Below are 132,485 nucleotides of genomic sequence, written 5' to 3' on the forward strand. Positions count from 1 at the left end.
GGCCCCATCTGGCCTTACCTGACCCCACCTGGCCCCATCTGGCCCCACCTGGCTGCTACCACAACCACAGCAGGGCTGCCTGGGAAAGACTCCCACGCCTTTTTTTATTTCCGGCAAGGGCATGAATAGGAAGTTCTGAGGCAGGCTTTTCACACTGTTCTTTCCAGTGTTGGGCTAAGAAACCCTTTGAGAATCTGCTGGAAGTTAAGAAAATCCTCCTCGGAGGCACTGATTTCTAGAGGCTCCTAGACTCCCCAGAGTGTATCCATAGGCAGGCGTTGGAGTTAGACCCTGTCAGCTCAGGAGCAAGCGTGAGCAGGAGATACACAAACCTAACATGTTCTAGGGTCACATAAAGCTGCTTTTAAAAAGCAATAGGCATTGGAAGAGTAAACTCCTTCAGTGAGTTTGGTTTGTGTAAGTCATAACAAGGCATGAGACAAGGCTTCCAGGAACAAAATTTCTTACAAATGTGTGTTCTCCTGCATGTGTGTTTACCTTGGGGGATACCGCCGAGTGTTATTTTCAGTGCCCTTGCCTGCACGTTATATAAAATAACAGATAGCAATAGAACTCTGTTGATCTGCAGTAAAGCCTGAAATAAACGTTGCCTTTAAAAGTGGGAGGCACTTTTCTTCTTCTTTAAAAATACCCACTGTATTTTTTTTTTTTTACCTATATTCCCTTCAAAACTTAAAAAAAAAAAATTCTGTTGGGGAAGTACCTTTTTAAAAACAACAGAGGCAGATATCAACAAATAAATATTTGTTGATGTAATTATACCCTGCCATATCTCATATGGGGGCAGTACAATCAATCGTCCATGATATTTTTTGTTTTATAAACAGCTTTATCCATTTGGATATAAAGTCTACTTCCAAAGAGAAACATTTTTAACAGCCTCGTTTTCTGTTCTTTTGATTTACTCCGGAAACCAGCACATCAAATGAATTATGGAACCTAATCTTTGGAAGCCACAAATTACTGGAAATGGAGATGTCCCTTGGGAACAAGGCCTTGTGATCTTGTCCAAGGACTACATTTCATTATTATTCTGCCTGGACCGTGAGCCCATTTGTCAGGCGTGAAAAGCCTCTCTCCCCACAGAACAGTTACTAGCGGAGGGGAAACCGAGCAGAGATGAAGGTGACCAAGTAAAATGTGGGTTCCAAGAAAAGTTAAAGAAATGAGGGCTGGAATAACGAACCCAGTAGAAAGCAGTCGGTCATAAGGGTTAACAAGGAAGGCGGAAAGCCTAGGAAGGCAGAGAGCAGGCTGGGCGAGGATGGCCTGTGAAACGTGCATGTGGGAGACCAAGCGTGTGCAATGTAGGGCTGAAGGTGATCTGGAAGCAAAGTGTGCGGATAAAGAAGTACATCAGGGGCTCCCGGGTGGCTCAGGCGGTTAAGCAGCTGACTTCAGCTCAGGTCACGATCTCGCAGTTTGTGAGTTCGAGCCCCTCGTCGGGCTCTGTGCTGACATCTCAGAACCTGCTTGGGATTCTTTTTCTCCCTCTCTCTCTGCGCCTCCGCCCCCCTCCCCGAAAAATAAATAAACATTAAAAAAAAGAGTAGTACATCAAATGAAGAAAAATAATATGCATATGTGTTTCCATAGCAACGTTATTTATTATCATGGGAAATGGGGACATTTTCATATCTTTGGGAAAGAGCTTGGTAAGTTAGAGCAGCAACATCGTGAACTCCGTGAGCTGGCACAAGTGAAGAGTGTGAAGCTAGTAGAGGTAAAACAGAGCCAGAATTTGCATACAACCATCCCGGGACACCGGCAGAAGGGCAGAAGGGGCCCTGAGGGCAGGGCCGAATGGAGAGGGACTCTGTTCCCTAAGCTGTAGCTTTTCCAAGGTGAGACGATAATGCAGGTGTTTCCCGCAGAGGGACGCTGACCACCCTGACCTGCAGGCCTGAGCGGCACAAATTCTACCGCCGTGCTCCCCCCTGCTCGGTGCGCTGGGACCCAAGCCCCACACATCTCAGCTCTCACCTGCTGCACCTGGCTGCCTGCACACACGGGGGGCCCGGAGGCAGGAGGGGAGGCTCGCCGTCCCCGTCACCCCTCCACCTGGCTGCTCACTCCGTCCTCAGCCTGTCCCCACACCCCTGAAGCAAGCCCTTTGTGGCCGCCAGCAGGCTCCAGCACACCCTGGGCAGACCCCTCCGGAGGGCCGAGCCCCAGGTTCGGAGCAGCGTCCTTGGAGCCCCTGAGCTGCCAGGAGCCTGGTGTCCCTTCCTGGTGGCAGTCTGGGCCCCATTCATCGAGGCCGTCCCCCACTTTCCATCCTGAGAGCCCAGCCTCTCCCTTGCTTTTCCCAGGCCTGGCAGCAGACCTTTGTACAGGACAGACCCCAAACCTCAGCACCCCTTTGCCTTGGTGGCCCCCCAATACCTCAGATTCAACAATGGCCCATCTGTTCAAACAACCAGTGCGGCTGACACAGGACCCCGTAGAGCCGCACGGCTGGTCGTTGTCGGGTGGAGCCGGGTGAGAGAAGGCACAGGTGCCCAGAGCGGAGGAAAATCCGGTTCGCATTAGGGGGTGAGAATGGGGGGCGGGATAATCAGCCGGCTGCAAAAGTCATTAAACAAAAGGCAGAAACAAGAGAGCAGAAAGGGGGTTAAACAGAGAAGCTATCCACGCACTTGTTAAAGACAGAAGGAAGGTAGTGTTCGGGGGAGGTTACCAGAGGGGCTGCAGAGCAGGACAGAGGTCAGGCCCAACTCCAAACGCGGCAAGGACGGATGGAGATCCCTACCAAGGAGCAGGTGTGGCCAGTGGGTGCACAGTCCCTGGGAGGACACATCGGGGGCACAGGGGCCGGAACAGCCAACAGGGCATGGTGGCCAGGGAGGAGGGATTCCATCTGACATCAAGGTAGGGACTCTCCCTAAACTGACCTCACAGGATTCTTGTTAAAACTGGACTAAACAGGCCAAGGGCAGAGCCCAAAGTCGGGGAAGGCAGAAAGAGGCCTCGGCGCTGGTCAAAGGAGAGGGCCCTCATCGAGGACAGCAGGTGCACAGCCAGGAGATGCCACAAAGGATAACAAGTACTGGCCCGTCAGCAACACCGAGGAAGCAGAGAGTGACCGACTCAAACCGTTCTCAAGAATGTGGTATAAAGTCTAAAATGCCCTGCACGCACAGCATCTGCCCGTCCTGTGCCCGATGCGTTAGTCCTGCCACAGGTTAGCGGCACCACCGGGCCGGGTGTTTCCATCACGACGGGAGGACTGACGGAGCAGCGATTGGCTGTTATCCCCAAGGAGGGTCTGGGGGAGGAGCAGGTATCAGCCAGCCCCTACTCTTCTTACCTGGGAGGGCACGACACTCAGGCTTTTCTTTGGGGTCCCGGTGGGCAGTCTGGCCTCTGGGGGCCATGCAGAGAGGCAGAGGAGGCCGTCCCCCCGGCCCCGAGTTAAGGAAAACTACCTTTGCGACACCCCCTTCTGGAAGTGGACGTAAGTGGGAATGTTTTGGGTGTGCTTGCGTCTCCGGCTGTCGGTGCCCCTAAACACCCGGGGTTGGGGTGCTGATAGAAGACACAGGTGGAGGATGGAGTCTGACACAGCGTTTGTGTGAACCAAGTCAAATCCCAACACCTCCAAGCAATTGTGTTGATGCCACTGGCTGGGGGCGCGCGGCCCTGCCCTCAGGGAACAGTCACAAAAGCGGAACCCCGTGTGCCCCCGCGGGGCGGCTACAGACACTCTGCCTGCCTCCAGTTATGCTAATGAAGAGAGAGGTGAGGGAGCCCAAGCTGTGAAAGAGGGTGCTGGGGTGCCTCCAAGCTAAGTTTCTGCCAGCTCGTCCCCATCACCCAGCTCCAGGCCAAACGAGAGAAGGTAGGGAATCTTCTGGGGGTAGAGGGAGGGCTCGTTTGGAAGGGGTCACACCACAGAGCAGGGGGCGTGTGCTTCACCCCACCCAAGTAAGAGGGGAGCTCGGGGGACCCCCTCAGAGCATCATGTGGCTCCCCAGGCTGGTGGGGCACAGAGACAGGTTCCTGGCAGCCTGCAGCGGCCTCGGGGATGGCTGGCACCCTGAGTGTGGAGGACAGGGAGCGTTCACAGTTCCCCACAGCTGGACAAGGACCCCGAATCCAGACACCCCCGCAAGGGCCCCTCAGGAGCAGGCTCCTGGAGAGGGGGTGTGACACCTAAAGCAGGGTGCGTGGAGGTCCCCTGATGCTCAGGGCCCGTCGTGGCTGCAGGAGGCTCTGTGCACACCAGCGAGCCGCAGCCGGGAGGCCCCGTGGGGCTGCTTCAGAAGGGACACACAAGCACAGGCTGTGACCCTGACCCTGCCGTGCCCGCCGGTCACCTCCCCACTCTCCATGCTGGAGGAGCTGGGCCAGCACATGACCTCGGGGCCAGGAGAGGGTCCAGGTGGGAGCCAGCAGGATGCCCACCAGCCTCGTCGCATTCTAGGTCACGGTTGGGACTGGGCTGGGCACCAGAGGAGTGTAAAACCGACCGAAAAATGAAGGTTTCAAACGAGAATGCACTAGGACCTTTTTATGCCCCAAAACGCGCTTCTCTGTTAAAACCTGAAAACGACCAGAAAAGCCTCCCCTTCTGCCCTAGATCTCCTCCACCACTCTTCTGGGACGCCCGCAAAGAGAGTGTGGACAGGGGTGTTCAAAGCGGCCTGTGGACAGAGGGAATAAAGATGCTTTCTGTGTTCAGCCTGCCGAGGCCGGCTTATTAATAAACTGGAGGCACCTTTCTGTGACAAGAACGTTCTGGCACGTAGGGCAGTCAGCGTGAAGCCAGAACACGGGGCCCAGGGGCGGGAAGCAGCCTGGACCCCGGAGATGGGGAGGGGAGAGAGGTCAGGTGAACAGACTCAGCCCTCGGCAGGCTTGGTGGTAGGGGCTCCGGGCTGTCAGAGCGGGCGGGCCACCCCGAGGTCGAGGCCGGGCTTCCCTTGCGGAACCCCTGGGGGGCACGGGTGCTGGCTGGGAGACTCGGACACCCAGTCCCCTCACCTGCTGCCTTTCTCTGCCGTCGTTGATGGGCTGGTGCCTGAGTCCAGACCGACGGCAGGCTTGTTTCACTTCAGCCCACCTCGGCCTCCCCACGGCCTGCTGTCCCACAAAGTCTGGGTCCAGACGGCAGACAGCATTTCTACAGGAAAGTCACGACCTTCCGGTGGTGAAAGCTCCCCACTCCGCCGGGGGTCTGCGAAGGGCCTCCCTCCTCCTGTGTCTCCTCCCCATCAGTTCAATGTCAACACGGGTTTTGTGGGTCGACCACAGGCCAGACCACACGCGCACCTGTGGCTGGGACAGTGAAGAGAGCCAAGTTCCCGTCACCTGCCACCTCGGGGCTGGCGCTTTGGGAGGGCAGGTGGAGAGTGGAGATGAGGTCTCAGAGGCAGGCGTGGGACTCGCGGGTCGCAATGCAGCAGAACTGAGTTTCAGTCCCTCCGGCTTCCTAGTTTATTGTGCGCGGCATTATTACCGCAGCTCTGAACGGACCGATCAGATGTGTAAAGGCGTGACCTGCTCCTCAGCTCGAGGGTTTTTTGGTAGAAGAAACTCAAGCTCTGTGGACCCTTTCCGCAATGAGGACTTAGCCGAGTTAAGGCATTTCACAACCATTTTTACGTAAGGGCTTTATCAGCAACCCAGCTTTCCAAAACCCAGAAGAAGACTTTAAATTCATTCTTATTGGTGCATTAAAATTATTATTCACGGGACTGTGTATCGTACATCTTAATAATATTTAACATTCTGTCTTCCGGCCAACAGTCACCATGACCAAAGCAAACTATTAATATTACCAATACAAGGGGCGCCTGGGTGGCGCAGTCGGTTAAGCATCCGACTTCAGCCAGGTCATGATCTCGCGGTCCGTGAGTTCGAGCCCCGCGTCGGGCTCTGGGCTGATGGCTCAGAGCCTGGAGCCTGTTTCCGATTCTGTGTCTCCCTCTCTCTCTGCCCCTCCCCTGTTCATGCTCTGTCTCTCTCTGTCCCAAAAATAAATAAACGTTAAAAAATATATATATTACCAATACAAAACTATTACGATAGAAGCATTCAGCCAGGTGTCTGAAGTATTTGATGCCTGCCCTGCTTCACCCCCAAAATGCACCACCCTGCCGGTTACACGCTTGCGGTTACGGCAGTGACTTTCAAGTATTTTTAGTCATGAAAAGCTATTCTAGCCTTGCATATTTTTAATTTGACATCTACAAGTTTTATTTGTAAGTTAAAATGGTTGCAAAGGATGTAATTTTCAGGGTACTAAATACACTGACCTAGAAACAAACCCGCATCACCCCTTAACGGTCTCCGGTGGGATCCATACCCCATAACAATTTCACCCCACTGTTATCCCTTCAAAAATGCACTGACAAGCTCTTCTTTAAAAGCCTGTCATTGGGGCGCCTGGGTGGCACAGTCGGTTAAGCGTCCGACTTCAGCCGGGTCACCATCTCGCGGTCCGTGAGTTCGAGCCCCGCGTCAGGCTCTGGGCTGATGGCTCAGAGCCTGGAGCCTGTTTCCGATTCTGTGTCTCCCTCTCTCTCTGCCCCTCCCCCGTTCATGCTCTGTCTCTCTGTGTCTCAAAAATAAATAAACGTTGATTAAAAATAAATAAATAAATAAATAAATAAAAGCCTGTCATTTTAGGGGCACCTGGGGGGCTCAGTCGGTTAAGTGTCTGGCTTCAGCTCAGGTCACGATTTCACGGTTCGCGGGCTTGAGCCCCGCATCGGGCTCTGTGCTGACAGCTCAGAGCCTGGAGCCCGCTTCAGGTTCTGTGTCTCCCTCTCTCTGCCCCTCCCCTGCTCACACTCTGTCTCTCAAAAATGAATGAACGTTTTTTTAAAAAGCCTGTCATTTTACATTTTACTTCTTCCCCTTCAAATTGTATTTTTCATATAGTATCTCCACAGAATTTATCTAAACGTAGTGTTACTTTTATATTAGACAGACTTTATTAATCATTTGAGCACACTTCTCTGCAGACAAAACACATATATAAATAGAAACGTGGACCTGTTTTTTCAGTGTGGTCATGAAGCTCTCAGCATCCAGAACATTCAGTGTGTGTGCTGCAAGGACCCGGGACTATGAGCTACTGACGTGCTCACCATCTTGGGCAGGAGGTCTTGTCCTCATCAGCAAGGTGTGCAGGAGAAAGCCAGAACAGCCTGGAAACTAATGCCAGCAGGTGTCACAAGAAATAGCAGTGCCTATTTGAAATTTTTTTTTAACATTTATTTATTCTTGAGAGAGAGAGAGACAGAGCATGAGTGGGGGAGAGGCAGAGATAGAGGGAGACACAATCTGAAGCAGGCCCCAGGCTCTGAGCCATCAGCACAGAGCCCGACGTGGGGCTCGAACTCGTGGACCCCGAGATCATGAGCTGAGCCGAAGTCGGATGCTTAGCCGACTGAGCCACCCAGGTGCCCCAGCAGCATTTATTTAGAACCTGGGTCTCCCATCAGGGGCTGCTCCACATCCCTACCTGTGTGAGTCTGGTTTCTTCATACTTGACCTGTCCCTGGGGATGCCAGGCCATGGTCCCCAAACCTCTGCATGGACTGGGTTCCCACAAACAAAGTGCCAGCCTCTGCCCCATGGCAGGTCGTGTCCCCTGCCTGTGTCGTGGGTGAGGCCCAGGCAATCACACGAGTGGAAGCATGTCATTGAGCCCAAGGTGCCCCCTGTGACCACTGCAAGCACAGAGTTCATCCCTTTTAAAGTTTTATCTATGTACGTGCTGTGAGAACTTGTTCACAGCCAGAGCCAGCAATGGAGGAGGTACGTGCCAGAAAGAACTTACATTACAGACAAAGTACTTGAAAGACTGAAACTAACAAAGCCCATTCCAGAAGAGATCATCCAAATAGGCTTATATCTATTAAATTGCATTTATAGTTAAAAACCTTCCGATGAAGAAAAAAATTAGACTTCTCAGCACAGGAAGGGAAAACAGTGCAGCTGTCCCTGGGAGGCAGCGTGGAGGTGCCCTGAAGAATGAAACACAGAATGACGGCCTGACCCAGCAAGTCTGTGACTGAACTTGTACCCCAGAGAACTTAGAGCAGGAACTCAAACAGACATTGGTACACACGTGTTCATAGCAACATTATTCATAACGGCTGAATGAAAGTGTCCGTCAACTGATGAACGGATACACAAATATTACATACAACAGAATACATACAACAGAATATTATTCAGCCCTAAAAAGGAAGGAACCTGGGGCACCTGGGTGGCCCAGTCAGTTAAGGGTCCGACTCTTAATTTTGGCTCAGGTCATGACCTCACAGTTCATGGGTTTGAGCCTCATGTTGGGCTCTGTGCTGACGGCACAGAGCCTGCTTGGGATTCTTTGTCTCTCTGTCTCTCTCTGAAGATAAATAAACATTAAAAAGAAAAAAAAACAGGGACACCTGGGTGTCTCCGTCGGTTAAGCATCCAACTCTTGGTTACAGCTCAGCTCACAGTTTGTGAGTTTGAGCCCCACATTGGGCTCTGTGCTGACAGCTCGGAGCCTGCTGGAATTCTCTCTCTCCCTCTCTCTGCCCCTGCCCCCCCCCCATCAAAATAAATAAATAAACTTTAAGAAGAAAAAAAAGGAAGGAGATTCTAACACATGCTCAACATGAATGCACCAAGACATTATGTTGGTTGAAATAAGCCAGACACAAAAGGACCAATACCGTGTGATTCCAGTCATATGAGCTCATGGGAGTCACCAAATCCATAGAAATAGGAAGCAAAATGGAGGTCACCAGGGCTGGGGGAGGGGTGGGGAGCTGGTGACTAGGCGGACCAGAGCTCCCACTGGGAAGATGAGAATGTTCTGGAGATGGACGGTGGGGGTGTCTGCACAGCGCTAGGAATGTGCTGGATGCCACTGGCCGTACACTCATGAATAGCTACAGTGCTAAGTTTTATGTTTTATGTTTTCCTACGATAGATAAACACTTCTTCATTACAACTAACATTTTGAAAATAGGAAAAACTTGTGTTTTGGTTCCAAAAAGCAAGCTCTGTGTCCAGTCAGCTCATTAGGTGGGACCTGCTCCTAATAGACGGGGTCTCTGTGGAGCCAGCAGCTCTGTCCCATGACCACAGTCCACCCCTCACCTCTGCGCTGGGAACCCTGTGAACTTGACTGTGGACTCGAGGTGCATCTGAGAAGCACAACTTACCCCAGGAAAGGGGCGTCGGGCCCCTGGGGAGTCACGGGTGCTGTTAGGCTTATCCGCCGGCTTCCAAGCTCCAGAAAGGTAGGGGCAAGCAGCCCTTGTGTCCCTCAGAGGCCTGGGCAGGTGTGCTTCCTGCGCCAGAGAGCACCCAGAATCCCACAGGAAGATGGTTTGTGGAAGAAGCGTTTGTCTCCTGAAGTCCAGAAAAGAAGAGTGAGTGCCACGATTCTGCTCACTCTGGAAGCATCTGCGACTCGTCGACGCTCACGCAGTAAACGGCCTCCCGTGTTCACACCCTCAGTGCAAAGGTCTGAAGAAAAGGCAGAGCCAGTTCTACTTACATGCTGTTAACCTCCATGCTCTCCCCTTCCCGTTTTCATTACCTTCTTATTTCATATATATTTTTAAGTTTATTTATTTTGAGAGAGAGAGAGAGAGAGAGAGAGAGAGAGAGAGAGAGAGAATCCCAAGCAGGTAGAGAGCTCAACGCGGGGCTTGAACTCACGAACCATGAGGTCATGACCTGAGCCGAAACCGACAGTCAGATGCTTACCTGACTGAGCCCCCCAGGCGCCACTGATTTCATCTTCAAACAGCATTGAAAAGATGTTGCAGTTGGTACCACGCTGGTCGCCCCTGGGCCGGTGAGGCGGGACGGAAACGTTGCAGAGCTTTGAGAAGGCACCTCCCGGGTCCCAGGAAGAGTGACCTCCGCCGTGGGGGGTTAGGCTACCTCTGTGGTCCCAACACTGACGTGCGGTTAGGGCCTGGAGATCGCTCGGTGCAGCGGTCTAAATGTACCACGACTTTGAGATGTGCGAGACCAAAGAACTTCATCCACGACACCTTTCATCCGTCAAGAAGAGACTCCCAAACTCGAGAAGCATCTGTTTCCATCAGAACAATCTGCGCGCTAAGTGCGCCCCTGAGTGCTTGCAATGCACACAGGCCTCGTACCTTTACTCCTCTTCCCCCAGCATCTAGCTAACGTGATGCTGTTTGGCACTACCCTTGAGAACCTGAACACCAAGCACCATAATGCCTCAGACAACGAGAAACAAGTTAATGCTATCCAATCACATGATGTGAGGTTGTGAAGCGACAGAAACTCTCCCATTCGGCCAGGGGAATGTAAGTTGCTACAACTGTCCAGAAACCTGTTTGGCGGTGTTTCCTGGAGCTCACCCCGTGTATGCCCCATGACCCAGCAATCCCACTTCTGAATCCGCACCTATCAGAAGTGCCCACACGTGTGCACCGCACACGCGGACGAGGACGTTCAAAACCGCATTGGTCGTCATAGACGTGCGCGGGGAGCCACCCCGAGGCCCGCTGGCAAGAGTCAGAGACGTTTACCGAGGGGCCCCGTGTGGCAGTGACGCACTGCCCGTGTACTGTGCTTCCTGTCAAACACGAACAATCTCGTGAACTAATATCGAGCCCGGGAATCCAGACACGTGGGTATAACTGGATACTGTAAACGTTAAAAACAGCAAGACAAACTCATGACGGAACAAGCCAGGGGGAGCACTTCCTCTGAGGGGTCAAGGACTGGAAAGAGGAGGAGGGAATCTCCTGGGAATATTCTAGATTGTGCCCCAGGGCGTGGTCCCACACACATGTTGCCGTGGTAAGAATTCTTCTAGCTGCACATTTATGATTTGTGAATTAGGCTAGACTTCAGCTTAAAAGCGGACTTAAAAATATACAGAGAGAGGTGTCTGGGGGCGCAGTTAAGCATCTGACTCATGATTTCGACTCAGGTCGTGACCTCACCGCCGTGAGATTGAGCCCCAGGAGGGGCTGTGTGCTGAGCGTGGAGCCTGCTTAAGATTCTCTCCCTCCCTCTGTCTCTCTACCCCTCCCCCTCTTGTTCTCCCTCTCTCTCAAAATAAATAAATACATATGTTTTTAAATATGTAAGTTGAAATTTGAGACCTTAGGACTTGTGGAGGCATCAAGGAGAACAGTAATAAAGCTGTTGGTTAGCACCCCCTACTGGCCACCAGCAGTAACTGCAGGGCAGAATCAATGACCTCAGGCCAGGGGTTGCGGGCTCCGTGGCTCCTGTTGGCTCACCGGCCTTACGAAGGGCGTTCGGTCCAGTAGAAGAGTGGGAGAGAGGCTGGAGCTGTAATCACTGCGTCCCGTAGCGGGCACAGCCATGGTGACTGCGGCTTTGTTTCCGAGCATCTCTGTACCCCGTCTGTCCGTCGGTTAGCCTTCCGGGTGCTCAGGGACCAGACCCCTCCGTCTCAGTGCACAGCTCCTGAGAGGGGTGCAGTGTGAGGCAGAGCCTCAGGCCACACCCCACTCTATCCCGGATCCACTTCTGCATTCGTAATGCTCGGTACAAAACAGGCGCTCCAGGAAGGGGCGGCCATTCCCAAAACAGGCCAGCGGGGGGTATCTCTGGGAGGATACGCGTGGCTCCTCCTGCACACATCTTCTCAGAAGGCCCTGGAGTGCCAGATGTCCTTCCAACATCTGGATTCTGGCTTCTCCTTCGTCCTGTCATTGTGGGCACAACCCAGGGGCCTGTGGGTCATGGGCATGTGTGTGTGGGTGTGCATGCATGAGTATGTGTGTGCATGTGTGTGTGCGTGTGGATGAGGGTGCCTGTATGACTGTGTACCTCCAGTTGTATGTGTTTGTGTGCATGTGGCGGGGGGGGGGGATGCATGTGTGAGAGTGTATACCTGTGTGAGTGGGTGCATGTGTGAAAAGGTGCATGTACGTGTGCATGTGTGGGAGTGGATGTGTATATAAGAGTGTGTGCTTGTGTGTGCATGTGTGGGAGTGGGTGTATGTTTGAGTGTGTGTGTGCCTGGGTGCACAGGAACCCCCAGGAGCGTGAGGAAGGAGCTGGACCACTGTGAGCCTGTGCCACAGAAACTGAGGTGCCACAGGGAGAGACTCCTGTTTCCCTCTCCTCTGATGCCAGCAGCCAGTTCCGGTGGCCTTGTTCACGGCCGGAGTGGACGGGACCAGGGGCGGGTCTTTCAGGGCATCCCTGCAGGGGGGGACAGAGCCATGGCAGCTGGTGACCAGGCTCTCCAGCGGGTGGTGACCGTCCATGGCTCTCTGTAGGAGAGAGTAGGAGTAGGAGCCCTCCTCCTCACAGGAGTAGGAGCCCTGAGAGGAGAGTCAGACGTGCCTAGAGCTGAGCAACAGGAGCTCAGGCCACCCTTACTTAGGAGGAAGAGGACGGTGGCCTGGTACGTAACCCACCTGGCTAGCAGGGCCAGCAGGTGAATGGCCCGTGGCAGAAACTGACCCCCCGCCCCCCACGTGTCTCCCACCTGCACTGAGCAGGTTCTGGACAGAGGACGCTCCTGGCCTCACTGCCAGCCCACAGCAGGCATGTTGGCCCCTCCCGGCAGCGGGCACTTCTCTTAAGTGGGTGAACTTGGAGTCTGGAAGAAAGGGAAACACCAGAGGGCGCCCGGGCGTAATTGCATTCTCCCCCAGCTCTGCAAACAGGTGCAAGAGCCCGCCTGGGGCAGGACGTCAACTGTGCACTTAGAACTCCAGAGCAGTGACTGCCCGGCCCCACCACCTCCCCGCCCCAGCTCTGGGCCCTTCCCCTCAATGCCCTCCAGTTTCTCCCGTGAGCTCAGCCTCTCCGCACAACATGTACACACACGTGTGTGCACACACCCAGCACCCCTACTCCAACACAGACACGCGTGTGCACACACCCACGCCCCCACTACTATGCATGTGTACATGCATGTGTACAGCACGAAGACCCATGCACACACAGGCATGCTCCACATACCCCCTGCACCCCCACTCCACACACGTACACACACACACACACACACACACACACGTGCACACACACATGCCGGCACACACCTCAGCACCCCCACTCCACACACATACACACATGTACACAGACAGGCACAGGCACAAACATACTCCTGAAACCCTGTCCTTCCCTTTAAAAAAATTTTTTTTTAATGTTTATTTTTGAGAGAAAGACAGAGAGACAGAGAGAGACAGAGTGCAAGTGGGGAGGGGCAGAGAGAGAAGGAGACACAGAACCCGAAGCAGCCTCCAGGCTCCAAGCTGTCAGCCCAGAGCCCGACGCAGGGCTCAAAACCACGAATTGTGAGATCATGACCCAAGCCGACGTCTGACGCTTAACCGACTGAGCCCCCCAGACGCCCCGCTGTCCTTCCCTTTTAAACCCTACGGGATCTTGTGTGGAAAGTGAGTTCAGGTTCCCCCCCACCATGTATATTGAGGTTTAAATTCTATTCCCAGAAAAGAGATAAAGCTAAAGACCATTTAGAAACTCCTGTCTTAAACAGCAAAGCAGGGAAGACGTATACGAAGAGCTCCAGATCATCTTGTTGTACTTTGCATTTTCTCACCTCATACTTCTATTTATGCAACCAAGTTATGGCAATGAATTGGCATTTTCTTGTGGACGACATATGATCTTCTATTTTACAGAGTCAACCCTTACATGAGCAAAAGCAGCTGAGGCGGTGACTGGGCTGTTTCTTTCTTCAAGTAGCAATTTAACAAATCTTTCTTGAGCACCTACTGTGTTTCAGGCATGGGGCCAAGAGCTGGGAGCATCCTGACAGACAAGACCCATGTGGCCTGTGCCCGTGCAGAGTTCACTTTACTCACAGCACATTTGTCTTTATTTCCTACGTAAACTGAGTGCTTTAAAAATTATGGGGCGCCTGGGTGGCTCAGTCAGTTGAGTGTCTGACTCCAGCTCAGGTCATGATCTCACGGTCTGTGGGTTCAAGCCCCACGTTGGGCTCTGCGTTGACAGTGTGGAGCCTGCGTGGGATTCTTTCTTGCCCTCTCTCGGCCCCTTCCCACTCTCTCTCTCTCTCTCTCTCAAAAATAAACATTTAATAAATGTAAAAAAAATTAATGGTCTTATGTCACATCTAATTAATGGTCTAATTAATGGTCTTACGCCATGTTTTACATAATCTTAAACAAGTTACCCTCTTCCAGTTTTCAATTTATCATAAGACGAGAGTTGGTCCGATGCTAACTGGTTTTGACGCCAAGATTGAGAGCATCTTGGAGATATTACCCCCAAACGTTAATTCATATTTGATTTCTAATGAAGGTCTATAACTAGTTATAGATGATTGGAAAAGTATGCCCATGATAAGTGAAGAGATAAAATGTGATGGCTTCCATTTTATGGACTAAGCAAGAAATATAAATAAACTGTTAAACTTGCCTTCTTTCAGCTTAAAACCTGTTTATTCCTTTCAAGAGGAGGCGATGACGCCAGAGAACACGACCTCGGTCTCAGTCTGGTGCCAGCACGAGAGGAGCTCAAAGCGGGGTGAGTCACTGTCGTGCAGACCGGGACCCGAGAGCACTGGGTGGCACCCCACGCAGAGACAGACGGAGCCAGTAAACAGGGAAAATAGGGTCCAAGCGAGGTCATCGCCTCAGAACCTTTCCCAGCGAATCGTGGAGAAAGAGCACCGAATGTTCTATGGTGACCTGATTTGACCGGGGGCGTTTGGGGACTTGGTGACAAATCCTAAAATATGAACAAAGGGTGCTGAGCCACAGACGCGGCAGCAGGGGCAGCAGCTGTGACAGCCGCCACGCTGAGCACGGAGTGGCCTCGCCACGGCCTGGGCCACCGAGGCGCCAGGAACCCTCCCACCGTATGTGGGACGCTCAGTGAGGGAAGGTGCCAAGGTCAGCGGGACAAGGCAGAACCAAAGCCAGGACACTTCCAGCCGCAGGCAGAGCCCAGCAGCAGCAGGTCCCTGGGCGCCCGTCCTTCTCAGGAGCATCGCAGGCTCCGGGGTCACCTTCTACCCCGGCGTGTGCGTGTAGGCGTGCGGGGCGCTCCCAGCTGCCGGCTGTGTAGCTGCGGACTCTGCTGGCGGTGGCTTCGCAGCCGGGACCAGGGGCGCGGCCACAGACCCGCACCGAGAGGGAGCTGAGCCGAAGCCGCACTGACCGCCCACCTTCACGAGCCCTTCCCTGATGGGTGATCGCAGTGAGATCCGGGGTCTCCCCGAATCGGTGTCAGCTCAGAGCCGCGAGTCCCCGATGCGTCTATTTCTTTTCCCCAGGACACGGTCGCCCTGGGAGGAGGCCAGGAGGAGGGTGGCCAGCAGACACTTCCGGCGTGGACCAGGGAGGGACCCGGCGTCCTCTTCGTTCCAGGGGTTCTGTGAACGGGCAAGTGTGGGAAGACCTGTGTCGGGATTCAGGTTAGGCTTCCGTTCATGGATCTGGAGCTCTTGTGCTCACTCAGACCGAGGAGGCCTCCCTCCCGTTCCACGTTGGGATCGCTGCGATCAGCCGGCCCACACCCCAGGTGTCTGACTGTTCTGGTTTCCGCCTCGACTCTGCTGTCCACCGCAGTGACCGCACCCACTCTGCCTTTGGTGGCGCAGTGTCCCCATGTGGCCCCGAGCCCCAGAATCCAGTGAGGTCGGACCTTCACAAGAATGACGTCGGGGCTCTCCAGCTGGCTGTGCCCCTTCACAGATCGATCTCCCCCAGTCACGGTGACGCCCGCAGGACGAGCGGGTCTTACACGGTGAAGCCACTTGACGGTCCAGTCTCCCCAAGCCCTCAGACACCTTCTAGAGCACACCAAGGCAGTTCTGGCATTGTGACCTCATGAAGTACAGGCCACTGTGTGGTCCGTCGTCACCAACCAACCACACAAGCCCCTGCTGACCTCTCGAACTAAGACATCAAACAATCCCCACCTAGCGGGCCCATATCCATATATTCAACCTGATCCGACGTTATGTTCCTTCCACCACCATCCCATACCCTTAATAGCCATGTCCACATATAGTCCCCGAATTCCTGTCCGTATACATGGGGAAAACCACACGGTTCTTCCACCAATATTCTTCTGTGTATTCCATTCACTCCTCTGGCAGTGGCACATCTCCTTCTGGTCACTTGGTTCCCTCGGGTCCCTCGGAGACTCGAGCCCAGTTTAGGTCTGGAAGCCAAGAGGGGTGGGAGAGTCAGCGGTACCCTGCACGGCCTCTCAGGGAACAACGTTTTCAGAACCGAGCGGTTGGTTGGACGTGGAGAGGAAGGAAAGGAGGTTGGAATTGGGTGGCCAGTAAATGGCGGTGTCAGTAGGGGGGGTGGACAGCGTGCTCTGGGCTGGAGGTGGGGGCATCTCGTGTATGTCCCGGAAGACTTAATTTTGTGTGTATATTTACTGGTTTGAACAACTCAGTCCCTTGCTTACAGCCATTAAAACACTTTTTCCCTTCCTTAATGATGGTGAGCTGAAAGTATTATAGCTGTTGGCTGTAGTTCCCAAATGTGATAAACATCAGGCTTGTAGTCATTCATACATATGCATATTTGGCCAGTTTTACTAACGTGTAATTTACATATATATACCGTATTTAAGTATATATAATTTTTTAAGCTTATTTATTGATTTTGAGAGAGTGAGAAAGAGAGAGAGAGAGCATGCCAGCGGGGGAGGGACAGAGAGAGGAAGAGAGAGAATCCCAGGCAGACTCCCCACCGTCCGTGCAGACCCTGATGTGGGGCTCGAACCCACGAACCGTGAGATCGTGACCCGAGCCGCAGTGGGGCGCTCACCTGACTGAGCCCACCGAGCGCCCCCTTGAGGATATAATTTGATGAGTGCCCACTGATGTTCATCTGCTACACTGACTTTCTCACACTCCCGTCTCTGATATCCTCAGTCCCAATGTGCCCCGACCAGGGATGCAAAATGTATGACAGTGTTAGTTCCAAACCCATGAAACAAACATTGATGGAATTAAAAGGAGACGAATCCACCTTTGTGGTTGTAAATTCTCACATCCCCTCTCAGTAATTGGTGGCCCCGTTAGACAACTCATCCATGAGGACACAGAAGATCGGAATAACACAACTAGCCACCTTGACCTTACTGGAGTAGAACCCTGCACCTACCAACTGCCAAATACACATTCATTTAAAGTACACATGGAGGGGCGCCTGGGGGGCTCAGTCAGTGGGCGTCCAACTCTTGATCTCGGCTCAGGTCTTGATCTCACGGTTCACGGAGTCGAGCCCCACATCGGGCTCTGTGCTGACGGTGCAGAGCCTGCTTGGGATTCTCTCCCTCTCTCTCTCTACCCCTTCCCCCCTCAAAACAAATACATAAACTTAAAAAAAAAAGTAAAGTACACAGGGAATGTTCTCCAAGATAGACCACATGCTGGGACATAAAGTAACTCTCAATAAATGTCAAAAGATCCAACTCTTACAAAAGTATGTTCTCTGACTACAATGGAATTAAATTGGAAATCATTTACAATGCGGCTAGTTAATGTGTACATACTGAGAGTAAACTTTTGTTTTACTCACACCTCTTTCATGGAATTTACTGTAGTTCTCTTTTGTGTTCATAGTCTTGTGAGTAACTTCCCGTAGGTGACCATACATTAATTAAAAGCAAGCCTGTGATTTAATCATCTGTGTCGGCATCTGTCACTGTGCTCTGTGCAAACAAGACCTCAGTAAGTGCTTGATGGGGAGCAGGTGAGCAATGCTTTCCAGGAATATAGGGACAGATCAACCAGAGAAGAAATCACTTTGGGCAAAAATGTCAGGGATTGTCAACAGGCTAGTGAAGGGAAATAGGTAGGGAACAGTCTTTTTTTTTTTTTTTTTTTGGTGACCTTGAAATGAAAGGTCATAGGAACACACAAGGGCTCACACACACATTCCTGGGCACACAGGTTGCCGGCAGGGCTTAGAACCACTGGCTTACACCTCCCGCTTTGGGCAAATGCATCTGGGGAGTCGGCCTCCCCTGCACCTTCACATTTGGAGGTTGAATCTGTATCCAGCACGGAGGGTGTCAAACAGGCAAGTGTGGGCCCAGGAGGCCGTGCCTTGGCCTGGGCAACACTCCCAACTCTCGGCCAAACCAGATGTTCGATCGCTCCTGGGGATCCCAAGCCTCTAGTCTCTGTGCCCACAGCCCCCTGCACCAGGAACACGGCACCGTCCAGATCACAGAGACCCAGCGGCTGTCCTCACTCTTTTAGACCCCACCTAGAATTTACTCTTGCTCTAAACTAGACAGAAGCAAACCACTCCAGTGATAGAGACCAAAGGAACCCATCTGTCCATAAGATTCATGTTTGCTGTCTTGATCAGGGACACAAGGCCAGTGACCTGTAGTGGGACTTTCATGGTGAGCTAGAGTGTCTCCTATCTCCCGGTACCTGGAGTGAGTGTTGCAAATTCTCCGAAACACAGATCATTTGAATTAGTCTTGTTGAAAGGTCAAACTGCCGTTTGAGAGCTTTGTGAAATGTTTTTAGGAAATCAAACAACTGATGACCAAGTATCACCACTGCAAGAACCGCTTGGAGTTACTGACCCAGGGAGAAGGACTGGGTTTCTCTTACATGCAGCTTATAATCACACTGCTTGTTGTGACTGAATTGTGCCCCCTGATCCCTCAACTAAAGTCCTGATCCCCAGGACCTCAGAACAGAAGCTTGTGCAGAAGAGCAGGGCCAGTGCAGATAGAACCGGGCAGGGTGACGTCGTGCTGGAACAGGCTGGGCCTAAGCCGGTGTGACCGGCGCCTGGCCAAAAGGGGACGTTGGGACGAGGACATGGGGAGAACTCCGCGTGAAGAGGAAAACACGGGTGGGACAGCGGAAGCCAACGAGACCAATGGTGCCCAGCAACACGGGGAGGCGGGAGGGAGGCCATGGACGAAGCAACCCGGCTTCGGGCTTCAGGCCTCCAGACGGCAAGCCACCCAGCATGTGCTACTTGGCACAGCCACCCCAGGAAACTAACCACTGTTCATCACGGCCTTTGTCTATCGCGTGTTTGCTGTGTCGACCGCTGAGCTTAGCTGTTACATGAGTGACCACACTTAACCCTCCTAGAACCCTATGGGAAGGTGCTAACGTTATCCCTACTTTAGGCATGTGGGTGAAGGGGGGCCTCCGGGGGGCTCAGGAACTTGCCCAGAGGCACACTACGAGCAAGCCGTGGAGCAAGCCGAGTCCCGGCGCGCCAGGCCAACGCTCTGCCGGCTCTCCCGCATGGCGCTGCCACATGCCGAGGCCTCGATTTGTTCCAAGACTATTTTCACTTTGATTCTGAAGCAAGTTCAAGCTTATAGAAAAGTTGCACAAAGAGCCCAAAGGGCTCCTGCTGACGCTTCACCCGAGAGCCCGTCCACGCGTCCCCACCGCACCTGCCCGTCCAGATGTCGTCCCCACCGCGCCGGCCCATCCACACGTCCTCACCGCACCAACCAACGTGATCAGAACCCACCCAACTCCCAGCCGAGGTTAGGAACCAGCTCCAGGTTGCTGGGTGTTGTGTATACTCCTTTCCTCTCTGAAGATCTCGAGGTGTGAGTTTGAATGCGATCATCACTTAAGCGTGATGTCAACACCAGCTAATAAGCTGTAGTTCTCCTTGCGAGGAACTCGGGAAGCAGCCAAACTAAGAAGGGGTCAGCCCGCGGCAGGCCCATCCGGCTGCAGCTTTCCTCCGCCTCAGGCCTGGAACCGGGGCTGCCCTCGAGTTAGGCTTCCATTTCCAGTCGCACCAGATCAACAGCGCTAGGCTCTGGTGGCAGAGATCCCCGGAAGCTCCATCTGCAGGGCAGACAGGTGGACCTGTCTGAGTTCGCAGTTAAAGCGAACTCAAGCCTGCCTGCCTCTCCGTGAGCTCCAACGGGGGAGCCGGGCGGAGTGCACGGTGCGCCATGGGGGTCGGGACCTGTCCAGCAGCGGGGTCTGCACCGGTCCCCTTTAGAGGAGCGGAGTTTGCGGTCATCCGAAGTCTGATTTGGCAAGAGGCCACCACACCTGGATGCTGAACGTTTCCATCTGGAGGGCTGCTAACAGGCGTCGACAGAAAGTGCGCTCAGGTCTCCTCCAAACACATGGGGCCAACACACCTGGCGCGACTCAGACCGGCCCCAGGCAAGGTTTTGTTTGAATGACAGCGTGTTTTTAATCTCTTTTCAATTGGTTTGGTCGGGCACATTTAGAATAGGAAGAGTCCACATAAGATATAGATTTCTGATGTGTCCTAAAAAAATGGAGCCATCAGGCCATCCCGGGCTGGCACACGTGCGAAAATTCCACTGTCGCCAAAGCTGTCCCTAAGTCCCTGCCCTTCCCACCTCACCTCACCTCACCTCACCGGTCCTTAGAGCCACTGAGTTTGCACCTCTGTCCGCAAGCCCTTATCATCTCCTTTTAAATCCATAACAACACATGAAGGCTGGAGGGGAAAATACAGTAAACTAACAATTAAGACAATAAAATTCCACCCAGGAGCATATCCCCAGGTGGAAACCACGTTCGGAGCAAGCCTTTTAGGGTAGACAGGTTGCTTTTCGCAAAGCCCTTTACATGATCACGTGAGGAAGTTTATCAGAATAAGACATTGAAAAGGGGGGCTTCACCGAACGGAAGGTTATGGTCTGACATCTCTGGAGGGTCCTCTCTCTCTGTCTGGGCCTCACGCACGAGAGACATCAGTACGTGCGGGCAGGTCCTCGTCCATCACACCACGTACACGTCCTGTCTTTAATCATTCTTTTTAAATCGAGGGAAGGGTCACTGTTTCAGCTGCGTTTCAAGTTAAAACCAAGACTAAGTGATGTCTGTCTGGGCTTTTAAAGAAGTCGCTGAGGTTTTTTTGTTTTGTTTTTTATTTTTTTACTGTTTATTTATTTTTGACAGAGACAGAGTGTGAGCGGGGGAGGAGCAGAGAGAGGGGGAGACACAGAATCTGAAGCAGGCTCCAGGCTCTGAGCTGTCAGCACAGAGCCCAACGCGGGGCTCGAACTCACAGACTGCGAGATCATGACCTGAGCCGAAGCAGGACACTTAGCCAACTGAGCCACCCAGGCGCCCCAAGAAGTCACTGAGTTTTAAATTTGCAAGAAAACTTTTTGCCAGAAAAATCTTGCATTTTTAACACTGTAAGTAAATGATGGTGACCTCATTTTATCATGATAGCCTGGAATATATTTCCCACACACATGGTCAGCAGGGCTCCATCTGGCTCTACACACGTAGCATCCCGTGTGTTGTGTGTGCGTACAGACAGAAATACTATGGAATTAGGGTGATTTTGAAAACAGAGTGCAAGCCAGGCAGAGGTGGGTCCTTATGCTTCTTTATTTACCAGAAGCAGTGCTCCTTCCAGAGCAGTGGCCTCAACCAGGGGCAACACGTGGCAGTGTCTGGAGACATCCTTTGTTGTCAAACTAGTCTCATGGTGCTGCCTGCACCCCACAGTGCCCAGGACAGCCCCACGACAGTCAAAGACCCGGCAAAAATCCTCTAGACACCCTGTTCTGGAAACATAAGGGGTGGAGAGTTAATTATGTTGGAAGCAAACCGCTCGTTTGCATAACATACGTGAAGAAAATCTTCCTTGTTCAGAACTATTCAAAACAGCCAAGCTCGGGGCGCCTGGGTGGCGCAGTCGGTTAAGCGTCCGACTTCAGCCAGGTCACGATCTCGCGGTCCGTGAGTTCGAGCCCCGCGTCAGGCTCTGGGCTGATGGCTCAGAGCCTGGAGCCTGTTTCCTATTCTGTGTCTCCCTCTCTCTCTGCCCCTCCCCTGTTCATGCTCTGTCTCTCTCTGTCCCAAAAACAAATTAAAAATTTATTGAAAAAAATTTGTCTTTAATTAAAAAAAATTATTGACAAAAAAAATTAAAAAAAAAAAAAAACAGCCAACCTCAACATCACCTGCTAGTTGCCCATCTTCTACAGAGAGCCTCAGGAATAATGGACAGGGGCTCTAGAGCCATGCTGTTGTACACTTAGAAGAAGCATCCAGCAGAGAGGGTAATCCAAGAAGGGGGGGAGGTAATCCAGGAGAGAGGATACTCCAGGAGAGAGGGTACTCTAGGAGAGAGGCTATTCCGGACAGACAACTACTCCAGGAGAGACAGCTACTCCAGGAAGAGAAGGATACTCTAGGAGAGAGGGATACTCCAGGACAGATGGATACTCCAGGAGAGAGGCTATTCCAGGACAGACAACTACTCCAGGAAAGAGGGACACTCTGGGTTGTGTTCTTGAGAGACAGTGGGAGGGACAGAAGAGTGCACAGGTAAATGCAAGCATATTCATCATACGAGTGATTTTGTAATCAAACACGTATGGAATCTTTCATTAACATTTCAGTCATATAAAAATACCCCTGACGTTAACAAAGCTCACAGTTTCAAATTATTTTAAAACATCATGAAACTCATTCACGGACATTGGACTGTTGCTTACCGACTGGCTCGTCTCTCTCCCCTGGGCACCTCCCCTAGGCCAAAGCCCCTTCCCTTCCTGCGCCCCCTTCAGGGAGCGCCTGGCTTCCCACCTGCTCTGGGCAAGGGGGTGGATTTGATGGAAACCAGGAAATACTTCCCAGAAAAAGTTGTGCTCCCTGAGTTTTTGGTTTTTCTTTTCAATACGGAAGTAAATCTCCTCTAGGTGCTGATAACATGGTATGGGATCTCGGTTCTTACAGTGGAAAAAACACCGAATCCACTCTAAGACTGGATTTGTAAACTTTTGAATACTTTCGAATCGGTATCGTAACTTCAATAAACTTCGTGACCCTATTGTGACAATTTGCAGGGAAAGCAGTTTCCTGGAACAGGTGCTAGACGGTTCTGAGAGCGTTGCGCCCTCGCGGACTGGTGAATGAGGACCCTCCCGAGGGAGATCTTCCGCGTCCAGTCCGGAACCCTCTGCAGAGCCACCCTTTCCGAGAGGGGCGGTGTGGGCACTAGACTGACCCACCCACCACCACCAAGGGCCCCACTCGATGTGCGTGTGCACGCACGCGGGCTGCCCCCCCCAGGGCCCCACGAGGTGCGTGTGGGTCCACAGGGGCTGGAGGAGCTCAGCGAGGCAGTAGCTTCTTGAGGTTTTGCAAAGTTCTCCCCGTGTCTCTGTCTATCTGCCACACTGGGGAGCTTAGAACAGCAGAAATGTATCTCCTCAAAGTTCTGGAGGCAAAAGTCTGGCATCAAAATGCTGACAGGGCCGCTTCCTTCCGAAGGCTCTGGGGAAGGACCCTCCCTGCCTGGTCCAGCTTCTGGTGGCCCCAGGCTCCCAGATTTGTGGCAGCAGCCAGATCACAGCAAGGAGAGTGTGGCAAGGACCAGCCAGGAGCCCTCTCCCAAGTCCCTTCGGACGGTGGGGGAGGCAGGGTGGAGCAGGGATCACATATCACATAGGCCCAGCTGGGGAAGAGTGGAGGTGGGGGTTGAAGGGCAGCTACCCTTGACCCTTGACTCTCTCCAGCCCTCTGCCCTGCTGGCCTTTGGGCGGAGGCCTGTGATGTGGATGAGGCCTTCTGAGGGCTAATCCCGTCAAGCTGAGCGGTCGCTCCCCCCTGATGTTGATAAAAAGTGAGGACCACAGGAAACTCTAGATCTTTCTGCAGTCCATGCTCTCCCGCCCACCTGACTGCAGCGAGGGCGTCTGACAGTGCAGGACTCTGTAAGGGGAGCCGAGGTTTTAAAATAAAAATAACATGTGACAGGGTATTTCAGCTGGTTGGGTTCCGAGGTCACTGGTTCAGGCCGGGACCAGGGACAGCTGGACGGCGGGGCATGAGCCCGTCAGAGGAGCCCAGCTGACACATCAGCGCCTGGGATTTCTGCTGCTTCCTGTGGGGCAGGTGTCTCCCCATGTGTCACTGTCACAGCTGAAACGGCCTGAGGAAGAACCACTCCACCCTTTCCAACAGGGCCAGTGCCCGGCATCCCTGCCGTGAGGTGCCATTACTGAGGGATTTGTCATTCGCGGAAGAGACGCACATCAGAGAAACAGCTGTTGATGGTGAACAAATCCGTTTTAGGAGCGCAAGAAGGAAGCCAGGGGGCAACAACATGTACAATACAAGCAGCTCCCGGGGCGCCTGGGGGGCTCAGTGAGGGAGCCCTGAGATCCGAGCTCAGGTCACGATCTCACAGCTCGTGAGTTTGAGCCCCGTGTCGGGCTATGTGCTGACAGCTCAGAATCTGCTTCAGATTCTGTGTCTCCCTCTCTCTCTGCCCCTCCCCACCTCGTGCCCTGTCTCTCTCTCTCTCTCTCTCTCTCCCTCTCAAAAATAAATAAACATTAAGAAAAAAGAGACAGAGAGAAAATGCAAATTCTACATAAACTTAAAAAAAAAAGGAGCTACCTAAATGATCATTCTCTTCATGGAGCCAGGATTTGAGAAGTGGGGCTTCATTGCAAGAAAATCAAGACTCAGTCACAACGCAGCCCTCCTGAGAAAGGCATGCCTGGTGCAGAGCACAGCGCAGACATGTAGCGCTCGATAAACAGCACCCGAGACAACGGCAGAGAGCGGGCAGCAGCTGGGGGACGGCACGGAGTCTGAGCGAGGACGCTCAGAGCCTCAGATGACTTGCTAGAGGCCACCACCAAAGCTCACCTCCATTCCCAAAGCACATGTCACTCATCCGGGGGAGGAAGCCCAAAGCATTTGGTGCTCACTCTGGGATTTTTCTTAAAACAGACACACAGAATTTAAAACCTGAGCCATAGGGGCGCCTGGCTGGCTCAGTCGGTTGAGCGTCTGACTTCAGCTCAGGTCATAATCTCACGGTTCGTGGCTTTAAGCCCCGCGTCGGGCCCTGTGCTGACGGCTCGGAGCCTGGAGCCTGCTTCGGATTCTGTGTCTCCCTCTCTCTCTGCCCTTCCCCTGCTCATGCTCTGTCTCTCTCACTCTCAAAAATGAATAAATGTTAAAAAAAAAAATTAAAAAAAAAAACAAACAAACCTGAGCCATCAAAAGATGACCAGAGACATAAAATAAAACCCTCCTGGAAAATTAAGCCTAATGTCAAGGCGATCGATTTAAATTTATTTGGTCTATTCCATGATTCATTCCAGAGGTCTGATTTCTGCTAGTTTCCAGATGGCCAAAACCAGTTAGTTGCTTTATTCACGAGCAGGACTTTACCTTTTGACCACAGTTGTCATTTGTGTTGGGGGGGGGGGGTAGGGCGGAGTCGAGAGGCAGAGGATTTAGGAGCTACATCTGCAAAAACATCTCAAATGTGACAGCAGTATCCACTGAGAGGACTTTGGAAATCGTTCTGAGGCTCGGCGTGAGTTCTGAAAGTCGTCCACACGGGCGTTGGATCGGTTCATCTTTCTGCTGTGAGACAAACAGGAAGAGGTAGAGATGAGGGGCTGCCCTAACGACCACGCCCACTGATGCTGTCTTTCCTCAAGGGTCCCCCTGGCGGCCTGGGCCCCTGTCAAGCGAGAGGCCACGGTGCCCACAGAAATCCCGGTCAACCCTGCAGCCTGGGAGCCAGGCAAGGAAGGACACGGGGCTTCTCACTGGGCCAGTGGACCGCTCCCAGTCACACCATTACAATTCGATTTCACAGAGGGGACGAGTCCGCGGAGCCCTCGGCGGAGAACACACGGAGATGTATCCTGGAAACGGCAGAGGAGGTGTGGGGGCGGCACAGAGTGACCGTCCGGACAGCTGAATGCAGCCGGGGCCTGGGGCAGCAGCTGTGCTGGACTTATGTGCCAGGGGACGGCAGCAGGGACCCACGGTGCCACCAGGGAGGCGCGGGACACAGACACACAGACCGCGTGCCGGTGTGCAGACTCACACCTCAGAGCACAGGAGGACTCAAACACACGCTGGGACTGTAGCCAGAATTTCACTTAGGAAACCCCAGCGTGCTAGCCAGCGTAAGCGCTCCGAGTGGGAGAGCCACTCTTCCTCGGGCGGTGCAGGGAAGGGGCCGGCAGAGCGGGCCACAAAGCGCTTGTCAAAGAAAATGAAGAGCCGCGAAGAGAAGCGGCGGGGTGAACGGCGGCTTTGCGGGTGGGGAAGCGCCGCTGAGCCCGGGAAAAGCGAGAACAGTGGGAACCCGTAGCACGAACGCGATTCAGACCCGAGCCGCGGGCACAGCTGAGCGCGTCCCGCCCGGAGGCCTGTGTGTCCCCGGAGCGCTCTTCCTCTGTGCTGTGACACACCGTATGACCCGGCCACGCGCGCAGCGGTCACATCTGATGTGGCATTTAGACTGTGATCTTGTTTTAACCTATCAAGAACCAAACCCAGATTGTAAACGATACAGGCTGGTACTTCTTCGGTGCTTTTCTATCCGGCGACCTGGGTGAGCTCCGTCCGCCTCTCCGGCCCCAGCAAGAAGCCGGCCCCGTACGGTCCCAGCTGCAGAAATACAACATTGTCTTTATAGCCCCACAACTTTTTTGACACGTTTTGTAACATCTAGGGAGGGGAGTTAGCCACGGAACTATAACTGATGACTTCTTTGGTTTGATTTTGTTCCGTTTTGAGTTTAGCCTCTCTTTCCAGGCAAATAAAACAGTCTGGCTCACATTAGACTTTCCCCCAAAGCGCCTCACTCCTCTTTCCTTCCTGTGCTGATGGCTCGTGATTATCCTCACCACACAGATAACTCTTAAATCTATCTTCCTGTAGGTTCTTTTTTTTTTTTTAATATTTATTTATTTTGAGAGAAAGACTGTGATTCAAGGAGGGGCAAAGAGGGAGGGAGAGAGAGAATCCAAAGCCAACTCTGAGCTGTCAGCACAGAGTCTGACGCGGGGCTCGAACTCATGAACCGTGAGATCATGACCGGAGCCAAAATCAAGAGCCAGACGCTCAACTGATTGAGCCACCCAGGCACCCCAGTTCTTAAATCTGTCTTCCTAGACCCCAATTCTTTCCTGAGCTCAAGCACTGCGATTTCTACTTGCTTTCCTGTGAGTCCAGGTTCGCTGATCAAAGAACACTCTCGAGTACTTCCCGTGCTTCCCTGCGGTGGAGAAGTGAGTGACACGGAAAGTCCTGAAGCCCACAGAACGTAAACGGCCTGCGTGCAAACTCAACACGTCCAGTCAGGCAGGCAGAAACGACACCGACTGTTTCAGTTCGGGGACCCAGTTCCGCAGGCGACGGAGGCCGGAAAGGCAGATGAGCAGAAGGTAAGATTAGTAGTTGCGGGAAGCGTCTGCCACCCCCAGGAGCTGGGGACCCAGGAGAGGGGGGGCAGTGACCCAGCAGCCTGGTAGCATGAAGGGCGACTGACATGTGGCCAGACCAGGACAGGAGAAGGAGGGGGAAGCCACAGATGCTGGCTAAGGGGGCCGGAGAGAACCAGAAGCAAGCCCCCTCCCTCCTCCTGCCTTCCGACCCCTCCCCTGTCAGGAGAACCCAACAAGACCATGTATACCTGGGATGTGACTCAGCCGTCCGGCTCCGTCGCCACAAAGCAGGGAAGAAAGGGGTGAACAGAGAGGCTGAGCAACAGTGGGTACGTAACTCCTGCCCGACCAGCTCTTCCCTACGACTTCCTATTTCAGTTCCTGGCACCACAGTCCTCTAAGCAGTGAAGGGATCTGTGTCTTCATTCACACGCAATCAGCGGTCCAACCCCAGACAGCCCCTGCAATTTCCCTCCTCTCCGGGCTCAACCGGGGGACTGAGAAGCACAATTCTGAGTTAGCACACATTCCCGCTCAAAGCAAAGAAAGAAACTTCTAGTTATACTTCAGTCACAGTTATGTCCAATCAATGTACAGTTGTAAAACTAAAAATCGCCGGGAGACCCTTATTACTCAATCAAAGACCTCAACGGGACGCGTACACACTGTCCTAGATGACCCTGTCTACTAAGTTAGCAAATTACTACATGTCGGGTGAAACGCCCGTGATTCCTGACGCATGTCCCAAAGGAAGATCTGGTGTCTCCCGTTTCCCGTGAAGCCAGGTGTCTGCAAGGTTTGCGAGTGCCTTTTGCACGTGGCTTGGTCCCAGGGGGTGATTTCCAAAGACGGCCACAACCGTTCTCCCGTTGCACGTGCTTTTTTTTTTTTTCTCCCTTAAACTGGGTGACGGTGACACCTCTTCTATCAAACCAGTGGTTCCCGCCACTGGACTCCGGGCAGACTTTGCCACAGTCTTGACCAAAAGAGTGTGGCTGAGCTGACGCCATGTGACCTCTGAGGCCGGATGATGCCGGAAGCAAGTCATGCGTTTCTACCTGGCTCTTTGGGGATGCTTGCTCTGGGAACGCGGCCACCATGCTGTGACGAATCCCAAACAAGCCCACCAGTTTCTAAACTTCTGTCAAAGTGCCTTTGCACGCGGCCCTCACCTTTATCTGAGCTATCGATTGTTTTGGACGTGGATGTGGCTGTAATTATATCCCCAGTTAAAAGAGGATTCTTTCCTATGGCTCTTATTTAACAGCTTCAGATCATGATTGTCTCCCGCTTCTGTAAGTTGAAGTCAGTTGGAGACACAGACAGGAAAAGAACTCAGCCTGGTCTGATCTCTTTTGTTTGACAACAGAAGACAGATTCCAGTAATACTTTAAGTTAGGTTTTTTCATCAAATTTTAGTTAAATAAGCGATACGGAGGCATTTTAAAGCAATTCCAAGGGTGCCTGGCTCAGTTGGTTAAGCCTCCAGTTCTTGATTTCGGCTCAGGTCATGATCTCACGGTTCACGGGATCGAGCCCCACGTTGGGAGCTTGCTTGGATTCTCTATCCCTCCCTCTGACCCTTCCCCACTCTCTCTCTCTCTCTCTCTCTCAAAATAAATAAACATTAAAAAAAAAAAAAGGCAATTCCGAAACACACTAAAACACCCTAGATACACCAGCGTTCCCCTTGGACACCTCTCCATCCCTGCTCTCTTATAGACCAGACATGATCTCTTCGGGTCTTTTATGCCTGAGTCTCTGCTCTCATAGAAAACACACGTGGTAGTTAAACCACGTAGTGCCAGGGTGCCTGTGTGGCTCAGTTGGTTGAGCATCCGACTTCGGCTCAGGTCATGATCTCATGGTTTGTGGGATGAAGCCCCACGTCGGGGAGGGGAACCCGCCAAGAATCTTCCCTCTCCCTCTCTGTTTGCCTCTCCCCCCCCACTTGTGCTCTCTGTCTCTCCAAAATAAACAAAAAAAGGTAGTTTTTGCTATAACATGAAGAATATCTTTTATCACATCCTATAGTTGGTTATTACTAACAGATAGAAAAGCTACGTATTTGAGTCTATTAATTTTATATCCATCATCTTGCTAAATTTGGGGGTAAGGATTAATGCTATTGGAATATAAAGATTAGAAAGTGGTAATCTTTTGGAATGTTTTATTACGTAAGGTACAATGCACCCATATTGTGTTCTTGATTTTGGTAGGTATTTCATACTTGTGTAGGAGGAAGCCATTGTTTGCAAAAACTACATACTGAAATATTTGGGGGGGTTGTCAAGCCCTCAACTTACTCTAAAACGGTTCAGGAAAAATGTTTTGTCATATGTACAGTTACTTGCAATTTTATATAAGGTTACGATTTTTTTTTAGTTTATTAGAAAGCATTTGGACATGCCTGCTTCCAACGAAGTGAAGACTGAAACTGAGGGTAGCCATGAAATCTTTCAGCCGAGAGGTTTTCAAATCCATGTAACGGTGCTAGTTGCCAATTCAGAAAAGTGAAGATGCCTGCAGGTGAGGGGGCCACTAGCTAACTCAACGCCGTCTCCCCCAGCCTGTTGGTCAGGTAGTGATGGCTCCAGAACAGCCCTGTGTGCACTCAGCCCCACCAGGCATGGCTTCTTGTCTGCTGCTTTCATGGCTGCCTTTTGCACTTGACTTTTCTGGCAGCTTGAATCCCATGATCAGCTGCCAAGTAAGATTATTGTGTCCTGGTCTCAGCTGAACTTTCACAAAAACAATTGAGAAATGCTCGTCCAGGGCAGGGCTGGACCAGTGACTTTATGAGCCCCTTCCATCTCTGCAATTCTGGATATAAAAATTAGGTAATGAGTGTCTTGGGGATATTAATTCCTGTCAGCTGCTTCCCCTCCCCCGTCCACCTGCTCCAAACAAGGAAGGGGCTGGAAAGAGAGCTCCACACTTGACCCAGCTCAGCTTTCCGGGCAGTGGGTTTAAGGGAAGCCTTTAAACAGGAGCTCCTATCGCCTCCTCCAGCAGTTTCTGCGGAATTGTCTACTCGGTTCAAGTCAGATTTGGGGGTTTTCTTTAGGACTACCCTCTTAAGAAACACCGAACGCTAGTCTCATAAATCAGTTCGGTCACATTCAGAATTTGATGTCTTTCATACACATAGAGAAATGGAATATACAAATGGACAGTGGCCAGAATGTATATAAAAATAGAACTTTGACCCACAACCTGCAGCAGCCTGCCCAGGAAACCAACCCATTAACTACAATAAACACCCCCGGAAGCCAGCATGCTGTGAGTCAGACCCGAAGGGGCCAGATGGCCATCTCTAGTGACAATCCAGGAAGGTAAACAGTAACTTCTGGAACGATCAGCCCCAAATGGCCAGGGCTTGATCAATAACTGACAGCTTCCAGGGTGCCTGGGGGGCTCAGTCGGTTGAGCGACCGACTTCAGCTCAGGTCTTGATCTCCCAGTCTGTGAGTTCGAGCCCCACGTCAGGCCCTGTGCTGACAGTTCAGAGCCTGGAGCCTGCTTCAGATTCTGTGTCTCCCTCTCTCTCTCTGCCCCTCCCCCACCTGCACACGTGCTCTCACTCTCTCTCTCTCTCAAAAATAAAAATAAAGATTAAAAAATTAAAATAAATACAAAAGTAAATAATAACTGGGGCGCCTGGGTGGCTCAGTCGGTTAAGCGGCCGACTTCGGCTCAGGTCATGATCTCGCGGTCCATGAGTTCGAGCCCCACGTCGGGCTCTGTGCTAACAGCTCAGAGCCTGGAGCCTGTTTCACATTCTGTGTCTCCCTCTCTCTGATCCTCCCCTGTTTATGCTCTGTCTCTCCCTGTCTCAAAAATAAATAAAACGTTAAAAAAAATTAAAAAAAAAAAACAAAAGTAAATAATAACTGACAGCTTCCCTGACTTGTGTCCCTATTCCAACTCAGGACCAACCAGGGAAAGCCAGATACGATCCCCTAACCAATCACACGGCACGCCTGCTCCTACATACCACTTCTGAGGTCTCCGGGCCAGCACCTGCCTCCATCAGAGCACACCAGGGCTGTCCCCTGGTCCACTGCAAGCCCTCTCCTCCCTGCTGGCCTTCAGTCTGTCCCCCGTGCAGGTGATGATGGCCGATGCCCTCCTCTGTAGCCGCTTCTGAATAAACAGCCTTTGCTTTTCTCATCTGGGTAGAGTTTATTTCCACAATATTTGAAGATATTTAAGCTTTGACCGCCCCCCCCCCCACAGAAGCCACAAGGAGTGTGGGGCAGGCACCCCTCTGTGTCCTAAAAGACACAAAACTTCAAAGGACCCACCTGATGATCAGGATCAACACCAGAATTAGGTCATGTGAGTTTCCACCCTGGGTCCTTTCCAAGGCACTCCTTGATGTACGTTATAACTTACTATTGTTAACTTCTATCCTGAGGCTACACTGAAAACCAAGATTCTTGAAGACAATTTAGCAGGTGATTTTTGAAGTTTCCGTTGAATTTTGTACAGGGTCTTTCACTCTATCAAAAATCCCTTCCTGACACTGTGCCAGTGGAATAACCCTAACCCCCATCTCTCTGAGTGTCAGGGAAACACGAGTTAAGACCGCCCAGAAATGCGGAGAAGGACTCGTTGACAAGACTTCCCTGCAGTGAGGTGCAGCCTGGCGTCACTGGAGTCCCACCTGCCACCAAGCCCTGAAGTTCACCTGCACACTTTCACCAGCATGCGCACTCTGGCCTCCAACTCGGCCATGGAGCTCCACCATCCATCACCCGCCAGCCTCCACTCACCACCCACCACCCACCAATCACCATTCGCCACGAGCCCGGCCTGCAGAGAAAGCTGTCCTGTCATTCAGGTGAGCGCACCTGCTGAGTGGACACTATGCTAGCCTCCGCGAGGGACACTCAAATGTGTGAGCTGTCACTCCTGCCACTTGTCATCAGCTCACGGGTGAAAAAGCATGATCACTGTAGCACGTTAGACGGAGGCATCGCAGCCTGCCTTCTGAGAACAGACAGGGTCCCACAGATGGGCTTACGGGGCTGTAAACCCCTAAACTGCGTGCGATACCAGCTGTCAATGTGCATTTTCTGGGAAGAAATCCTAGTATGTTTGCTAAAGGACAATTTTTAAAAGTAAAAGCATGACTCGCATAGAAAGTATCAAATGAACACATGACACATATTCTATTTAATTCATCAATTAATGAGGGAACCAGTAAGATGTTGAGGAGAAATTTAAGGAGGAATTTAACAAAAATTTGAAGTACAACACATTTATGGTAATAAAGGAATACTGAGAAGTAGTCACAAATAGATGCAAAACTAGCAAAAGTGACCAATATCTACAGGGCAATAATCGATGGCACCCCACCTAACAGAATATGCATTTCTACTGGTAAGAATTATCTGCATTCTCTCGGTTTTCTGCAAAGTTACAGAGTTGTAAAATAGCTCAAAGCCAGTAAAACAGCGAGATCGCCTGAATGGTGAACTAGACCGGCACCCACCAATCCCGCTTTTATTTTTTAACCCATTTCAAAGTCTTTCTGAATCTTTCCCTACAGTCTTCCTTGTGATCATAATAATATCACCAAAGATTACTGCCAGTCACAAGGTCAGGTTGGTCTCATTAGGCTTGGCCTGACTGTTTATACAGTTGCAGCAAGTGTGTTAATTTGCCTTGTCAACGGGCCATGATAAAATTGAATCAGAAATTAGCAACCCACCACAGAAGACAACACCAGGTCCAGACGGTTTCACTGACAGATTCTATCACAATTTAAGAAAGAAATGATAGCATTTCTGCACAATCTCTTCCAGAAAATAGAACCGATTCTAGAAGGTCAGCGTCACCATAAGACCAAAGCCAGGTAGAGACATTTTAAGAAAGGAAAGCTACAGACCAACATTTCTCATGAACACAGATACACAAATCCCCAACAAAATATTAGCGAACCAAATCTAACTATGTTTGAAAAGAACAATATGGGGCACCTGGGTGGCTCAGTCAGTTAAGCATCAGACTTCGGTTCAGGTCCTGATCTCACAATCTGTGAGTTCAAGCCCCGAGTCGGGCTTTGTGCTGACAGCTCAGAGCCTGGAGCCTGCTTCAGATTCTTTGTCTCCCTCTCTCTCTGCTTCTCCCCCCGCTCACACTCTGTCTTTCTCTCCCTCTCAAAAATAAACACTAAAAAAATATTAGGGGCGACTAGGTGGCTCAGTTGGTTAAACATTTGACTTCAGCTCAGGTCTTGATCTCACGGTCTGTGGGTTCAAGCCCTACGTCAGGTTCTGTGCTGTCGGCTCAGAGCCTGGAGCTGCTTCAGATTCTGTGTCACCCTCTCTCTCTGCCCCTCCCCCACTCGCGCTCTCTGTCTCTCAAAAATGAATAAATGTTAAAAAAATTATTTAAAAAAATTTTTTTTAATTTTTTAAAAGAACTATATACTATGGGCAAGTAGGATTTACCCCAGGTATGCAAGGCTGATTCAACATTCAAAAATCTATCCATACAATCTGTCACATCAACAGGCTAAAGAAGAAAAATCCTACGATTCTATCAATTAATGTAGAAAAAAACTCCATTTTTTAAGTCTCATGTGCATCTTGCATTGAAGGCCACTGACTTAGAAGATGCTGGGTTTAAATTAAAGACTGTGGCCCATCAACATTTGAGATGATGCCTGAAACCCGGCTGAGAACAGCAGCCTGCTGTCGCCTGATAGCCCAGAACTCCAACCATTCGTTAAAACTGGGCAGTGTTAGAGGACACTGTGGTTGGCGAGGTCCTGACAGACGCCCAGGGACTGCCCACAGAGACTTCCAGTTCTGCAATATGTGTATATTAATTAATTACATTTCAGGTACACGAATTATAACCTAGGCAAGGCTGAACATCTCTTCTGCTCTTACCACTCTTCCCTTGAAACTGAGAGACTCTCAGGGTACAATGTCACCGGAGGGAGGAAGTGGAGAATCTCACACCTGCGCCCTCAGGAAACCGAAACTTGAGAACTGACATACTGATTCCCTGAAAACACGGGACTTTCGGAAAACCGCAGTCACCTCCTGACCGATGAGCGCCACCAAGAGTCTCTGCCCATCCCGGAGCTGGAGCCGGGGAACTCACTGCTGGGATTTGGGCTGGACGCCCCCTCTTGACGCTCCTGCCCATCCGTGACCATCACCACCCTGGACCTTCCACGGGGTCGTTGCCACCTGCTACCGTGTGTATGTCCCCAGCTGCTGCTCCTGAATGAACCCAGTTTCTGGTCACTTGAACCTGCCTCAGTTTCCCTCTGTATTTAAGTTGACAAAACTTTGCAATGGTGGTGACTCTGGAGAGAAAAACGTTTCATTGGAAAACTGTGGCACACCCTTGTGCACACCCAGGACTGGTTCTGTTCATTTTCGTCAAGGTTTTGTTACCTCCCTGTCACCTGGACCGTGTACATATATAAAGATCACTACGCTGTGTACCTTAGATGCACACGATGTTATATGTCGATCATATCTCCATAAAACTGAACTGGATCCTGAATTCTAATTTCCTCCCAATATCCAACCACCACTCTCCAAACCAACGTTTCCAATTTTTCCCCTGCTCCTCTGTCTCAGAACTGCTAAAAATTAAACCTGTCCTTTTCCGGAAGCCCTGCAAATAAAAACAGGACAGCTCGATACAAACTTCAGAGAAACCACGGACACAGCTCATGTCTGGACAGCCTTCCCATCTGCTGCTGTGGGGGCCAGTCAGAAAGTTCGTGTTCACTGGGACATCTGATGACATCACCAGAGATGATTAAAAACTACAAGCCAGGAAAATCCGTCAGATTGCCAGCAGCTGGCGTCACTCCTTCTGAAGATGCTTTGAGTGCGAAGCCTGAAAATCTCCAACGACCGCCCGCTGGACTCCGAAACCGCCTGTAGTTTGTTCTAACCATTAACCTTTGTTTTTGTTTCCATTCAAATACCCAGGACTTGGTTCGATGGGTATGTGACAATCTTCTCTGGACGTGAACCTTGGGAAAGTTTCAGACGGGAGAAAGATGAGGCTCCGGACAAACCACTCCAAACTATGTCACTCTGGCACACTGACTAACTTCAGCTGAAGGAGTTTGAGAAAATGGCCAAGGCAGGTAGGTCAGTCTGACCTCTACCTGCCTCACCCTTGCCCCCTAAAACAGGTCATAAGAACGTCATATGAGAAGCATCCTCCTTACACCCAGAGGAAAGGAGTGTCTCTAACTCTGAAGACCAAGGGAAGCCCAACAAGAACCCCAACAAGCATGCCTCACTGTTTCCCAGGGGTCACACCTCTCCCATGCCTACACCTGTCCTGTTCCTCCCGCACTGCCCACTCCTCATCCAACCCAGCATAAAACACTCAACAAACCGTGGGACCCAAGGAATTTAACAAAAATCCCCTACCCCTGGACAAGCAGAGCAAGACTAACTCCATTTTGTGCTACACCCACCATGTCATGTATAACCCCCACATGACCTACTTATTGCTTAAGACACTCCCCCACCCTAGTCAAGCCGCTGAGCACACCCTTACTGGAAACCGGCTCATATAGGAATGCCGAACCCCTAACCGCCAAAGAATGTAAGCCCCGCCTTTTGCCCGCGAAACTTGCACGCCAATTCTTAAACCCCGCCTTTTGCCCGCCAAACTTGCGTGCCAATTCTGACCAGAGTGATGGGCTAGTTCAAACAGTTACTATAGCGTAAATTGTAATTCAATTGGCCACCTGCGTGTGGACTGACATGACTATGCAACTTTCTGTGTGTGTTACAATCTCATTGGCCGCTGGCCCCTATAAATCCGCTACGCCTCTTAACCTAGGGGTCCAAGTCCCTGCTCTGCTGTGTCGGGTAAACTTGGGCCCAAGCTCGAGCTTGCAAATAAACCCTCGTGCTTTTGCATCGGTATCGGCTCCTTGGTGGTCTCTCGGATTTGAAATCGGGGGCATTACAAAACTGTCTTCTTGACTTCATTTCCATATGCCGTCTTCTGTGTCTTTGTGTCTTCACACGAAATCTATCTTGAATAAATCTTTCTTCTATTAACCTGTGACTTTCGGTTTCATTTTCAGACACAGCCAGGAACCACAAAAGAGTCAAGGAATACTTTCTTCCACCTACAAGGGCCAGAGTGACCACCGCTGTAGCCCAGGGCTTCCCAAATTTCTTGTGCACAGGTATCTCCCTGGGATCTGGGGCAGACTCAGATTCTAATTCAGGAGATCAGAGCTGGGCGCAGAGAATGCGTTCCTAACGGGCGTCCAGGGGCGAGGTGGACACAGATGAAGGATATGCAGGACTGAAGAAGGAAGCGGAGCCCAAAACAGGTGTAAGTAGATGGGCTCCCCAAGGCCCAGCCAATCTCCCACGCCTTCCCAGGGCACAGACCCTGAGCATGACACTCCCTTCCCGGCACACGTGGCAGGATCCGGTTCACTTCCCGCCGTAGCGTCACAGGTCCATGGACACTACCCTCTGTGTACACAGGAGGGCCTAGTTCACTTCCTGCCCTGACGTCACACGTCCCCGGACACGGCCCTCCCCGCACACGGGGCAGTACGCCACTCACTTCCTGCGTGACGTCACAGGGCCCTGGACACCACCCTCCTGCATAAGGGGCTGGACCCTGTGTACTTCCTGCCGTGATGTCACAGGACTCTGGACATTCCAGGGTATCCTGGAGACCAAGGTCTTCAGGGCATGGTCTTCCTCCTTCAGCCGGAGGGAACATGGCAGGAGACAGAGGAGTGACCTTGTTTGTCCTGCTGCTGTCCTGCTGGCGCCACGCGGAGCCCCAGCCCATCAACACGATTTCAGGTACAGTCACAGGTGGGTGGCTGTTGAGTGCGTGGGAAACGCACGTCTCCCTGGGGCTGAGTCAGGCCCCTCCCCACCTCCCCAGTTTCCCATCCATTTCTGGGAGAGAGTGAAGCAAGTTGAACACTCTTCTACCTTGAAAGTCCTTTTCAAACTCCAGAACCCCATGGGGAAGGAGCGTATGTGATGTATTTTCACTTTTTATCACAGATGGTTTCTAGGGCGCCTGGGGGTTCAGTCGGTTGAGCGGCCGACTCTTGATTTGGGCCCAGGTCTTGACCCCAGGGTCATGGGATCCAGCCCCGCATTGGCCTCCGTGCTGAGCGTGGAGCCTGCTGGGGGTTTTCTCTCTCTCCCCTCCCTGCCCCTCTCCCCTGCTCATGCACTCTCTCTCTCTCTCTCTCCCTCTCCCCCTAAACTAAGGAAACAAAGACAATTTCTAACCTCCCGAAAGTCAAGGGGCAGCACAGAGACCCTGCCGCCCCCCCACCGTCCGCCACCCCGCACTTCCTGCACACACACACTGCTGCTGTCCCCGGGACCTCGTAGTCCTTCCAAATGGTCTTACTGCTTCATGTAAACCTTTTCTTGCTAACGTGAGGCGGTTGTCCCTTACACGCCAGTGTCGTGAAGACCCGGACAAAATTAATGAAGCCTGCACAGCAGCTCATCCCGGCTGCACCCGATCCGCCATGGTCCCCGAATGCCCTTGTCAGGGAGGGTGCCGATCACACCCAGGACGGCCCCCGCGTGCCTCTGGCCCCCGCCCTCCCATGCTGGCCCCTTCCGCATGGAGGATCCGAGCGGGGACAGGCCGGCCGGGACGGGATGGGACTCTGTGACTCCCCAGTAAAGGACGGCAGGGAGGGGGTGCTCCGTGACCCCCCTACCCCACTTCCTGCCAGGAAGCTCTATTCTCAGGCCACCCGGCCACTCTTACACCTGCCGCACAGGTCACCACAGATGGAAGGAACGGGGCCGAGATGGTCCCCCAGCCCCAGCTCCCAAGGATGGCCGAGTGGACCCTGAAGGCTCACTCACAGGGTTTGGGAGGCTTCTCTGAGAGCAGGACCATGGGTGCTGCCCGAGCCGGTTCTGTGTCCCCTCCCACCCTTGCCACGCCCACACGTTCCAGGGGGGGACGGGCCAGCTGGCTGCAGTCGGGCCAGAAGTCAGGTGGTCCTGAAAGGACTGAACATCCCCAACTTCCTTTTCTTCAGCAAACTGAGCTCTGAGGCGCTTCCCAAGGACAGTGTCCTTTGCGACGCCGTGGGTGCGGACGGGGCTGTAACAGGTGGGGCCGTGTGTCCCCCATGGGAGGGCGCGTCCCTCCAGGCTGCTCCTTCCTGCTCAGACTGTCATGGGCCAGTGCCCTCGGGAGTTGCTCCCAGCGCCCGGGGACAGAGCACTCCTCCAGCCCTAAGCCAGCCCGCCCCTCCCCAACCTGGTCTCCTGTCCAGACAGGGACACCCTTAGGTGACCGCCATGGTCTTCCCGGCTTGAAAGACCAGTTGAGGGCAGTCTCTAAATCATTTTCTGAAAGGAAACAGTGGGTTTCCTTATGGGCTTGCGGCTGGGGCGCAGGGGCGCGGGAGTACCCGTCTCCGGGGGTCCCAAGCAGACCAGCTCCGGCCGCTGACAAAATCCAAAGGTGGAGACACTGGTGGTGACACGAGAAAGGAGTTCATTTCGGTGAGGCCGACAGCCAGAAGACAGCGCGGACTGGCATCCCCAAGACTGTCTCCAAATGCAAAGACCCTTCCAGGTTTATCTACAGAGATGTGGGACAGAGGCCAGGGCACAGGCGGATGGACAGGAAGGGTCATGTGCATCATTGTCATGGGGTCCATCACGTGCGGGCTCCGGCCGGCTCAGGCAGTTTCCATTCCCATCGGAGGAGGCTTTGCCCTCCGAGTCTTGCTTGAGTTAAGGGAGAAACTGGAAATGAGAACTTCATCTATTAGAAAGTTTGCAGTCAAAACGGGGATGGTTGAAGTCCCCCATCCCCCGAGGGCTTACCGCCTCCGAGGGCACTGGTGCCGTTGGCCGTGAGTCGCCCTGACCACGAGGAGAGACGGGAATGGCAGCCATGGGCCTGGTTTGCCTTGTTTTCCCCAAATTAACCAGAGCACAGCCACAGAGGTCAGCAGCGAGCCCTTCCCGGTGTCCGGGATGCGCACTGTGCAAATATGGAGGAGTAGTCAGGGATCCTGGTAACTCCGGCGCCCGGCGGTTTGAAGCCGAGAGACTGTCAGTCGGAGGTGACAACAGGCGAAACACGCCACAGCCGCCACCGTTGACAATGCACTTTGAAAACCGTGCGGGTATTCTAGAGCATAAATATTTTTCTGCACACGCTTGCTGCCTGACTGGCACAATACTCCCATTATAATCACGGGACAGACACAGAATGAAAAGAGTATTTTTGACAAAGTGCTCGCTCGACGCAGCTGTGCCCATTCTTAATGACTCATTAATGCCTCATCCTCGGCGAACTGTACTTTTGTTTGCCTCGTTGCCGGGAGGTCAGCACACTGGGAAGCGATTGTCATCTCCGTGCAGACCTCCTTGCAGAGATTTCCGCATTGTTCTAAGCCCCGCGTGCAGATGAGGCCATTGGTATGCAGATTGTCCGTCATTAAAACCATTTGAAAATCAGCGTCGTCACTGGTTTACTGTTGGAACGAGAGTCTGCAGACGCCTGCGAGCTCTGTGCAGCCGGGCAAGGTGGCGCTGCCCAGCGGGTCCCGGGCGTGCCCTCTCCCCTCCCCGGGGGCGGGAGGGGAGGCTGACCTTGACCCTGAGTCGAGGAAATGGACGAGGACACCCAGCTCTGAGCAAAAGGAGTAGTAGGGAGCCCCCGGCTGGTGCCGCCGTGCCGAAACCCTCACTCCATGCACTGCCGGGCCCCCAGCGAGGCCGGGGAGGCTGGGGGTCGGGCGTCCAGGGATCCCACGGAAGTCTGCCGTCTGGCCCGGCCGGCTCACCCCTGAGACCCCGTGCCTTCCCTGCAAACAGACCACCTGGAATCACTCTGCTTCTGAAGGGGAGTCTCTCTGGGACCCCTCCCGACCAGAGAACCCCCACCGTTCCCCAAATCACGTCCCTAAGCTCCCAGAGGCACCGGCCTCTGGAGCCCTCCAGAAAGGACGTGCGCGTCCCTCTTGGTTGGCTGTCCGCGGAGCACGCGCAAGGGCAGTCATCCCAGGTGCCAGGACGCGTGTTCCCTTCCGAGGGACGGTGCCAGCGAGCACTGCCCCACGCGGCAGGAGTCAGAGCACAGGGCACGTCCCTCCACCACACGGCCGCCTTGCCCGCCACTTTCCGGATGAGAACCCAGTCCTGGGAACCCCTTGCAGGCCTCTCCCCCCTGCAGCGGGCTGGTGGGCGCCGCAGAGAGAGAGATCAGTGCAAATTCAACGAATTGTTAAACTGTTAACTTTTCTATTTCTTTTCTAGGTCCACGTACGGTACTGCCACCAAATTTAAAAAATTTTGATGACAACGTGGCTGCACTATTTGGTAAGGAAACTCCTTGTATCAAATGTCTGGTCTGTATTTGGAGGGGTGGCTCATCACACAAGGTGGAGACATGCGATTTGGTTTGAAGCTACAATCACACGCCTGTGGCCCCACACAGGTGTGAGCTTAGCCAGACCTGGAAGGGCGAGGCCTCGTCAGGTGAACTTTCCAGCAAGAACGGGGCACCAGCAGGTCCCCGAGCGGTGGAGACAAACGCTCCCAAGTTTCCTGGGGGCTCTGACCGTCCCGGGCCCCGCAGGACGATAGTCCTGACACCAGCACCCCCTCCATCCCATGGGCCGACCCCCCAAAGTCCCAGCCACTGTGGAGAAAGAAAGGATGAGTCACTGGGATTTCTGATCAACTAAGCCTAGAAGGGGAGCTGAGGCTCCCACTCCACCCACCCACATTTCTCCCGAGTGGGGACGGGAGAGTAAGACATCCGTGTCTCTGGAAATAAGTGAGGCCACCACGTGAGAACAGCAGGGGCTGCCCATTCAGAGTTCCCTGTAGCAGGGCGTCTGCCAGGCCACCACCATGTGCATGTGGCAGAGACTCAGGTGGGTGGGGCGGGGAGAGCTCAAGGTAGAAAGGAGGTGGTTGGGGACAGGGACCCTGGGGGAGGTGCTAGCCCAGGACAGCTTGGGGGGTGGAGGGGGTGGAGGGGGTGGGAGGAGTGGGAAGGGTTGGGGGAGGGCCTGGGGGAGGTGCTGGCCCAGGACAGCTGGGGGGAGGTGCAAGCAGGGGGACAGACAGCTTAGGGGAGCCCTGAGGGAGGCCTCCACCTCAGTCCCCGACTGTACTAAGGGCTTTCCACATACACGGCTTTATGTGAACCTCATAACACGCCTGATGAGATAAAACAGACCCATTTTACAGAGGAGAAAACTGTGGATCCAAGTGGAAGCTGCCTGGGTCGTGATCCAGTAAGAGCGAAACCAGGACGTGGGTCCCATCTGTCTGACGCAAAGCCCAGTGCACTTACGTTAGAAGCTTCCTGGGAGCTGTCAGGGAGACGTAGAGGGAGAGAGAAAACAATGCTGCATTCTGCAGAAATCGGGAAAGACCGTGTGCCTCCAAGGGGACGGCTTGGGGAAAGTCTCAGAGGGACAGAAGGAGAGGGGCAGAGAGTAGAGGTGGGACGGCACCTGGGCCAGGCTTTCTAGCCTCGTGTCTTTGGGGAACAAAGTTTATTGTCCAGGGCATCTGGACGCCCTCAGGTTTTCAGGAGCTGCTGAGGGGGTCAGTGGTCTCCCACCCCAGACAGGGCTCTTTAGAGAGCTCACCCCCGTCCATCTCCACGGTGCCCCTTGAGTTCCGGTTTCTAGTCCCGCTTCACAGACTGCCTTCGGTCCAGGTAGAACAAGAGGGTACCTGTCCTGCTCCACTGGTTCTGACGTGTCCTTATGTGCTTTTCCCAAGATGAAATTCTAGTCCAAGAGATATTGGATCCAAGTAATTCATCATTGCTTATGACACAAAGACCACTACCAAAATCAACAACGATTATGAAGAAAAAAAGCAAGTATACGTTTTTTACACCTGTGATTGCGTGTACTCCTAGAGGTCTGTGGTTGTGAAGACACAATCCTACCAGTTTACATTCTTTAAGGCCAACTTACTTCTGGGGCAAAAGCAAATGGCGGTGTGCAAGAAACAGGTGTCCGGAACCTTCTCTGTAACCTTCCTGAGATTGAGGCGGCCAAGCCGAGGCTGGCGGAGACGAGTTCCTCTTATTTTGGGGTGGTCTCGGGGGTGCACACGCAAGCAGGTTCTTGTGCTCAGGATGCAAAGGCGGCTTAGCCACTGCAGGAATGGGGGGGACACATGGAAACGGGGACTTGCGACCACCCGCTCACTGACACGTACCTAAGCGTTCTGAGAGCGCGGGCAGTGACATTGACCCCATTGCACGCGGGACAGAACAAAGGTCTGAAGAACCTGCCCGAGGCCACACCGCTAGTAGTGAACGTGGGGAGAGAAGGCGCTTTTCCAAAGGGCGGTTCCGTGGTGTCCGGGGTGCGTGTCGATCAGTGAAACATCTCGCTGAGAACCAAGACCCAGTACTTGGCTGACAGTTGCTAAGGGGAGGCCCGGAGCAGAAATCCACAAGCAGTGCGTGAACTGCATTCAGCAGCCGAGAAGTTCAGCACTTTCTTGCAATTGTGCGCCCAGATGTGAATTCCGGTTCCTGGGACGAACACCACCCAGCATCTGCTGGGGCCCAAACTGCTGGGTTCAAGGCGGTCAGATGACGCCTGACTCCGGTACATGTCAACTTTCCAAGGCACGTTCTCAGTAGACCTTGACAACCGTTAGCATTCCGTAAGATACAGTGTGGACCCAAATGTTCACGTGTATGTAACCAAAAAATCTTTTCCTTATTTTTTCATGGTCTTCATCAAAGAAACCTATACTCAAACGGATTATAAGATGGATATTAATAAGAAGCATCATAAAAAGAAATTCTCTTCTGGGAAAGAAAAAAGGCCTTTCTTTGATGGTAAATGCAACCCGGTAATGCCCCTGCCTTAGGAGAAGGTGGTGGGGAGGACAGAGGAGCCAGGCAGATGTACACGGGGACGTCCCCGTCACAGAGGATGAAAGCGTGGCTGGAGAGAGCTTGAGGCTGCTTCACCCCAGCGGGGCTGATTTCCCGTCTCCGTCGACGAACCGCCTGCCCACCACCCCTGCCCGTGGTCCTGACCCTGGAGAAGCAGAGCCTGGCAGGAAGGTCCCGGCAGGCGGGTGGCCGCTAGCCGGGAGGAAGGGCCGCCACACTGCCCGCCCCTCCCACACGTCAGCTGGGTACCTGCCCCTCCCTGGGGGTCAGGGGCTGGGCAGGGAGAGCCAGCGTCGCCCCCGCCACCAGGGAGGTTCCCCCGGAGTGAGGGAAAGTGTCCCTCCAACGGCCATGGTTGCTGAAATGAACTCCAGTGTTCAGGCACTGAGGCTGAGGAGCTAGCCCCCCACGGGGTGACAGATCTTTTCCTCACCCTAAAGATGACGCAAAAGAAAGGTGCCCATGTAGCTCGCGGGATGCCTGGCCCGTGAAGGGTTGTGGCGGGCCCTAGAGGAGGGACCAGGTCCTGTGTACCAGGCACAGTGGAGGGGAGCTGAGCATATCTGCAGGCCGGGCCCTGAAACCTACATTTCAGTCCATTCCACAGAGACTCTTCCCCAGGGAGCCAGCCTCTGGTGTTTGGAAGGATAGAACGAGAGTAGGATTTTCATGACAAGGATCATTTCTAGCCCCTCTGGGGTTGTCCCACCCACTGACTGACTCAAAGTGCCTAATGGGCATGAATACAGCCAGAAGCCTTTGTTGCAGGGGGGCTACAGATAGGAGAAGTTAAGGAAGGGTCTATACTGAAGGATGGGTGTGTCTCCACTGAAGGACCACCGTGACCTGGAGCAGCTTCAGGGACACACTCTCCCTGCATCACACCCATCAGGCTCACTGGAGAAGCAGGAGGAGATAAGAATGGACAGGAAAACCTGAGCCAGTGAGAATGAGAGCCAGGGGGAAGGGACTGAGTCTGGGGTGGGGGCATCAGAGAAGCCACCAGCCCTCCAGGGTCCTGGGGCCCAGGCCCACCCTCAGAGAGACCGTGCAATTCCCAGACTCATGGTGCATGCACGGACAGCTGCAGGCGACGCTGCAGGCCACCCCTGTGCCCATCCCGGGCTGCACCCTGAAACTCGCCTGAGGGCTCGGCAGAGAACCCCACCCTCCCCACACCGCCCCTCTGCTGCTGGGACGCACCCCAGCCTTCCCCGGGTTCCAGGCAAACGCCACCGTTTAACATAAAGGCCTTCTCCCTGTGTCAGCAACAGCTTCGTGCGGCAGAAGTTGTCTGTGCCCCCCTAGGCTCGAGAGTGCTGTTCCGATGAAGAAACTGAGGCACGGCTCGGCTCAGAGACTGCCCGTATCAGGTGGCAGGCTGGAGGTAGATTGGGAGCCAGCCCCAGGCAGGACTGACTGAGGGGGCAAGAAGGCGTGGTGCCAGACCCGCCGGTCAGCCTAGGAGGGACATTTCCACTGGGTGCAGAAGAGTCTCTGAGCCAGCCATCCCTGGAGGAGCACTGTCCTCTTTGGGGTGGGGGGACACCATAGCTGTCTCCCCCCACCCACCCCCACCACCCCGGACCTAAGGCGCCCTCACTACCCACCCAGGGGACAAGACCCAAACCGCTGAGCGCCCGGAGTGCCACGTTCTCAGCAAACTTAATGATGGTCCACCTCAATAAAGATCTCTGTTTGCAAACTGGTGCAGACGGGCGACTGTCTCTGGCGACTTGTACAGGGAGGCGGGTGCTGCCGTGGCATGTGCGGGAGCGAGGCTCATGTGTCTGGTAACAGGAAAGCGACGGGATGGGTGAAACGTGCAGGATGCAACGTCTAAAACGGCTCCATTGTGAAACCAGTTTAGACTTACAACCTAGGAAAGTGGTAGAGTTTCCCGTGTTCCTTCCACCCAGCTTTCCCCGGTGGTAACGTCTTACGTAACTCGAGTACAATTACTAAAACCGGGAAGTCCACGCTGATGCAGTCCTGCCCGGTAACCTACAGACCTGGTCCAAATTTTGTCAATTATCTTCCCAATGCCATTTTTTGGCTCCAGGATCCATTCAGATTCCTCATGGCAGCTACCGGTGACGTCACATCTGTCGTTCCCGCCTGGGGGGTTACCCGGTCTCTGTCTTTCATGACTTTGGGGAGTACTGGCCAGCTACTTAATACAATCTCTTTCAATTTGGGTTTGTCTGAATTCTCCCCACGACTAGATTCAGGTTGCCTTCGGGGCAAGAATGTTAAAGAAGTGATGTTATGTCTTCCTTCGTGTGTCCCATGAGGATGTGCATGATGTAGACTATCTCATTACCCGGGGTGGGGGGTGTTCACTTTGATCACTTATTCAAGGTACTGTATACCCGGTGTCTCCATAATCAACTTGATTTTTTTTTCCATGTGTAAACAATTAGTATTTTGGGGGGAGATACTTTCAGACTGTAAAAATACCCTGCTTTTCACCATATTTTCACCACTAATTTAGCATCCATTGTTCCTTTTTAAAAATTGTTTATTTATTTTGAGAGAGAGAGAGCACACACTCATGCATACATGCGTGTGGACGGGGGAGGGAGAGAGAGAGAGAATCCCAAGCAGGTTCCATCCTCCGAGCAGAGCCCAACATGGGGCTCAATCCCATGAAACATGAGATCATGACATGAGCCCAAATCAAGAGGCAGCCATTGAACCGACTGAGCCCCCCCAGGCGCCCCAGCATCCATCACCTCTTAACTGCAAGAATTATCACTATAGTATTTGCCAAAAGGTGATTTTCTAGTTCTACCATTCCTTCTACATTTGCAAGGAAGAGCTGTACTTTCTTAAAAGGACCTTATCTACTTGTTGATTCCATTATGTTTAGATCCGTGTAACATACTGGTCTTTACTTTATTCAATGAGTTACAAACCACTACCATTGTGCATTTTGTTTCTTTGGTTTTCTTATTTGGAGCTCGACACATTGGCATTGCTCTTGCACACTTTCCCTGCCCCAGCCCTGGGAGCAGCCAGGTCTGCATAGAGCCCTGCTCCCCCATGCTGGAGAGGGGTAGTTAGAAGCCAAAGTCAGAGTTGGATGTGTTTGCTGCTCTGGTGGGGTGTTGTTTCCAGGCCCCCCAGTGGACAGAGCCAAGACAGATGTGTGTGGGCACATATCTGTGTTTCCACACCTATCCGCTCAGATGTTGGGCATCCTGAATTCAGACTCATTCCACTGGTCCCAGACCTGCCCGTGAGGCTCATCCTACCTCCTTCCTTTTGTCTGTGAGAATCCTGGGCCTCCTGTCCCACCAGAGTCCGTGCATTTGCTCAGTCCCAGAAAACACAGAAGTAGCCCAAGAATTGCTGGTGTAGCCCCACCCTGCGAAAAACAGATTTACTAACTAGCAGGCAAGATTTGTATACCGCCTTTCATGTTAAGCCTTAGAATATGTCGTCAGGTACTTCCTTCCAAACTTCCTCGTCAACCCTCCTAGTTACTGACTTGTACTATTCTGCTTTGGGTCCCTTTTCATTGTGGTTGATGTCACTTCCTTCTTTTGAAGTATATAGCCATGATTCTAATACCAAAAGTCTTGCATCTAAGAATTCCACTTCCGCTGTGCCCCTAACATTGGTGCCACCCTGCTTCTGTCCACCCGCTGCCTCACGTCCCACAGGGATCAGCCTCATCATTCCCTGCCTTATCCTTCCCGTGCTTCCTTGGGCACAAATGAGCAGGTACATGTATATGACCCTTTTTTGGTAAAAGATTACTCAGTTTACTGTTTTATATCGTGTGTTAAATGTTTTTAAGCCACTTCACTGAGGTCTGATCATGTGTATTTTCTTATAACTCTTTTCCTGTGCGTGAAAGGTAGCACAGTATGGATATCTGGCACTTCCCTCTCTTAACCTAACAATCTGTGCTATAAATTATTCCACGTCTGTTTACAGAAGCTTCCTCATTCCTGGTTTTTACACTTGTCTAGATCTGCATTGTGTGGACAGAGTACAGCTTATCCAACCGCTCTCCTGCCCATGGGCTTTCAGGTTGTTTCCAACACTTCTCCAACAGTGCTGCAGTGGGTACGCTTCACACATGTCTTTTCATGTTGTTGGATGTGCATCTTCAGGGTAGACGTCTACACATGGTCTGCTGAGTGAAATCAGGAGTGTGTATGTGGTCACATTTGAACCACCAATAACCCACAGGAGGCTGTGCCCGTTTGTGCTCCCACCGGCGGTGTGTGTGAGGGCCTGTTCCCCTGCAGCCTTGGTGACAGTAAGTCTTCCTACTTTTACAACTTTGACGATCAGATAAATGAGTTGGAACAGCTTCTCAAATGTTTATGGGTCATTTTTAAAAAATATTTATTTATTTTTGAGAGAGAGAGAGACAGCGTGAGTCGGGGAGGAACAGAGAAAGAGGGAGACACAGAATCCAAAGCAGGCTCCAGGCTTTGAGTTATTAGCACAGGGTCTGATGTGGGGCTTAAACCCCAGACCACGAGATCATGACCTGAGCCAAAGTCCAATGCTTAACCAACTGAGCCCAGGTGCCCCTGTTTATGGGTCATTTTAATGTATTTTTGTGATCTGTTCATACCTTTTTCTCATTTTTCTATACCTTAATTTTTTTAATGTTTATTTATTTTTGAGAGAGAAAGAGCAGAGGAGGGGCAGAGAGAGAGGGAGAGAGAGAATCCCAAGCAGGTTCCACACTGTCAGCACAAAGCCCAACATGGGGCTCAAACTCACAAACTGTGAGATCATGACCTGAGTCGAAGTTGGACCCTTAACCAACTGAGCCACCCAGGTGCCCCTATATCTTAGTTTTTAAGAATTCTTTATATGTTAAGGATATTAGTCTTTTGTCTGCAATGTATGTCACTAATATCTATCTTCCTCCAGTTAGTCAACTGCCTATTGACACTGCCTGAAAATTTATAAACACAGGCTCATGGGGGGTTATGGTTTGAATCAGTCCTTTCCGCACATCAGGCTGAGAAACATAGTTTTAGGGTCTGGCATTGACACTGCTGAGATGCTTGGTAGAAGCAAAGGAACATACCCTCCACCGGGCTGCATGTGATGTTCTTAGCCCACTGCCCTCCCAGAGGTGAGCCTCCGGTTCACCTGCGGAACGTGTGAGGAGACACACACACTAAAAATAGCACGTAACAGAGCAACCTCAAAGTATAGAATAAGCACACATTAGGACTTTTCTATTTAGGAAGAAAGCTGCCAAGAACATTGTTCGCACCCTAACAATGACAGAAAGGCAAATAACCAACAAAACCACGACTTCTCTTGAGCCCAGCAGAGAGCCGAAGTCAAAAGGCGACCAGGTGGGTTGAATTCCCACAAGGGATGAGCATCTCCATGGAGGGACGGGACACAGGCCCGTGTCAGCTTTGACGGAGCATGGGAAAGACAGGTGGCCACCATGCAAGTGGGTAAGAAGAAATCAGCCAATGTTTTGCTAATTCTTAAAGGCCAAGTGTGGGCTGTAGGTCAGTTTTGCGTAGCTGGGCCCCAGACTCAGGATCTTAATTCTGTTCTTCAGCTCTTTTCCACAGGGCTCACCTGGGACAGGGAGCGGGACAGGAGACCAGAGCAAGCGCTTGCTCTGGGGGCAGGTGGAGGTGTGTATGTGATGACCGGCTTCTGCTGGGGGCCACGCGGAAATGAACTAGAAACTGTCTTGGACCCCTGACTCACACCGATACTATAGGAGTAAGGTCTTAAAAAGAAGTGGAGATTGAAAAAAAAAATTAAAAAAAAAAAAAAAAAAGAAGTGGAGAAAGGGAGCGCCTTCACCTTCCAGGCCTCAGGAGGAAGCAGTTCAGTCCTTTCTCATTAAGAATGAGGTTGGCTGTAGGTTTCTCGTAAATGCACGTCATCTGCCTGAGAAAGTTTCTCACTTCTTATTTTGCTGAGGGGTTTTATTATGGCTTTTGTCCAACACTTTTTCTGCATATATTTAAATGATTGGACACTTCTTTTTCTTTATTATGTTACAATCGTGAATTACATTGATTTTTAGATGCTAAACCAACCTTGCATTCCTGGGATAAGACCTACTTGGCCATGACGTATTATCCTTTTCAGTTTTGTGCTACTTAACTTGCAAATATTTGCTCAGTATTTTTCACCTATGTCCAAATATCGCTAAGGGTTTTGCATCTATGTTCATAAGAAATATTGGTTTGTAATTTTTTTCATTTATTTTTTTTGTAACATTACTGTCAAATTCTGGTTAAAGTTAAGCTAACCCCACTTAATGAGTCAGGCAGTAATGCCTCTTATTTCCTGTAAAAGTTTGAGTAAGGTTGGTATCATTTCTTCCTTGTATGTTTGATAGAATTCACCAGTAAAACCATTACTTTGCATCTTTTGGAAAAGTTTCTGATAAATTAAAAAATTTAAATATCTATATGACTATTTGGATATTTTTCTTTAAACATTTTTTCTGCTCCAAAATTTTTCTCTTACTCTTCCAGGACTCAAATTACACACATGCATTATACCTTGTGATGTTGTCCCGTGGGTCTTTGAGACTCTGTTCATTATTTACATATTTTCCTTTCCCTTTCCATTTGTATAACTTCTCTCTCTCGCTCCTCCACAGTATCTCTGTCTACTGTTGAGCGCATCAGTAAAATTTCCATTTCAGGTGTTGTATATCTTAGCTCTGTAATTCTCCTTCGATTCTTTACCATAGTTATTTCCCTGCTATTCTCAGAGAATATCTTTTCACTCACTTCTAGTGCTTTTCTATACCTCATGGAGCATGTTTATAATAGCTGCTTTAAAGTCTTTGCCTATAATTCTACATCTGAGTCATCTAGAAGCTGGTATTGTCAATTACATTTTCCCTTGAAATTTGGTGATATTTTTCTGATTCTCTATACATTGAATTATGGCGTGTTTATTCCTGGGCATTGTAAGTATTACGCTGTTCTTATTTTAGCAAGCCATCCCACCTGGTTAGGCTTCCACAGTGTACTTGATCTTGCCATTTGGGAGTGGTGGTTTGAGTCTGTCTCTTCTCTGCTGGTTTGAGGGTCCTGTGTATCCACCAGCTAAAGGGGGAGGCTGAGACGGGTGGGGTTTCACACCCCCAATCAGGAAAGCCGTCTTTCCGGCGTTCTCCCCTCCCGAGCCCCCTCATGCACGCTCTGCTCCCAGGAGTTCCTCTCCCTGAGGCCAGAAACATGGAGTTTCTTTCAGAGCTCCGGGGCCCTTGCCACTGCGTCGCAGCGCACTGGGCTGACACCCGGGTCGAAGCCAGGAAGGCAACAAACACAGACGCGTGAAATCCACACCTCCACAACCTCCTGCGTGTGATCTCTTTCCAGGAGCCTCAGGTGGCTCCCGTGTGACTTCGTGCAAAGGTTGGGGGGGGGGGGGCTCACGCTAGCAAGAGGGCGCCGGAATTCCCACGTAGAGTTTTTGCTTTTTTAAATTCCATGAAATGCAGACCTTCCAGCCACGAGGAAATGCTAACAGAAATGCAGCCTGAGGCAGGATAAAGTGACCCTTCCTCCCCGGTGACCTCCCACCTGACCCTTACCGCCTCACCTCGAGCTCCTCTGTCCTCAGGCCTGAGCCATCTGCTTGATCTGGGAAAGCCGACCCGGAGGGTTAGGCAGCCCCTGTCCCAGCGCACGACAGTGGAGGTGGACCAGGTGGAGGCGGCGGCCTGTTCAGGCTCAGGCTGCCTGTCCTGGGCCGTGCCCACCTCCTGAAATCTGTCATCGTCTCTGGGATAACATCAACAGCTTTAATGTCCTTTTCTGTGCGTGTGCCCTCCTTTTCTTGGGGCCCTCCTCTTCCCTTTTCCCCTTTCAACCAATGACCTCACTGGGACACTTAGGTACTTCAGTTGTCTCCTCCCCGGGGAATAAGGAACACACGGGATCATTCTGAGTCTGATTGTCAGGTCAGTGGTGTGTCCCACAATGGCCTAGGATGGCTGCCATTGGCCCCCAACATGCAGGGGGCTGTTCTGTTGCTGCTCAGTAGTGTTTGAGCAGGCAAAGTTTGGCAAGGGGAGTCTTTCAAAGGAATGGATCTCTAATGGTGGAGCTCCGGCCCTTTGGGCAGAGGGCTGGGCCGGGGCCCAGGTCGGGTGGGGCTGACTCTCAGGTCCACCAGCCACACTTGGCAGGTGGTTTGAAAATCTGCAGCCACCACACCTCCCAGGAAACGAACCGGCCTCGGGGGCCCTTTGGCTGCACGCCCAGAGTCCACCCCATGGCCCAGGAGCAGGACGAAGGCCACCTGCCCGCCCGGGAGCCACAGCACCCTCGGGCCCAGGCAGGGCTCCCCACTTAGAATACCCACATGTTACAAACATCAGAATTCATCTGATTTCTCTTCCTCCCTGTAGGAAAGTTTCTTAAGATGTTGGCAACCAATGGGACAGAGGGAATGAAGGAGAGGGAAGCATAGGGGCACCAGGGCCCCCAGCAGGGAAGGCTGGGAGTGGGGGTGACGGTGGGCGAGAGGGGAGCCCCACCACTCATCCTGGGAAGCCAGAGAGAGGGGGGACTCTGAAAGTCTCCTTTCAAATCACAGCAACAGCACCTGCATAGATGGGCTACGCAAGGTCGCTGTGCCCCCAACCCCTCTGCCCAGGGGCATCACTGGGACGCAAGGAGCTGGAAAAGGAGGGGGACCTGGGACAGCCCGGGTTCTGCCCCACCTGCCCCAGATGGCCTGCGGCTGTGGTCTCCTTCACCCTGCTGTCTCAGCGGGGAGCAGGTGGAGGGTCCCATGCGGGAAGGTGGGGACATGCCTTGTAACTCCCACAGTGGGACACATGGCAGGTGGTCTCCACGAGCCTCAGTGGGGCCCTGCCACGCTGGGGTGGCCCCTCCAGGAGCATGCGTGACAGCGTCCTATCAGAACACCTCCCTGAGGACTAGGGTCTTAGGCTGAGCCACTAGAAATGACCGTGCAGATCAAAGACGGTCCGATACCCGCTCCCGGGAAACTTTCGGGGCCCCTGCAGCTCAGCGTAGCTGGGCACCCCCAGGCGTCCCTTCTCTCCAAGCCCACGCAACACGCAGTCCCCCCTGGGAGCAGGTGTGCATCCTGGGCCTGTGGCCACAGGCGAGGCATTTCCCGGAGCTCCAGCCCCCGCCCCCGGCGGGCACACGGGCGGTCTCTCAGCGGGGCAGTCAAGCAACCCCATGGGTTGAGGACTCATTGCTCAGGGCTATGCTGAGCTCCACCACCGACTGCCCCAGAGACGAAAAAATATAGACACCACAACGTCGTCCTCCTACGCCACACCTGGGGACAGCGCGGCAAAGCGGGTTTAAAGTAGGCTCCAAGGAATGAATCTCTAATGTGAAATTCTGGCCGCCACCGCAGGGCACCTCTGGGAAACTGACGGGCTCTCCTTCCTGGGCTGGAGCCCTTCTCTCCCACTAAGCGCCATGGTGGGACTGCCAGTGGAATTTCTCCTCTTCCCAATGGCTGACCTCCTGTAGCACAGTCTTACGTTTGACTTCGTGATGACACCTGTCACGTGCTAAGAGACATTGCACGGCATGGGGGATGGTAAAGGAAAGCGGCACATGCAGCCCCATTGTGAGCTGGTTGACGAACAGACGGAGTGTGTGTGTTGACCATCCCGGCCCCTTTCTGAGCTGACGGGAGGGAATGAAAGGTCCATGCAGGGCCACGAACCACGGGGCCATGGGCCCTGAGGAGGCAGTGCAGGGGACAGGCCCAGAGCCCCAGCTGAGCTCCAGACAGCCTGGTTGAAAGGAAAAACAGGAGTTTGGAATTAGACCACAGTTGTGTGTTAAATCTTGATCGTTGTGCTTAATTTTTCCCACAGAAGAGGAGAAAGAGACACTTTATCAGATTAAAAGCCAATCAGTTCTGGAAAAAATCATTGACGGCCTTCGAAGAGCTTTAGGTAAACGGAACTTGGGGCCATCTTGGTGACAGATAAGTGTGGAGGACGGCTGCTCCTGCCCCCGCCGTGGAGAGAAGTAAACCGTCTGCTCCAGGGGACAGCTCTCTGGAGGGGCAGGTGACTCAGTCCCTGGGCAGACTGGCAGGGACCCCCGCGGGTTTCCTGTGTTGTCAGTGCAGGACTCCTGGCCCATTGAGTCCAAATTCCACGAGTCCTGGGCCACGTGTGGGTGTCCCCTCCCTTCTCAGCTGTCCCTGGGACCTGTGGGCCCACCACCACATGCCACAGGACCAGGCCCACAAAGTCCCCAAGCCTCCCACCCGGGGAGTCCCACACCTTTGAGCACCCCCGCCCTCCACCCTCCCCACTCCTCCCACCCCTGCCCTTTCAGACAACTTCCTAATCGCTGAAGTTGGTCCACGAATTTCCTCTGGTGGCTTCTGCCCCGGCCCCATGCTTCTTCCTGGAACTTTCCAGAACACTCCTGAGCCTCTTCTCCAGGCCAGTCCTCCTCCTGGCCTCTCCCAGGTAGACTCTGTAGTCCCGTAGACGGTTCGAATCAGCACCTCCTGCGTTCTTTCTACCACACACCGGTCCACGCAACCTGAGACCGCCGGGTTTGGGGGCGCATCACGCCCACATTTCAAGCTAGTGTTAGCGAAGACTTCCGGGGGTTTGTAAACGGGCCTCGGTGCAGCCCCATTAGTTGGGTCCTCGTAGAGCCAAGTGCAGGACCAAACACTTACACCTGGCCACCTTCATTTGCCTCCATCAGTGCTCACTGGGCACCTACCACGGGCCCACACCCTTCCCAGTTCTGGGGACTGAGCACCGTGGACACGGACCCCTGCCCTCGAGGCGCCCACATTCCAGGGGAAGGTTAGATCGCCCTCCGCTCCAGCCTGCTGGGACACTTCTGGGTCCGGCGTCTTGCGGTCAGCCGCTCCTTCAAACCCCCCCCCCCCCCCCCCCCCCCCACCCCCGTCATCCTCTTGCAGCCAGCCTGCTATTTTGTCCTTTGTTTAAACGCCCAGCAGGGTGGAACCACAGATGGGTCACTAGAGACCTCGCATTGTGTGACTGGTCACCAAGCAGCCAGGAGCCACTCTGTGCGGGGCCAGAGCCAGCCCTGGGGCCCCGAAATTGCAGGCCCCCCACAGTCTGCACCTCCCCCCAGTGGGACAGCCCAGTGCAGTCAGGGGTTGAAAGGGGGGTGAGCGGTTGCCCCGCCCGCCACAAACTTACCGACCGGTACTGACATCCAGCCACTTTCTGCTGCTTTAGTCAGATGTCAGGGGGACTTTGCCAAATCCCCAGTCCCTGGGCCCTGAGAGTTCTGTCGTTGAAAACAGGAACATCCCTATGGCTCCAGTGTCTGAGGCAGGACCTTTCCACGTTGCACGTCCTGCACGTTGGCCCTGGGCCTGCCTGTCTGGGGGATGGGTGGCGGGCACTCCTCTGGTGCCAGGGCTGGGGGCCCAGCAGTGCGTGCACAGGAGGGACCGAGGTCCTTGACCTCCCAGAGCCTGACATAACAGGACTGCGTCCACAGGGGGTGCCCCCGAGGGGAGGGGACACCCCCAGCCCAGCCCAGTAGTGTTCAGAGGGGCCCCCACTTGGTTTGGAGGCAGAAGGCCGTGGCAGTGAGGCATTAAAGGGTGCGGCCTGGCCCCCACCCGGTCCTCCCTCCGCGACCGCCTCCCCACAGCTCCTCCCCTCTCTGCATCCTGGCCTGGGCTCCCCAAGATCCTGCCAGGGCTCTCCCCACCTGGCCCACTGCCACCCTCACCCGAACCCACACCTTCCCCCTCTCCCTCCTGCAAACAGTGCCTCCGAGTTCGCCCTGACCTCTCGGGGCTCTGGCTTGCCCCCTGCTGTCCTCTGCATCTCTGCAAGCCCATTCCCCCCACCCGGACTCCCTCCTCTCATGGCTCCTTTGGGAAACTGAGGACAGTCCCCCTCACTGAGTGGCTCATCTATGTGCACACTCAGTGCACATAGGGTCAGGCTCCCTGCCACGGGCTGGACAGCAGCTCAGAGTGCAGGATTTGGAGTCGGCCTGACCTGGGTTCAGATCCCCAACTGACTCCCAAAAAGCTGTGTCGACTTAGGGTGACCCAGGGCAGGGGACAGCACATCCTAAGCCTCAGCTTCTTTGTTCTCTTAAGTGGGGTGCTCAGAGCACCTGTCCCACGGGAGTGCCGGAGGCAGACTGAGGTGCCCACACACATTCCCACCGCCCTGGACCTGGGGGAGGGCCACACCCGGGACGACCCTGAGGAAGTCTCTTGTGGTAGGTCAGGTGCCCCTCAGTCTCTCAGCCCAGGGCTCGGCCCAGTACACACCCGTGTGAGCGAACCACAGGAGGGTGTGAAACCAGCTTCCTAGGAACACAGAGGATTTCTCAAGAACATCTCCTCTTTCCAAACAGGCAACACTCTCAAGCAAGGACTGCAGAAGCACAGGCGTTTGTTCAAAGGAGCCAAACACCACAAGGGGAAATGGAGCCGGAACTGAGAAGCCAAGACCGCCTGAGGGGACATCCACTCACCCCGCCACTGGGAGGAAAAATAAAATAGAATCACTATTTTCTATAAAGAAGAATCTCTTTATTCAAGGAGTGCCAAATAAAATGAACACATTTAAATATTAACTTAGAGGTGATGTGGTTTTTTTCCCTTATACTCCCACCAAAAAATGAAAGTCTAATTGAGCCTGAAAAATGAGTGTCCAAACCTTACTGTTGTCTAACAGGATGAACTTTGAAGAAACGTAACCTCACAGCCTATGGACCCATCGGGATTCCCCAGAGAAACAGAACCCGCAGGATATATATGCCCAGGGTCCACCCCCCACAGGTGGCAGCCTGAGGTCAAGAGCACGGGGAGGGCCGGTTAGCCCTGGCCGGGAGGGGAAGACCCCACATCTTCTGAGTAACCAGTGAAGGAGGAGAGAAGGACGATACAGGCCTCTGGAGGAGGGTGAGGGTGAGAGTGAGGCTCCCATGTGCGATTCCACGATGGGGCTTCTGCCGCTTTGCCCTGTCCCGTTCTCTGCAGAGCGGAGGGGGCTGCTCCTGTTGTTCCAAACCAGTCTCGGTGCATCATTTCCTGGTTTGAAGCTGCATTTGGGACGTTAAGTCTGCAAATTAAAATAAGTAGTCGTCATGTGTGTTTTGGGTGCAAGAGCCGTGGCTTGGGAAGGTGCACAACACGTCGGGTTTTATACAGCAGGCTCTTGGGGATAATCCCCAACCGTCGCGCACCTTCATTTATTCCTTTCTGCTCCTGGGAAGTTAGAATTTTTAGTTTTCCAGGACGTCGGTCTTTGTATTGCTATCTTTAAATGTTGTTGTGGACCGAGATCATCTATGTTGGGGAGAAAGGGAGTGGGTGGTGGTTGTTGAGATGTCCTCTCGGAACACAGACATGAGAGGGGGTCTGGCAAGTGGTGTGTTATGAAGCTACGGGCTCTAGACTTGTGGCTCAGGAACAGACAGAACCTCAGCGGAACAGAGTGGGGTGTCCAGAAATCCTGAGAGTCGTGATGTGTGGTGCACACGACAGACGGTCAATGCAGAGACACACGGGAGGTTTGGGGACAGTGCACGAGCCCCCTGGGAAAGTACGAAGTCAGAGCTTTAACACACGCTGCCCAGGATGGGTTCAAGATGTAAATATCAAGGATATCAGCATCCCAAAGCCTGGGAGAACACAGGAGGCAACGGTGCCGGTCTGGGTCCAGCCAGTCATTTAAACAGAGGAACTTGAACTACAACAGTCCACGTGATTGGGGAGCAAGGGTGAAGGTGGAGAGAAAGCAGTGAAGGGGACCCCAGGGCTGAGGGAGGGTACCCTCAGACTCAGAAGGGCCTGTCCCTGAGAAGGTGCCCAACCAGTCGGCCCCAGGTGCAGGGTGGCAAGAAAGATGGTCCGCGGGGGTCTGGGAGGAGCTGCGAGGCCGGCCTGTCCCTCTGCGTGTGCCCATCGTCCTACCGCCACAGACCCCGCAGAGCAAGGGTGAAGGAACAAACAGGGCCCTCCCAGACCAGGACGGGCGGTGTCCCTTGTCACGTGCCCTCCAGCAGCCCCGACTCCTGAAGCTGGGCGCTGCGTCTATGGCAACCAAAAACCCGTCAGGACGTCCCACCCACTGTGACAGAGTGGACGCCACAGCAGAAGCACAATAAGTCGATCGCTAGCACAGGGATATTGTCATAATCTCAGCATTCTTTTCTTAGCACAACTCCAAGGACAGCAACTATGAAGAAAAATACGTGGTCAGACTTGACTGCATAAAGCAGACGAGTCTGGCCAAGGAAAGGGAGACATTAAAATAGCGAAGACAACCCTGTAACATGACAGAGTCAGTATTCTTAAACATAAAAGGCTCTTATAAATTAGCAGAACAGAGGTGCCTGGGTGGCTATGTTCGTTGAGCGCTCAAGTCATAATCTCACGGTTTGTGGGTTCAAGTCCCACATCGGGCTCTGTGCTGACATCTTGGTGCCTGGGACCTGCTTCAGATTCTGTGTCTCCCTCTCTCTCTGCCCCTTCTTAGCGCGCTCTCGCTCTCTCTCTCTCCCTCCCTCTCTCAAAAATAAATGTTAAAAACTTTTTTTTAATAATAAATTAACAGAACATTTACAAATAACCCAAGCGAACCAATTGGCAACTCGGCAGGAATACGTAACACACAGGAACCTAAAACACATAGACCCTCCGTAGCAGTCTCATTCATATTTTTAGAATTGTAAGTTAATGACGTACATACTTGCTGGATGAATCGCTTCTGCATATCAGATTTCTTCAAGTTAAAAATATGATTAATACCTAGTATTGGCCAAGGTGTGAGGAAACAGGCAGGCTCAAACATCGTTGGTGGGAGTGTAAATTTGCCCACATTTTCTGAATGGTAACTTGGAAATGTATGTAAAGCCATTAAACTGTGCAGAAAATCGACCAGGATTCCATCTCAGAAAACTGGGCAAGTATGCCAAGAACTGTATATAAATGTATTCACTGCAACATCTCTCATAATTGGAAAAAAGAAAAAAAAAGATGCATTCATCTATAAAGAATAGGAAGATAAATCATGCTCAGACACACACGGGCAAACCACGTGGCTTTTAGAAAGGGCGGCAGGGATGCCTACCGCCAGCATGGAGAGCTGCCTAAAATTTACCAATTTTAGGTGCAGACACTGTGGGTAAGAGGAGTCTATTTTACCGGAAACACCATGGGTAGATTAATGTGTAACAATACTTATATTTGTGTGTGTGTGTAAACATATACAACACGTGTGACCATCACTGGGGTGGAATTATGAGGGACCTTCATCTCACTATCTACTTTATGTATTTCTGTAATGTCTAGACTTTGTTATAAGAACCATTAATCACCCCACCGGAAAATGCTCATTTAAAAAGTCAGGTACTTGGGGAGCCTGGGTGGCTCAGTCAGTTGAGCATCCGATTTCGGCTCAGGTCATGATCTCACGGCTTGTGAGTTCGAGCCCCACGTCAGGCTCTGTACCGACAGCTCAGAGCCTGGAGCCTGCTTTGGAATCTGTGTCTCCCCCTCTCTCTGCCCCTCCCCCACTCGTGCTCTGTCTCTCTCGCTCTCAAAAATAAACATTAAAAAGTCAAGTACTGGGCGCCTGGGCGGCGCAGTCGGTTAAGCGTCCGACTTCAGCCAGGTCATGATCTCGCGGTCCGTGAGTTCGAGCCCCGCGTCGGGCTCTGGGCTGATGGCTCAGAGCCTGGAGCCTGTTTCCGATTCTGTGTCTCCCTCTCTCTCTGCCCCTCCCCCGTTCATGCTCTGTCTCTCTCTGTCCCAAAAATAAATAAACGTTGAAAAAAAATTAAAAAAAAAAAAAGTCAAGTACTATAGACATATTAAAAAATATTTGTCCCTAACATCTCACCCCCCAGAAACTCACAGGTGAAAAACCATTTCTCACATCGATTTATAGGGTGAAAATAGGTATGTCTATTTATACTTCTGTTTAGAAGTATAAACAGTTACAAGATTACATTATAGTTATTTTAAACTGAAAGTTGCCTCATATCCCATGCATATTTAACTTACTTGCATTTAGCTTATATAATTTCAACCACACATACTTAGCAAAAAGAGAGGGAGGAAGAGAAAGAGAAACACCGTGTGAACAGTCCAGGATGCTGCCCGTGCCGCCTGGGGGAGGGGAGAAGGTGCCCACCGTGGGGCAGAGCAGTTGGTTGGCCTGGGCTCAGGCTCTCATTCCTCCCGAGTCCTCAGGAGCATTTACCATCTGCTGGTGATCCTACTCTTCAAAGATACTCATTCCTTTCTTCAAAATAGGCCTGAGGTCAAGCCCAGCACTCAGACAAAGAAACTGCTGGTATTCCCCAGAAGAGAAAAAAACAAACAAACAAAAAAACTAACTACTTACATTGATTTATGGATAGATAATACATGCCAAGCTGACCAATAGAAACAAAATGTGAGAATTACGTATATAAGGAAGACTTTTCCATGAGCCACGCTAAAAAAAAAGTAAAAATAAACAGGTGAAAATCATTTGACCAATATAATTTATTTAACCCAACGTATCCAAAATGTTACAAATTGAATATGCACTCCATATTAAAAATCATTCATGAAGAATTTTGTATTCTTTTACTCTTACCAATTCGGGGTCCATTTTACAGGTACGGCATGTCTCAATGGGAGTGCTACATTTTCCCTGGGAATATTTGATCTGCGTTTACATTTCACAATGGTTACAGTAGAAAGAGCAGGTACTCATATCCAAGTTGATTTTAAGTTGTTTAGACTCTTAAATTTTTGCCAATAATTGCTTTTAAATCCAAATCTAAATAAGTTAAAATTAAATAAAGTGTCAAATTGAGGGGATTGGGTGGCTCAGTTGGTTAAGTGTCTGACTCTTGATTTCAGGTCAGGTTATCATTTCATGGTTCATGAGATTGAGCCCCACGTTGGGCTGTGCACTGATGGCATGGAGTCTGCTTGGGATTCTCTCTCCCTCTCTCTCTGCCCCTCCCCCACTTGTACAAGCACGCTCTCTCTGTCTTTCTCTCTCAAAATAAATAAACATTAAAACATTTTTAAAATATAAATAAAGTGTTAAATTCAGTTCCACAATCTTACTAACGACATTCAAGTCTGTGCCATGTGGATATTCTTTTACTATTAGTGGAGAGATATTGGCAGGTTTTAAGCCGGAGCCATTGTTGGATTTATATCCTGAACAAGAAAAGCCAAGAGGCAGTCACACTGGTTTAAGCAGGAAAGCATGTCTTGGGGTGGTAGGGATGGAAAGAAGCGTGTGCACTGAAGACATATTTGAGGTAGAGCCACCGAGATCTACTGTGAGCATAGCGTTGGCCCCTGGGTGCTGGACTTGAGCCCCTGGGTAGACATGTCTGGGTCTTTCACAGAGACAGAGAGTGGGGGTGGGGTGGTGAGTGGGAGTAACAGGTGTAGGGGTGACTCAGGAATTCCATTTGGGGCATCAGTGGAGTTGTCTAGGAGAGATCCTAATGGAGATAAGGACTAAGCTGCTGGGTTTATGAGTCTGGGCTGCAGGAAAGGTCCAGGCCGGAGACATGAATTTAGGAATCATCAGTATGTAAACAGTACTTGAAGGTATGGGATTCCATGTGATTGCCCAGGAAGAAAGTAAAAAGAGTAAAGGGCCTAGGACTGAGGCCTGGGGCCCTTGAGCATTTGGAGGTTACACAGGAAAGCTGCAGAGTCACAGAAGCCAGGACATCATGTTCCCAAGAGGAGCCAGCTGCCCAGCCACTCCACACCCTGAAACACAAGATTAGCAGAGACTGTGGGTTGGCAAACCCGGAGGCTGTGATGAGTTTGCCAGGAGCTATTCCACAGGACTGCTGGGGACTGATGCCCTGCTGGAGTGCAAGGCAAAAACTACAGCTGACCCTTGAACACCACAGGCTTGAACTGCACTGGTGCACTTACATACAGGTCTTTTGCAGCACAGCACTGTAAATGTATTTCCTCCTCCTTGTGATTTTCTTAAGAAGGTTTTCTTTTCTCTGGCTTACTTTATCGTAAGAATAAAGTATATAGTACACAGGACACAAAATCTGTGTTGTTTATGTTACTGGTTAAGCTTCTGATCAGCAGTAGGCTATTAGTAGTAAAGTTGCAGAGGGGGGCAGTCAATGTCACATGTGGATTTTCAGCTGTGTGGTGGTGGTCAGTGCCCAAGATCCATTGCTCAAGTGTCAACTATATATAAATTCTTTGACATTAGGGAAGAAGGGAAATAGAAATATGCACAGTCGCTGGAAAGATACATATGGGAAAGAGAGCTGTTGTCCTAAGGTAGAACATCCATGCAAATTTTTGCCGGTGGACAGGATTAATCCATTCAGTAGGACAGGAGAAATCACTGGTTACTGAATGTCTTGGTTATTGGATATTCGTGTTTCCTTCCAGTGAATTGCCTATTCATATCTTTGCCCATTTTTGTTGTTCATGTCTTTCTTCTTGATTTGTAGAAGTTCTTTGTATATGCTGAATATAAGTCCTTTGTTAAATGACTTGCAGTCTATTTCCGTGGACCTATAGCTTATCTTTTACTTCATTTCTGGTCCTTTTTGTTCGGTTGAAGTCATTGGGGCACCTGGGTGGCTCAGTTGGTTAAGCATCCGACTCTTGGTTTTGGCTCAGGTCATGATCTCACGGTTTGTGGATTTGAGCCCCTTCCTGACCTTTTCCTGTCATCCCTTCACCTGGATGTTGATTTTTGGGGCTTTTTTTCATGTCCTTTAATAAACTTCTAAGTGTTCCCTTGAGTTATGTGAGCTGCTTTAGCAAACTAACCTTAGGAGGGGCTCGTGGGAGCCTCCCGTCTGTAGTGAGTCAGTCAGAAGCACAGGGGGCAGTGGCAGCTGAAGTGGAGGTCGGGGCAGTCCTGTGGGGCTGAGCCCTTAACCTGTGGGGTCTGGTCCCATCTCCGGGTTGATGGTGTCAGACTTGAGCTGGTGTTGGAGAGAATTGTGTGGGGGAAAAAACCTCCACGCATTTGGTGACCACAAGCATCAGAAGCGAAGTGTTCTCTGTGAAGGCAAAGGAAACACATGGGGAAGAAACACAGTGAGGAAGAACTGGTTTTTTTTCTACATCAGAAGGAAAAAAAATTGAATTTTTCCCATTACAGCACTAATCACTTTTTTCACAAGACAGGAGTAAGATGCAGGACAATCAGTAAGATTCCAGAATCTTGATGCTCAATAACTGACATCCTTGGTCCACAGCAGGTCTCCCCTTCCTGACAAGGAGCTGCCAACTGATCTGAGTTTCAGCCTTTAGCCTCCTGTCACTCAACAAATTTGTATTGTAGGCTCAGCATGGGTGGGGCTCTGTCCTCACAGGAAAGATACAGTGATGATGGAGAGTAAGAGACAGAGACAGAGAGATAATGATGGAAATATGGAGAGACAGACAGACATAGAGACAGAGGTGGAGGGTGCGAGAGAGAAAGGCATCCGTCCAGTACTTTATTCAACAGGACACTGGTTTGCAGAGCAAGCTCTGGGCCCTGCCTGGGGGCTCCCTTTCAGAGCAGAGAGAGGCCACCTCTCTCTGCCTTCCCACCTGGAGCCACCAGAAGCAAGCTTGGAGCATGTTTCTACTCGTCAAGAGGCCTGTTGGAAGTGGAGAGGCCATCTCAGAAAAGGCCTGTTGACAATCAAGTTTTTATGACTAAAAATGAGTAACATTTACTTGCTGGGTTTTTGAATGTTTTCATCCAAGGGTGGGAGGAAACTAAAATGCCAGACACCTGGGAACCCTGGAGTAGAGGGGAAGGAGGCTCCAGCTGTTGCCTGGTGGAGGCTTCTGGAAGGAGAGGCACTTGGATTGGATTGTGGGCAGGGGGCAGGGGGCAGTGGGCAGTGGGGAAGCCTCCCCAGCAAAGCCTGTGTCCTGGGCAAGTGTCCTGAGGCTGCCACAATCAAGCCCAGCAAACAGGGCTTGGGCAACCTGAATCTAAGCCCTCTCACTCTGGAGGCCGGGTGTGGGCAGGGCTGGACCTCCCAAGGAGGTCGTGACAGGGGACCTGCCCCAGGTGTACCCCTGCCTCTGGTGTTGCTGGCCATCCGTGGGGTTCTTTGACTTCTGCTGCACCCCTCCATCTCTGCCTCATGGTGTTCTCCCCATGTGTGCATCTGTGTCCAGATGCCCCTTTTTATAAGGACACCAGTCACACTGGGTTTGGGGCTGGCCTACCCCACTATGACCTCATCTTAACTAGTTACATCTACAATGATTCCATTTCCAAATCAGGTCACATTCTAAAGCACTCAGGGAGGCATGATTTGGTCACAACAGGGGAAAGAAGCGCTGGGAATGGGGTGGGAGCCTTCAGCAGAAGCACCCTTGGTTTCAAGGGCTCCCTGGACAGCCTGTGAGGAGGACAGACAAGTCCAGAGAGGCAGGCAGGCCCTGGCTGTAGGCATGTCAACAGGCCAAGGAACAGATCTGGGATTTTGCTCCCAAGGAGCAATTTCCAAAGTGTGGTGTAGCACCACCAACCATGGGAACTGATTTGGGAAGCACGTGAACATGTGTTATTTTATTGTGGATTTGCTTAAATGAGGAAAATGTAGTTGGCACCATAAACTCATTGGTGTTTTCTTAATAAAGAGAACGTAAAGTCAGTAATTCCAAAAAATTAAGTTATTTTAAGAAAATTATTAATAGTACAGATCCTCTGTGGATACAAAAGTCCACGCAGAAGTGGTAAAAATCCACGTGGAAGTGGTATCTGAATGACAGGAGTCTGGGAAGTCGTTTGCTATGGACTGAATGCCCGTGTCCCCGAAATTCACGCCAATGTGATGCTATCTGGAGGTGGGGCCTTTGGGAGGTGGTTAGGGTGGGATAACGTCTATGATGGGGTCAGTGCCCCGCAGAGAAGAGACACCAGAGAGGTGGTTCCCTCTGCACTGAGTGGGTTCACAGAAAGAAGATGTCATCTGTGATCCAGGAAGAGGGTCCCTGCTAGCATCCTGATCTCAGACTCGCAGTCTTCCAGTTTGTTGTTTAAACCCCCCCCGTCTGTGGTACTTTGTTTTGCAGGCTGGAACAGACCGAGACACTGCTCGGTGTCCAATTTTAAGTGTATTTGCCTTCTTAAAAGATGGATCTAGCCCCATGGAGGGAGGTAGATGGGGGGTCATGGACGAGAGAGAACAGTAAGGCTGTGCTCCCACTTTGCAGCCCAGGCTGAGGGCACGGTCCCAGTGGGCTACCCACACACAGCCAGCTGCAAATCGGATGTGGGTCTTCCTCTGAGCCCTCACCCATCACCTGGCATCACAGCAAAGCCTCTCACTTGCAGTAATGAAGGACTGTGTCTTAGCGTGGTGCATAGCCTGGGTCCTGCTTTCTTCTGCAGTCTCCCCTCCCATGACACGGCGTTGACCATGTCCTGTTCCAAGTGTGAAAACAGCCCCACTGATGTCTCCACAGCGTGTGGGCAGTTCTGCGCACCTCTGACTGGGACGTGCCTTCACCCGAGCCCTTCACCTGAGGGGTCGAGCCTTCACCTGAGCCCATTTAAGCAATTCTCACACAATGCAATCCTAAGTGCGGGGCGGGCGGGCGGGGGGGGGGGGCGGCCGTGGGGGTTGTGTTATCTTATTTTGATACTTTGGGATTTTGGGTCTTCCTCTTTTCTTTCATATTTCCGAATCACCTCTTCAAATACACAAGTTTGCTTATGTTAAAGAAAAAGATTATTAGTCAAAAACATCGTTTAGTGAGACGTGTTAAAGCATAGTAAGGTGGACTGTACTCCGAGGAGGCTACAGCAAGTGGGAACCAGGACCCCACTTTTGCTTGCAGTGGGGAGAGAGATCGGACTCTGGGGAGAGAGATCGGACTCGGCTCTGAGAACAGCATGGGCAACTTCTTTACCCTGGGTGGGCGATGGAGGGTGGAAAATTACTACGACAAAACAGCAGGGTCAGCTAACCATCAGGTTCTGGCTAAACTGACCCAGCAGGATTCTTGCTGAAGGCAGGCTGGGTAGAGCCAACACCACTTGGGGGTGGCTGGGGGGTGAAGAAACTGATTAGATATCAAAGATGATCGGATATGGGGGATGGGAATTCTAGCTCAACCAACTTAGCAGGAGTCTTGCTAAAACTGGACAATGCAGAGACAAATACACAAATCCGAACATTTAAGCCTCGTCAAAATTTGGGGGGAGACAGATTAGTTTGGTCAAGAAGAGAATGTTCTGTCACTTATTTATTGTTGCTTTGTCAAATAAATCAAAGCACATGAGTGATGAATCTGGTTTCCTCCCTTTGCCCCAGAGCTTTGTAAAAACAAGAATCCCAAAGAAAATCCATAATTGGTAATAATGAGTTGGGCAAAACTTGGGACCAACCAACCAGAACACTGGAATTTGGAGTACTCATTGGACACCCTTTATAACTGTTCCATCCACAATTATCATGCAGGCTATCTTAGGGACCCATCATCACATCTAGGTTGACGATCTATTTCAGCTACTTAAATATGTACATAAAAATAAATAAATATCTACATACTCCTAGCAACTCTGAAAACCAGAAAGTAACCTTAATTGAGGAAAGATGGCATTCTAAGTATGGTGCCACTATAACCTACTTTATTTTCCTAGGCCTTAAGGCTCTTTATGCAAAATATATTCCAAAGTTAAAAAAATCTAACTGGATTGGAAACTAGGTCTGGCAATTATTCTCAGCTCTGCCCCAGGCACACCGTTTGTCCTTGTGCAAGTTCTCAGCTTATCTGTGTCTCAGTTCTGTCCACTGCAGCAGGCACTATAAAGAGGCATAAGTAATCCCTCCCTCTAGTTATTACAGATGACAATGCATCTTACAAAATGGGGTGCTGCTTTCCCAGGAAGGATGGAAGTCATTATGGTGCACATCTTACAGACATAATGAGATTAAAATCAGCCTGGTGTATGAAAAGAAAAATGGTTGAATTCTGTCTGCTCCAGAATTCAAGCTTGCAATGAGTTTACAGCATAGTTCTACCTTTCTGGTCCAAACAAAAAAGGTAGTGTTTCGCCTACTGAAATATTCTTCCCTGCCTCATCTACTAGATTATAAATTCCTGGAAAGGAAACAGAACCTGCCTCATTCATATTTCCCATGCATTACTAATCACCCCCTGAATTGATATACTGCTGCTTTCCCTCACTGCATCTGGGGCACCTCCCAAAGTGCTCCATTCGCATTGTAATCAACATGTTTGTTTAACGAATAGAGGAATGTGTTGTACGTTTATACCATAAATTAACAATTTCCTTTGTTAGGCACGAGGTGCCTAATTTCTTATTAACTAATGCTGCCAGGTGCTATCTCATGCACTATTATTTTCCCAGACATCTGGTTACCTACTTAAAGTTGAATTACTGTGATTCAGAATTCTGTAAAAAAAAAAAAAGGAAAAAAGGCAATATATACAAGGAAAAATAATATATATAACGAAACTATGTGGTAAAGGTACTGTAAGGAACTACCCATAAACGTTGATAGTAGTTATTCCTCGATAGTGAAATTATTGATATTCACGTATTACTCATAAGAGGAAAAAATCTGTTAAGAAAACTGTGATTCTCATTGTGATTGTCACTGACAGGATTTTCCAGGGTTTTGCTGGCTGCTCTCGAAGCTCGCCCGACAGGCAGGCGCCTGGAGAGGACAGAGCCGGGCGGAGGCTGGTCTGGACTGCGGGGCCTGGGGTCTGGGTGGGGCACGCGGCTGAGAGCCGACCCCACCCGCGCGGCCGGGTATCCGCCTCGGCGCAGCTCCCCGCTCCCCGCCTCCCAGTCCGGGCCCCCGGGCTCTCCGCCCCCGCACTCCCCGTTCCCGGATCCCAAGTCCCCGTTCCGGGTTCCCGAGTCCCCTCCCTCCGTTCCCGGCTCCAGGTTCCCCATTCCCAGCCCCCTGCTCCAGGTTCCGGCCAGCCTCGGGCTCGGAACATCAGCCTCATTCCGACCGCGCTAGGCCCCGCCCCCTGCCCCCGGGCTCGTCGCCCGCTCCCAGGCCCCGCCCTCTCCCGACCTACCTCCCGCTCCAGGCGTCTGCCGCATCCGGGACCCCACTAGGCCCCGCCCTCTGCCCCCGGCCTCATCATGGACTCCCCAGGCTCCGCCCCACTCCCGGCCGGCCTCCTGGTCCAGGCCCGCTACCCAGGACCAGCTGGGCACCGCCCCCTGCTCCAGGCCACTTCGCCTGCTCTCCAGGCTCCGCCTCCGCTTAGGCCACGCCCCCTGCTCCCTGGCCCGCTCTTGCTCCACGAGTCAGCCCCCGCCCCACCAGGCCCCGCCCCCTGGCACTGCAGGCCCCACCTTCAGACCCGGCGTCCGCGGGCACGGGCCTCAGACCTGCCCGCGGTAGGCCCCGCCCCCGCCCCGCCCCCTGTACGCGCTCGGCTGGGCTCGGCTCGGCAGCCGGCGGGACGCGGCGGCGGCGGCGGCACTCTCGCTCCTTTGTGCTCAGGCGACGGCCTCTCGGGTCCTCACCCGCGCGTCCTCTCGGCCAGCTAGCCCGCGCTCTCCGGTGACGGACCATGTCGACGGCAGGAGCGGGCGCAGGCGTGGAGGCGGGCTTCTCCAGCGAGGAGCTGTTGTCGCTCCGCTTCCCGCTGCACCGCGCCTGCCGCGACGGGGACCTGGCCGCGCTCTGCTCTCTGTTGCAGCAGACGCCGCGCGCCCACCTGGCCGCCGAAGACTCCTTCTACGGCTGGACGCCCGTGCACTGGGCCGCGCACTTCGGCAAGGTGGGCGCGGGCGCTTTAAGGCGCCATTTTCCGCAGCTTTCCCGTGGTGGGTCGGGGAAGGTGGGGGCTGAGGCGCGGGGCGTGCCGGGAGCGCGGGGCGGAAGCGGGGTCTTGGCGGCGCCCGCGCCCCGAGGGGTCCCGGGCGCATGTGCGGCGGCGCGGACGGTCGGGGCCCCAAGGGGGGCGCAGGGCGTGCCGGGAGCACGAGGCGGAAGCAGGCCCCGAGGCGACGGCGCCCCGAGGGGCCCCGGGCGCATGTGCGGCGGCGCAAGTTTCAAACGGCGCCGGCTTCGCGGGGGCGCCGCGCCTGGCGGAGGCTGTTGGTGGCTGCGGCGGGCTGGGCAGCTCGCGCCTCCGCGGTCAGCTGCGAGCCGTGCTGCCGGCGCCATGGGGGCGGACACACGCGGGGCGCGAGCTGTCTGGACCGGGGGCTGGTGTGGGGCTGCACCGGGCTGCTGGGAGTCCTCCGGGCGGGGGGGTCCTCTGCGTCCTCTTCTCCGTCGCTTCGTAATCACCGGCTCAGGGCGAGTCAGCGACTGAGGTCCACGCTGCATTTCAGCGCTTTAATGGTAGAGATTGATGTACCAGAATTCCGGACGTGTAAAAAAAATGCTTTCCCCGTGAAGCGAGGAGCCGAGGCCGAAATGGAGAAAGGGTTTTGTGGAGAAGCGTGCAGTGACGTGAAGTGAGTTATTTCCTTTCAGGGACGTGTTTTTGTCACTAGTCGGTGAGGCTGCTTTCCTTGCGGCTACATTCACAGTACAGGTGTATCTCCTGGGACAGCGTTTGTGATTCACGAAATGGGAGAGTCAGAGTGGTTTTGGTGGAGGAAACGAGAGGGGGTTAGGACAGCGGTTAGGACCCCAGCCCGGGTCTGGAAGAGCGTGCCCGCTGGGGGTCCCCGTGCCAGCGCCCCGTCCGTACCTGATAGCAGGCGCAAGTACAGGAGCCTCTCTGGCCCTTCTCCCCCAACCCCCCCCCCCCAGCCCTGTGTGTCCCCATCTGAGGCTCTGTCCACTGTCCAGTGCGTCTTGCTCTGCTTTATGTTTACATGGTGGGTAACTCGGAGCGTTGGTTCTCCACGTCTTTTGTCCCTCAGTGTTTTGGGGGAAGACTACCCCGTAACAGGCAAGGACAGCGTTTTTCGAAAAGGCTCCCCTGTTGATTTATTCTCCAGTTGAGCATGACAATCTGGTACATTCCGGACGGTGTTTAAAACAGCCTTACAGACATTCATTCAGAGTATTTATTTACCGACCCACGGGTGCCCCTAGGTATCTCTAGGGAATACAGGTAGCTATAAGGGCTTGATCATGCTTTAAAAATTGTAAGTTGCGTGTTATGTATATTTTATGAGCAGTAAGAAGTAAAACCCACTGAATTCACTTTTTGAAAGTCTCCACCTCCTGTCGGTTAACCTTGGATACCAAATATAGCTGGAGGCAGTTAGTTACTTCAGTGTGAGAAAGCTGTTGGGGCAGAAATGAGGCCAGGAGTCAGGGCTCCGGGTTCTCAGTCCAGTCCCTCCTGCCCCATCGCCTGCAGCTTCCCTGCTTTTTGTACATTTAAGCCTCTGCTGTGCTCAAGCCTGCACGTTATGAACTATTCCCAACTTTCAAGCTGGTGTTCCTATCAATGTGCCAATTATGCACGCTGCCTGACCTTTTGTGAGGCTGATTTTTTCCTCGAGAACTAGGCATTATTTAAAATCCCTAAGCTTTGCGCAGTGGCAGTATCGTAGCCAATGAGGTTTATCCGAGGCGCGATTATTGCTAATTAAAATCCCTAATTACACTTTGCTTTTATAAGTTGTCGCATGGAACAGTATCTTTCCAGCATTCCAAACCCAGTTTGCCAAAGTGAACGCATAGGTGACAGAGTTAAGTCTAAGGAGCTCTTGATGTTATGGGATTAACCGGTTTTGGCACACCAGCTGATTTTCATCCTTGTTTCTGCCGTTTTTGGGGTTTGACACCTGTTTGTCTCTGTTGGCACTGTCACTTTTCACTGGGTCCATCAATAAAGCCGGTGTGTGAAAGTATACCAACGGTGTGTCTCTTTATGAGCCGTCACTCCCAGATTTTCAGTTCCTAGAAGACCGAGAGAGCGTGTTTTAAATCTGGGTGCTCCAAAGTATGGGGCTCATCTCCTGCACAGGGTGATCATGGTGACCTGACCTTAAGTCGCAGAAAGACGATAAGAGCTGTGGGGTGAGGTTGGGGTGTGGCCGTTTGTCCTTCTCTGAGGGCTGTCTCCCGAAATACAGCCGTTGGCAGGGAGAGCTCTTTTGTGAGCTCTGCCCTGTGCCTCAAGAGGGTAAAGGGAGCCGGCCCCTCGGTCTGAGGACACACGGGGGGTGGGGGGGGGGGGGCAGTGTGAGTCTACGGACCGCAGGCCATCTGGGACCGCAGGCCCGGCTCGCGGTAGGCATGTTTTGCACATCTGTTGAGTGTGATGAGCTAGGATGATATGGGCGCCTGGCTGTGGAGTGTGGTCTCCTAGTCACTCGTGAGGCCCTTTTCTCCCCCAGGCGGGGGTGGGGGACTGAGTGCCACCTCTCACTCTGCACATCTTGTTCCTGACTTGTCTGGAGGATGGGCCTCTCACCCGAGTCCCCGAAGCTGCATCATATGGACATGTGCAGACTTCAGAGAGGTCTTTATTTAAGTTTGTGTGACATCAATAGTTTTTACTTTTCTTCCTGCGTACGAACTTTTTTTTACCAGGACAAGGAAAAATAACTTTTAAATGCTTTTTTACAATATGTATTGCAAAGGAACGGCTTGTGTTCCCTTAAACGGAAAAAAAAAAAATGGTAACAAAAAAATGCCACTTATCTGCATCATAGAATTGAAATGGCGTGTGTGGTGTTTAATAGTGTACGACACTTACGCGTGTCATCTCCTTTCTGCTGTTTTCAAAGTTGGACTGCCTGATCCAGTTGGTGAGAGCTGGGGCCACTCTGGACGTGTCCACGACGCGCTACGCACAGACCCCAGCCCACATTGCCGCTTTTGGGGGACACCCTCAGTGCCTCATCTGGTTGATCCAAGCTGGAGCCAGCATTAACAAACCGGTAAGGGAGTGCCGATGATTAACTTGGTTTTTATTTTCTTTTTTTACTTGTAATTACATGGTGTTGAGTTTTAAAGTGAGGCCTTAATTAGAGTTTGATATCTTAACCTTTGGGCTAACTGGAATTTCTGTTTATTGAGTTACTTGTGGATAATAGGCCCTTCACAGAGCAGGGCTTTCTGTTTACAGAGTGCTTTCACCTGCTCGGGGACTTAGAGCCTTGGTGACCCCAGGTGATTTGCCCCCAGTTACAGCTGGTGACTGAAGGAGTCTGGCCTGGAGCCCGGGTTTCCTGGCTCCCCTGCTCACAGCTGCCTTCGCTTCATGTGCACAGATCCTTGTGAAACACACCCGTGCTGGCGAAGAAGTGGCTATTGAATCTTGTGCGTGGTTAAGTTATGGTGAGCCAGCCGACCAGCGTTGAGTCAGGACTGCTTCAGGGAGCAGTCGGGGGTGGAGATTGGACGCAGTTAAGTAGCAGGTGTTGTGTGGTCACCCGGACAGCAGGCGTGCAGGGATTGTGTGTTGAAGTGTGCAAGCATGAGTGTGCACGTGCGTGTACTTCATGGTGTGTTCTCACTACTCCTTTCACTTCCTTGAAAAAACCTCAAGGAGAGAGTTTTGCTTACTGGGGACTCGTGGGTGAACAGGTGTAGACTCAGGCTAGTCTGACCAAAGTGGTCCCAGGGGGAGACCCTGCCCTGAGGGTCAGTTCATCTAAGGGGCTTGTGCCTCAGGCTCTGTGGGGATGCCTTTATGCCTTCCTAGTTTTCTGTTTACCCTGGTTTTATATGTTTTTTCTACTAATCATCATCAGGGGCCTACTGTGTGCAAAACCATTTTTATTTCTTCTCCACGTTTCTGTCTGAAGATTCATCCCTTGATGGGAAGCAGGTGTAACAGCTTGTGAGCCCTCTCTTCTCAGTAACTCAGCTGCACACCTCCAAGCCCATGATTGAGGAAAGGCTTTTGTATCGGTGCTGTAGAGCAGGGATCCGGGGACAGGGGGTGACCGCACATGCCGCTGCTCTTACCAGAGGCTCTGGCTGTCTGCTCCACACGGTTATGGCGCCAGGAGTCGCCTGTCCCAACCTGCCTGTCCCGGTGCTGTTTCTCTCCTCCCCAACCTCCTGGCAGAACCCTGGGGGTGGCCACCTCCCCCACTCTCTGGCCTGGGGCAGCTCCTTGTTCTGTGGCTCAGTCTCCTTGTCGACAGAATGTGGATCATCCACAAATGGTAGTGATTAATAACTAATGTTAATGTGGAATTTAAAACATTGGGTTAATTTTCATTCAGTTGTGACATAGCATCTAATTTACAGAGATCTGAAGAAAATCTAAAGAAATTGGCGCTGCCTTTCAGATCTTTTTAAATCTAGAAGAGTCCGTTTTCAGGTAACATGTTACAGCAGCGCAGTCCTTACCCTGGACGACAGGACTGCTCTAGATAGTCCTGTGTGGACACCCTCCGGTGTCCTGCTCCCAGGACAGGAGTCCCCAGACCTCACTCCCTGTCGCTCCCCTCAAGTCCTCTCCCTTCCGAGGTGGTCACCTGCGGTTACCAGCGTCCTGCCCTTGTTCTTGAAAGGGTCTCAGTTGTGGTCTCCCATGTTACGCATGTGTTAGGCTGCGGGCTGAGTCTCAGATGCCGGCTTGCTCTGGATTAGCGGCTGGCCTGCTGGGACAGGCACCCAGCGACCTCTGAGGTCACACAGCCCTTTCGTTAGCCACCCTCAGCAAGTGTTGACTCACCCTAAGGTAGACACTTTCTCATCTCCCACACAGACAGTCAGAAAATCAGGTCCAGGGTTCTCTGAAGTTTTCTGTTTGTGTGTGTAGTGGATTTGAACCTCCCCTAGCATTTCTTCTTACAACTGTTTTATTAGTTTTGACCCATTTTTTTTTTTTCTTTTTTAATGTTTATCTTAGAGCATCAGCAGGGGAGGGGCAGAGAGAGAGAGAGAGAGAGAGACAGACAGTGTGGAACAGGCTCCAGGTTCTGAGCTGTTTGCACAGAGCCTGACGTCGGGCTCAAACCCACAAACCTCGAGATCGTGACCTAGGCCAAAATTGGATGCCCCCGTTTTGACCCATCTTCTAACCTAATCTTGTGGCATATTAGTTCCTACCTGTTCTAAATTCATTTTTCTCGAGTTTCACAGAGACTTCCTTTGCTATCTGTGAACTTGGCACATGGGGTTACTGGACTCAGATGTCCTGTCTGAAGGCTCAGAGTCGTGCATTTACCCAGAGAGGGAGTGAGGCAAGTTTTCAGGGGATTTGTTCTTGGTCACTTTTGTGTGGACTACCCACGGGCATCACTTTTCATATTATTTACAGGCCATGCCTTTAATGTCTTCCTAGAACTTTGGTGGAATTTGATACCCCTTTTAGTTTCTTGTAACTGGATTAGAACTAGACTTTTCTTTCTTTAAAATGCAAGGTGACTCATCTATCTTTGCACTCCTGGCACCTCTCCCACTTTCCTCTCTTACTCAGTTTGCCCACAATAGTTCCGGAATCAGACGACACCATATTTGATATTTTTGGAATGTGACTGGCCTGAACCTGAGCCTTGAGTAGCCTTAAAATGGCTCTTCAGTCTTCCTCTCTGGCTGCACTTCTCTGTGGTGTCTGCTCTTCCTGCCCGGCTGGACGGTGCTGTCCTCGCAGGGCACAGAGCAGGAGCTGGTTTGCTCTGTCCTGTCTGTTGCTGTCCTGCCGTCTTGAAGTAATAGAGCAAACCTTTGCCTTTTCTCCTTGCTGCAAAGAGAGCTGAGAAAACCCTTTCCTGTTTTCTTGGGGGAGGGAGTCAGGGGTGGCACGGCCCCCCCCCCGCCCCCTCCCACATCTCCATTCCACTCTTCCTGGCCATACCTCTGTGTCATCTTTATTTGTCCTTGTCATGTGCCTCCCATCCCCCCTTTCCACCTTTCTGGGAGGATAGAGATGGGTTTCTGCTTTAATAAGGGTCTCCATTCACTAGATGGTTTCCTGTGTAGCCACATGAGATTCTGTGTTTTTTGCTTCAAAAATGGGCTTGTTCTGTTTAGAACTCTACACCCCCTTTGAGCTTTTTTTTTCTTTTTTTCTTTTTTTTAAAGTAATGTGCATACTTTACTGCACACCGGAGTCTTTCACAGCACATCTTTCTGGAAAATAAGCTACCGCCCCGCACCCTGGAGTGTCCCCTGCGAGCCCATGTGCAAGCCCGTGTACACCGGAAGAAGTGGCCCCTGCTGTGTCTCGCTGGTGAATGAGCTGCTCTCTGAGCGCCACGCCAGGTGCACAGCGGCCCCCCCTTTGTTACGTGCGGTCGTCTGCTGCCAAGTTCAGCTTCCAGGGACGGTGAAGTGTGAGGACTTGGTCAGCATTTCCCCGCCAGGAAGTCCTACAACAGAAACGACTTCCTTCTCTGTCTGCTGTATCTTTCTCTACCTCCTCTGTACCCGAGAACCTATGAATGAAATTGTGTTTCGGATTTCTTCCCATTCATACAGTGTGAACTATGAACTAACTCCTCCTCAGAGTCCTCCCCCAGGGTCTGGTCTCTCTCTGCTGTCTCCAGCGTGAATCTCTCTGACACAGACTTTCTCCCGGTCCTTGGACAAAGTTGCCCATCACACGCATCCTGAGTTGGATGTGAAGCTGGCTGTGTGCGGCCCTGTGTTCTCTCTCTCTCCTCATTCCTGACCCTTTAGCCTCCGCCATCACGGTCTGAATTCAAGTTCAAGGCAGAAAATGCAAAGGAGCCACTGGTGATGCCCCAGCTCAGGCCAGCCCTGTGGTAGACGTGGACCAGACCAGACGTTTGACATTATGTCTTGTGTTCTTGGCCTTGGTTACTCTTTTCTCTTTAACCTGTTAGAGGATGGTTGTTTGGGGTTTTACATACGACACATTTGTGCTAAGATCTAGCATAAGATCATTTCTAAACTTCTGTCCTGCACATACGTGTCGTCCCTGCTGACTGAGGAATCAAGGTGAACCTGCCCCTTCCCTGGCGGACTGTGTTTTCCCTCCCGCATCTCTAGCCACATTTCTTTGTGCCCTGCTTGCGCTTTGACTCACCATGTTGCTTGGTTTCACAGGTGAATAAGGCACGTATTTTATTCCAAATGTCAGAGTCTTGTTGGAGCTGATATTTTGCGTGTGCTCTTTCTTGTTTCAGGACTGTGAGGGCGAGACCCCCATTCACAAGGCGGCCCGCTCTGGGAGCCTGGACTGCGTCAGCGCCCTGGTGGCTAACGGGGCTCATGTCGAGTAAGTGCCTCCGCACATTCCTCTCCCGAAGATGTAGTCAGGGCGCTGTGCTTCCAGAAAGCACCACTGAGGGCAAGCAGCAGTCCTCAAGTTTTGTGTTTATATTAACAATGGAACTGTGCTTTGTAGACCAGTTGGTGTTAGTGAGCGAGGTTTCGCTGCGGGTTGACGACTAGCAGAGGGAGCTTCATCACAGCAGCCGTAGAACTGTTGCCACGACAGGATGCCAGGGTGGAAATGGCAGTTAACTCCTTAAATTTGGAACCTGGCATTGTTGACTTGGCCACCAACTAGTTGTGTCACCATGGGCAAGTCTTCAGACTTCTTTTTGCCAGTGTTAATTTCAAAATGGGGGCCTTGGATTGGGTTAGAGAATCTTTTCCAGCCTCTCCGGTCCCAAAATTCTTGCAGACAGTTTGCTTTTCTAAGTTGTGATTTTCTCATCTTCTAGCAGATGTGAGATGTTTTAAAGCCTATTTTGACTTTTAATGATTTATAACTTCTCATAAAATGGAACCATATACGTTAAAGACTCGAGACTCATTCTGAGTTCTTCACGCTGATGACATTATTGCAATCGTGTTTTCTCCCAGTTTACATCAGCTAGTTTATTTATGGTTTGATAGAACAGTGTTAATATTTGAGTGTATTAATTTGAAGATGTGATCTTATATGCAAACATCATTAGCTAGTCATGGCAGTGGGCATTTAGTTTAGATATTAAATTCATTTGTATTAACTTTCTCTTAAAGATTTATATTGTAAAAATTTTTCTTCTGCAGTTCACAGCATTAACAAAATGGATGCGGTTTTCACCCTTAAATGTTGAGTGTAAGCTATAGAGCTGTAATAACCAAAATAACGATAATATCAGCTTTTTTGTTTTACCCTGTCTAGAATATCTCATAAGAATTAATTACAAACCACTTTATTCTAATTGGAAATGTGAAAATTTAGACTTTGGGAGAAATAAACCCACAAAACTAACTTAGTTTAACCCTTTGGTTTCCACTTCATTGTTTTGACTCTGTGTTGTAATACATTTATTGAAATTAGATCCTGGACAGCAAAACCATATAGATTAATGCGAAGCCTATTACAGGCTGTAATCTCAGGGGCTGTCGTTAGACTCCTAGTGTCTGAGCTTCTGTTTCATTAAGTATTATATTATTAAGCCAAGTCATTAGTTTGGGCTTGGAATTTTTACTTACATAGAAATTTAGTATGATAAATATGCCCTGTGTTAACTGTTACGTTGCAGGGAACCTCATGACTTCATATGTAATTATGATTTAAGGTAATGTAGAAACAATTGATAATATGAATATATATTATACAATTTGAGACAATGCTCAGTGGATTGCTTCACAGTGAAGTTATATTCATAGTTTTCTTAGCTGTGTTTAGATTAAAAACTAAAATCTTTAATAACAGAAGCTTTGATTATGAAATACAGAGTCATAAAATAAATGATTAAATCACTTGTCATTTATTGAAATAATGAATAATTAGAAGTTGACCTCTTTAACGACTTATTTTTCTAAACTATAGTCTAATCGATCCTGAACAGTTTATTACTAAGATGTTAGTTTTCTTCATTTCAGTGAATAGCTTAATCCTTTGAGCCAATAAATATTTATCGTAAATAATATCTTTTTTTTAATAGGTGTCTTTTTAAAATGAGAACCTTTTATTTATAATTCTGTCCTTGGTTACAGGACCCTCGAGTGTCTCTTTTCCACCAAGTGTGACTGAGCACAGCCTCGAGTGCCAGTCTGTTTTTCCTTCTCAGTATAAGAGCCTCTCCCTCGAGACCCTGCATTATGGTGATCTCCCTTGCCTGAACCTTCAGATGGTTTTTAGAAGAAATATTTAGCCTGAGCCACCTAGCCAAAAGCGATTCTTAAAATTCTAAGTCTTTGGCCTGGAGACAGAGCACACAAGTAATCATTATTTATTGCTGTTGTTTATGTGGTTATTTAGTTTAACATCTGGATAAATTGCCAGTTTTGCTAGTAAGCTAATTTGTAAATTGCTTTTTGATATCTGTTTTGCACACTAAACTATAAAGTGTAACACAGCCTACCAACAAATAACAGTTTGTGTCCCCCAAATTATGGTACTTAGATCTATTTTACTTGTTTCCTGTAATGCTCCTCATGGTAAAGAGTAGTCGTGGCAAATAAAATGCCTTTTGTTTGGTTGGTTTTTTTAAAGATAATCACGGGGGACAGTATTAATTTACTTACCTAAAGTTACTTATGTTTTTTCCAGTTCAGAATGGGCCAGATTCTTAATTCTTCATACTACATGCTATGATATTTAGGAGATGATATAAACTTTTCCTTTTCCTGCGAATAGATTAAAAGCTGTCTCATGTCAGTATTTTGTCACACTTGGTGGTAATTATTAATTTTGTTATTAATTCCTACTTTTTTTTTTTTTTTTTATGTATCAGCTGCATAAAGTGGCCAAAGTCTTAAGTTGCTGCTTTTTTGGTCATTGGGTAGATAATGGTGAGGGCAAGCGTACCAGGCGTCTGTGGCTAGAATGGTTTGTTCTATAACTTACTTGTCAATATAGGCCGCATCTGTAAGATAACGCATGTCAGCTGCTGTGCATCGTGTGTTACATTTTCTAGCACCACACGTGAGTATGTTGATGGAGTTTTTTTTTTTTCCTTCTCTTATTTTACATCTTGAGTTTTGGTGCCAAGTTTTCTTTTTCTCGTGAGGTTTTGTTATCTGGCTTAGATGATGGTCATTGTTATTTACCACTGTTTACGTCCAAAAAGAAAAATAACACGGGAGTAAGTGGCAGTTCTGTGAGCACACTGCGTGTGTGTGGACTTTAAATTACCAGCATCTCTGCAGATTGTCCTCAGCCCCATCCTCCTCCAGTATGTCAGGTGTGGGGTGTCCATACGTCAGTTACTTGTCCCTGTCCCCAGCCTTGCTTACCTGACAGTTGACTTTGTCTTGCAGGCCAAACCTGAACGCTGCCCACATGGAGGGCATGTGAACAGTCACTGCCCCATTTTTCTTTTCGACGCTCAAATAAGTAATAGTATAAGATTAAGTCTTCATGTGATTTTGGAGACAGACTTGAAAACTTGCCGACTGCCTGTGGATAATTAAGGACACCTTCTTACTGCTGACGTTGTAAACTGACATTTCAAGCCTTGGATTATCTTTACTTTCAGTATTTTGGCACCAGTGTTTTCTTGAGAGGTAAAGTGGAAAACCTTTCCGTGTCAACCACATATTGAGATAGCTTTTTTCCTGCCTCTGAGTAGACCTGAAGGGACTCTGCGGGGCTTCGAGTGCATCTAGATGTGCTTGGGTCTCAGGCACATTTGCTGGTCCTTTCCATGCCATGACATACGGGCACTAGTGTGTAATTAGGTCATGGCAGGGTCTCCAAGGCTTCGGATAAGAGAGCGTTTCCGGGGAGGCCACTGATTCCATGGTGACCAGACCTTCTAATGGGCTACATATATTTTAACTTAATTGTTTTGATCCCAAGAGGAACTTAACTGTGGTCATCAGATAACTGGAGAAGCACCAATAGCCTTATGTAAGCAAGTTCAGTGACTCACTCTAAAAAAATCTCTCTTGCCTAATTTAGAAAACAGGCACAGTCGGCTGTAGGAACAAAAGTCTGCACTGTGGTCTTGATAGGTTTTTGTTTAATGTTACAAAAACTGTATACATAGTACCGAACTTCCAGACGTCCTTAACTGAAATTCAGTTGGTTTAGTTTGGCTCCAAAGTGGTGGTCATATCTATGTGACCCAGCCTGCGTCTTGCCTGTAGAGCCCTGTCTGGAAGCAGAATTCCCCTTAGGGCATTTACGTGTGATGAGCAGATTGGATGTTCCTTGTGGCAAGTTTGTTTGCAACTCTTGCCCAGAATTATTTTATTAGCCATTCATTCATGTTTGAAATTTGTGGTTTCTATTCATTTGTTCACTTATTTGCCCTTAAGAATAACAGTCTATGAAATTTACCGGAATTGGGACTCTGAATTAGTTTCTGATTTTGTATCCTCTGCATTCCAGTCCTGCTCCCCTCCTGCTCTTGCCTCCCCTAGCTCATTGTCCCTGCGGTCAACTGGTCTGATCTTGCTCTCTGCTGGCTCTTTCCCCTTTTGCTGAGGTGCTACAGACACCGTGGATGAAATCCTTCCTGAGATGGCTCCTGCCAGACGGGAGCAGAGGTGGACTGACAGTATTGTAGAGTTGTCGACAGACTTAGTTTAGAAGTTTGATTAATCTCATAATACCTTGACTAGCACCTAGATTTTGATAATTGTGTAATTACTGCCTTTATAAATAGTGCTTTCAAATAACTGATGATTTCTATAGCCAGAGATCTTTTTCCTTTGCTAAATTATAGTGGGAGCATATTAAGTTAATTTTATCTGACTCTTTGAATGATGCTCTCATCCTTTAATGTATGGAAACATAATTGGGATTCAGTTGCAGTATAAAACTATCCTCAGTAATATTGACCTTGAAATGAAAACTTGGCACCAAATTTATTCAGGTAAATACTTTAAAAAAGTTTCTTCCTATTGTTACTTGAAGACTGTATTTAAGAAAGTCTTCAAAATTTAAGAGTTTGGATACCAAAGGGTTAAAAATACACGTTTTTCTTTTGCTGAAGAAATTTTAGATGTTTGCTAATGTTGTCTGTACAAATGGACATTTAGTGATGCTTTTTTTTATCTTTTTTTTTTTTTTTTTTTTAACGATTCCATGTATTTGCTTATTTCCATCTAGGAATAGTTACTAATGTATTTGAGATACAGCATACCAAATTTTAAAGTAACCAGAATCGTGAGTTAACGGTTTTAGTCCGTACTGTTAAACTTTTGCTGAACTGTTGGCATATTTAAATTGGCTCCATGCTACACAGTACTTACTAGCGGTAATTCAGGAGGCAGTGCTGGGGAGCGGCAGCTCTTGGTCAATCAAGGTGGTCACACGCCAGTGGCTTACGCTCAGTACATGTGCTTCTGCACCTCATGTATGTATATGTATTTTTAATCCAAATGTTGCCTGCAAATATTTTAAGTTTCCTGTGTTATGAACCATTGCCCGTTTTAAATCACAAAGAAGGTTCTGAATCTGTAAAAACTACGCGTGTCAATGTTTTCCAGCTACGTAATTCGAATTGACTTGATTTTTCAAGTAACCCTAGAAAGGGGGAGCACTCCATATAGAAACCACTGAAACTGCCACAGGGGCCTCTCCGAAAACCTTACGGTTGTGGCAGTGAGCGCTCAGTGTGGCCTCCTCTCTCCACACGAGGCATATGTTGAGGTATTTGTTGCGGTGATTGGTTTTCATGCTAATCTAGGAACTCAGACATAGACTCTGTAGATTTGCATGCTCTGCTTACCCTAATTTATGATACCTACCTTTTATTTGTAACTAACAATAGTTAAGTTGAGATCAGAATTTTAACAGAAATACTATTTATATAAAAATTGTGGTTATTTTTGTATTGTCACATGGCATTAACAAAAAGAAAACATCCTAAAGGTGATGTGACAGCTCAGATTCTAAAAATTCTATTTCAGTGATTTCCTGATCCGTGGTTTTTCAAATTAAAGCGAAAACTGTTGTTGCTAGAACGGCTTCTCGTACATTCCCATGGTGTGACACTGTAAGTGGAAAATAGACGGAGGACCAGCTGGCAGCAGGGTGGAGTTTTTTTTTTTAAATGCTTTGGGGAGACATCCTTCAGTACAGTAAGTGTTAATATTCCGTTCAGAACTTTACTGCAGGAAATACAGTCTCCAAGCATTTACCTCTTAAGTTCAGTAGAGTTTAAAAAAAATAGCACTTTATTTTGCCAGTTACTCAGCAGAACAAATAATTCACAGTGAAGATGATTTGATGTCTTTCGTATTTCTGTGTTGCGATTTTAAATTTTTTTTCTTTTTAACGTTTATTTATTTTTGAGACAGGGTGAGACAGAGCATGAACAGGGGAGGGTCAGAGAGAGAGGGAGACACAGAATCTGAAACGGGCTCCAGGCTCTGAGCTGTCAGCACAGAGCCCGACGCGGGGCTCGAACTCACGGACCGTGAGATCATGACCTGAGCCGAAGTCAGACGTTTAACCGACTGAGCCACCCAGGCGCCCCTGTGTTGCGATTTTAAACGAGTACCAGGACTCCCTCCCCGCCCTCCCGGGAGGAAACCGGTGGCCTGCTCAAAGATCGCTTTTCACGGTCGCGGTGAGCGTCACAGGAACCAGAATCTGCAGGTTCAGGCACTGTCGGCATGGCTGCCGTAAGAAATTTTAGCAGACTGGTCTCACCAGCCTAAAAATCCGGTCCTGTCCACTCTTTTTAAAAGGAAATTAACTTTGAAAGTTCAACAAACTGACCTGAGCATCAAGTTGATTGATGTCTCATTTTTCAAATCTCTGTCCGTTTTCGGAGATTTTTCAACTGGAATCAGAGGGTGAATGGAGAGCTTTTAGAATGACATGACAGCATGTCCACAGGGGTTCTTGTCTGCAGAAATGGACAGAGGTGAATTTTAGGTCACACGTCATCTACGTTCACCCAAGTGCATCAACGTGGAGATGCCGAGAGTATGTGTTGTTTTCAAGATGAGGCTAACAGTAACGTGTGCTTTCAGGACCACCCCAGTTTTCACGCAGAATACAGCTTTTGAGAGTATATTTAAATAATTTTCCAGATAGTGGTACTTTCCCTCTGGACTAGCGTGTGTAGACAGCAGTTCTGATTAACGTCTGTATCAGTGCCTCACTTGAACTTGTTAGGGGGGGTCAGCAGTGCACATGGCTATATAGCCCCACGTGGCCTGAACACCTGTGGACCAGAGGGGGAAGGCTTGGCTTTCAGAGAGCGTGGGATCAGACCCAGTGCTGCACTGGGAGGTGAGAGTAGCCACCTGCCAGCATGCAGTCCTGGTCCATGCCTGGCTTGCACTGACAGTCAGGAACATAGCAGAGAGAGCTTAGGTGGAGTACCTACATGACCTTGCAACACAGAGGTTTAAAGGCTCGGTGAATTGGTGGTACATTTTAACCAGGATTACTGTTTCAACTCTTAAAACATCAAACTTGAAACGTGCTTGAACAAGTGGGAAAGCATATATGAAGAAAGGATTTGAAGACATGAGCCTCTTTCGTTAAAATTTCAGGCCTTGAGAACTCTTCCGTTTAGTGATCATTTATTCTAGTCTTTGATGGAAACCCCATGTGGTTTCCAGCCTCTGTAGGACATGTGAAAGTTCCCTCTTTATGAAACTATGAAAAATGGTTGTGGAATTCAGACTTACAGAGACCGTTTTCGTCTCCCTCATAGTAAGCATATTGCCTGATCGCAAGACACCAGAACATCTAACAAAACACTCAGATGGAGTAGGAATGATGGTCTTACTTCTTTCCACATGCTCTCTTGGGCTTTCACGTGCTTTTAAAGTTTCCCTTTAACATTTTGTGGTGTAATCAATTTGGCACCTTTTTTTTAAAAAAGTTTTTTTGTTTGCTTGGATAGTACATAAAATTACTGGAAAGACAGCTTTGAGGAACGAACGCATGGTCAGACGTGTTTTATAAAAATAGGGGACTAGTTAGTAGTACCGTCCACTGGTCAGATGTTAACTCAGTGGGTCTACTGTGCTGCTGGTTTTTGTATGGCCCGTAAACTAAGAATGATTTTTACATTCTTAAATGGTTGAACAAAAATCAGGAGAAGAACCATTATTCTGTGACAAGTTAAATTTATGTGAAATTCTCATTTTAATGTCCATCAGGAAAATTTCAATGGAACGTAGACGTGCTCTACTGTGTACGTATTGTTCGAGGCTGCTTTCAGGCCACGAGGACAGGCCTGAGTGGTTGTGAGCAAGGGTGTGGCCTGTGGAGCCTGCAGTATTTACCGTCCAGCCATTTCTAGAGAAAGCGCCTGCCCAGCATCAGGGAGCCCGCGTTCCTTCCCAGGCAGTTTGTGTAATGTGCGCTCTGCCGTGGAGAAGCCGCGCTCTTAAATGTAAGCAGAGCAGGATTAGGGACTTGAACATTTGACAGAGTTCAGAATGGAAGAGTGAAGGCAGATAAACGGGATTCTGTTGGGTACCAGACTCAGGTATAAACGGACCCTTTTGCCCAAGAGGAGTATAAATGCTGTTAAATAAACCATGTGTTGTATACATTCAGTCCTTGGTAACAGAAGAAGGAATATACAGTTGACCCTCAAACTGTGCACGGCCGTTCATACGTGGATTTGTTTTTGATAAATACAGTACATACTGTACATGTATTTTCCTTACAATTTCCTTAATGTGTTTTTTTCTGGCTTTATGGTAGGAATACAACACATCATACATATGACATACAAAATAGGTGTTCCTCAACTCTTCGTGTTTTCCGTAAGGCTTCTGGACAACAGTAGGCTATCAGTAGTTAAATTCTGGGCGAGTCAGAGTTAGTGTGAGTTTTCCACTGCACCCGGGCGGGGGGTGGGAGGCACCCCATCCCCTCATTGTCCAAGGGTCTGCTGTAGTTGGAATCTTCTGTAGCTCAGTGGGAACAAAGTAAAGATGGTGAACGTCCCCATTTCTGGTAATACCATAGGGATCGTGCCAAAGTTGTTCTCTCCCGGTCAGTTCTTCCACAGTCACCGTGTGTCCCAGGTTCTGTCCTTAACATCTTCTAGCACGTCTTCTCTCCCTTTCACATCACTCTGACTCCTGGCCCCACAGAAGCGTGTGCGGAACCAGCATCAGTCCAGACCCGTGGCTGCTCGTTCTTCCCTGCTTGGTCCGCACGTGGGGTCCCACGTGGGGAGCACATGGCGTGAGTTGGCTATGGTCCTTTTGAGGTTTGAAGGTGATCCCTCCTGCCATCTGGAAACGGTGTGCGGGCGAGTGACTGCGTTTGCGGGGGAGGAGATCGTGCCTTCCTGCTCAGGTCTCTGCGCGCTCCTGCTCTCAGGCGTCTGCAGGCTCCGTGGCCTCCTCTCTGGATGTTGGTGCTGATTTGCCGCTTACTTGTGTTAAGGTTGTTTCCTGGGAAAGCAGTATGCTCTCTGTTCTAACCCCAGTCCAGCCTGGTGTTGTGTTTCTGAGAGGAAAGTGAAGCCCTTGAGTGTGTCTGGGAAACTGTTCTCTTCAGCAACTGGAGTCTCCTTAAGCGTCTCCGCTTTCCTCGGTGAAGTCCCGGGTGGTGAATGAACCATCCAGAAACTCGTGTGCTTTTCTTCCTCACTCGGATCTTTCCTGCCGACATCGTCTGTCCTGATTTCAGGCAGCAGCTTCTCATTTCCGTTTATGATTTTGGAGAGCAAGTCTGTGTTTCTTTACAGGAGTGATCATTTTATAAACTTTGGCATATGTTCTAGGGCTACGTTTTTTCAAATTTTGAGGAGTTAGATGTTTCCTTCCATGTAGCTACCTATTCTGTTCACATTTTTGATAGAGTAGACCTTTTCGGACTCTCTGCACTTGGGATAGCTCCTAGAGATGAAATACACCGTTTCAGAAAACCATCCAGCCAAACACTCATTTTAACATTTTTACATCAATAACGTGATTTCAAAAACCAAGCGTCTGATCATTTTATGTGTGTGAGATTAACGTAACCACACTGTCCAATCTTCGGCGTTTCTTTTCTATTGAATTCAGATATTAAAAATAATACCAAACTGTAGAATAGCACTCATCAGAATTTACAGCCATGAAATCAAGAAGTCAGTTTTAGTCCCCGTTAGCCCTGCACACAACTGCCTTACATTTTTAAGAAAACATTGCTGGTTCTGGGATTCTCGAGTCTTGTGTCTTTTATTTGTGTTCAACCCAAGTTTGGGCTTTCTCCTTTCTTCAAACTGTAACACGTTTCTTTATCTTATGCTTTAGAGTGGAGACAGGTTATGATTCCAAAATAGATTTTTTTCATTCCTGAGGTTGGAGCTCTGGGAGTATGATGGCTGGAAGTATGGGTACAAGGCTCGGTGGGAACCCCTGTGCGTCCCGGATCTGTGGTTTTCACTCTGGTGTCTCTGCACAGACGTTAGCCCGGGAAGCAAGCCTCACGCATCCGGTCCGCCTGTACCGGGCCCGTGGCCTCGCTCTGTGGAGGAGTAGGCGGTGTGGAGCCTCTGTTCTCGGTTTGTCGGCCTGTTTCGCTCGTTCACAGGTTGACTTCACAGAGTGCGTGTTTTTCTGGTCTTTTGGGGGAACCTCAACAGGGAGTTGCTTTTGTTCCTCTCATATTTATTCTTTCCTAATTGAGCTTCACAGGTGGTTCCTTCCTGTTTGTGTCATTGAGATTGTTCACATGACGCTCTGCCACCACTTCGTACTTGAGTCTGATGGGAGCTGCTGTGGAAAATCCCCCCTCCGCCATGAGAGATGCCGCGGGCCCTTCGGAGGGCCTTCCGCCGGGAGGCCCGTGCACGTGTTGTGGGGTGCTCCAGGCAGGGCCAGAAACCGACCTGAAACACACGGGAACTTAGCACTTCACGTCTCCGGCCACGCGGAGAAGTGATTTTAATGTCAGGACAGCCTTCTAAACTTCCACTTACAGTGTCACACGTTAGCATAAAATCTGACTTGTCAGTGCACTCTTTTGAGAGAGCCGATTGTTACGAATGCCATGGACAATTTCAGTACATGTTTGTTTGTTATGATTTTACTGAAGCTAAAGGAATGGATTATTAAACTTAAGTGCAGATAATATAGAATTCTGCTTCAGGGTAAGTCTGAAGTTGGCATAAATTTAGGTTCTTCAGACTGACATAAAAAAATGATTTTGAGAAGTTGAATAGGAAGATGCCTTTTTAAAGTTTAGCGTATTGATTTTGAAATGCCTATCTCCCAAATCGTGCTTCATAATCAGACATGCTTAAGAGAGAAGTTAGTTACGCAGCTGGGGCGAGGAGCTCCCTGTAAGGGAGCCTCGCCGTAACGTGTATTTTCTCGCTGCCCCGTGAGGTAGTCAGGTCGGCAGGGGCAGAGAGCAGGCGAGGACGCCGACGGGGTGTAACTCGGTGTTTTGTGTCACACAGCCTGAGGAACGCCAGTGGCCTGACTGCGGCAGACATTGCCCACACCCAGGGTTTCCAAGAGTGCACCCAGTTTCTCTCGAACCTGCAGAATTGTCATCTGAACCGTTTCTATAATAATGGCACCTTAAATGGGGGCCAGCAGAACATATTTCCTAATCATACTAGTGTGGGAGCACATCGCAAGAGATGCTTGGAAGACCCGGAACCCTTTGGAGTAAAGAAGGCTAGGACCGAAGGTGAGACCCCTTGGTGGGCGAGGGGGGCAGACGCTCCTGCTTTCTGTAACACGTTTTCTTTTTTACGGCTGGAAGCGCCTTCCAGATGAGACCTTCACTTGAGGGGCAGTGTGCCCCGAGGGTCCTGGTGCAGTGGTGGTGATTTTCCCAGGAGCGGATGAGAGGGAATGTCGACAGCCCAGGTGTGGATGTGCCGGTGTAACTTTCTGCACACCCAGGCCCACCTGCCATGAGTTAGAAAGATTTTTCTCGTTTCTTGTACCTGTTTGAAATATAACTATTAAAAAAATCTGCCACTGTGCCTGATTTTTTTTTTTATTTCCTGTGAATGTTCCTGAGCTTGTGACTGACATTGTTGGTCTGGGTGCAAAACACAGTTTGACATCTGAGCAGGTAGAGGTTTGCCCCCCTGCCTCACCCGTGCTGTGCCCTGGCCACAGCCGGTCCCCATGCCCCACAGGGTGGTGTGTGTGTCACAGCAAGACCTGGGGTGTCAGGTGGACGGTGAGGAGAAGTCTCTAAGGTAAGTTATTTTAGTTGTAAGTATTCTCCCACCTTTTTGTCTTCAGATAACTCTGGTGGAGTTTGCAAATAAGCAGTCACCCAGTCCCTGGGAGATGAAAACCCTCCCCTTAGTCTAGGAAACAAAATTGTGTGTAGATTCCTGCCTATAAGATATCTTACAAGATAGATTCATAGCTTGGTAAGAATATTTAATGAACTTAGAGATTTAGAGATGGCAACGAAAAGCAGTCATCTTGAAATTATGAACTTAGATAAGACTTGCTGAGCAGAAATGCAAAGTTGTGCCCTTTGACTGAGAACAGATCACCTCTCCAAGGGTAGTATGAGGAACCCTGAGTGGCCGGAGGTCTGCATTGACTAAATTTGGTGTGGGTCAGCATATGATCTGCACCTTTTTAGTTGAACTGGACTGTGTCCAGATGAAAACGGGTTTGGTTTTGGGTTTTTTTTTTGTTTTTGTTTTTTTTACTATAAAGCTGATAAAGTTGTATTATCTACTTTTAAATGCTTATCGTGAAGTCTGTGACTTTTTTTGTAGGAATGAATGCATGAGCCTAAATGTTTTACCAAATTCGTAACTTTTATAATTATACATGCTTTCTAGAAAGGTGCTATAACAGTCCTAAGCACAACAGGAAGGTGTGTCTAAACTTGAGAAGTGGTGTTTTTAATGGTGAAGTGTTGTCCAGTATTGTCATTCATTTGTGCCACGTCCCAATATTCTTTCTAATGTATTTTAAAGGCCCTTTAAGAGTAACCGCTTTTTAAATATAGTCCTTTTCATTCTATTAAATGCCTGGTTTAATATTTTGGAATGATATAAAGTGTTAGCTTCATTGTGCCCTCAAGCGAGAGTCATGTAGGATAAATCTTAAATTCTGTTTAGTACCTAAGGACATCACTTAACATTCTAATAAGGCTCAGAAATGTACCTGAGGAGTTCGTAAAACCAGTGTCAGGGTTTTTGGGTCAGTTGAATTGGCCGGTATCTCATTGTTGAAGTATCCTGAAAAGACTTTCCAGGATTCCTGGAACTTGAATTTAAGTTTCCTAAACCTTGTTTCCAAACACGGATTGGGTTTGAAGAATCATGCGATGTTCAGGGGCTTTTATTTCCCTCTTCCAGACACGGACTTGTTTTGCTTGACCAGGGTTAGGGGCTCACATTTTGCCCACCAAACTCCCCGTGCGGCTTTCCCGAACTGCCCGTTCCTGCTCAGCCGGGTGCCAGCTCGGAGGCAGACGCGGCCGGAGCCTGGTGCTTCGGGGATACGGCCCCACGGTCGGGCTCTGCTGCACACACCCGGAGTGGTCCTGTTCTGTCACCACCACAGGAGAAATCTCGGCTCGACTCCAGATGCCCTGACTTCGCCGCTCCTCTCGCGTGTGCTCAGCTGTGTGCTGAGCTGTATCGCAGTTCCGTGCACCTGGCGCTTGGGACACCGCAGCCCTGCAAGCGGTGGTGGTCCTGAGGATGGCCCACGTGTCACTCGAGCATATGTGTGCATGGATTTCTGTCCGGAGCACAGGCAGGTGCCTCCATCCCATGCCGTCCCCTGCCCGTCTTTCCTCTGAGGAAAGAGATGGGATTTTTTGCATTTTATTCTTACATACTCCCTGTCAGCGGGGGTGTCTCCACTACTAAAGATGTTTCCCCAGCTGCCTGGATTTTCTAAGTGAGGTTCTTTTTGCCTTCGGTAGCTATATAGCCATTTCCATTCTTTGATCGGGTTTTATTATGCAATTCAAGATATGTTCAAGTTACTTTTCATTTAATTTCTGGCGTCTTGTTTTGATTTGCTCTTTAAATGTGTGGGCTTAAATTTTTGCTCACTCTGAATTATTCATTTTGTAGACAAGTTTTTGATTTTCATGCCAGAGTAAAAATAAGTGTTTTTTTCCATATGCAATACATGATATAAAATGCCTTTTTGAATAACTTCACATGTAAAAGTATTTAAAAGAGTTTAAAATTGTCTCTCTCCCTCTCCCCCCTCCCACCCCCAGTATAAGTTTGGCTGCTGCTTTTTTTATTTTTCTTTTTTCTTTTTTTTTTTTAAATAAGTGCCAGGAATATCTTTTCTGTATAAATGCATAGCTTGGACCTTATTAATAAAACTCAGTCCATTCCGTCTTTCTACAGCTTAAGGATTACACATACTTGTGTTTTGGTGTGCAATCTATGTTCATAAAAGCAGGTACTTCCAGAAATTTTTCTGGCTCAGCCAGCTTTTAAAGATGTGCCTTGTAAATTTTATTTTTTAACTTTTTTTTTTAACTTTGGAATCCTGAGTCTGAAAGTTCTCTACTCTTCTCCACAGAAAGTAGCCTCTGTCTCTGCTTTCAATAAACAATTTTCAAGTATTTTAAGGTTATTGGTGTGGTTCTCCCTTGGAAATTACTGATGGAAAAGGACTTGAAGGGTTAAGAATGCCTCAGCCTTTCCATGTGGCCACATAAACTGCCCTGTGGGAACAAGTGCACGACAAAGGTGGTCCCAGGGGAGGTGCCCAGCTTCGACCGTTGACGCCAGTGTCTACTGCTCAGAGCACAGACCTGGTGGACGTGGCCGTGAACTATGGAGGGCGAAGTAAAATCCAAAGTCATTTAAACAGCTGATTTCGATTAAAAGTATTTGGCCTTAGAAGGGATTTTATTCATTTGGGGTTGTATTGAGGAAGCATCAGTATGTAAGTGGGTTTTGAGGTGTCCCCGCCGCCCCATTTATCAGCCACTCGCCCAAGATGGAGTGGCAGATGGCCTTCAGTTACAGCTGCTCTAACGGTTCAGGTTTGTTAGCATTTCTGTTAATCTTCAGGAATAACATTCAGTACAGTTTCTCAGATGTGTGTAGTCCTCGGAAACTCGGCCAAACTTACCAGGGAGACTGGTTGGAAAAGAACGCCAGTCCCATCCGGGAGAGAAGCTTCCACGTTGTTTTAATCAGGAAGTGTTTTGGGTGCAATCCCGGAGTCTGAGTTGGGCAAGGCGGTGTGAGTTATACACTGGCCCAGTAGCCCAGGGTTCTATAATTGGAAACCATTGCCATGGGAAGTAGGCCGTGGTGATCCCAGATCTCTCGTTAAATTAACTTCACGGTTTTGTTTTTTAATCAAAGATATATTACTGATTTTAGAATCTCATAATGTATTAAGTAGTTTATAAAAATACCTTTTAGGGAGAGTGTCTACAGTACTATGACTCAGTTTAAAATTAGCAATGAGGGGGTCCCTTCACTGGGTCAGTCAGAGCATGTGACTCTTGATCTCAGGGTCGTGAGTTCAAGGCCTGCGCTGGGTGTGGAGCCTAGTTTTAAAAAAAACCAGCAATGAGAAGTTTCTCAGTACACTCGTGCCCAGGGTGTATTTGACATTGAAGAGTCTCCACCTTTTAATTATCTGTCTGGACCACACTTAAAGAGGGGCAGCGGGGAAAGGAGAGGGTGTGATTTGTTACATGATACGTCTAAGTAATTTGAGCCTGAGATTCAGGAAATCAAATGCCTCCCCAGGAGTAAATCTGTAATTTGCTTCCTCATTTGATTGTCTGTCCTATACATACACACGACATCAGGTGTGCTAAGCGTCCTCATGTTTGCAGAAAAGGACTACTTGTCTTCCGTTGTTTGACCAGAGGAGGAGAACACTGGTTTGAATAACAGGTGATTGTTTCGTCTTAGTCCCTAAAGACTTAGTGTCATGTACCTGCAATGTGAATGAGTCCCACTTCGACACCAGGAGGTTTCTGTGATGCGCACTCCCGAATTCAGACCTCCCGAGCCACGGCTGTGGCAGGAACCAGCGGGACTCCGTCCTGGCGCACCTTCTTCAGAACTGTGTCTTCTCATGCACCTTCCCTTCCCTGTCCTTTTAACAAAATCCCAAGTCCCACCTCAGTGTTTCCAGAACCATCACTGCTGCTCCGTGCCCTTGACATCTCCGCTCCCCTGCCCTCCTGACTTTCCCCCAGGGCCTGACTTGGGGCCGTGGCAGGAGCTAAAGTCCTATGAAAGGTCACCTCACAGTAGAACCACCCTCACTTTGGCCTTAGTACTGCTCTGATGTTAATAGCACCTTTCTTTTAAAAAGTCATTATTTGAGTAAAATGTGCTCTGTAGTGGAATCAAGAATAGTTCTGATTAATTAGGGCTGGTGGGAAACTACCAAGGGGACATTTCCTTCCTGGCTTTGTTAAAGGGGCACTGATGGCTTCCCTGGCAGTCAGAGCTCCTGGTTCCAAGGGGAAGACCGCAGAGGGGTGAGGTGGACCTGGGACCCCCCCCCAGCACTGGCACCTGAAAGATGCACAGAGGAAGGAGATCACTAGTCCATGCCCTGCCCCCAACCTCACTGAAGTCCATTGTGTGAACAGCTTGGCAGTATTTGCACATCAGGTGGTCTCACCTGTGTGGAAGGTGTGGGGGGGGGGTTAGCACCCCACTAGCCAGCTGGGGCACTCACTTTTTTTTTTTTTGAGAGAGAGAGTGTGGGGAGGGGAGGGGCAGAGAGAGAGGGAGACACAGGATCTGAAGCAGGCTCCAGGCTCTGAGCTGTCAGCACAGAGCCCAACGCAGGGCTCGAACTCGACCTGATCATGACCTCAGCTGAAATCAGACGCTTAACCGACTGAGCCCCCCCTAGAAGTCCTCACATCTTAGAAATATGTGACCGTACAGATTGGTTTTTGCCTTTTAAGAGATTTCTCTGCTTTTAAAGTTAAGCCAGGTTAGACTTATTTTTGTGAGCCCTGGGTAAGTCCTTCAGTGCCCTTGGCAATTGAAATCTTGTTTTTGGTGGCGCCCAGCTGGCTCAGTCAGTGGAGCGTGGACACTTGATCTCAGGCTCGTTGGGTTCGAGCCCCATGTTGGGCATAGAGCTTACTTTTAAAAATAATAAAAAATAAATCTAGTTTTTGTGTACATGTCCTACATGTCTGTACAGGTGGCATGCTGGTTGCACAGTAAGTGCGCACCTTCCAGACTTGACAGCCAGCGCAGCAGCCAGCTTCCTCGATGGCACGGTTTCTGTAATGCAACAGATAGGTGTTGCCTGGTTTCCAAAAGCAAAGTATAGTATCTTTCCCATGTTTTCAAATGGCTTGGTCATAAAATAAATCTGTAGTTTTAGAGCCTTGCTAAGAACTGGCTTTAGGGATTTTAGATGGAAGTACAAAGGCAGATTTCTGTGTTCAATGGTTACACTTGGTTAGGACTTGCTTCTGCAGGAAGGAAGCTGGGAGGGTTTATTTTGAGTGAAGCCTAGCCAGTTTTCTATCACAACTATTCAACATCTAACGTGTTCTAGAATCTTCTCAAATGCCTGCTTTGACCAAGTAAAAGGTAAGGACATTTTTTAATAAAATGTTCAGTAAGTTTTTTCCTTTTAACTGTGGAGGTCAGTAGGAAAATGGAAGGGAGTCTCTTCTTTTCCAAAGTGTAAATAAGATCAAAATGGGTAACTTGGAAAAAAGACATTTTGTTTTTTCTGAAATTTCTGTAAGTCCACCTTTCTCAGATACAATGTGGAATATTTCATCGGTTCCTCTGGCAAAGACAAAGTGGGTACGTGTGGGAGAAAAGAGTGAAGTCAGATCCAGTGCTCTTAAAATTCTGAGAGGCCAATATTAACATCATGGTTTCTAAAATACAGTTTTAAAAAGCAAGTTGCAAGTTTAATGCACTTCCTCTGAGTGCCCTCTGAGTTTAATGCACTTCCTACTTAGAGGTGCTAGAAATAAATGAAGTATAAAATAGTACTACCCAGGGTTCTGGACCAGCCGGATTATCAGCCAAGGAGTTAAAAAATCCTTGCAGACATTCTACGGGAACAATGCACTACAAAGATTGCCTGTCTGTAGAGAATGAAAATTCTAGGCTGGCTGCATCGGCACCTGCTGCCCACATTAAAGAGTTCCTTGCTTACTAAAATACGCAAGCCCTTGGTCTGTTTCATTTTTCTCCTGCCGTGTTAATGGGGTACTATCAGCATTCACAAAGTGACGCCTGTGAGATGGGACCGTTGCCGAGTAGTCCCTAGTGCGGAGCCTGGGTCTCAGGTTCAGGGAGTCGTTTTTGCTGTGAGGTGGCGTCGGGCCCTGGCCCCTCCCCTTGGACACAGTTTTCCCTCAGGATGTCCCCAGACTCCTTTGCCAGCGGCCCTTCTGGCCCCCTAGTGGCAGGTGTGCCCTCGTGTCCCACTCCACTTCACAGCCGGTCTCATCGGAGGGAATTCTCCCGGCTTCATTACTAGCCACTCTGCTTACTATTGAGACTTTTTGTTGGATTGCTGTGTCCGAGCCATTCCAGGCTAGCCCGTGGGCTTCATGCACTGAGATGGGAGCTCTTCCAGGCCCTGGGCTTAGGGGATGAGGAGACAAATTTCCCTGCTTTTATGAAGCACTGTTGTGTGGTTGTTTGGGGGTTTTTTTGTTTGTTTTTTTGTCCTCTGTCAGTTTTGTTTTGTTTTTTTTAAACCTGCTTTTCAGAAGCCTGAAATTGTACAGATAGCCTAGCTGTCACTTTTCCGGAGGGACTCTGGCCCCTGAATTCTGAAGAGCGGACGTTACAAGTATGCATACCAAAAGCTGTGTTGTATCCCAGTGGAATCTTCCTTCCTGTTTGCAAGGACACTTGTGGCTTTGCCGTGCTGGCCCGCACGGTTCTCCTCCAGCCACCTGAGCACCTGCCTGACTTCTCAGGCATAGGAGAGGAAGGTGCAGAGCCCGCCCACTGCACACTCCTCATCCCCCAAGTAACTAGCTGAGGTCTCCCTGAAGGTCATGAGGACTTACTTCGTCAACTTGCACCCCGGATGCCCGGGCCACCCACCCAGCTTTTGAAGGTGGCCTGTTTACCGCTGATTTCCTGAAAGTACCTTGTTTTACAGTGAAGGTAGAGCCTTGCCTGTCGCTGACGTAGGCCCTTAGAGGAGGAAGGAAAGCTCTCAGTGGGAAAGACTGAGACCCACCGTTTAACGCCTCTGGTTTGCAAGCACCTCTCTTGTGGAGTTCTCTTGGCCCCGTGCCTGTTCGCTCAGGTTTTTGCCCAGCTACACAAACCACACTGTTCACTTTCTGTTTTCCCCACATACTCACCACTCAGAATGTGTGCCTCTTTCATGAAGACCATACATTATTATCTTTGGTCTCCATAGTTTGGGTTAGGGTTAGTAAGAATCTAGACGTGGCATGCTCGTTCCTGTTTTTTTGTTTTTTTTTTTTAATGTTTATTCATTTTTGAGAGACAGAGTGTGAGCAGGGAAGAGGCAGAGAACAGAGGGAGAGAGAGAACCCCAAGCAGGCTCTAGGCTCTGAGCTGTCAGCAGAGTCTGACACGGGGCTCCAACCCACAGATGGCAAGATCATGACGGAGCCAAAGTCAGACACTTAACTGACTGAGCCACCCAGGGGCCTTGATGCTCATTTCTTTCTTTCTTTTTTTTTTTTTTAATGTTCATTTTTGAGAGAGAGCATGAGCAGGGGAGGGCCAGAGAGAGAGGGAGACACAGATTCCAAAGCAGGCTCCAGGCTCTGAGCTGACAGCACAGAGCCCAACGCGGGGCTCAAACCCATGAACTGCGAGATCATGACCTGAGCCGAAGTCACATGCTTGACCAACTGAGCCCCCCAGGTGCCCTGATGCTCATTCCTGTTATGTATATTGAAAATGACTCATGTGCCTCTAGAATTAGTAGTAATTAGAGCTGCAGAGTTCGTGTCAGTTTTTAAATGTTTATTTGAAAGAAATATTTAGTTCTGAAAGTTACTGTTTGTTGTATATCCTTGGACTCAATAATTCTCAGTATTTCTCTGACTAAAGAACCAGAAATGGACACAGAGCTGTGTCTATAAGGATGTTGATTATGTTGCTCATGACAGGAAAGAAAGCTGAAGCAAAGCCAGACAGCGGTGGGGATTTGGTGGTGGGTGCATTATAACACAGCCATGCAGTGGATGACTATTCGACTTTAATGAATTCTTTTGAACTTAGTTGATGAGATGCGTTCATGCCATGGTCAATGAATAAGAAGGCAAGGCATAAAAGTGACTTTGGGGTCCATTTTTATAACAGCACATACTTATGAAGACTAGAAAGCCAAATGTCCAGTGACCGTGACTGTTCCTGTCGACGGGGTTCCTAGGGGAAGTGTGCGCAAAGGCGATACTTGGAGGAGACACGATTGAACGTGCACGCTAGTTTTTCTCCAAGACACAGAGAATGATCATTTTCTGAGAAATGTGCATTCGTAACTTCCTCTCAAATGTCTTGAAACTAAGACTCTTAAGGTTTGTTTCCAGTTTTATCGTGTGTTGGTTCACAGACCTGTGCCTCACCAGGACACTATTGAGTCTTGACTTTAACCTCATTTTCTGCTACTGAAATTAGTGATTTTTGTTTTGAAATTTGAAGATAGTTTTAATGGTTGATGCTATTCAAGAATTATCTTAGTATTTATGAAACACAACTGAAAGAACATTTGGGGGCATAATAGAATATGCTGACCTTAAAAACCTATTTAGAAACATCTCTGGGTTGTACACCTGTTGTATTTTGTTCAGGTGACAGTCTTAAAGGAGAATTTGTACTATCGAGCATACGTAGAATGAGTACCTGGAATCCCGTGACTTTTCATTGAAACCGCACACTTGAGGAGATGTTCTTTATTATGGAAAAGGGGGTTTCCCAGGAGTGTACTTGATTTATCAGCCGTCTGTGGATCACCAAGTTGTTGGCAGTTTCACAGCAGCTAGCGCTCTTGAGGCAACAGGATTATCTTGAAGGCTCTTAGGTCCGGGGATCTAAAATCGCCTTTGTGTTCTGTGCAGCTCAGAGCTCGGACTACTGCGTGCCACTGGAGAATGGCGAGACGGAAGACGATGCGGACAGAATGCTCGTCGACAGAGAGTGTGCTGCTGTAACAGGTGGGGGTGGACAGTTTCCTGTTAGCTGCGGCAACAGCCCCATGGTCGAAGACACCACACAGCAGGAGGGTGGTTCTGTCGGACCAAAAGAAATAGAAATATATACTGTGTCCGCAATGCAGACCCCTTGTCGTTGCAAGAACCAGTATGCGTATTATTTCTAACGTGAGTTTCTCTCACAACGTTTGCACTCTGTTGTCCAGCATTTTAAAGAACGTTCTGCCGTGTGCATATCTTGGGCGAGTTTGTAGACAACAAGGATACGAGTGTTTTGGGTGCACGTTGTATAGCTGTGAAAGCTGTTAAGTGCAATCTTCCTATTTTGATTTGAAACTTTTGCTTAACGTGCCTTGTTTAATTCTCCTGGGTTTTGCATGCGTCCCTTTCTGACATGTGACCTTTGGGTGAACGCACCGGACGGGCGTCCGTTGCCGGTAATCTCAGCGGGATAAAGGGCGGGGAGTGTGACCCGCTGTAGACCAGGAGCTCCAGCCGACGCGTGGTTCTCACTCGTGACCGGTCACGCCGCTGTGGACTCTCCTGCTCGCCGCTCCCGGTTGCTCTGGCTTCTGGGGCGTCGCTGGACACCGCGCTTCACGAAACACGTTTTGCGTGCCCAGAGTGTTAACATGTTCAAACGGTTGATAGTCGTTTTCAGTTTTTAAAAGTCGAAGGCTCCATTTCTTTTTAGCATTTAGAATCTCTCGAGATTTATCCTTTCAGTTAACACTTTGCTCTGCCATTCTTCAGGTGATCCTGAAAACACGTTAGCTGTTTCCTCCTGTGTTGATACGTTTAGAAGGAGATACTGGTTGGTTGCTTGGTTGGTTTTTAAGGCTTTGTTAGTGTATCTCTGTGCTAAATTCTTCAGCGGGGTAGGAGATTATGTGTACGGTTTCCCAGACGTACGTGAAGAAATCATTTCTAAGCGTACAGGGTTGTTACGGGTGGATTCGCCTTTTTGCCAAAGAATTCAGTGGGTAGATTTTCTAAGGGAAATTTTGATTGGATAACACATTTAAAGACCTTGGCCAAAGACGAAAAACAAAACTCAAAGCTCTTCAAAAAAAATAAATAAATAAATGGCATTGCTACATGCTTTCAAAAAGGCAGGAGTAATCACTCTTTACTCTTCACACACTAATTCCCTGGGTTTTCGGGCTGAACTTAATGCCAGGCTTGGGCGTAGATTGAAAAGGCCACGCTTGGGGCGCCTGGGTGGCGCAGTCGGTTAAGCGTCCGACTTCAGCCAGGTCACGATCTCGCGGTCCGTGAGTTCGAGCCCCGTGTCGGGCTCTGGGCTGATGGCTCAGAGCCTGGAGCCTGTTTCCGATTCTGTGTCTCCCTCTCTCTCTGCCCCTCCCCCGTTCATGCTCTGTTTCTCTCTGTCCCAACAATAAAAAAACAACGAAAAAAAAAAAAAAATAAAAAAAAAAAAAAAAAAGAAAAGAAAAGGCCACGCTTCGTTTCAAGCCCAGCTCATCCAACGGAGCAGATGCCACATTTCCCCTCAGCTTACGGCACTGTGTGCCGGCACACACACAGGGTACTGGGCTGCCAGGGATCCCCCACGGTGGGTGGGCAGACGGGGAGCAGGAGCGCGGGCCCCAAGGGGCGCCTGGAGCCAAGTGAGGACGGCCAGGAGGACACAGTCCCGGCCATGCGGGGGTCACAGCTCAGCCAGTCTCTGGGATACCTGCTAGTTTCAGGCTCAGTTTTATTAGATACTCCATGACGACGTGAGGTTATCAACTGGCCTCGATTTTGAGATTGCATAATGGAGCTAATTTACACTAACTGGGCACCGAAGAGAAACAACACGCACACATGCACACGCACACACACACACGGGGAACACTACATGGGAACAGTGCGTCTGGGTAACTCGGATTTCCAAGGTCATGCTCATTTACCTTTTCAGGTCCAGTCACCTGGAAACGTACTATCCATCTTTGTGAAAAGTGCATCGTTATTTGTCCTAATCACTGTCAAGGTTGCCATCATAGTCGGGAGTTTGACCACCCAGGAAACGTTGTCTATACTTTATTTTTGAAAAATAACTGATATAAATGTTTCTCTGGGAATATCTTGTTTCATTTCTTTTTATTAGGTTCTTGAGACACTTGTTCTCTGGCCTTGAGTGTTTACTAAATGGAAAAGCTGCCATTTAATTTGAAAAAAAAAAAAATAATAATCCCTTATCCTCTGAAGAATTTATAGCAGTTTCCAAACTATGATTATCACTTAAATTGCCAGAAAAATGGATGGTTAATGGAATGTTTGGAAGGTGTTTTTGTTCACTGAACAAGCCGTGATCTTTTTGTTGGCGGGAAGATTTGTGGATCACACAGAAGCCTGGTGTCCAGACGCCAGTCAGAGGCGCACAGATGGCAGGTGGCGCAGCGGACAGCAAGCCCTGCTGGGGGGCAGAGACGCGTCCTCGCTGGGAAGGCAGTGGGACTCCTCTCCTCTGTATTTAATACCTTTCTTTAATAGCCCAGGCCATTGAGATTAAATTCAGTGTCACAAGCAAGACCTGATCGTAGATGATCCTCTGTGCTGTTGAGCGAATCCCCACGGACACAAATGGTAGTCTTGAGTCTCCTCGTACCGAAAAATACCTCGTACTGGCTCTTCCCGTGGGTCCGCACGTGTTGTGACTGACTCTTCCCCCCTCCCCCCATAAGGCATCCTCCTCTTAATGGATGTCTAAACAATCAACGTTTTTCCACCGTAAGTGATTTTTTACAGCAGTCCAATTAGGTGAAGCCTTGGACCCCGTTGTCCCTGTAAATGCTGAACTTGGAGGAGCCCGCCAGTCAGTGCCAATGTGCCGCTGGCCCCAGGGCGGACGCGGGAAAGCACTTAGCGACTCGTTCTCTCGTCGCCGCTCTGCGCTGTGCCTGCGCCGCCGTGTGGCATCTCGCAGAAGTGCCAGGTGGATGCGAGTGGCGCTAAGACGTGACCTCTTGCGTCCACCTCCCCGGCTTGAGAGGCGGGCGGCCTCCACGGAGCTCTGCGCCACTGTCTCGCCTGGTCCCAGGAGCTGCCCCAGGCCCGGCTTCACGGACCCTTCTCTTTTTCCCTTAAGAGCTGCAGAGCTGTGGGGTTTTATTTTAGCTCCGTGGAAATCCTTCCGTTTAGTTCTGCTGTACTTTTTTCTCGGGTGATTTTTAAAACTTCTTTCTGAAAGTAGTCTTAAAATGAGAACAGGTTTTTTTTTTTTGACAGCTTTTCAGTACTGCTGGTATTTTTCGTGCCGTGTTATTTGTCAGCTTAGGTTTTTAAACTCAGCTACTCGATGCTACTGAAATTCATAAATGTTTCCTATCTTACCAGGCAAGTGGCACTGTTGTGTTCTATTTTTAAATCTGCCAGTGCACAGTTTTCTACTTCGGCGAAGGAACCGGTCTGTTTGAGAGAAAAAACAAAAGCTAAATAAACCCTTTACAATTGTAGCAGCAGTGAAACATTTTTTGCACTTTCTCCTTCCCCCCCTGGTTCTGAATTTTGGTGACAGGTGTATTTCTTAATGCAGATGTGAAAAACAGTAGCTCCGTGTCGAATACATTGACAAATGGATGTGCCATCAATGGACACTTGGACTTCCCCTCCACGACACAGCTCAGTGGGATGGAAAGCAGGAATGACCAGTGCTTGACAGGATCTAATGGAATTAGCAACGGATTAGTGCCAGGACGGCCTTTTCCGAGTAGTCAGGGTTCTGTTTGTATTAATGGGACCGAGGAACCGGAAAAGACCGTGAGCGTTAACGCGGAGATGTGCGGCTCTCTGCACCTGAACGGGAGTCCGAGTAGCTGCGTAGCTAATAGACCTTCGTGGGTGGAGGACATCGATGAGAGTCTGCACTATGGGCACTACCATGGCTTTGGGGACACTGCCGAAAGCATCCCCGAGCTCCACAGCGTGGCAGAGCGCCCCGGCTCCGCGAAGGGGGGAGACAGACACGGCAGCGGCACCCTGGGGGCCATGCACCTGTACCACGGCTCTTAGAGACACACTCGCCCCCACCCCCCTGCAGCAGCCAGCTCAGTCCTGAAGTGGCATCGATTTGAGGGAATGCTGCGACTTGTACTATTTTTTTATACTTTAGCTTTCTGGAAAAAATAAGCTTTTATTGGAAAAGTTCCTCCCGAGTCCCTATTGTATGCACGCGTAGGGCTTATTAAGTGCATAGCTGTTTCTTTCACAGGATGGTGAGCCTCTTCTGGAGTTTAATTTTTCTCCCGCCAGCCGCAGTGTTTTCTTTTGAATACCGTCACCTTAATTGCCATTATTCCTTCAGTCAAATTAAATTATATCTGATCAACATTAATTGGGGCCAGAAAATGAGGTGCCTGGTGATTCAACTCCTTGCACATAGTGATTTTGAAGAGCTTGCTTTTACTCTTTCCTGTAGAATTTGTGACAGAAGACAGCTCTTTCCCTATGCAAAGTATAGCCTTACAAAGATTTCTTGAAGAGAACGTTTGATTTTTCAGTCTTTTCATGGAAACTTTGCGACTTGCCGTGTGGCGAGGTCTTGCTTAGAGCCACACGTAGTGGTTCGGGGGTGTGAGCGGCCCCTTCTTTAAAGCCGTGGCTCCCTGCCCTGGATTTCATTGAAAATACATGCAGCCCGGGACTGACCTATGATATTATTCCACATTTCTTGCTTTGTCTCTACACCTTTTCCCACAGATAACGGTTTCCTTTATAGGTAGTAGAAATTACTCTTTGTAGGAACTGCCAGGTCAGAATGTTTAACTGACTTTTTGACTTATATTTTCTTTTTTCCTCGTTTTTGTTTTTTGGGGTTTTCTGCTTTAAAATGTATACCACTATGTATATCCAGTCAACTGAGAGAATTTCGGATCTCTCTTAATAAAACTGCACTAAGTTTATGGTTTTATAGAAATTAGCTTTTGTTTAGGCAACTAGTGGTCACACTGTGCAAATATTGTAATGAATTTTTACTTTTCTGATTTTTGTAATAAAAATTGGTGAAGATCGAGAAAATGTCAGATGAACAAACCAATGTTCTAAGAGTGTAACTAACATGTTGTTTTTAAACTGTTCTTTACAAATTGAATAAAAAACTCTCACACTCGAGTTGTTCCTAGGGTGTTCTTTCTTTCCAAGGTGTGAGGGCCCGTAGGGCGCATCTGTGCAGGAAACAGGAAGGGAGGTTCAAGTTCAGTATTGCCTTTTATTTTGCTTGTAAGATTTTACTTGACTCCCCTGATCCTACCCATGTAGCTATTTCTTACCACTGTTTGATTTGTTAACATGTGTGCTCTAGTTGTATGGATACTTGGTCTCACTAGGTGGCTCTTAGGGGTCTAAATTGCTGTCAGCCAACAGTAATGTCCCTGCGTGCTTATTTTCATAAAAGACAGCAACCCAAGAGGCTCCTGGGCGGCTCAGTCGGTTAAGTGTCCGACTTCAGCTCAGGTCATGATCTCTCAGTTCACGAGTTCGAGCCCTCTGTCGGGCTCTGTGCTGACAGCCAGAGCCTGGAGCCTGCTTCCGATTCTGTGTCTCCCTCTCTCTCTGACCCTCCCTCATTCATATCTGTCTCTCTCTGTCTCAAAAATAAAATAAAACATTAAAAAAACTGAAACAGGAGTGGTAAAGTGAGTGGAGACAAAGCTCAAATAAGCCTGGATGTGAGCTGATATTGACACTGGTATGTAAATGTTCATTGTTCTGTGTACTTTGTATATATTTGGGGGAATTTTTTTTTTAATTTTTAATTTTATTATTTTTTATAATTTACATCCAAGTTAGCATATGGCGCAACAATGATTTCAAGAGTAGATTCCTTAGTGCCCCTCCCCCATTTAGGCCCTCCCCTCTCCCACAACCCCTCCAGCAACCCTCAGTTTGTTCTCCATATTTATGAGTCTCTTGTGTTTTATCCCCCTCCCTGTTTTTATATTATTTTTGCTTCCCTTCCCTTATGTTCATCTCTTTGGATCTTGAAGTCCTCATATGAGTGAAGTCATATGATTTTTGTCTTTCACTGACTAATTTCACTTAGCATAGTACCCTCCAGTTCTATCCACGTAGTTGCAAATGGCAAGATTTCATTCTTTTTGATTGCTGAGTAATACTCCATTGTGTATATATACCACATCTTCTTTATCCATTCATCCATCGATGGACATTTGAGCTCTTTCCATACTTTGGCTATTGTCGATAGTGCTGCTATAAACATGGGGGTGCATGTGTCCCTTTGAAACAGCACACCTGTATCCCGTGGATAAATGCCTAGTAGTGCAATTGCTGGGTCATAGGGTAGTTCTATTTTTTAGTTTTTTGAGGAACCTCCACACTGTTTTCCTGAGTGGCTGCACCAGCTTGCATTCCCAGGAAATTTTTTTAAATTAAGACTTGAAGAAGACAAAGAATGATCTAGTACTTTAAAAACATATGGGGGGCGCCTGGGTGGCGCAGTCGGTTAAGCGTCCGACTTCAGCCAGGTCACGATCTCGCGGTCTGTGAGTTTGAGCCCCGCGTCAGGCTCTGGGCTGATGGCTCAGAGCCTGGAGCCTGTTTCCGATTCTGTGTCTCCCTCTCTCTCTGCCCCTCCCCCATTCATGCTCTGTCTCTCTCTGTCCCAAAAATAAATAAACGTTGAAAAAAAATTAAAAAAAAAAAAAACATATGGACGTCATTTTAACATTGACCAAGAATAAGCTTAAATTTTGCTCTGCATGTCTCACCAAAATTAAGTGCATCCTAAACTATTATAATAGTTAACTGGTTCTTAACTTTTTTTGGTCTGAAGACCCTGTTAGGTGCTTGTATACTTAAATACTAGTGGCAAACAATTGGTAAATTAGACTTTTTTTTTTAATTTTTTTTTAACGTTTATTTATTTTTGAGACAGAGACAGAGCATGAACAGGGAAGGGGCAGAGAGAGAGGGAGACACAGAATCCGAAACAGGCTCCCGGCTTTGAGCTGTCAGCGCAGAGCCTGACGCAGGGCTCGAACTCACGGACCGTGAGATCATGACCTGAGCCGAAGTTGGACGCTTAACCGACCCAAGCCACCCAGGCGCCCCGGTAAATTAGACTTTAAAAAGTCCATTTACAGTAACACCAAAAACCATAAAATACCTAGGGATATATCTTAAAAGATATTCAAGACCTCCACACTGAAAACTGTAAAACATTTCAGAGAAAAAACAAAAGGTTCAAGTGAATGTTTTGGTTGAACTATGGAAAGAAAATCTGTTTGCAGATGACATGATACATATACAGAAAGCCCTAAAGACTCCACCAGAAAACTACTAGCACTGATGAATGAATTCAGTAAGGTTGCAGAATACAAAATTAATAAGCAGAAATCTATACATAATGAAATACATTAATGAAATAGCAAAAAAGAGACATTAAGAAAATCCCACTTACAATTGCACCCAATATGATAAAATACCTAGGAATAACATTTAACCAAGGACTTGAAAGCTCTATACTCTGAAAATTATACTGGTGAAACTAATTGAGGGAGACACAAACAGATGGGACGACATCCCATGCTCATGGATTGGAAGAACAAATCTTGTTAAAATGTCTGCACTACCCAAAGCAATCTACACATTTAATGCAATCCCTATCAACATACCACCAGCATTTTTCACAGGGCTAGAACAAATAATACTAAAAATTTGTTTGGAACCCCAAAGGACTTCAAATAGCCAAAGCAATCTTGAAAAAAAGAACAAAATGAGGCATCAAAATTCTGGACTTCAAGTTATATCATAGAACTATAGTAATCAAAACAGTATGGTAGTGGCCCAAAAATAGACACAGATCAACGGAACAGAGAGCCCAAAAGTAAACCTATGCTTATATAGTCAGTTATCTACCGCAAAAGAGGCAAGACTATATGATGGGGAAAGTCTCTTCAGATACTGGTGTTGGGAAAACTGCATCGTTATGTGCAAAAGAATGAAAATGGACCACTTTATCACACCACACACAAAAATAAATTCAAAATGAGCTAAATGTAAGACCTGAAGCCATAAAAATCTTAGAAGAAAACAAAGGCAGTCATTTCTTTGACATCAGCCATGGAAACATTTTTCTATATATGTCTCCTCTGGCAAGGGAAATAAAAGCAAAGTTAAACTATTAGGACTACACCAAAAAAAAAAAAAAAAAAAAAAAGCTTTACCACAGCAAAGGAAGCCACCGTAAAACAAGGCAATCAGCTGGCTGGGAGAAGATATTTGCAACTGATATATTTGGCAAGGGATTAGTATCCAAAATATATAAAGAACTTACATAACTCTACACAAAACAGTCCAGTTAAAAATGGACAGAGGAGGGGCACCTGGGTGGCTCAGTCGGGTAAGCGTCTGACTCTTGATTTCCTCTCAGGTCACGATCTCATGGTTCATGAGTTTGCGTCTCGCATTGGGCTCCACACTGACAGTACAGAGCCTGCTTGGAATTCTCTCTCTCCTCTCTCTGTCCTTTCCCTACTCCTGTGCTCGCTCCCTCTCAAATAAATAAACTTCAAGTTTTAAAAAAATGGATAGAGTGTCAGAGTAGGCCTATAGGTGGCCAACAGACACATGAAAAGATGTTCAACATCCCTCATCGTCAGGGAGATACACGTCCAAATCACACTGAGATATCACCTCACACCTGTTGGAATGGCTAAAATAAACACAAGAAACAAGTGTTGGCGAGGAGGTGGAAAAAAATGAACTTCTTGGTGGGAATGCAAATCGCTGCAGCCACCATGAAAATACGAAGGTTCTTCAAAAATTAAAAACAGAATTACCATACGACCCAGTAATTCCACTACTATTAACCCCCCTAAAAAATGAAACCACTAATTCGAAAGGATACATGCCCCCTGTGTTTACTGCAGCACTATTTGCAACAGCCAAGATATGGAAGCAGCCCAAGTGCCCATCGATACATGAAGGATAGAGAAGAGGTGGTGTATATATGTATATATATACAGTGGAATATTGTTCAGTCATAAAATAGAATGAAGTTTTGCCATTTGCCATGACATGGATGGACCTAGAGGGTATAATGCTGGGTGAAATAAGTTAGAGGAAGACAGATACCATATGATCTCATTCGTATGTAGAATTAAAGAAGCAAAACAAACAAAAGAGACCAACCAAAACCAGACTTAAGTACAGAGAACAAACTGGTGGTTAACAGGGGAGGTGGATCGGTATGGACGAGACGGAAAAAGGGAATGAAGAGCACACTTACCTTGATGAGCACTGAGAAATGTATAGAATTGCTGAATCCCATTGTACACCTGAAACTAATGTAACACTGTACGTTAATTGTATTTAAGAAAAAGATACTCAAAACCCTACACTGAAAACTATAAAACATTTGAAAGAGAAAGGTTTAAATAAATGTTTTGGTTGAAGTATGTAAAGAAAATATGGCCTCAAACAGGTAATTGATACACCAGAACTCTACAGTGGTCGTGTCTTCAGGGTTAGTTGCAGTGTTGAATCAGACCATATCAGTGAATTTCTTTCTTTCTTTCTTTTTTTTTTTTTTTTTTTACATTTATTTTTAAGAGAGTCAAGAGTGTGAATCAGGGAGGCGCAGAGAGGGAGAGGGAGACACAGAATCCGAAGCAGGCTCCAGGCTCTGAGCTGTCAGCACGGAGCCTGATGCGCGGCTCAAACCCACGAACCGTGAGATCACGACCTGAGCCAAAGTCAGATGCTCAACTGACTGAGCCACCCAGGGGGCTGGAAAATACTCTTTAACTGAGTTTTGCAGATCTTCCAAATGCTGAAACACTGTATTTATTATAAAAAAATCACCTTAATATCAATAACAGTCTCATAAAAGTTCACAGCTGGAAACTGTCAAGTGCATGGTGGTGGATACAAGTTTGGAAATTCTAATTTTTGCTCGAAAGCTCAAACTTCCTCTTCAGACTCAGTCGTTTCTCTTGAAGTGGCTAGGGTCACCTGGTGAAATTCCACAGAACGTTATCTGTCAGACACCCAGGTCTTAGTAACTGGAGTTTCTCAATCATGCTTTCAAGTCAAAACGATGTTTCCAGAAAAAAGCAACTAGTTACACTGTGACGCAGACACGTGCTTTTCCTAGAGACCGCCCCCACCGTGCGGCAGAAATCCTTTATGTGTGCCTTCTGTTCCATCACGCAGAATACGTACTTGGCGGTCGAGAGCTTAATAAAATTATTTTCACTGTGTCAAGGACATTCTTAAGTGGAATTGGCTTTTTAAAAACTGCAGTGCTGAAAAATAGAATAGTAGCTGGGAAATTGTTGCTGAGACTGGTAGCATTTCTTGTGAACCATCAACGTACTTGTCAACACGGGAAGAAGTCCTGCCTCCTTGGTTGTACGGTTATGACATCTGGGGTGCCCGGAAATGCCCCAGGGTCCCCAAGGGCCTGCAGGTCACAGTTTAAGAACTGCTGGAAGAGGGGCACCTGGCTGGCTCGGTCGGTAGAGCTTCCGACCGGATCTCGGGGTCATGAGTTCGAGCCCCGTGTTGGGTGTACGATGCCCTGATGTTTGGGGCAGTGAGACCTCAGGGACTAAATGATAGATACTGGGAATCTAGACAGGTGTGCCTGGGCATTCTCTAGCTTGTCTGTAGAGCGAATGTTTTCATAATGAGGAGGCAGAGAATGGGAGTAGATTAATTGGAGACGGAAACTAGGAAATTTCTGAAGAGTTCTCCTGCAATGGAGAACCAAGGAGTCCATAGGAAGAAGGGGCCGTGCCTCCTGGAGAGTCTGCAGATGGGAAGACAGGAAGGAGGGGATGCTTCCAGATGGGCTCTGTGAGTGAGGACGGGAGGCGGGTGGGGACCTTCACCCTGGGGGGCTGTGTGGGGGAGCAGGAGGGCCAGGGGGTGTCCGGACACATGGTGCGGCTCCATGGGCCTGGTTTCCCCCACTCGGTGACCACGAGCCCGAGTGACACCGGGCAGGGGGAGAGCTCGCGTTAGACTTGGTCCGCGACGAGAATCTGGGCAGACGGTGACACCGTCCGAGCTGTGACTGAGTCACGAAGGGTCAGACGGACAGGGCGTGTGGTGGGAGGGAGGCCGCGGTGTGGGCGCTGAGGGAAACAGAAGGGTCCAGAGGCCACGGTCTTCACTGGCAGCTCTGCCTTCAGGAGGACAGCCGGCGGGGCCCAGGGGGGTGAGGGCAGGGGGCGTGCAGAGAGGGAGCTGGGATGAGTCAGGAGACGTTGGGAACAGACGTGAAGACTTACTGGGGTGTGTTGGCCGGACCTCCTCTCTACGAGGCCCCGAGGTCACTGCTGAGAAAGAACTCAGACCAGTGAACCTGGCCCGGGTCAATGGGATGTTTACAGCGTCTTATTTTTCTCTGTCACCGGTGACGCAGGCCTCTGCGGCTTTGTTCAGGGGTTTCGTAGGGTGGGAAACTAAGATTTGGTTAGGTCTTAGAAACCGTCCTGAAACAGACTTTGTATAACCTCTCTGTCAGGTAATTCTGAAGTTAGGGATTCAAGATCTGGGGGTGATTCAGAAGGGAGACTGAGATGGGAAATCGGGAAGCACCCCAAGTCGAAAGGGGTAAAGAGGCCGCCCAGGTGATCAGGAGGGACAGAGACTCAGAGCAACGCTTGCTCTGAAAACCCCTGAACTAGGACAGGAGGGTAATTACAGGGACGGGAAGGGAGCTGTGACAGGGCCCTGCGGGGCTGAGGGAGGAGACCCAGGCCGCAGGCATTCGCAAAGGGGTGCTTTGCAGTTCGGGCCTCGTGGGCAGGAGCTGTGGTCACAGCCCCCCGGGTGACGACAGTTCCGGGCCCGACGAGGGCCGGCCAAGGCTGGCGGGGTCCCCAGGGGGTCGCAGCCCCCAGGAGGGTCGTGGCAAGGTGGTCACCAGGCCCTGGCCGAGGCAGCAGTGTCACTGAGGACTGACGTGGGGCACGACGCCCCTGCACGCACCCACAGCCTCCGCACACATGCTACCGGGGGTGTGTGGCAGGTGCTGGAATGTGCAAAAATGCACACCCAGCCAGGGCGAGACCCCTCCCCACCCTCCCCACCATGTTCCCCCAGTGCCCGCACAGGCAAAGCTCAGGCCGTGCCCGCCGTGCAGGGGAGATGCTTGGGGTCCGGTTGGTTATCCCCACCGTGTGGAAGGGTGGGCCTGGGCTGGTGCGGTGCCCTGTCTGGACCACGAGCCAGAAAGAGGACACGTGCCGTTGGGGCAAGCCGGGAAGCGGCCGATCGTGGGACCCAGACTCAGGCAGGTGTCTGTGCAGCCGGCCCTCATGTTTGCAGACTCCCAACTTGGGAAATCACCTACTTGCTGAAGTGTGTCCAGACCCCAAATCAGCCCTCGGGGCTCCATGCAGATCTTTCGTCCAGTCCCGTGGTAGCGCCCACGGCGCCAGCAGAGACCGTGAGACCGTGTTCTGCGCCCCGTGTCCCAGCGCTCAGACTCTGCGGGGGGGGGGGCCGGGGGTCCTCTTCCCAGTGCGTTTTGTGCCACGTTTTTCACGTGTCTATGCTTTTGGCTGGTGGCTTCACTGTGAAGTGGCCACAGGGGTCGGGCCGAGCGCCCCTGGTGCAGGGAGGCTGAGCTGCGCCTTGCAGAGAAAATGCTTCCTTCAGGCGTGAGGTGCCCTGCTGGTGTCTGCGGGGTCAGCGGTTACGCACCAACAACGTGTGGCAAGCGGGGTGTCTTTAAACAGAGACACACGTGAAACAAGGTTACGAGTTGATGGTTGGGGAAGATGTTGGGACCAGAGGCTCGCAGGGACCTGATTGCATCCCCCGCCCCCCGCCCCCCCCCACCCCCCTAGAGCAGCGGGTCAGCACGTGCTGACGCAGGGTTTGCAGCTCTGGAGCCCGGCCACTGCAGAGAGCAGGAGTCACCGTCTAACCAGAGTGTGGCGCTCAGGACTGGCAGGTGCTCACGAAATGAAACAGCGAGGGGCACTGAGAATGCAGGCAGGGTTACGGTAATCTTGCGCAGATGAAAAATTCCTGGTATGAGAGTCACTGCGGAGTCTTAATGCCTGGCCGGCCGTGTTTCTAACGCAGGATGTTCGCACGCCACTCCTTGACAGTTGCGGTAAAGACGACACGGAAACCCAGATCTGGCGGTGCTCTGGGACGTCCCTGGGTTCTCACCGTGTGTGGTGTCAGTCGCCTGCTGCTGTGTAACACGCGGTCCCGAAGCTCCGAGCCTTGGAGCAACAGGCACCAGGGCGGCGCGGCCGCGTGGGAACCACACGGAGCATCCGGGCTCCGCCTCCTGGTTCCCTCACGGTCAGGGTGCTCCGGCTCCCCCTGGGCCGCGGGCCGTGGCCTAACTGCGTCCCCGCCATGTGGGCCTCTCACGTCACAGCAGCCGCCTTCCCCCCAGGTGGGTAAAGGAGGGTGTGGGAGACTGTTTGCCAGACTCGGAAGCAAGTCGGTACGTGGAGCCCACCCCGAAGGGGAAGGGTGTGAACGGAAGGACTCGGGTCCCCGAGCATCTCGGACGCTGCGTACCAGCAGACACGAGATAAACTCCCAGCTGTGGGGGCAGGCTGCACGAACGAGTGTGCAGGCCTGAAAGGCTGCGCCAGAGTGCAGCTGGCAGCCCCCGAGGGTCTTCCCGGAGCGGCGGGGGGGGGGGGGGTCTAACGTGAAGCCGTGTGAGGGGCCCATGCCGCAGAGTGGCGTGCACGCTACGAGTCCGGGTATCCCAGCTTCAGAACACGACGATCGTGTGTCGTCTGTGGGCACGAGTGTGGGTGTGGCAGGAGCACGGAGCCGCGGGGACAGGAGTGGGACACCACCTTCGTGAGAGTCAGGGACAGGGGAGGGGGCCACCGAGACGTGGACTTCTCCCCTGCCCCTGCTGTTTGGGGGGCACAGCTGAAACAAATACATTCAGGTGAAACCCGTTTTCAGGACAAGGTAAGGAAGGTGGGGTCGGAACAGCTCGGCCTCTCCCCGCTCCCTGAGCGGCAGGGTCCCCGCAACTCGGAAGATGACGGGTCTCGCTCCCTACCACCTGTGACCGCCACGGCGCCACCACCAGGGAATGTGATCAACGTGTTTGTAGAAACGCCACCAGAGGGGCAGCTGGGATGCACCGGCAGCCGGTCCTGCTCCCTCTGCTGCAAGATCCCTTGTTTCTGCCGCTTGCCGCCGAGGCTCTTCTGACAGTTCCTACCGTTCACAATAATCTAAGCCAGTTTTGTGGGCGAAACAACACGGGCTGTGACACCAAATAGCACATTAAGTTTCAGTGCCCAACAGTGACCCTTGCCTCGCTTGAGTAGATTTGGAATTGTCTCCGGAAGGGAAGGAGGAGGGAAGTGTGGGAGAGACCAGTCCCGTCCCGGCGGCAGGGGCCTGTGCCAGCAGGCAGGGAAGCAGGATTAAAATGCAGCGTTCGACGTGCTCTCGAGGGGCTTCACGGGGAGAGCAGACCGTGTGCAGGCCACTCACGGGGCCCACTGCCCTCTCCGCCACCCGTGGGCCTCCCGGGGAGTAGCGGTGGCGAGATCCTGTGACCAAGGGGGCCGAGGTGGCTCCTGGCTCGTGGAGGGGAGACAGGCCCGGGGCCAGGCTGGCAGGGGGACACGTAACCGGAGCCTTGGGGACGGGTGCTGACTGCTAATCTAGCCGACAGCTCCCACCTGGTGACCGTCCTGTCCAGTGATTTCTTCCGACAGACCCCGCGGGGTCGCTCCCGCCTGCGCTGGAGGCCCGCCTTCCAGAAACATGAAATCCCCCCAGCCTCCCAGCCTGTCAGGCTACAACAAGCCACTCTTAGTTCCAGACGGAATAGAGGCTTTGAAGCAAGATGCGGATTTGTCGAGGTGACGTCTGCCACGCGCGGTCGCGGTCGATGAGAGCCCCGACGCCTCTCTGATGCGTGACGGCTTCCGTGGCCGCGGACGGGGCCCTGAACCTGACGTCTCCTGGGCGCTGCTCTCTGGGGCCCACAGGGACGGGGAGGTCACGCCATCACACCTGACGCTCCAGACAAGAGCGGCGGGAAGAGGGAGAAGACAGAACCATACGAGCAGCACCAGACGATGGTTTTAAAGCGCGAAGGGTTCAGCCCCAGCGGCTGACAGCCAGTACTCCGTGCGACAGGCAGAGGGGCCAGATGTAGACGTGGACAAGCACTGGGCGGGGGGGGGTGGTATTTTGTCCCAACCAGGCAAAACAGGTTTGTTTGTTTGTTTACCTAGAATTTACCTCGGAGAGTCATGCTTGCTCACAGACCTCCCCGGTGTTCACTCACTTCTGCGGTTTCATTGACACAAGAGTCGTGACCTCACTGGCCGAACGGGAGGGCATGCCAGCAGGTGCACAGTGGGCATAGGGTTGTCGATGTGGTCAGAGCAAAGTCTGGGAAACTCTCAGCCAGGAGCATAAGGGGACACAAGTAACGTAACGCGGGACCCAGGAACAGAAAAAGGGCATTCGCTAAAAGTTAAGGAAATCTGGGGGCGCCTCAGTGGCTCAGTCGGTTAAGCATCTCACTCTGGATTACGACTCAGGTCATGATCTCACGGTCTGTGCGTTCGAGCCCCAGCTGGAACTCTGTGCTGGTGGCACAGAGCCTGCTTGGGATCCTCTCTCTCTCTCTCTCTCTCTTTCTCTCTCTGCCCCTCCCCTGCTCATGCGCGCTCCCTCTCTCTCAAGTAAATAAACTTTAAAAAAACTAAGGAAATCTTGAATAGAGAACTTCATTATACTCTGTATCAGTGTCGGTTTCTTAATTCTAACAGACGTACCACACTAATACAAGATGTTAATAATAGAGGTGTCATATGGGGTCTGTAGTATCTTGCAAGTTTCCTGTAATGTAAGACTATTCCAAAAAATCAGGTGGGTTCTGTAAAAACTGCTAACATTTGCAGGATGTGCCTCAGGTGGCCATGGACCTGGCCCTCAGGTCGAGGAGAGTGAGGTGTAGGAACCTGCCCTGGGGACCCTGTCACGTGGGGGACAGCCAGGCACGGCTTCCAGTAAGGTAATGGACGTTCCCACTAATGAAAAATTACTCCAAAGGTTTGAAAGGAAAGTGGTGTTGAACCTAGAACCCTGTTACCAACCAAGCTAACAGGACTTCTAATGCTAAAGCAAAGACAATCCCAAACCAGGGTGAATCGGTCACCCTAACTTCACCAGATCCCTTACCCCCCAAAGAATCCATGATAGCAACAGTATGAGTGAGGAAACAAGGAATGTTTAACGTGGTCCATATAGCTGTTGTTTGTATCAATACAACACATCATTATCTGACTGTGGGACCAGAGTCTCAGGTTATCTCGTAACGGGTGATGGGTGTGGGGTACAGTGGAAAGAAGCACTGACTTTCTCACCTGGTGCGGGGCTAAGGATGCTTGCTCTCCAGACACTACTCGAAAAACAAAGTTCGTAGTGATGCGTTGGTGTCCATGTGTCTTTGGACTCAGCTTGTGGGCAAGGCATCGACTGCTCAGCTGTAGCTGTAAAGAGAATGGCACGTGGGCGTGATGGGGAGGGGTGCGGGTGCTTGACGGGAAGCCAACAGTATCCCCTTGGGAAGGAGGAGCGGAGCAGAGAACAACAGAAACTCAAGCACACTGTTTGAGGTTATAATGGCAGTATATCAACTAGGATTAGGTTGGGGTGGGTATAACCCAAAACCACCAAATCAGAGTGACTTAAAATAGATGTGTGTTTCGGGGCACCTGGGTGGCTCAGCCGGTTGAGCGTCTGACTTCGACTCCGGTCATGATCTCACAGTTTGTGAGTTTGAGCCCCGCGTCGGGCTCTGTGCCGACAGCTCGGAGCCTGGAGCCTGCTTCGGATTCCGTGTCTCCCTCTCCCTCTGCCCCTCCTCTCCTCATGCGCTCGCTCTCTCTCTCTCTCTCTCTCTCTCTCTCTCAAAAATAAACACTTAAAAAAAATCATAGAAGACAAAGAAATCGTTGTTTATGGAAGTAAGACACAGGAATGATTGTGTCTGGAAAGCGTAACTAAGTGTGGAGGGTTCTGTGCTCTTTACCTGGTTACGAGTTGCGTGTAACCGTTAGATCCATGCTGAGACGTTTGGGTGCACGGCACTGAAGGTGTGGCAAGGGGCTGCTGTCCGGCAGGTGAGGGCTGCAGACTGTTGCTTTGAGAACAGTGTGTCAGCATCTATTACCAATTAAAGTGTTCGGAGCCTTCAACCTCAGGCCCCTCGCGGGAGGAGTTTTGGGCAGAAACACTCCCCCGCGCACACAAAACGTACGAACAGCAGTGACCACGGCGATATTGTTTGTCATCACAAAACACTGGAATTCACCCCATCCTAAGCCGAGGAAGACCGTGTGGTAAAATGGAGTCAGTGCACTGGGGACAGTTCCGTCTCCCGTGGACATTACGTCCTGGTGGGGAAAAACGGGAAGTCGCAAATGCATTCCACACGCCTGCCCTGAGGAACAGCGGAGCGTGGCCCGGCCTGTGCGTGCTCAGCATGCTGCCGTCAGCCGGCAGTCGGGCAGATCATCCAGCCCAGAGCCTATGTGACAGTCTGGTGGAAGTCACATGTCTGGTGGGGCGTCCGGTGGAAGGTACTGAAGTCTGTACCAGGAGTGGCACACAGCCTGGTCGTACGGGGAGACGGGGGCTGCTTGTCCTCGAGACTCTGTGCCCAGCATCAGCAGGAAGGACAGAACCGTGGCTCAGCAGCCCAGCACAAGACCCAAATCCCACACCCAGCACGGCCTGTCCTGGACGGGGATCGGTGTGCATCATCACACAGTAGAACCGTCATTAGTTGGGGACCGACTGTCTTCCTTGTTTGGTGTGACCCATATCCGTAGTAGACGGGTGGGTGTGTGCCCTGCCTCAGAAGGGAGAGGAGGCCGGATAATCCCATCTTGCTGCCTAAACGATGACGCATTTATATCTTCGAGTGTGTGGCTTTCTCCAGATTCAGTATCACCTCCTTAAGATAGAATCCTGGAAGTAAAGTAATTGGGTCATGGTTTATGAATATCTGCAGGGCTCTGGACACGCCTGGCCAGCTCAGTCTCCAAAAGGAGACAGGATTTTTTACTTAAGTGTTTGTGCAGGGGAGGGGTTGGGCACAGAGGCGTGGGGGAGGTAGTTTTGGTGCAGACTGCAGAAGGCGGTTTTAAGCGAAGGCTTAGGTTTATGCCTGTGGGGTTCCCGGAGAGGGTGACAGCAGAATCTCCCTTTCTCAGATACCGGGAACGCGGCACGTCCTGCCCCACACCTGCCTGGCGTTTGTTGTTGAAACTGAGTGACACGGGCTGATGGGCATAACGTAGATATTTACGGCTGACAAAGAGGCTGCGAATTCCTCATCCCTCCCCAGACACAGTTGGCTCATCTGTCTAATGAAAAACGTGTATACAGCCAAGTTATAACAATCTCTTTTAAAGAGACACTGAAAACTGCACACAGAGAGCGGAACAGGATGACAGAAGAATTAGCATTTCATAGGAAGTCTGGGGCCAGATGGAGCCAGGAGACTTTGCTTCCAGGAGTGGAGTCAAGGACGAGACCCGCCAGTGGGGAGTGTCCCTCTGGCCACGGCTCTGCCCAGAAGGCCTCGGGGAAGCTGAGGCTTCTCTGACAACCCCCATCCCGTGCCCACCACAGCCCGGCCTGCCTTTGATTTCATCATTCTATTCAAATTACTGCAGATATCAGTCCTGGAAACCAGTTTTAATTAAGGTGGCCCCCTGACTGTGTGTGGCTTTTTAGAGCAACAACGATGATGTTTAAAATATTAGTGGCTATTTTTGAAACTGGAAAGGGAATAATTCATCTCACCTTGAGAGAGGCAGCCCAGGGGGCGCACAGCTAGAAACACACTTAAAAAGAATTTAAAATGCAGTGTAGGTCAGACCATCCAATCTGGTGCAGGGACACCCGGGAAGTCTCCAGCCCACTCCTCCAACCCTGCTTCTAATTTCTGTGCATAAAGAACAGAGCGTTTTCTCTGAAACTTACTTTATTTGTGAAAGATGACAGCATGTGTTTCCCCCCAAATCGACAGGGTACCCTGGGGCCTGGGTGGCTCAGTCCGACTCTTGATTTCGGCTCAGGTCACGGTCTCGCAGTTTGTGACTCTGCGCCACGTCAGCAAGGAGCCTGCTTGGGATTCTCTCTCTTTCTGCCCCTCCTCCGTTCGTGCCTCTATCCCTCTGTCTCTCAAAATAGATAAATAAACATATAAAAAAAAAAGTGTACCCTTAAAGATATAGGACAACTCCGCTGACCCATCTGCATATTGAATAAAGATATGCAAACTTTAAAAAATAAGAATGGTGGTTAGTGCCCGTCAGACTTGGACCAAAAAGGAAAAGTGAGATAACATGGATCAGGGGTGAGTGACTGTGGCTGCCCCACAGCATGAAGTGCTTCCGACCGAGTTTTCAGAATCAATTTCCTAAAGTTTCAATATCTTTTTATGGGACAAAACATTTTCAACATAATTTAAACAAGGGTTTGACGATAATTTTAAGCCAATCTCAATACAGAGACGTTTCAGTTACAATCTTTTATTTAAAAAAAAATTTTTTTTAACATTTATTTATTTTTGAGAGACAGAGAGAGAGAGAGAGAGAGCACGAGCAGGGGAGGGGCAGAGAGAGAGGGAGACACAGAATTGGAAGCAGCTCCAGGCTCCGAGCCGTCAGCACGGAGCCCGACGTGAGGCTCGAACTCACGAACTGTGAGATCACGACCTGAGCCGAAGTCAGACGCTTAACCGACTGGGCCACCCAGGTAGCCCTCAGTTATGATCTTTATATGCTTGTTTGTCATCTAAATTATTTTCCTGTGACTTCTTTGTATGCTCTGTCCATTTTTCTGCTGGATTGCTGTTTTTATCGATTGATACAACCTTTTGTGTACGGTCAGAACTTGTCAATGCATGCCCCATCGTTTTGCCTTTCTGTCCCTTGTTCTTAAATTTTGTTCTAGTGTCGTTAACCCACAGAACATTTTTGTCACATCTGTTCTCCTCCTTGATGGTTTCTGAATTTAATCTCTTCTGTAAAATTGCTTTCCCAACCACAGAATTTCAAAAATATTCTGTTAGCCTTTTAATTCTTTTATGATCCTTTCTTTTTTTTTTAAGTTTAGTTAGTTTGAATGAGAGAGAGAGAGAGAGAGAGAGAGAGAGAGAGACAGCATGAAGAGATGAAGGGCAGAGAGAGAGAGAGAGAGAATCCCAAGCAGACTCCACACTGTCAGCACAGAGCCCGACACGGGGCTTGAACTCATGAACCCTGAGATCATGACCTGAGCCAAAAGCGAGTCGGACGCTCAACCAGCTGAACCACCCAGGCACCCCAACTTGTATTTTCTTCTAAATATACCTGAATGTGTAGGTACTACTCCCCCCAGTTTGTATGAACAGCTTCTTTTCAGTTTTGAAGCCACCTGCTCATCTAGTGAATATCCCGCGTGTGCTTGGAGAAGCCTCTGGGCTCTGTTCTGTTCCTCCCTGTTTGTTCCACTGTGTTTGTGGCAGTTCCCCACTGTTTTCTGCGATGTTCTTACTACCCTGTACATTAATTCTTCCTGCTGAACATTAGAATTGATGCACTTCTGTGTTAATTTAAAAAGGACTGGCATTTTCATGGTACTGTGTTCTGTTTTATTTGGGTCTTTGGTAATGCTATTTTTTTAAATATTTATTTACTTTTGAGAAAGGGAAAAAGTGTGAGTGGGGGAGGGGCAGAGAGAGAGGGAGACACAGAATATGAAGCAGGCTCCAGGCTCCGAGCTGTCAGCACAGAGCCCAATGCGGGGCTCGAACTCACAGACCGTGAGATCATGCCCTAAGCCGAAGTCGGACACAACTGACTGAGCCACCCAGGCACCCCAAGTAATGCTGGTTTTTTTGTATATACACATGATATAGATGTGTGCCATACTCATTCCTCGATGTTTCTCAGTTTGTTCTACCATTATGATGTGATTTTTCCCTTCCATTTCATTTTCTAACAATGCCCATACAAGAGCATTTTTTATTGTATAAATTTGACTCCTATCCGGTCAGCTTGCTGAGTTCTCCTAACACTTTTTTGGTGAGGCTTTTCAGTTTTCTACTCATACCTTATCTTACACTGGGCACAAAAATTTGCACTCAAAATGGATTAAAGGTTGAATGTAAGATCTGAAACTATAAAACTCCTAGGAGAAAAAAAGGGGAAAAGCTCCCTGATGTTCCAGCGATGGTTTCTGAGATCTGACACCCAAAGCAAAAACGGACGAGTGAAGGCACATCTAAAAAGCTGCACCACAGAGGAGACTCCAAGGGAGAAGGCAACATACAGAATGGGAGGGAAGTATTTGCAAACCATATATCTGATGAGAGGTTAATTTCCAAAATACATAAGGAGCTGCTACAACTTAATAACAAAAAGCCAAATAACCCAATTAAAAAATGGGCAAAGGACCTGAATAGACGTTTCTCCAGAGAAGACAAACAAGTCTCCAACAGGTGGGTGAAAAGATGCCTAATGTTTTCCATTAATCGTCAAGAAATGCGAATCAAAACTCCAGTGAGATATCACCTCACACTGTTAGGATGACCAATGTTTCCAAAAAAAAAAAAAAAGGCATTGGCAAAGATGTGGAGAAAGTGAAACCCTTGTAAACTGGTGCAGCCGCCACGGAAAACAGCGTGGATGGAGGCTCCTCAGAAAATTAAAAGTGGACCTGCCTCGCGATCCACCTATCCCACTTGTGGGTATATATGCAAAGGAAATGAGATAAGGATCTCTCAAAGACATACTTCTCTCTCATGCTCGACCCAGTGCTGTTTGCAATAGCCAGGATATGGAAGCAGCCCCAGTGTCCATCGACAAATGAGCGGATAAAGAAAATGTGGGGGCGCCTGGGTGGCGCAGTCGGTTAAGCGTCCGGCTTCAGCCAGGTCACGATCTCGCGGTCCGTGGGTTCGAGCCCCGCGTCAGGCTCTGGGCTTGATGGCTCGGAGCCTGGAGCCTGTTTCTGATTCTGTGTCTCCCTCTCTCTCTGCCCCTCCCCCGTTCATGCTCTGTCTCTCTCTGTCCCAAAAATAAATAAAAAACGTTGAAAAAAAAAAAAAAGAAAATGTGGAATGTACGTGCACTGGAATATTATTCAGCCTGGCAGAAGAGGCGGTGGGCGGGGTGGGGGGGGAGGGTCCTACCACTGGCAACAATGTGGCTGGACCTGGAAGGTGCTACCTAAGGGAAATAACCCAGACACAGAAGGCGTCTAGAACAAATACTGCTTGTTCCTCTTACGTGAGGCATCTAGAATAGTCGGATGTACAGGTGTAGACACCAGAAGGCTGGTTAGCAAGGGGCAGGGGAAGGGCAAGGTGGGGGGTAGTGGTTCCAAGAGTACAGAGTAGAGACCTGCTGTTTTACGATACCTATAGCTAGCGAGAAGATACTGTGGTCTTAGAAATTGGTTACGAAGGTAGCTTTCAGAGTAAGTGTTATGACCAAAACAAGAAGCAAAGAAGATACACAAGGAAATTTTTTGAGAGAATGAATATGTTTGTCACTTTGATTGCGGTGAGAGTAACATGAGTGTATACATATGTCCAGACACACCAGATTGTAGACACGTTAATTGTGTGCATTATTACATACTAGTTGTACCTCAACAAAGCTGGAAAAAACAGTGTTAAATTTTAGCCACTTTAAAAAAAAGTAAAACTAATGCTAGTTTGGCTTCTCTTGGGCAGAATCTACGTACTCGGTTTGCTTCCTTTATTGCTTTGATTGAACTGTCTGAGGCAATGTTACACAATGGCATTTCTAAATTGTTTCTGTCCTTAATGCCTTCAGTATTTCATCGCTTAAGATCATATCTGTTGTTGGTTTCTGGAAAATAGCCATCGTTCTATTTTTTAAAGCTCTCTTCAATTTCTGTTTGCATCGAGTTTCTGGTTAGGAAATGGGCTGGATTTTATCAAGCGCCTTTTGGTCCCATAATGATAAAATCACGTGATTTTTCTCCTTTGGTATGCGGGGTGTAATGACTCGTGTCCACAGATCTCTTAATGTCGAAGCATCCCCATATTCTTGGGATAAGCCCAGCTTGACCACAGCTTATGTTTCTAGTATGCTGCCGAGCTCAGTTGCCAGTATTTCTGCTTGGTGTGCTCACATCTGCGCTCATCCAGAAGGAATGTCTGTAACTGGGAGCATAGGGGGTGGGGGGGAGCATCATTATTAGGGCCCTCGTGAAGGTTTTATGAAACAACGGGTCGTTTGTCTCTATTTGTCTCTGTTCTAGAACAGTTTGTGTAAATAGGGATTACGTGTTCCCTGGATATTTGGTAAAATCACTTGAAAAGCTGTCTGGCTCTGGCAACTTTGCATCTTTTTTTAGGGGCGAGTCTTGGCTGTTCTCGCTGTAGGACTCAGAGGCCATCGGCCTGTTCAGGCCACTCGCACCTTGTGGGTGAATGTTTCTACAAAGTCACAGATTTCATCCATACTTTAAAGTTGATTAACAGAAGTTGTGCAAACAATTTTTACGGTCATTTCCGTCTCCTTTGTCTGCTGTCTACCTCCAAAATCCGGGTGTCTGTGTTGCCCATCACTTTTCCTAAAGGCTCACCAGGAGCCTGGCTTTCTTGTGTGTGTGTGTGTGTGTGTGTGTGTGTGTGTGTGTGTGTGTGTGTATTTTATAATGTTTATTTATTTTTGAGACAGAGAGGGAGCACGAGCAGGGGAAGGGCAGAGAGAGAGGGAGATACAGAATCCAAAGCAGGCTCCAGGCTCTGAGCTGTCAGCACAGAGCCCGATGCAGGGCTTGAACCCATAATCTGTGAGATCGTGACCTGAGCCAAAATCGGACGCTTAGCCAACTAAGCCACCCAGATGACCCCCCAAATATATTTTTTAAACAACCAGCTTTTGGTATTATTTATTAGTTAATTTGTTTTGTATTCTACTTCATTAATTTCAATTTTATCACTTTTAATTTTATCCTTATTCTGTTCTGGTTTCTTCTGTTGAATGCTTAACTTGTTCATTTCACACTTTCTTGTTCAACAGTAAGACTAATTATGGGTAAAACTATAAATTTTCTTCTGGCTATGACTTTAACTTCATCTTTAGATGAAATGTGCTTATTTTATTGATTTCTACGTAACTAATCACTTACCAGTCACATGTCTTTTGATCTGAGAATCATCTTTAAAAATGTTTTTCAAATTTCCAAGGGGATGAGTGTCTTCGTTTCATATTATTAATTTCCAGATCAGGGAGGACTATCTGTAAGAACTCTACTTTTCATAATTTATGAAAAAACTCCTGGCCCCCGGGAGTACCAAGAACGGGAAGAAATTTGGGGAAATTTGTACTGTCCTAAGAAAAGAATGTGTAATCCACGCACGCACATACACACACACACACAGTTAATTCTTATTTGAATCCTGAATGTCTGTTCATTCATTCCCTCCTTGAAGGGTCTGATTCTGAGAGAGGGGTATCAAAGCTTCCTGCTGGGATTACGATTCTAACAAATTCTTCTTGTATTTTTTATTTATTTTTAAATTTTTTTAATGTTTTTATTTTTGAGAGAAAAAGAGAGCACGAGCGGGGCAGGGGCAGAGAGAGAGGGAGATGGAATCCAAAGCAGGCTCCAGGCTCTGAGCCGTCAGCACAGAGCCCAACGCAGGGCTCGAACTCACGAGCCATGAGATCATGACCTGAGCGGAAGTTGGACACTCAACCGACTAAGCCCCCCCAGGCGCCCCTTTTCGCCTTGTATTTTTGATGCATTTGCCTTCCGTGTGTTCTGGCACATCGACTGTTTTACCTTTTTAAGTGGACTGTTCTTTTTAACTTTGCCACACGCCCCTTTGCACGGCCGATGCCCGGATGCTACCTTGGTTCCCCCCAGACCCCGCCCCTGCCGGCTCCCCTGGACGGCCTCGGGTCAGTCTCGGCCAGCGGTGGGCCGGGCACGTTGGAGGGTGGAGGCCCCACCTTCATGCCCTTGCTCATTTCCGTGGCTTTGCCTCTTGTGGCGGCCCTTCCGCTGATTCCCTCCTGCATCAGGAGCCACTCCCTCCCTGACACCTTCCAAACTCGGGGAAGGAACAGCCCTGTGGTCGCCAGCCCCCGACTGTCATGCCCGTGGCTGAGACACCCCCCACCTTCACGAACAGTCCTATTCCTGAGCCCCCCTCAAGCCTCGGGCTGTGAGGGAGCGTGTATCCCCTGCTGCCTCTGCTTCGGGCCTTAAGTTCCACTTTGCCGGCTTCTTTGGTGTTTGCACCTGCCTGTTCTTTTGTATTGGGTTGGTCTTATTTTTATCTTATTTCTTTCATATATTTCGGACTGTCTCATAAAATAATTCTTTTTCGTTTTGTGTCCTTTTTGATCTAAGCCGAGTGACTGAGAGGGAGGACGGGGTGTTCTGGGGTGATGCGGTTTCCTGACAAGGACGGTAGTTTCACAGGTATTCATTCTGTGGTCGTTCCCCAAGCCACCGCCGGTGATTTGCGCATTTTCCGGTGAGCGGTCACCACCCCGTGAAAACGTAAAGCCTGCGCAAAGCTGGTGCAGTGCCTCTGTGGTGTGACAGTTCCCCCAAGCCGGGCACACGGAGCTGGATCCTTCTCAGTGTTAGGAGAGGGTCCCGGTGTTTACTCAGCGGAGGACTGGCCGCGGCTCCCGGGAGGACCGTTCCTTCTGCCATAAAGGTACAGACTGTGTTTGACAAGTACGTGCAGAGTCACTCCCTGGAGGAGCCACAGGCCCTCGTGGTTTGCCGGGGTGTAGACTGGAGTAGCCTGCGTCCTCTGGGCTCCTGCGGTGGCCGAGCCCCCCCCCCCCCGGCCTCCCCACCACCACCACCCCCCGTGCTTGGTGCTCAGGGAACCCTTCCTGGACCACAGGTCCTGTCCAGTGGAAGCCTGTGGCCTCAAGAAATGCCAGGTCACAGGGAGGGTCCGAGGAGGGTGCCAGCGCCCCTGCACCTCCTCCCAGGGAGGGGTGGAGTTGCCAGGAGGCCAGTGGGGGCCCCCGTGGAGCAGGGCGTGAACACCAGGGCCAGGAGCCGGCTGGGTGTGGGGGGAGCTTGCCTGGTTCTGCCTCCCGAGACTGATCACCCCGCACGCAGGAAGCCTCTTCCCCGGGGCCTCCCACTCGGTCCGTGGCGCCTCCCACGGCACCTCCCCGACTCCTCCGGGTGGAGACAGTGGGGCACCCAGGGCCCCGGCTGCTGGTGGGGTCCCCTCCAAGCTGAGGCAGCCTGCTCCCTCTCTACGGTGGGAACCGGGGCTCTGGGGGACACAGTTGAACCCACAGCAGGACATCCACGTGGAAACGTCCAGTTGATGAGTGAATGAGTGAGAACGTTAGTCTGGGACCCGAGAAGACCTGAGAAGGCACTAGGTTTAGGTGTTGTCGGCGCCAGGTGTAGAGGCGTGGGTGCGCTCCCCCGGGGTGGGGCACACAGAGAAGAGAAGAGAAGCATCCCTCCCCTGAAGGACGGCCAGAGGAAGGGCAGCGGGTTGGAGTCTGGTGGGAAGACACACGAGCAGACGTGTCCCGTGGAAACCGGGAGCGGGAGTACGTGGGACCCGCGAGAGGGGTTCCAGGAAAGAGGGTAAGAAGTGGAAAAGCGTCCACCCAACCTGGGAGCGAAGGGGACGCTCACAGCAGTGGGGTAGCGGAGCGGGGTGGGGGGGGGACAGCAGGCTGAGGCTGACAACACAAGCTGAAGGGAAAAGGGTGAGTTCAGGGTGCTGGTGTCACGGTCAGCTCTCACGGGACCTGGGTGGGACGGTGGCCAGAAAGATCACATGGGGAGGGGTGCCTGTGTGTATGTGCATGCATGAGTGTGTACGTGTGTGCACTGCGTGTGTGAGTGTGAGAGTGTACACGTGTATATGTGTGTGCGCACTGCGTGTGTGTGCATGAATGTGTATGTGTGTGCACTGCGTGTGTGCGTGTGTGTGCACTGCATGCATGTGTGTGCACTGCATGTGTGGGTGTATGCGTGTTGCACTGAGTATGTAAGTGTGTGCACTGCATGGATGTGTGTGTGCACTGTATGCATGTGTGTGTGTACGTGTGTGTGCGTGTGTGTCCGTGTGTGCACTGCGTGCAGGTGTGAGTGTGTACGTGGGTGTGCTGTGTGTGTGTGCCTGTGAGTCTGTGTGCACTGCATGCTTGCGTATGTGTACTGCGTGTGTGCATGGGGGTTCGAGATGCAGGGCGTGCTTACATCTGGAGGGGAAAGAGATTAGCTGGGGAAAGACTCCAACCCACAGGGGACGCGAGGGACACCCTGCAGACCGAACGCCTTCGAGACTAGGGAAATCAAACCTAAATGGAAGTGCGGTGGCCAGTTTCCAGGGAGGGAGCTAAGTTGATGTACACAGAGCGACCAGATTCGGGACCCGCACCGGCCAGCGGCCCCGCCCATCACCCACGCCGGACCACAGGCCAGCTCAGCTGTCACTTTGGTCGTGATCAGTTTGAGGCAGGTCACTGGGGTAGCCAAAGGTCTTGTGTCGGGGCGGAGGATGGGAACACATTCTTGGTGCCGGGACCAGTGGCCGGGAAACAGACACCAGCTCCTGACGGATCCTTTGAAAACACTCGCTCCCATGTGACTGCAGCAGGACACATTTACAGAGGTGAAGGAGGGTGGGGGATTGGGACCAACATCGGGCCTCTTGTGGTTGTAGAATCCAAAGTCGCAGTTCAAAGACGAGTCTCGGGGCTCCAGTGCTCTTTGTCCTTGGAACTGTCTTATCATGTGCGACTTTTCCTCAAAGGTTGAATCTTGGTGCCGGGGAAGCAGGTGTCAGCACACTCTGCTCAGCCTCCTTGCCCCGCCCCTCCTCCACCAGGAGGGGGCCCTTCGGGAGGCTGGGGGTGGAGGGCCACAGCTCCAAGGTGGCCATGTTTGGGGTCGCGTGGGCACATCTGCAGCGTTCTGCCCTCAGGGCACACTGACTGCCTCGTTAGCCACGACTGCACCGCTTTTATGAGGATTAAAAATCTCCGGTTTCTGGGGCCCCCGGGTGGCTCAGTCGGTTAAGCATCCAACTCTTGATTTCAGCTCAGGTTACGATCTCAGGGTCCGTGGGGTCGAGCTCCATGTCGGGCTCCAAGCTGATAGCATGGGTTAGGATTCTCCCTCTTCCTCTCTCTCTGCCCCTTCCCCCACTCTCTTGCTCTCTCTCTAAAATAAGTAAACATTTTTTAAAACTCTCAAATTTCTGCCTTTCTGCCCAGCGATGAGTAAATTAGGCAACACGTCCATAAGCTGAAAGAGTGGGCGGGGAGCTGACCTGGGCTCTGGAAACGAGTCTTGATCGAACTTTCTAAGACACGTGTGTGCCTGTCCCCACCTCGCTTAGATGCGTGCACACACGTGAACACACACACAGCACACACCCGGACACGCAGGAGCCACCCAAACACGCACACACACATACAACATACTATATGCGCAACACACATATACACAACACACGTAGAACACAAGACCCACAACGCATAAGACACACAGAGCCGCACAACACACACACACACCAGAGAAGCAGTGTTTTCCGGCAGCTGCACACCTCCTCTCCGCCAGCCCGGAGGCTTCCAAGAGCCCCCAGCCTGATTGGTTGAAACAGCTCCACGGCGGTCTTGAACTACCTTGTCTTTTTTTTTTTTTTTTTTTTTTTAGTTTTTTTAATGTTTATTCATTTTTGAGAGACAGAGACAGAACATGAGCGGGGAAGGGGCAGAGAGAGAGGGAGACACAGAATCTGAAGCAGGTTCCAGGCTCAGAGCTGTCAGCACACAGCCTGATGTGGGGCTCAAACCCACCAACCGTGAGATCATGACCTGAGCTGAAGTCGGACGCTCAACTGACTGAGCCACCCAGGTGCCCGAACTACCTTGTCTTTAGAAGAAAATGTCCTAATAAGCTTTGGTCCACCACGGAGGGTCTGTAATTTGGAACACTTTCTCCGAACCATTATTTCTGTTTTTCACTGCAAGGCTAATAACGTAATTGAGCTGTCATCGTTGGATCTTAGGTTACAGACGTTTCTGGCAAAATGCTTTGCACTCGATGTGGCAGAGAAGGTGAACCGCGTGCGGTGCTTGGCCCTGAAACACGATGTCGCTGGAGTGATTTTCTTTTAATTTTTTAACATTTATTTATTTTGGAGAGAGAGAGAGAGAGAGAGAGAGAGACACACACACACACACACACACACACACACAGCGTGAGAGGGGGAGGGGCAGAGAGCGATGGAGACACAGAATCTGAAGCAGGCTCCAGGCTCCAAGCTGTCAGCACAGAGCATGAAGGACTCTAACCCATGAACCTCGAGGTCATGACCTGAGGCGAAGTCGGATGCTTAACTGACTGAGCCACCCAGGTGCCCCTGGAGCGATTTTATTTGCACTTGGGTCGGAGATGAAAATCTGTGCTTCATTTAAATGTTTTTACCTTTTCCCCATCATTTTGGTTCTCGGATCCTTCATCAAACAATTGAAGAAGCTTATGTAGGTGTAGACAAAAGCATGTAGATAAATGGCGGTGTCTCTGTTCCTATTATATGTCATTTTAGCCAAATGGCCCACTTTGTGCGAGACTGCTTCCAGACGCCATGTGCCATTATTTTGTATCTGTCACATGTCACACTACCAGGGGGAATACTATTGACAGCTTGTAGGATCTGTGCTAATAAAATGCCCTCTGGTGGGACCTGTGTGGGGGAGCCCAGGTCTTCGTCCCTCTCTGGGGCTCTGGTGCCATCCGTGGGGACGGGCCTGACAACCATGGGAGGGAATGTCACCACGTTGAATGCTGTCACCCCGCCCTCCAACCCCGGCCTGGTGACGGACACCCTGAGCAGCGTGAGCCCCCGTCTGCGGGTGTGGGTGCCTTCCCTAGGCTGTGGCACACTGCCCTCAGCTGACCCGCCACCCGGCTGTTCTGGGCTGGGGCCCCTCCCCCACCGTGTGGTTAGACTCCCAGCAGGACAGGTGCTTGGCTGCCACAGGGCTATGCTTACACCTGAGGAGTAGGGGTTGGCGGCGTCTCTGAAAGTGGCCCCAGACTCCCGTGGAAGGTGCCGGAGTGTGAGTGGGGTTTCGGAGCACCCCAGCTCCACCAGCTGCGCCGTCTCTGAAAGTGGCCCCAGACTCCTGTGGAAGGTGCCGGAGTGTGAGTGGGGTTTCGGAGCACCCCAGCTCCACCAGCTGCGCCAGGTGCTCTGAGTTGCCTGAGTGACACCAGATGGTGTGGAGGTTGGAGGACGGTGGCACCCGGCATGGACTGGTGCCTTCTGCTGTCCGTCCCTCATGCCATTGTCCCACATGTGAGCAGCGGTGGAGGGGGGGATCCCTCCTAAACCAGAGACAAAAGTGGCAAAATCCTGGCCCTTGAGCCTCGTCCCGAAGCAGACACTAGATGGGAGTGAGTGGAAGAATCCTGGAGGGACAGAGAGCGTCCTCCGGGCGGGGACCCGCCCCAGCCCCCCTCGGCCCCGAGGGCTCAGCTGAAGGACGGGTGGGGGAGGGGGTGGCAGGAGCTGCAGGCCCCCGGAAGCCTTGAGGCCTGGCGTCTGCCCAGGGCACCTGGTGCACACCCCTGGTTTCGGGGTGACCCATGGTCTTGGGGCTCGCTCCCTGAGACTCGCAGAGTCCTTCCTCTGCCTTCTGGGGTGGCCAGCGGGCCTTGTTCCCTGGCTCGTAGATACATCACCCCAGCATCTTCCTCGGTCTTCCCCAGGTGTTCTCCCCGTGGTCTGTCTTCACATGGCATCCCCTCTTCCAAGGACACCAGCACTGCACAAGCCCCTCATGCAGACCCCACGTTCCCGTCATCACATGTGCAAAGAGCCTGTCTCCGCAAAAGGTCACGCCCATGGGGTCCCGGGGGTAGGGCTTTGACATACCCTTTGGGGGACACAGTTCGCCCGTAACCAACTCAGCCTTTGCAGGTGGCACGTGTGACCCCCTAAACCCAGTGCTGCCGTGGTTCCCAGAGGACCCAGGTCCTCTCAGCCACCGCACCCTGGGAGGGACTCTCCTGAGCACGCCCGAGGGGAGCTCTTTGGCCATCTCGGCAGACGCTCGTCCGTTCAGACCCTGTCTTCTCTCCCCTGAACCCAGCACCTCTGCCCACAACGCACTCTGTGATCTTGTCCCCGTGCTGTCTTGCTTGTCCTGGGAATGCTGTGCTCTGTTCCGCCTGCCACGGCCCTCTGTCACCCCGCACCCTGGGCCCTGTGGCTGGACACATTTTCCGCGGGGTCAGGGGACCATGCGCTCACACCCATCCCTGTCACTCAAGCCCCAGAGCCAAACTCCACCTGGGTTGTTACAGGAAATGGTGACACACTTTTGGGGTGGGACAGCCCCTCGGGAAGGCTGCCCCCTCTTCCCTCACTGTGTCCCCGGCAGCTCAGCTTCCGTCCTGTGGCCCTTCTGGGGCTCCAACTGCCAGGGAAGCCTGGGGCTTAGGGGGTCCACAGTGGCAGGGCCAGGACACCAGGCTCTTGTCCATAGCCATGAACCATTGCTGCAGCCCAGGAGGACGGGTCCCGGCAGCCCCTTGCAGGCAGGGTCTGGTAGCACCTACTGCCCCTAGGGGGAAGGGGATAGGGAGCCCCTGATGGCAATGGGCAGAGGGGACCTGGAGCCCCCATGGCGGTGGGGGGAGGGGACACGGAGCCCCCCACCCCATGGCGGTGTGGGGAGGGGACGTGGAGCCCTTCTCACCCCAACAGTGGTGGGGGGAGGGGACTCAGAGCCCCTGATGGTGGTGGGTTGGGCGGGGCTGCATGGGGAGAAGGACCTGAAAAGGGGTCTGGCCGGGGACGGGGGTGGGGCGGTGCACTGGGGCCCCACCGGAAGTGAGGAAGCAGGACACTGTCCCTGTGTGTGTGCCGTGCGTAGTTCAGGACTGACCTAACTTTCTGTGTTCAGCTCAGTGGGTGGTTACCAGGCGCCTCATTCAGCGTGAGACGCGGTGACGGGCAGCAGAGAGAATGAGCGAGGCCCCGGGACGGCGGGGAGCCTGGCGGGCTCAAATGCCCTGCATCAGTGTGCCTCCGGGTCCCCGACTCCCAGTGGATGCCGAGTGCGCGTCCCCAGATGACCGTTGCCTACAGTGGAGGTGCCCCATGGCCGGTGTCTGCCTGGCATGAGTCAGCTGGGGGCTCTGACACTTGATTTTCTGGCCCTTTCTCTGAACGAAAAAAAACTGGCGTCGCAGGGTTTGACGAACGGGAGAGGGAAATGCTGAGAAGCCGGTGGCCTCCGTCCCGTCTCACCCAGCCCGGTGAGTGGCAGCCCGAGGAGACAATTCTGAGCAGCAAGCACCTTGGGTCTTCCACAACCTTCTGGAGGTCCTGGTGCGGGTCTGAGCACGCCCAGCGCGGAGCAAAGTGCCACACGCCAGGCCGCTCCAACAACCGGATTGGCGGCTCACAGCCCTGCAGCCAGAAGCTTGAGACCACGGTGTTGCAGGGCCAAATTCCCTCTGAAGGCTCTGGGAGGTCCTTCCTACCTCTCCAGCTCCTGGTGGCCCGGTACTTCTTGGTGGCCTTGGCTTGTGACACATTCCCATCCCTGCCTCCATTGTCCCTGGCCATCTCCCTCTGCGTCCTCTCCTCTGGTAGGGACCCGTCATTGGACGTGGGGCCCAGTCTATGCAGCATGACCTCATCTTAACTAATTTCACGTGTAAAAACCCTGTTTCCTTGTAAAGTCACATCCTGAGATTCTGGGTAGACGTGACTTTGAGCGAGACACTATTGAATCCACTATAGTGGATGATGTCACAAAGCTTGGAAGACAGAAAAATAGAAGAAATATAAAGAAAAAAGCCCTCTCTCTGTTTTGTGTCCCTGTGACCTTTATGAAAACATTCCAGAATGATGCACTCATCTGAAAACAACCTAATTTTGGGTCGAGGCAATCCAGCCAATTCCCGGTCTAAATATTGTTAAGATTCCAGCTGGACCTGTTGCCTTGTGTGTTAAAGACTCCGCACCTCCTGGCTCCCCCAGCCCTGCCATTTCACTCGCAGGACGTGCAGCAGATTAGAGGACGTGTCCAGGCCACGCCTGTGGATGTCTACTGGGCGGGGTGGGGAGATCTGTGGGGTCTGACCGACCACAGGGTATGTGAAGACAGAGTTAGAGCCTCGATGCTGCCTCCTGGCACGCAGGCGTAGCCTTGGGTGAATCTGTGACCCTGTCAAAGCCCGGTGTGCTCACCTAGGGGGTGGATGAGCCAGTGGCCACTGCCTATTCCGTGCCATTCTGTGCAGACTGCGTTCCACGGCCTTACCATACTAACTCATTTCATCCTGACCGCAACCGCGAGCAGTGGTTTCAGAGATGGGGGGCAGAGAGAAGTAACTTGTCCCACGTCACTGTTTTCGGTGGGGGAGGGGGCATGGGTTTGGACCCACGGCCTGGTGTCCTGACGCTGGACAACTACCACCGCTGGACCACAGGCACAGTCCTCAGATGGGACAACAGCCTGTGGTGGCTCCCGCCAGCTGACGTGAGGCACCTTGTTCCCCCGGGCCCTGCCGGCAGGCTCGCCCGACCATCAGGCCTCTGAGGCAGGGGAGGAGCAGGCTCCTTTGCATCAGCAACAGACCAGCGTCTGGACTCTGGGAAGTAAAGGGCAGGTGACATGCCAGAGACGTCTCGCTGGGGTGACTCTGGTGCCCCACAGCGATGGCCTTGTGGGTGTGGCGGCTGTAAGAAATAACAGCTCGGAGACCCGTCACCATCCCAAGCTGCCATCCTCAGACCGAGTGTATTTTCTACTGGTTTTCATTTCTAATGAGGTGTCGAGTGAGACTCCCGTTGGATCAGCGAATCGGCTGGAAGCGTAAATACCTTCACGCAATTAGTCACAAGCCATGAAACCTGATCCTTGTCTCTGTCAACCTGAAAAATTCCCTTCCGGAAATCGCCAGCCAGAAACCCAAAGGTTTGGGGCCCTGTGGTCCTCTGGGCATCACCGTGTGGAGCCCTGGCCGGGCGAGCAGGGGGTGGGCTTTGCAGGCTTGGAAACTGGCAGAGCAAAGGGAGCACCAGGGCGCACAGACTCCACCCCTCCCCACCTGGGCGCGCACCCTCAGTATTCAGCCAGCACCTGGCGTGAGTCCACACTGTCCCCGTGCTGGCGACACCAGAACGCACAAGGCGACATGGTGCCGGCCCCCATGGAGCCTCCAGTCTAGAAAAAGTCCCCTTGGCGCACAGGGGCACCTTCTGACCAGGGCTGCAAGCGCTTTGCCTGAAGGGGCTACAGTGTCTTCCTCTGAGGCCGGCTTGCCGGGGGGGAGTGGGGAGCGGGGTGCGTGCAGCCCTGCAGCAGGGGAGGGTGTCCAGCAGGAGGGGGCACTGTGGGCTGATGTCCCTCCCGAGGCCTCCCGGAGGGACTGGGGTGTTCTAGAGACAGAGGACCGGCCAGGCCTGGGTGCCTCTGCAGGTGAGGGGCCTCTGCCCTCAGGCCCCTGGGTCTGGAGGGGTGGAGCTGGCGAGGCCACACTTGAGCCTCCAGGGCCTCGCTGGGGAGCCTCCCCGGGGGCACGTGCACCCCCCAAGCGGGCAGGGCAGTGTTGAGCCCGGAGCAACTGCCGGCCGGCGGCAAAGGTCTTGTGGGACCCCGGCCTTGCTTTGGGCAGGACGCTGTCCCTAGACCTGACCCTCCTGATGCCCCACGCGGGAAAGCGGGAGCCAGTGCAGGCGTGTCACAGGCTGGCAGCACCCCTCCGCCCGACCTCACCCCTCTTTCCATCAGGTCGTAAACTCCCTCCCGGTTCACGTTTGCTCATTTAGATTTGGTCTCGGTAGTGTCTGTAGTACTATCCACGTAAAGGAGGAAGGAAGATAATGTTCATGTAAATCAAATTTTTATTTTTTAATGTTTTTGGCACGTTCATAGGCTTTATGGCCTTTAACTGGCCCTCCCCTGCAAGAGGTGGCAGTGAGATGCCAGAGCCTGGTTCCTCCTTTAGTCCCAGCTAGCCTCGGGGTTTGAGAGTCCCCATCTGAATGGGTGAATCCCCAGACCCCACATTGTCAAAGTCACCAATAGCCTTTGCACACCCATCTTCCACTGGGGACACAATATAAAGAGGCGTCTGCTAACGTGTGTGGTTGGCTTATTGCCAAGGATCGGAAGCCGTTATCGTCTGGGTGAACCCTCACGCCCTCCCCCCCCACCCCAAAAAGCTGAAGCTGTACCTGCTGGGGTCTGACAGTCACAGGGATGAATGACTGGGGGCTCTTCCCCATTGGCGTGAAAACTCGCTTGGAGAACCCAACCACTTGGAAAGCAGATCTCCTTCCAAGTGTGACTGACGTCAGCCAGGGCACCCCGGGAAGAAGGTGAGCCGTGGTCCGACAGGAGCCCCCCTTTGGGGCTGAGATCTGAGAAGCCTGGACGTCTGCTTACATCCCGCACAATTGCCAAAGAGGCTGCAGGGCTCCAGCGCTCGCCGGGGCTGCTCAGTCTGAGCGCCATCCCTCACCACTGTGACCGTGCCCAGTCCCAACAGGGAGAAAATCACATTCACCACCACGACTGTCAGATTAAATCTCCACTCCTGTTCATCATAGGCAATCTGTTGCAGGAGCTCGTCCTAAACCAGCCTCAGGATTTGCTTTAAACAGATTAATCAGTAAGTATAGTCTAGGGGCGCCTGGGTGGCTCCGTTGGTTAAACGTCCAACTCTTGATTTCAGCTCAGGTCACTATCTCACAGTTTGTGGGATCCAACCCTGCATCAGGCTCTGTGCCGACAGTGTGCAGCCTGCTTGGGATTCTCTTTCTCCCTCTCTCTATGCCCCTCCCCTGCACTCTTCTCTCTCTGTCTCTCTCTCAAAATAAATAAGTAAACTTCAAAAATAAGTATACTCTAATAAACATGAATACGCGGGAAAGAACAAAATAATACATTTGGAATAGTTACAATGTCAGGTATCCAGGAAAAACAAACTTTTCAGTAAATATTTGATACCTGGTATGCAGGAAGGAAAAAGTAAAACCTGCTTGAAACCAGCCTGAATCTAGCGGTAATGCTCTAGAGTGGTGTATCCAGAAAGTATTCACTTCAAATGTCAGGTGCTACAGAAAAACCCCAGCATCTGCATGTGACGAGCTGTGTGGCGCGTGGGGAAGGTACCCCTGGGATGTGAACCCCTGTGGTCTTTGCACTGGCTTTACGATGTCTGCCTCCACCAGCAGGGGGCAGCAATGCTGTCCTTATCCCCTTCCTGGCCACCCGCTGACCACCCCCGCCCCCCAGCAGTCCACATCCCAAAGGAAGGGAATTGGATGCAGAATTAACATTGGGGATATTCCTGAGAAAAGAATATATGTGCTACTTAAAACAATATGAAACTTCAATTAATCTGGGTGTGGTAATTAGGGGAAGTCACTGATAACTCTGTGTGAGAATTAAAAGCAAAACCACAGCCAGTCCCCAATTCCCTGGGGAGAGGAAGGGGCTTCCCGCCCCTCCCCCTGCCGTGAGCCAGGAAATCCATCGGAATGGACCACCTCCCCC

General features: G+C 50.5%; 2 protein-coding genes, 1 long non-coding RNA gene and 1 pseudogene across 6 annotated transcripts; 3 read left to right on the forward strand and 1 right to left on the reverse strand.

Annotated features, from left to right (window-relative positions):
- The first annotated feature begins 36,903 nt into the window (after positions 1-36,903).
- Positions 36,904-55,682, forward strand: LOC121037703 (sperm acrosome-associated protein 7-like). The gene is made up of 6 exons (XM_040487076.1): positions 36,904-37,016; positions 40,476-40,538; positions 41,961-42,059; positions 42,946-43,041; positions 52,949-53,029; positions 55,461-55,682. The coding sequence occupies exons 1-6, from the start codon at positions 36,929-36,931 to the stop codon at positions 55,544-55,546; spliced, it is 513 nt and encodes a 170-aa protein (XP_040343010.1). The 5' UTR covers positions 36,904-36,928; the 3' UTR covers positions 55,547-55,682.
- Positions 55,622-67,702, reverse strand: LOC121037704 (uncharacterized). 4 transcript variants are annotated; one of them, XR_005793931.1, is made up of 3 exons: positions 67,595-67,702; positions 60,185-62,123; positions 55,622-56,645 (listed from the first exon to the last, which is right to left on the reverse strand). It is a non-coding gene; the product is annotated as an uncharacterized LOC121037704 (long non-coding RNA). The 4 variants fall into 4 exon arrangements; XR_005793933.1 differs by lacking the exon at positions 67,595-67,702 and adding an exon at positions 67,421-67,504; XR_005793932.1 differs by lacking the exon at positions 67,595-67,702 and adding an exon at positions 67,138-67,182 and having other exon boundaries at positions 61,018-62,123.
- On the forward strand, positions 67,619-101,031 carry ANKRD10 (ankyrin repeat domain 10). The gene is made up of 6 exons (XM_040487075.1): positions 67,619-67,851; positions 70,775-70,927; positions 75,098-75,189; positions 86,240-86,475; positions 95,824-95,919; positions 99,458-101,031. The coding sequence occupies exons 1-6, from the start codon at positions 67,642-67,644 to the stop codon at positions 99,931-99,933; spliced, it is 1,263 nt and encodes a 420-aa protein (XP_040343009.1). The 5' UTR covers positions 67,619-67,641; the 3' UTR covers positions 99,934-101,031.
- Positions 69,567-69,732, forward strand: LOC121037983 (uncharacterized; annotated as a pseudogene).
- Positions 101,032-132,485: the final 31,454 nt, after the last annotated feature.

The sequence above is a fragment of the Herpailurus yagouaroundi genome, unplaced genomic scaffold, assembly GCF_014898765.1.
Source record: "Herpailurus yagouaroundi ecotype Mexico unplaced genomic scaffold, PumYag 164, whole genome shotgun sequence".
NCBI classification, from domain to species: Eukaryota; Metazoa; Chordata; class Mammalia; order Carnivora; family Felidae; genus Herpailurus; species Herpailurus yagouaroundi.

Excerpts from the sequence above, each read along its gene's own strand:
- LOC121037703 (XM_040487076.1), top strand. The coding sequence starts at position 36,929 with ATGGCAGGAGACAGAGGAGTGACCTTGTTTGTCCTGCTGCTGTCCTGC. Across the intron at positions 42,060-42,945 it reads AACGATTATGAAGAAAAAAA|AAACCTATACTCAAACGGAT; the intron begins GCAAGTATACGT and ends TCTTCATCAAAG. Across the intron at positions 43,042-52,948 it reads AAAAAGGCCTTTCTTTGATG|AAGAGGAGAAAGAGACACTT; the intron begins GTAAATGCAACC and ends TTTTTCCCACAG.
- ANKRD10 (XM_040487075.1), top strand. The coding sequence starts at position 67,642 with ATGTCGACGGCAGGAGCGGGCGCAGGCGTGGAGGCGGGCTTCTCCAGC. Across the intron at positions 67,852-70,774 it reads GGGCCGCGCACTTCGGCAAG|TTGGACTGCCTGATCCAGTT; the intron begins GTGGGCGCGGGC and ends CTGTTTTCAAAG. Across the intron at positions 75,190-86,239 it reads GCTAACGGGGCTCATGTCGA|CCTGAGGAACGCCAGTGGCC; the intron begins GTAAGTGCCTCC and ends TGTGTCACACAG.